Here is a 144,179-nt window from a genome sequence, read left to right as displayed (position 1 = left end):
TTCTGTTAAGGTCACCCTCCCTCCTCCCAGTCACGGAGGTTCAGAGATTTAATGATTCTTGATCTGCCCTATCTCTCACCTGACATACCTGACAATTTTTATATCACAAAATCTTTCCCATCTGTTTGTTTCCTATCACTCCCTAGGTCTTACTCCAATTCGGGTTCTTGCTACCTTGCACTTGGGTCATTGCAATGTCTTAATATCTTGTTATTGCCTCTCCATCTCCCATATGACCAAGTAGGTCACCTTCTCAAGGAACAGGTGTGTCTGTATCATTCCATTGCATATGTGTGTGTGTGTGTGTGTGTGTGTGTGTGTGTGTGTGTATGTATTTAACTGTGTTCAGGTTGTATTGATCCCACAATGGGGGGATTCCAATTAATGGAAGTTTTCCGAGGGCAAGGACAATTTCATTTTTCTTTGAATTTCCAGTTCCTAACACAATGTCTTATACATGGTGCAATTGTAATATTTGTTCAACTGAATTGGGCTAAATGAAGTAAATATTTCTATATAGAAAGAGTTCCAAAAAGATCTACTCCAATTCCTCATCGTTCTTATGGATGAGGTCTTGGGCTCTCAAAGGCTAAGTCGACAAATCTGGCAGGTTTTGCTACACAAGAAAGTCTTTAAGCTGTGGCTATTTGAGGAAAAACCTAGTTATAATATCAAGAGTTTGGTCACTGAGCAATGAAAACATTTAGGACAATCTTGGAAACAAAGCAATTTTTAAAATGTTCCTCTGTTCTATATCACCTACTTTCATTTGCAAAGTATCAATAATGGAGTGGCAAAAAAGGGGATGAAGAATCAGTTCTTTGTGATAGTTTACGAACATGAAACTAAATGCTGGCATTATACAATATATCTTTGTCCAGACTGACCAAAAACATACCTTTAAAAAACTGAATCACATTATTACTCATCATAAATAAGTTTCCCAGTAGAACTACCCCATGAGTGAATGGTTGTGACTGCAACATTAATAGAGCATCATCAAACAGCAGTCATGTAATACCAGCAGAGATCCATGCCCAAAGAGACTGTACATTGACCATATGTTCCATAGAAACTATTTACCTAGCAGAGTTTCAATACTACCTGATCCCAAAATAAAGAAAACTCATTATGACATGGCAAGAATACATCAATACCCCTGCAGTGTTGAAGGCATGTTGAGTTGTTCCTATACATGTGTTCCCTGGACAAACATGCTTCTTACATGTTACTCATAAATTTGTTTCTAATTTCATTTAAAATTTTGCATTTAAATACCAAAAAACCTCCAGCATCTGATAAGAGACAATGGTCACTGAGTTTTAAATGGATAAAAGGACAAAAAAATCCTTGTAATTTATAAACATACTCAAACAAAGTAAATCCCCATAGTGGCCAAAAAAATTATTTTTCTATACCATCCATCACCTATGTTGGGAGATAAATAACATGTTTCATTATACAGGTCTTCTGGAGAGATGTTTGGAGACATGATTCATTGAATTGATCAAAATTTTTAAGTCTTTCAAAATTGTTTTTCTTTATAATGTTGTGCTTACATAAACTATTCTCCTGGTGCTGCTCACATCAATGCATCATTATTGGTATTGATTAGAGCAATCAAGTTTTTCATAGTTGATCATCATTACAATGTTGCTATTACTGTATATCTCCTCCTGGTTCTATTCCATTTACTTTGCATCAGTTCATATAAGTCTTCCCAGGTTTTTCTAAAACCATATCCTTTGTCATTTCTCATAACACAATAGTATCCCACCACAATCATATACTATAGCTTGTTCAGTTATTCCCCAATCAATGAGTGTCTCTCCTTAAGTTTCGTTAAGTTCCAAATGGGAAGAAAAAGTTTATTTATTTCCATTCCCATTAAATTTTCTTCTGAGGTATCATCTCTAAGTTTTCTGAAATTCTATTCATTTCCTTATTATCTTTCTTATTTATTTTGTGGTTAGACTTACCAGCTCTGAGAGGGGAATGTTGAGGGCCCCCACTCATATAGCTTTATTATTTACTCTTATAATTTGTTTAGTTTTTCATTTAAAAATGTTAGGTTATTTGGTGCACATTATTGTCTGTGGTGCTTTTTATTAATATGTAGTTTCCCAGCTTATCTCTCTCTTTCCCCCCTTTTTTGCTTTCATTCTAAAATCAAAATTACTACCCTTGAATTGTTTTTACATCAACTGAAACATAATAAATTTTGCTCCAGTCACTTATTTTAACTCTATATATGTTGCAAATGTGTTTCTCATAAGCAATAAATTGTTGGATTCTGGTTTCTAATTCATTCTGCTATCTGCCTTCACTTTATGGATGAATTCATCCCATTCACATTCATCGTTATGATTACTAATACATTTCCCTTTATCCTATTTTCTTCTACTTATCCTTCTCATTTTCTTTTTTACCATGTCACTTCTCAAAAGTATGTTTTGCTTCTGTCCAATGCCTCTATACTCCACCTTCCTTTTTATCACTCCCTACCCCATTATCCCTTTACTATTCTGCTTTCCTGTTGGGTAAAATATAGTTCTAAACTTAGTTGAGTATATATTCTTCCTTCTTTTAATTAATTTAGGTGAAAATAAGGTTTCCAAATTGACCATCAACCTCCCCTCCCTACCATTTCCTCCTTCCCAGTAAAAGCTCTTCTTTGCAGACCTTTTAAGTGAGATAACTTCCTCAATCTTTCTTTCCTTTCTCTTTGCACTCAGTGCATCTCTTTCTCACTCAATTTTTTTTAAAGATCATCATGTATATGTTTTGAGATTATTCCTTTTGACCCACTCTTGTACTCTCTATGTAAACTTTTATCTGTATTAATAATGATAAAGCTCTTAGGAGTTACATATGTCATCTTCTCCAAGAGGAATGTAAATAATTACTCTTTCCTGTCTACCTTCTGTTTCTCTTGAAATTTGTATTTAAAGGTTAAATTTTCTTTTTAGCTCTTGTCTTTTTTATCAGGAATACTTTAAAGTTCACTATTTAATTAAATGATTATGTGCATACACATACACACACAAAAAGCATGAATCTTTATATAACAAATTTTTAGTGGCCCTAGTCAGCTTGGTTTCATGACTTCTTCCAATTATGTTTTAGGGAGTAGAGGGAGTGGGTGATGGAGGTAATTGAAGGCTGGGGTTTGGCAAGGAATGAACAGCGAATTTAAAGTATTCCTGATAAAAAGGACAAGAGCTAAAAAGAAAATTTAACCTTTAAATACAAATTTGCCTTCTCTGCTGCAAGGCAATCCTTTTGCTTCTCCTTAAGTGATTACCTAGCTCACTCTTTATAGAGAAAATTACAAACCTTTTCATCCTTGTTTAAGTATTTCCTCATTTTCCCTTCTTCTGATGTTTTAATTGAGGACCTTATGTCCTACTTTGCCAAGAAAATAAGGACCATTCTTTGAGGTCCCTATTCTCCTCTTCTGTAACTCTCAAAACCCCTTAACATCATTCATTCTCTCCTCTTTTTATCCGTTTTCTCACCGAAGCTTTTATCATTGCCCTTTTCATTTAACTTTGACAGAATCTTGTCTTTCTTCTCTACCAAATTCTCACATATAACCAGTTTCTCTCTTTCCCTCCCTGTCCCTCTTTCCCTACCTCTCATCTAAAATTTCTCTGCTATCTACTAGTTCTCTTACTGCCTATAAATGTACCACTATCCCCCATCCCTTAAGAAATCCTTATTAAATCTAACCATCCCCTCAAGTTTTTGACATATTTCTCCTCCCTTTCTCATTCAAACTCTAGAAGAAGTTACCTACTCTTGTTGCTCCAATTTCTTCCCATCTCATTCACTTCTCCCTTTTTGCTATATTACTGCAGACTTTATCATGCAACTGAAATGTCTCTCTCCAAAGTTAATACCTCAGTTGCTTAATCTGATGGCCTTTTCTCAATTCTCAACCAGTCTTCTCAAACACATGTTCCATTTTGAAATCATTAGCTTTTCTATCATAACAATCATTTTTCCAAAAGTCCCTTTTTTTCTATTGAGAGCCCCACCACCCTTCCAGTTTCCCAGGTTCACAGCCTTAGTATTGTACTTGATATTTCACTTTCATTCTTATTGTTTCTACCTTTATGATATTTCCCATTCCAGCCTTTTCCCTGTTGTTATACAGATACTACCTTGAATTAGGTTACATCTTTCCCAGACCATTTTGATCACCTCCTAACTGGTCTCATTACCCCATCTCTCCCATCTCCAATCCATCCTCTATATGGTTTCTAAAGTGATTTTCCTAATGTACAGATCTGACATGCATTCAATGAACTTGTGTCATCCCCTTATCTTGAGGGACAAATATACTTAGTACTTAAAAGTCTTTCCCACCTACTATCAGACAACGTTTTCAATCATTTTTCATGTACTTTCATTCTTTTCCTGTGTTCTACAATCCAATTAAACTGGCCTTCTTGCTCTTCTTCAAAGATAGCACTCGGCCTTCTTTGTCCATGCCTTTGCATTAATTGTCCTCCATGCATCAAATGCACCTCCTCCTTGCCTTTGTCTTTAAGAATACCTTTTTTCCTTTAAGACTCAAACACTATCTTCTATATGAAAATTTTTAATTTCCCCAACTCCTAGTGCTCTGCCTTCCAAGATTACCTTATATTTATTTTGTATGCATTCTGAATATATTTGTTTATGTGCATGTAGATTCCCACATAATTTTTTAATATTTTTAAAATACTTGGTTAACAATCCTAACTTCCATTTTCTATGATTATCTTTTTAAAAATTTAATTAGTAAGTTCCCTGTGGATCTATATGGTCCCCTCAAGTAACTGCAACTTTCTTCCTCATCAAAAATATTTCTCTTTCTGCCTTTGCTATTTTATTCTTAAAAGTTTCTCATCTTGCTTGGATCTACTTCCTCTACAGAGATTTAGTTCATGAGATCCTATCTATACTTTTTCTGGACCCTTTGAAATCTCCTTTCCCAAAATCTAATGTTACTTATTCTCAGTGTGGCTATTCTTTATCACAAATCCGTGAAAGGAGTGGCCATTTTCCTGGTGGGTTCCATTATCAACAATCAGATTCTGAATAGAATTTTTCCTAACTGATATCTCCATATTTTGAAGCATGAAGTTTTCATAAAGCAATTCAAAATGTCTTTTTCTGAAGAAAAAGCAACTAGAAGATGTCTGAAATATTGCCATCAAGTAACTTCTCACTTATATCCTCTACAGGTCATCTATAGTATAATATAATGAAAAATCACTTTTGTTTCTTTTTCCAAAGTTTTTGGTTTTTTGTTTTTGGTAAAAGCATCTATACCAAGGTTAATCCCCCTGTGAAAAAGCAAGAAACATTCTCTTTTTTAATATGTCTACAACTTGCCTATGGTTGAATTTGTCTGGAAACAGGCTCTGTTGTGATAGATTGTCTTTTAAAAAAAATTAAATAACTTGCATAAGTATGCTGATAAATGTTTAACAATAAGCTCTCAAAAAAGTATCTGTAACACACTTTTAAATTTAATCTGAATTATTAGCATTTTTCTTTATCACTGTCTTAAGCCTAGATAATCAACCAAATAATAAATCAGCTCTGATGTAGTATTTTCCAATCTTCAACATGTAAATTCTCACTCTAAAAATTTAACAATTAGCTCTCAAAAGCGAATCTGAGTAGTCTCTGGCATTCTCTACTAGATATTGAATCCCCCAATTATTTTATTTGATGTATTATTTTCTTCAACTTTTACTTCTTATGACTTAAAACAGTTTACATATGAAATGTATCTTGAGAGGTCACTTTCAAGATATTTTCTCTGCAGTTTAGAAAATTCACTTTGTATTTCCTGACTTATTACAGATAATTTTTACTTTTAAAAATACTTCATGCTCAGTTCTTCATAACATTTTAAAATTACTTATTTGATATATATTAAAGAGAATCAATAGTGTTTTCATAAAAGGAATCTCAAAATGTTGGCAAGTTATGTGATTTGGGTACAATTCTAACTAGACTGGATCTACTGGGATCTAACTAGACTGGAGTACTAAACTGTAGGGTTAAAATATTGCATTATTTGGTCAGTTTCATTTGACTGATTGGTTAGTTTAAGTAGGCTACATTTTTTTCCTTTTTTTTGTTATAAGATATATCTTGCTAAATGGGAATCAAAAGGATATTTGAAAATAAAATAAAAGTGATGTGAAAACCAAAATAAAATAAAATAAAATAAAACAGAACTGTTTTAAACATCATTAAAAACATAGGGGAAAAAGAGGGCTCCTTAATTTACTTATATTTTTCTTCAATTACATTATATACTATGGTCACATATTTCTTACTAAAATGAAGGCTAACAGGCAACTCACAATTCCTGCAGGAAGAACATTAAAACACCTTAATTCTATTACTTGCAGCATTTTGACTAGCTATCAATGGATAAGGAAGACAATCAGAGGCTACTAGAATAAGAGGGGAAAAAAAAACTTGGGGCAGAATAAGAGGAAAAAACAACAAGCTTGTGACCCTAGCCAAATCACTTAATCCCAACTGCCTCAACAACAACAAACAAAAACAAAAACAAAATAGCAAACAAAAATAAACTTGATCCATCACTTGATAATTTTCAGAACAGATATCCAAGAAGAGTATTCAAAATATCAAAGATGCATAAAGCTGTGTGATATAAATAAATTTTAAAAGCTTTGTGACACAGAATTTTTCAATTTTGTTCTGTATGATTGGCATCCTATGTTCCTGATATAAAGGAAGAACAAGATGAAATAAATCCTCTATTAGTTTTTGGTCAAGTACCTGTAACCATATCTCCCAGTCCTAAATCAAACCAAACCAAAACAAAAACTCTATCATTTGACTTGAGTTACCATCTCATTGCTTTCCTTTCATTACCAGTTATCTGCTAGAAGTATCTCATACTCTTCTTGCTATTTGTGTGTCTACTACTCTTTCAAATGTCATTATTGCTTTCCTAATTGCCAAATCAGATTGCCTGTTTGATAGTTACTCATACTTCTTAATATCTCTGTAGTTCGTGACACTGTTGATCAGTCCCTATCATAGAATTTTTGATCCTTTGACTTTAGAAACTATACTCTCCTGGTTCTCTTACTTATGTCTATTTTTTAAAAATACTAGCTAATCATCTACTTCCCAGTATGTGGATCCCCCAAAGTTCTGTCCTTGACCTTTTCTTAATCATAAGGTTCTAACTCCTACTGCAATGACTGTCAAATCTACATTTCTAGGCCTCCTATCCCTCCCAAAACTCAGCCTGAGAACTTTGTATAATTGACAGAATATTGGTTCTGGAATCAGAAGACCTAAATTTGAATCGGAAATCTGCCACTTGCTACATATATGACTTCAGCAAGTCACTGTACCTTAGTTTCCTTGTCTGTAGAACAATATATGATGGGGGCTTGCCAGATCATCTGACTTGGAGACTCAGTTTTGTGTCTTCTATCATGTGGGTGGGGACAGACTCCTTTGGTTGGATGAATAATTGGAACCTGTGAGACTGAGATTCTTGCTATTTCTGCCTCATGCTCCATGCTGTTTTTTCCTGATGTGTCCAAAAGTAAGGACTACAGTTATGTCATAGTGCAGATTCCATGAACTGAACTGTAATAGATATACCCTTTCCCCCACTCCTTTTAGACCCTGTGGCTAGGGTATTTGTCTTGGTCTGTTTTATTTTTCCTCACTTTCTGGGGCGGGCAGTGATTTCTCCCCGCCCGCCCCCCCCCCCCCAGACCAGCAAGTTCCAGCCAAGGCAATCTTAGAAGCAAGATCCCAAGAGGGATGCTGTATTCAGCCAGCCTGGGAGGGAAACCTGGAGAAGCCATGGTACCTGGGATTTTAGTCCAAGCAATGTTTTGAATTTGGAATTAGGATTGTGCTCTATAGCAATGTTTCTTAAACTATGGGTCACCACCCTATGTGGGGTCGCATAACTGAATATGGGGATCATGAAAAAATTGGCAACAATAAAAGGTATCAAATATTTCTCCAAGATTTATTTCTTTATGTACAAATAAACAAGCAAGGAGCAGCTAGATGGCTCAGTGGATAGTCATTTAATCCCAATTGCTCTACAATAAATAAATAAACACATTCATCTCATTAGTATGCAAATTTGCTTTCATCTTCAATAAATGGTAAAATTACATGTATATCAATAATTGTTTTAAAATAAATTTCTTTATGTCTTATTATCGACAAATGATTGATTTGTACACCTATTTTATATATGCACAAAAATTTCTTGGGCAAAAATAGGATCAGGAGTGGAAAAAGTTTAAGATATCCTGCTCTATAAGAACTGAGCTAAGCTGTTTGTATATTTGATTTATACCTTTGAATATTTTTTGTATAATCTTTTTGTATAATAATATATTTGTATAATAATTTGTATAATCTAACCTGTCTATTAATGGCTAAGTGAAACTGGCCATTAGCAGAGAGCATAGATTTCTCCAGATCCCCTTGGATCCTGTTAGGAGAAATAAAATGCCTTAAGGCAGTGGGAGCTACGGTGGTTGGTGCTACAAATGGAATAGTGTTACCAATGACTTGCAATGTTCTTCCAACTCTAAATCTAATAAAAAATACACTCTGCTGACAAGACACTTCTATCTTGATGTCCCGCCCCAGAAGCTCACTACACTTTAAATCAATTATTTTCCCTTAAGCCTTCAATATACTGACTGAAATTTTTGAAATTTAAAATTTTGAGATTATCTCTGATTCTTCCTTCTTCCTCACCTTTTATACGCCATCGGTTATCAATTCCTATAAATTCTACCTCTCCATATCTCTCACATCCATCTGATTCCTCTAGGATCTGTCTGCCACCAATCTAGGACAAGATCTCATTACACCTTCTGGACCATGCCCAAAGCCTCTGTTCCTCTTTCAAAATCCATTCTTGATACTGTTGCTAAAAAATTCTCCTTATGCATGAATCTTGTGATTCTGTGGCTCAAAAGTCTTCAATGATCTCCTACTATATAGGTCAAGAAAAATTAACACTTTTCCCAGCATTCAAAGTTCTTCACTTTTTTGCCTAAATCTTGGTTTCCAGGTTCATTACATAGATTTGGAGCTGAAAGGGCCCATGGGATCAATGAATCCATCTCTCTTCTTTTACAGAGAAAGAAACCAAAGACTTAAAATGACCTGCTCAGAGTCTCCCAGGTATTCCACAAGGTGAACTCTGGTCCTCTGACTCCAGAACCACTATACAACACCATCTCATGTTGCTGCAATGCATGAATTTCATGCTCAAATCCAAGGATTCTTATCCTTCTGTTATATATCAAAATGCCTGCTGGTGATACCTATGGCGTCCTACTCAAAATAATGTTTATAAACGTATTGCAAGGTATTACAAAAGAAACTTATTACACTGAGATAGTTATTAAAATTTTTAAAAGTTCACAATCCCCAGATTATAAATTTCGGATCTAATCAATAGACTAATCTTTAATCCTTAGTACATAAACTGGCTCTCTTGCTTTGTTTTTGCTCACATGGCCCTCTAAGCTTTCCTCCCATATTGAATTCATACTTATGTTTAAAGCTTTACTCAAATGACACATTCTCTGTGAATCCCTTTCTGATTCCCCTCTTATTAATAACCTTCCATTCTTTTCTTATTTAATATTTTTATCTCTATAATATATTATGTATATATTTTTGGCTCAAAAGAAGGGAAAAAAATTCCTAACAATTAGAGTTATCTAAAATGGGATGCTTTGAAAGGTAATGTGTTCCTCCTCATCAGAGGGCCTCAAGTGAAGGCTGAATGACCACTTATTGAGGATGTTATGGAGGAAGTTATTGGTCAACAAGCTTCCAAAGTCTAAAAAGAGATTCACTGGGGAAAGAATTTTATCAATCTCATCTCTTCAACCCTAGTGCCTTCCCTATGAAATTACTTCCAATTTACCCTGTATATATCCTGTATATAACAGTTATTTCCATATTGTCTTCTTCAAGACTCCCCCATCTTCCCCAAGGAACATACTGATTCCTTGATAGCAGGGAACAATTTTGCGTTTCTCTTTTACCCTGTATTTAGATGAATTAAGCCTTGGGAATACATGAAAGAGGCAAGAGGTAATCCTTGTCATTAAGGATCTTATAGTCTACATTATGAACTTGAATAGTTTAAATTATAAATGAATATGTTTCATGAATATCCCTTCTTATGTGATGACTAATAAGTATGTAAAATATTTGCATACATAGCTACATAGCTAAATATAACTTGTTATTCTATTACATTACCAAAACACGATAATTAGCAGTCTTTGCAAAGACTTAAGTTCCTCCACAAATTAAACAGAGAAGTCTGTGCTGTTTTAGCATTTTTTTAAGTATAACAATAGGAAACCTGCAGCCCTTGTTTTGGGAATTTTAACCTAGTACTTTCAACAAATAACCATTTCAGAATTTTTTAATTTTATATCGCTCCTGATGATCTGTTCTGCTTCTTGACTTTCCATTAATCACCTTTTTTTGTCTGGTGCTCCTCAAGACAAGTATCCTTCTCCCACCTCAATGCAGTAGGTCTAGAGAAAGACAAGGAGATCTGAGGAGAGATAGAAGCAGTGGACAAAAATTTTGTCAAAACCATGTTCTCATGATAATTGTTTTTCTGTAATGATGTACAAATTCACCAATGCCTGGATCTTTATTTTATTCTATCCTTGGTTTGATTTAAGCACCAAAAATCAACTTTAAAAAGACTTTTGCAAACATTTTCCCAATACTCTTGTATTTATAAATCACTACAACTCCAATAATAATAAAAATTTAAAAAGTAACATTTGGGTATGTCTCACTTCATAATGTCTTTTCCCTGAATGACAGTGATATAGTGCATATAGTAGAACACCATAGCCCAGTCAGGCAGACCAGAGTCTTGGGTACATCTCAAGTAGTTCAAGTTAGCCCCAGGTCCCAAATCTACTCTTCAGGAGAATTGTCCACACCCACAAAAATAAAAGAAAAAGTCCTTCAGGAGTTCCAGTAATTTAGCCATTCTGTGCTCATTTGAGAATCTAAGATTTAACAATAAAAAAGAAGATCCTTCCAAAAGTTGCAAGATAAGTATAATGATTGTATGATTTAGATGCACAGGTTGGGGGGATAGGAGTGGAGACAAAGATTTCCTTTCATTAGATTCTTCTTAGGTAGTAATCTCACTACTTAACTGAAGAAAAACAGTGGAAATCATTTCATCTCAATTATTTAAAGAGTGAAGCTGAGAATTTTTAATCAAAAGCAAAGCATCACACAGTTATATAATTGAAGGCTAGCAGGAGCTCATTTTGCAACCCCTTTGCTTTCAGCAGTCCTGCCTTTAAGCCATCCTCAATTGATAAAGAATTTACATATTTTAAAGACCCTCAAAGATAGATATTTCAGTTCTCAATTAAACAACTTTCACCCTGGAGAAAATGTAACCTTATTGTTAACCCTTATGTGAGGTTAAGTTTTATTAATCTTAATAGAGATGGTATTAATCTTAATAGAGACGCTGCACAGGTTCAATCATGTCACTCTCCTGAACAGAAGCCTTCCTTTAGCTCCCTATTATCTATAGCTGAGATCTCCAAAGTTTTTAAAATATACAACTCTATCATCAAAAAAGTTGTTGAGTCTAGAACTGAAGTATATTTACTTATTTATAAACTATATGTATATATTGCAATGCTAATAATTATGTACATGTAAAAACACTTTAAATAAATGCCTTTAAAGGGGTAAGAATGAAATATTTGGCCCTATGCAATAATAAGCCCATGGAATTTATTGAATGTGAAGAAGGGAGAATGTGTATATATTTGGGAGGGTATTGTCAGACTTGGGCTTTAGAAAAATCAGGCATACTTAGGTTGAAGATGAATTGGAATGGGGAGAGACTAGAAGAAGGAAAGCAAACAGGAAGATAATATAAACAAAAGGTAAAGAAGATCTGACCTAGGGGGTGACTTTGTGGACAGATTATAGACAGGGGCAAGAGATGTCAAGGATAGACATAAAAAGATTTGGCAACTGATAAGATATATGGAAGGATAGAGATGCCCTGGGAAATAATTGGAAGGATTGGAAAATAGGTGATTTGAGAAAATAAATAAAGTAATGATATCTCTGATGTAGGTCACAACCCATCATTCTGTATGCTTAATTCTGCCCTACCTAACATTGAAAGGGTGTCCTTTCCAGTCTTGAGGTGATATTAGAATTAGGGATTAAAAGAAAAAAATCCTAATGGCAGAACTGCTGCAGATAGTGGTTTCTTTAGGTTATATCTGGCCCTGCTTTGAATAGAAAAGTTAAATGCTCAATGGAAGAGGGAAAACTGAGGAATAAGAATAGGTATTGTCATGTTGTAGATAAACCCAAAAATTAATTATTGCATTGAGGATTGCATTCTTTCTACCCTCCAGTTGATTTCTCACATTTCTTAGAGTGTCAATCTCACTCCCCTTAAGGTATGGGGAGAGGCCCTATTTTGGAAACTACAAGTTGATAGAATAAAATATAAACTCATTACACTATTCATTCCCTTTCACTAGTTTCAGGAAATTCAGATTACTGTTTTTCCCAAAAAACATTTCCCATACCATGATTGGAATTCATTCCTACTTCATCCCTACCTATCAGAATTATTTACTTATTTCAAGGTTCAATTTAGATGCTACTTCCTAAATATAACATTATTGGGTACCACCAATCAAATATTTCTTGAGAATACTGCCTGGATATCTCTATTGCTCCCATCACATTCTTCCATGTATTACATTCAATTGCAAGTAAGTCATATTCAGGCAGTTAGGTGGTATGCTAGATAGAGTGTGCTGGGCCTGGAATCAGAAAGATTCATCTTCCTGAGTTTAAATATGGCCCAGACACTTTCCAGCTGTTTGATCCTGAACAAATCACTTAACCCTGTTTGCCTCAATTTCTTCATCCTCAAAAAATGCTGGAGAAGGAAATGGCAAACCATTTTCACTAAGAAAACCAATGGGGTCAGAAAGAGTAGGACACAAATGAAAATGATTCGAACAAGCAACAAAGTGTTAATCCCCTAAAGCAAGTAGAAGCTCCCATAGTTCAGGCATAATTTCATTTTAAAAATCTGTTTATCCCCTATGTCTTATATACACTAGGCATTTTGTGGAATTGGACTGGATGGAACCCTTAACTGAATCACCTCTACAATGTACCTGACAAATGATCATCAGACAACTTGTCTCTTCTCTATTATTAACCCCAAACTGCAAATCAGTTATCAAATTAGAGTTCCAGCTCTGCCATTACTAATCCGCTTTGAAGAAATCATTTTAACCTTTATACATCTCAGTTTCCTCATTTGTAAAAAATGAGATATTTCCCTTCCAGCTCAAAGTGTATGACTTTGTAAATGATCCATCCATCATCATTTCAACTTTGCAAAGAGGTAGTGATTAATTTTTTGACTTAAGAGCTTGAGATTCATAAGGACCTATTCCTATATCTCTTTTTCTTATATCTGCTTCTTCCTGACATTCGCTCAGCAGTTCATGCGCCTCTCTCCCCACTCAAAAGAATGATATTGAAGCAGCTGAATACCCAAACCTTGTAAATAAATGGCAGAGGCCAAGAAGCAATAAGAATTTGGCATAGAAATAAAAGAAAGGCCATTTTTACAGATTTTGCAGATCTACAGAAGAGATCTAAGAGGGATAGAAGAGTGAAAACCCAAGTCTGCAGCCAGAGATTTCTGACCAAAAGGCCTGTGGGCAGCCATGTGCTTCTGAATATAATACTTTCTGTACTCACATTATTCTCTCTTTAACTTGTCCATCAATTAAACTCATGTGTATCTTTTCAGCTTTTTTTTTTTTTAAGCAAACTTTCATTTCTTTTTCCATGGACATTTGTATTTATGGATTTGTCTGTTCCATTCATGAAAAGGATTCAGTAATCCAGTCCTTATTTTGTTTTTACTGTATACTCTGCAAATACTTTGATGAAATACATTTTCAAACATAAATTCACTATGCTCTGTAACTTTAATCTTTGAGTTGATTCAAAAATGTATAAAAGATCGTATTTGCCTTAAAAACCTTTACTAAGGATTTATTTGGCAAGAAAAATTTATGCAATACTTCAGTTTCTCTTATAACGTAGTAATTCTCACGACAAAAAAATTAATTGAAGCCCCAACTTGTCTTCTTCCCCAAAATGTAATTTACCAACAAATCGTTTAGGATTTTTCTGAGAGGGAGGGGAGTAAGGGGACAAGCTGATTAATGAAAGGGTTGCAAAGTTTCTCAACTATGTTTTTTTTTTTTAAAAATAAAACCCTCAGAATTAAAAAAAAAAATCTTAAAAAAAAAAAACCCTTAGAATAAAAAAAAAAAAATCTTAAGACAAATTAACCCAATCCATAAAATAATTTTCTCAAACAAGCCCTACTGCCCCCGCGGTTATCAAGCCAGCTGGTTTCTTCTCCACTGAGGTTGGGTGACTGCAGCAGCAGAACTGGCTGTTTCGATGGCAGCCGCAGCTTCTTGAGGTGAAAAAAAAAAAAAAAGTTGCTGCAGGCACGTGATTCCCATCCAGGCGCAGCTTGCAGCGACCCAGATCTTGTCCCTGCAATTCATACACGGAGCGGAGTAGGGAGGTAGGAAAAGCAGCAGTCTTCCCTCCTTCCGCTTGCTCCCGCACTCAGCTTTCATCCTGGCTCCCCGGCAATGATTGATTGCTTCGGAGATAACTCTGGGGGAAACGTAAACATTGCACTGGGAGCCGAACGGGAGAATCCTTGGGCAGTTTTCATAGTTTCTGTCCTCGCCAGGGATAGCCGGGTGGCTGTATATATATACACACACATATATATGGGGGGTGGGGGACGGAGCTCGATTTAGAGCCCGGGCCCCCAATTCCAAGGTGTTCTCCCTTTCAGGACTTGCTCCCTTCCCCGTCGCCGCTGCCCGAGCACTTCACGCAAATCCCTGGTGACTTTCGCTAGCACTGAGCCGTTTTCTTGGGGACCGCTCTAGGGAAAAGGTAATTCGGCTCCAACTCCGTGCTCCAGACCCCCCCCCCTTCCCCCCTGGAGTACAGCAGGGGCGGCAGCAGCGACGGCGGCGGGAGCGGAGGCGAGCCCAGCACGGGCTCCCAGAACAGTGATGTGGCAGCAGCCGGTCGGATCACGTTGCTAGCCCTGTGCTTGTACCAGTTTGAGACAGGCTTAAGGAAAGAGGCTTTTGAGGTGCCAGAGGTTGTAAAACGTGGGCTGTGCACACTCCCAGGGTTCGGGAAGAGAAGGGGGAGGGGAGAAGGGCTAAGGAACACGATGACACCCAGGCCCCGAAAAAGGCAGCAGAGTTTAGATGGGAAATTATTAATTTTGCAGTTTTTCCGTGGTGTATTCCCTCTGGTGGCATCCTCCAGTATTCCCTCCCCTCCCCCGGTGTTCTCCAGGGAACTAAAAGGATTTAAACCGCCTGGACTCATTGGCTGTCGTGATGAGGAACTCCGCAATTCCGGATGCCAGGGGAAGTTTAGGTGGCATAGGGACACGGTATTGCGGAAAGGCAATTGGATTACGACACTCGGACCCTGTGACTAAAATGTTAATTATTATTCTTTACTTCTAAAGGGAACGGATTCCAAACGATTCCTCTGGCACTTGAAACTCCCACCGGAGCCAAAGGGTCTCCCCTTGCCACCTTCCCCTTTTCTTTCCCCCGCCCCCGCTCCCCATCCTCTATCATCTCTGGGATCTGAGCAAACAATTCTCAAAAATCCCCTTTGGGACCGAAGTTTACCCTTCGCCAAAGCTCGTTCTTAGGTCCGGGAGAGCGGAGCAGGCGGTGGTAGGGCAGCCCAAGCCATGTTAATGCACCGTAATGACGGGTCCAAGGAGTCGTATTTCCTTGCGGGAGGAAACCCTGGCTTCCCCGCACCCCGTCCCCCACCGCCGCCTCCTGCCTTCACGTCCCCGTCTTTTAGAATACGAGGGGCTTGGCCAAAGTTATTTTTCTTTCCTGGTAGCATAATCAGGTGCCCCAGCCTCTTCCTCATTCTCTTCTCGCCCTCCGTCCCTTTGCAGTTTTCCCCTTCTTCCACATCTTTCTTGCCCTTCCTCCCTCCCTCCCCCTCCCTCTTCCCCCCCTCCCCCCAGTCTGGACCGCGGATGGTACGTTCCGCACGTGAGCTGGGTGCTGGTCTGGCTGGCGACGCGCGTGCCCTGTGGCCAAACACTGAACAGAGCGAGTGCAAACTACCAGCGCTGTGTGTGTGAGTGTGTGCGTGCGCGCGAGTGTGTGTGTGTGTGTGTGTGTGTGAGAGAGAGAGAGAGAGAGAGAGAGAGAGAGAGAGAGAGAGAGAGAGAGAGATTTGACTCAAGCTAGAGGGACACCAACTGCTTCACACTTTAAACCCTGCTGCACTGGAGAGGGAGAGACAGCGAGAGAGAGCTGGAGGCGCATAGATTTTCCCCCAGATCACCCAAGAGCACCGTCCCGCAAATTAGAAAACGAAACCCCCAAAATTGCAACAAAAAAGAAACCAGCAGCTGTTGCCAAACATGGACGAAGGAATCTCTCGTTTGCAAGAGAGACAGTTAATGGAACATAGAGATTTTATAGGGTAAGGTGCACGCACCCTTACGAATATCTCTCGCCTTCTGTTTTTCTTCTCTTCTCTTCTCCAGAAAGTGATGAGAAACCGGAGAGAGCAAAGACCCTCCCAGAATTGGTATTTGATGCTTATTTCTGTTTTGCAGACTGGACTATTCATCCTTGTATATGTGTAAACCCAAAAGGGGAATGAAGAGAGACGAAAGCAAGGTAAGAATAAGTTTCTGGTGATCTTCATAACCTGCCTGGATAGTTAATTAGGGTCCTTCACTTCAAAGTAAAACGTTCCACAGCAGCAATACTTCAACCTTTGGGCTTCTACCTAGGCATTTTAAGTAGCTTGACGGATAACTTGCTTAAGGGAAGGTTAGACACTATACCTGCATTTTAATTGCAGTTCCGAACAGACCAGTAGAAAGAGGTATCTAGTTTGCCTTGTCATACAGTATGTATTTTTGGCGGATTGAATGTAATGTTGATCTCTTTTTCTTCCTCAATTTTTATATATTAAGGAGACCTACAAACTACCACACAGATTGATAGAAAAGAAAAGACGAGACAGAATTAATGAATGCATTGCTCAGCTTAAAGACTTATTGCCTGAACATCTGAAATTGACGGTGAGAGTCCTTTCTACGCCTGGTAAAGAAACTCCTCTAAATTTAAGAATTAAATATAAATATTTGGCGTCTGAGAGCAACTTATGTTGTATTTTTAGAGTTTACCACAAGCTCAGCTGAATGATGTATGCTCATAAAAAAAAAAACAAAAAAAAAAAACACGCAATCATTTTTAACCTGCCTTGTATGTATTAGCCGTATGAAACATACTTCTTTCAAATGGAATTTAAGTTCCAGTGATGAATGGGAACCTAGTAGAGCCAAATTTAATTTGTTAAATAACCACGAGCCCTTTTCTTCTTTGCCCCACTGCAGACTCTAGGGCATCTGGAGAAAGCAGTAGTTTTGGAATTAACTTTGAAACATTTAAAGGCGTTGACAGCCCTGACAGAGCAGCAGCATCAGAAGATAATTGCTTTACAAAATGGTAAGTCAGTTTGAAGAATGCCAACGCAAGAATTTATTTACTCTTAGCCCATAGAGGTGGTGCAATTATAAAGGTTTTTTTTTTTTTTTTTCCTCTGTGGGAGAGCGAGCTTAGTTTCTTTTCTTTTCTTTTTTCTTTTCAAGAGTAACTTGCTCTCTAGAAGTTACGGATTTCTAAAACGTTAAAGATTTCAAAATTCCTAACAGATTTGAGATAGTGGTCCAAGCTCCACTCTGGTTTGTCTCTCAGTCCAGGAGCAATGACCCTCCCCCTCCCCCTCCTCATACCATAGCAACTGGTAGACCTAGCAGGTTATTGATTATTGAAGGCAGCCCTATATGGCACATCAGTCAATACCCAGCACCCACGTGACAGCCGGATGCTTTAACGTTAGTGTTTTTTTCCTGCCATTTTTCTTTCCTCACCCACCCCCTCCCTCATTGCTCATCTTCTTCCTTATCCTAGGGGAACGATCTATGAAATCTCCCATTCAGGCCGACTTGGATTCTTTCCACTCGGGATTTCAAACCTGCGCCAAAGAAGTCATGCAATACCTTTCCCGGTTTGAGAGCTGGACGCCCAGGGAGCAGAGATGTGCCCAGCTCATCAACCACTTGCACTCCGTCTCCACTCAGTTCTTACCCAGCCCCCAGCTGCTGGCTCAACAGGTCCCTGTGGGCAAAGGAGGCACTTCCTCCTCCTCCTCCTCCGCCGCCGCCGCCGCTTCTTCCTCCTCCTCCTCCTCCTCCGCCACCGCGACACCCCCCTCCTCCCTCTCGGCTATAAGCGCCTCTCAGGACCGCGCGGTGCAGAAGCTGGAGCCCCAGACAAACTGCGTCCCCGTGATTCAGAGGACTCAGCCCAGCTCCGAACTCGCGGGGGAGAATGACACGGACACCGACAGCGGCTACGGGGGGGAGGGCGAGGCCCGGCCCGAGCGGGAGAAACGCCATGCCCCGGGGGGGGGCCGCGTCACCATTAAGCAGGAGCCCCCGGGGGAGGACTCCCCGGAGCCCAAACGGATGAGACTGGATCTCGGCGAGAGCAGCGGCGGTCCTGGAGGCGGCGCGGCCGCGGCTCTGCTGGGGCCGAGCCCGGCCGCGGCTCTGCTGAGACCCGACGCCGCGCTGCTCAGCTCCCTGGTGGCCCTCGGGGGCGGCGGGGGGGCCCCCTTCGGGCCACAGGCGGCGGCGGCCCCCTTCTGCCTGCCTTTCTACTTCATCTCGCCTTCGGCGGCGGCTGCTTACATGCAGCCGTTCCTGGAGAAAAGCAACCTGGAAAAATACCTGTACCCCGCCGCGGCGGCCCCCATCCCGCTGCTCTACCCGGGCATTCCGGCCCAAGCCGCGGCCGCCGCCGCCGCCGCCGCCGCCGCCGCCGCCGCCTTCCCCTGCCTGTCCTCGGTGCTCTCGCCCCCGCCTGAGAAGGCGAGCGCGGCCGCCCCGACTGCCCTGCCCCCGGAGCTGGCCGCCCCGGCCGCCCCCCACCAGCACTTCCCCCTGCCCTTGCACCCCCTCGCCCACCTTCCCTTCGCAGTTGCCTCCAGGGAGCCCGGGCTGAGCTCGGACCTGGAGACGTCTTCTCAGGGGGATGCCTCCCGCCCTGGAAAGGAAGACCCGTGAAAGCTCTCCCCTTTCGCAGGAAAGACGGGTGGTTAATCGTTATACTATTAACCGTAATACTTAAGAATATCTTTTTTGTTGGTTTGCGTGATTTCAAGTTCGTGTGTGCCCTCTGCCCCCTCCCCTCCCCACCTCCAACCAGGCTGCTGTAAAGATCCTGCGCTGTGGGTGTGTTGTTATTTTTGTTTTGTTTTGTTTACTGTTGTTGCTTTTTTAAAATCAACAATATTTAAGTTTTACCTCCATGGACTGTGACAGTTTTAAAATGTTGAACATTGTTCATGAGTGAGCAGGGCCAACATAGCTGAAAAGTTTCATTTCTGGCTGGTCTGTAGTATCTGCTGGAATGCAATGGAGGTAACTGAAACTGGAGGGTGTACACTCAACAAGGAAAAGGAAAAGGTGCTTGGAGCCAGGTTACAGCGTCCAGGAATTAACCCACTGTATCTGTTCTCAAATAGCTCCTGCTTACCTCGAAAGGGGGTCTCCACAAACTGGGAATGAGGATCTTTTAAACTTAATTTGCTACTCAGTACCTAATATTTAGCTTTATGGAATCCATACATTTGTCTGTTGTTGGATAGTTTTGTTTTGAGAGAAGCAAAGATACAATTTCCCTCCAAATTCTATGTGGCACTTTGTTTTAAGTGGTTTTATATATAGTGTTTCTAGGTTCTACTTCTTAACTTGCACTTGACTTTGGAGAAGGTGTGTTGAAGAAAGCAAGAAGCACCCTTGGTACAATTTGTTAGCACTTTATTGAGAAATGGACCTTGAATCAATTGACTTATCTTAATTTCCTCTTAGACATGATAGAAATACCCATATATGGCAAGTGCATTTGTACCCACACTGTCATCGTTTTCAATCATTACGTTCCTGAATTTTCAGTCTTGCTGTTTAAAAAAAGAAGTGTGCACTGAATTAAGAAGAATCTAAATTCTAAAAATTTTCTATTCCTAAAAAATAATTTATGCTAAATTTTAAATTGTATACAATTCAAAAGCTGGTAGAAATATTTGACTACTCAGTGTTGATTGGAAATGCTATGAAGGTGTGGCATAAATCCCCATGAGGCCTTTCTATCTCCAGCTACTATGATTTCCCTTTCTGGAGACCATACCAGATACTAGTTTATCACAAAGAAAGCTTTTACAATAAGGTTTAAACCAAGACCTTGTCTAGATATTTTTAGTTTGTTGCCAAGGTAGCACTGTGAGAAATCTCACTTGAATGTTATGTAAGAGGTGAGACACAACAGTCTGACTATAAGTGAAGAAAATATCTAGGTCTTTTAGTCAGTTTGGTGCATTTGCTGCTGCTGTTGCTACTGTTTGCCTCAAACGCTGTGTTTAAACAACGTTAAATCTTACTAGCCTACAAGTTGGCTGTATGTATATAGTTGTTAATACATCCAATTAATGATGTCTGACATGCTATTTTTGTAGGGAGAAAATATGTGCTAATGATATTTTGAGTTATCTTTTGGGGAGGATTTGCTGAAAAGTTGCACTTTGTTACAATGCTTATGCTTGGTACAAGCTTATGCTGTCTTAAATTATTAAAAAAAAATAAATACTGTCTGCAAGAAACCAGCTGTTTTAGAACAGTTTAGTGACATACTAAAAATTGATCTTTATATTCCAGTATTTTCCAGCACTCCATAAATTCTATTAAATATTTCCACACTATTTTGTGATTTTAAAATTCTTACTAAGTAATAAAAAATTTAATATGCAATATGAGGTTGTCTAATAATTAAAAATTCTACCATAATAAGTTGTAAGTAGTACTAATATTATACAAATAAAAGTCATTATGACTTTTCAGGTATACAACTTTGCTTCAACTTTGCTCGTTAGCATTCTGTTCTACTGAAAACTGCCTTCTGGGTATGTGTACATCTGATAGTAATACATCTAGACAAAAAGTAGACATTTTCTTCAATCACATGGTTACTTTAGCTGTATGATACTAAATTACCTAATATTGAAGTGATTAATTGAATTTTCATATGGATGTCTGACATTGTATAGACAACCTATATTCATGGAGTTTGGTATTTCCCATTCACATGAATACCTGCGGACATGTAAATCCAGAAAAATCATGAAACTGGTCATCAGAAGACATAGTTTGAATTTTTTGTTTTGACCACTTAACTGAATAGAGTAGAAAAAATCATTTCACCTTTCAGAGCCTCAGTTTTCTCATTTGTACCTTAAGAGATTTGAGATTGTTATCTCAAAGTCCTATCCCAATCAAACATTCTAAGATTCCATAGCTTTATATAACCACAAGGCACAATGCATTTGATATAACCATAATAAGCAGTGAAACTACTCAATCCACCAATGTAGTTTGTTACTTAGTAAATAATTTATGAATCATTTTGATTTTTAAAAAATAATTTGATAGCCAACTATCTGGTAAAGAATCTCTTCAAAATCTCTGGTTTTGTTGTTCCTTGAAACTTTCCAGCTTGGAAAAAACTACCAGAGCTGCTCTGCTGGTACAGACTTTGAAAACTCAGAGACACCGTACCACACTAAGGCAGAGAAGATGATTTCAGAATGTGTATATATGAGTGTGTGTGTGATTATTATGGAGAGACTCCCAATATGGAAACACTCTACCTAGGTAGAAAGCATTTCATGTATAACATAGTCTTAAGAGTTATGTGTATTATACCCTCAGCCTCATAAGTCTTTTAGAACCCAAACCACTGAAATATTAACCCCACAACCACAGTCAGGATATGTCACAGACAGACTTAAACCAGACCTTTCTGTTAGCTTATCCACCATTATCCATTTTACATGAGGAAACTGAGGAAAGCTCCTTGATCTTCTTTTAAAATAAAAATATGCTACAATATGATCTTAACATGCAAATGGAATGATGGGACTAAATAATTTCTATGAAAAATCTTGATTACCTCATATCTATTTGTCACCATATAAAATAGTGCTTCAAGTAAGGATTTGAGCATAATTGGGCCCAAACTGTTTTAGGGGATATAGCAACTCTTTATTTTAATCAAGTGCTTCATACTCCCAACCTAAAAGAAGCATTTTAGATGGCTTACATGCTTCATAGAAAAAGTGCTCCCCCTACTGACTTTGCAGTGACTGCCTCACAAAACTTCAATCTTGCCAAAAGTCTAGCCTCTAATTTATGACATTAACGGGATTGTATAAATGTGAAAAAATAAAGAAGTCATCCAAATAAAGGAGGTAAATGAATACTAAAACCCAAAAGCAAGATAGGGAAAGCATTCTAACAAAACTTACTTAGATATTTGATATTTTGAATGAGTGCAATAGAATGAGTTCAGCTTTTAGAATTGAAGAGGGCTTTAGCATGGACCCAGGGAATATATGTATCATGTTGGAGAAGCAGTCTAGCTAAGTCCAAGAGACTTCATTACTAAAGTTGGCCAAAGTACACTTAATCACAAAGACAATCATCAAATGATTATTTTGGCTACAGGGTTGAGATCTATATCAATAGTTGGAATACCTACACTGACCAAAATAAAAATTATTCTATTGGGTCTTTAAGGTAAATACTTTAATTCCTCCCAGCAATCCATGAGAGATATTGACAAGTGGCCTTAAAAAAAAAGTTCTTAGAGCAATTTGAATTAAAATATTTTATGATGTTAACATGGAACCATGAAGATCAAGTAGTTAGTGATATTTTACAGATTTATTGTTTGTTGCCAATTGGAATCCATATGGCGTGGTTTATGTGCATAACACAGACCTTTATACAATCATATATAAAGTAAGCTCGAGGCTTATTCCATCAGTGTTGCTTTGTATATCTTTTCTCAGAATCTATTGTCAAATTTAGTCAAGATTTGAGGAAAAAATAGTGGAGCACAGACTAACCCCTTTTTATTTTGAGGTGGAGATTATTTAAAATTTTTTTTTACATTTTGAATTACAAATTCTTGCTCTCCTTTTCATCTACTGAGAAGGCAAGCAATATGATATCAGTTATACATGTGATCACGTAAAACGTATTTCCACATTAGCCATTTTGGAAAAAAAAACAAGAAACATAAAGTGAAAAAAGGATGTTTGAATTTGCACTCAGAATTCATCAGTTCTCTCTCTGGAGGTGGATAGCATTTTTTATCATATGTCCTTTGGAATTGTCTTGGATCATTGTCTTGATCAGAGTAACTGAATCTTCCACAGATGATCATCATACAATATTGCTGTTACTTTGAACAATATTCTCTGAGTTCTACTTCATTCATTCTGCATCAGTTCATATAAGTCTTCCCAGGTTTTTCTGAGACTATCTTGCTCATCACAATAGTACTCTATCACAATTATAGACTACAACTTCTAGTTGTAGCCCCCAATTGATGGTCATCCCCTCAACTTTCCAATTCCTTACCACCGCATAAAGAGCTGAATATGTATATATATATATATATATATATATATATATATATATACACACACATATATATATATATATATATATAGTACATATAGGTCCTTTTCCTTTTTCTTTAATCTCTTTGGGACATAGACATAATAGTGCTTTGTTGGGCCAACACATATGCACAAATTGTTCTCTTGAATGCTTGGACCAGTTAACAACTTCAAGTGAAAATTTCTTAAGTTTTCTCAGTATTGAAGTGATAAAGCCAAATTAATACTACCAAAAGTTTTAAAAATTTTATTCTACAGGATTGTCAAGTTAATATATCTATCCAAAATTCTCAATACATTGAGCAATCAAACCTTAAAATCACCAATTGTTTTTAAATCCTTAAATATTACTCTGAAGTTTTTAAACAGGCAAACTTAACAATTATATACTGTGTTTTCCCTCAGTATATTGAATTGTACTTCTGTCAGTGAATATACAAGTTCCCTTTTCTAATTTGTTATGGGATGGGAAATAACATATACATGTAATAAAATAACAATTATGATGGTGGTGGTGGTGATGATGATTTAGTATATATAAAAGTTTTGCAATTTACAAAATTATTTCCTCATAGTGATCCTGTGAAGTCAATATTGCTGCTACTGGCAGCTTAGGCATGCTGTTTGGCCTGTTCCCATAGGACTGAGAAAATCTCCTGTAAATTGGGCAGATTGAAAATTTGATCTTGGGTGGAGGCCAGATCAGAAGGGTGTCAGGGCTTAGAACAGTCCTCATCTGCTCAAGTTATTGCTGTTGTCCTTCATTTTCTAAGAGGACCAATGCCATCATGGGGTGATGTCTTAACTCCTTTATGAGTTGGATTTAAATGAGGCAGAATTGCACAAAATGGTCAGCCTCATTCTTTCTTCCATAGTCCTTAAAGTTCAGTGACAAGATAAAAATCAAGACAACTATGGCCTAGGATACAGTAGATGACCTTGACATCATTGATGATTGACCAAACTAATCCCTCCACAGACCATCAGCCAACTTCACAGCCATTGAACAAATTGTTGTCCTCTTTTCATTCTTTAGGGAAAGTCCTCACATGTTTGGGGAAAACACCCTCCCAACTCACCTAGGTTAGTTACCCTCCACCTGGTTTAACCTTTCTGCCAAGACAGTTTTACCAGGCTGCAGTTGCTGCAGTTGCTACAGCTTCTTGGGGCCATAGGTGAGAGTTGAGTGCCAGGTAGACTCCAAAGGTGGATGAGCAGCCTTGAAAAGAACTTGGCAAGCTCTCACACCAGAGATGAATTTCTTCCTTGAACACCCCATATTCCCCAACTAGGGTTAGTTATCTACCACTTCACCAGAAGATAGACAATAAAAATGGTTCTCAACTTTGAAAAGTTTCCTTGTGGAAGTAAGAATAAGACTTGCAGTCTATGGATTGTTGAAAAGCGACTTTCAATAAAACAAGTGACACAGTTTTCTGCACTCAGGCTGTCTCTTAAAGAAGAAATCTAAAAGAATCAAATTCAGAATTCAAGTTAAACTCAAAATGTTGCCAAATATATCCATTGTGTTGGAACAGATTCACATTTTTGAATCATGCTATAGTAGAATTGACTCTACAAAACTTGTCAAAGTGAAGGGCATGGTAAGAAAAAAAAGAATTCAAGCCTTTTTTATTCTCCCATCATTTAACATTGGGTATACCAGTTAGGATGTTAAGAAATATATAATGGGAGAAAAAATGAATGGCAATGAGTCACTTCAATTTTTTGGCATTTTCCTCAAAACTCTATGACATAGAGAAGAGCAGGAGAAGGGAATTAAGTTTTATATAGCATTTACTGTGTACCAGATACTGTCTAAAAGCTTTCTAAATATTATCTTACTTGATCCTAATAGCAATCTTGCTGCTAAGTGTTGTTAGTACTTCCATTTTACAATAGAGGAAACTAAGGCAAACAGATTAATTGATTTGCTAAGGATCATACAGCTAGTGTCTGGATTTGAATTCATCTTTATGATTTATAATTCCAGGCTTTATCCATTGCACCATTCAGCTGCTATTATAGTAGGGCAACTATCATTATACCCACTTTATAGAGGAGGAAACTGAGTCTTAAAAATTTAAGTAAAGCATACACAGAACCACTTAGAGGTCATACACCTAAAAAATAGTACACTACCATATCTAACAATTCGAAGCATTTTCATTCTATCAGGTTACCGCCACACATTTTTTTTTTTCTGCACTATACATCTACCCATACTGTGTAGGTGATTGAGATGCCAATGAATTTTATGTGTATGCTATAATGTACATAAAAGAAATCAGTGGAAATTATATCATAAGGCATGGGAATTATATTCTCCCTCTTTACTTGGGCTATCTTAGATATTAAAGTTTGCTAGAACAGGGCCTGACCATCATTTTCTTACTATAATGAATTGACATAGATGATGTTTTCTGTTATAAAAAGAGTTGATATTTTTTGATGGGAAAAATTGTATTAATTCCTTTCTCTCCTCTTCTTGGAAAAGAAAAAGTAGCTTAATATCCCTATCATATTCTATCCTCAAATACATATTTCAAGGTAAAGGGAAGTAAAGGGGGAAAATATTAAAGATTTTGGTAGGTAAAAGTAGACAATGCATTTTCAGTAAATTCAATGAATGTGTACGTATATATTTTGATGGCAACAGAAAGATGATTATTCATTGTATAATCAGACTTTCTGCAAGTATGACATTAAAAATACAATAATGATAATGGTATGTACCTTGGTATTCCAGAGACAATGATATTTCAGAAACTATGAAATTAAATTGTCTATTTGAGGTATTCCTAAGTGTCCTCTTTGGTTTACAATTCACAAATTATATTTGGTCAGCTTTTCATCCCATTTCTATGTATAAATACAGAGATGATTCTGGTTGAGCCCAAAGCTGATACATTCTAAGTTTAAGTTGTTTTTCAGTTGTTCCAGTCATGGTTAATTCTTTGTGACATTATTTGGAGTTTTCTTGGCAAAGATATTGGAGTGGTTTGCCATTTTCTTTCCCAGCTCATCTTATAAAGAATTGGATCAAATAGAGTTATGTGACTTGCCAGGGTCATACAGCTAGTAAGGGTCGGAGGCCAGATCTGAATTCAGGAAGATAAATCTTCCTGCCTTCAGGCCTGGCATTATATGCACCTCACCAAGGACATTGGGCCCTGATGACTCAAAGTAAATGTAAGTAGCAGTTGTTTCTGTGTTGGTCAGAAAGACCTGAAGGTCTTGCCCTCCCTGATTGATTTTTTTTTTTTGACTAGGTAAAAGAGGCCATTCTTTGCCCAATTTCCTATCCAACCTTTCTCACTGATTAGGTAATGCCTCAGGCAGACCTGTTAAAGACCTTAGCTTAAAAAGACCGAGGTTTCCTACTGCATGGGAGGCCTTTACCAATTAACTCACATGGCTTAGAAGGAGAATGTGAAGCTGGTGACTTTGTCTAGCTCTCCCTCACTGCAATCCCATTCTCTTGCATGTTGAAAATTAAGGTCAAACAGCAATGACAGCTCTATCTAAATTTCTATGATCAAAGATGTAGAACTGAAAGGAACTTTGGAAGTCACGTAGCAACCTAATGCCTTCATTTAAAAGATATAAAGAACTGAAGTTTAAAGGAGTAAAGTTACTGGCTCAAGGTCATGGACATATTATTATCAGCTATTTAGAGGATGACTAGAAAATAGGGCTGTTTCTAGGAATGAACCACAAAACTGAAGACCTATCCCACGGCCTAAAACACTAGACCTATTCCCCTAAATTATTCTGAATTTACATGGGTTCTTCATAATAAAAGTTGCTCTAGGCCTGAGCTAGTCCTTCATACTTCTCCCAGTCTGGCTTTACTCTTTTTGGAGGACCAGAACTAGACCCTGAAGTTGGAGGAAGAGATTTGCTCAATTATCGAACCCCAAGTATCCAGACATTTATTGAACTGAAGAATAGCTACGATGCCTATTTTGAGGTTGTCTCTGTGTGTATCCATGTTCTATCATATATGGGTGCCAGAAATTGAAATAGTGTTGAATTAGAATTAAAAGAATACCAGAATACCAATCTAGACCGTCACTAATTTTCAATGTGACCTTCCTCTCACTAAGACTCCATTTCCTTATCTTTTAAAAAGAAATTAAAAGGCTGGAATGGTCAAACTAATTGATATTTGAGACTCTATAAGATTGAAAATCTTCAGCAATGAATTCTTCTCTCTCTCTCTCTCTCTCTCTCTCTCTCTCTCTCTCTCTCTCTCTCTCTCTTTTTCTCTTTCTCCTCTTAGGCTTTTGTTCTTGTTCAGTCTTGACCAACTCTTTCTGACTTCATTTGGCATTTTATTGATAAAGATACTGGAGTGGTTTGCCATTTCCTTCTCCAGTTTATTTTACAGATGAGGAATCTGAGAAACACAAGATTGACTCACTTTCCTAAGGTCACACAGCTCATAAATGTTTGAGGGCAAATTTGAACTCAGGCAGATGAGTTTTCCTAAGCCCAGGCTCTGTCCACTTCACCACTTAACTGCCCCTGCTGTTACATTAGTGCTTCACTATATAATACAATCTGTTGTAATATCTACTATAATCCCACAAAGTTTTCTATTCAATCCTCTTCCAGGGGCTGATTTACTAGATCTAAAGTCTGACATTAATAGTGCTTTATGTTGGTTTACAAGGTACTTAATGCATATCATATTATTTGATACCCATAAATAACCTTGTGAGATAAGTATTATGGTGACTGTGGTATGTTGACCCCCAGGTCAATCTCCATCCCTTTCTTAATGAGTGTTTTCTCAGACCACTGATTTATTCATATGTCTTCTCTTTTGGACATTCAACCACTCTTTTCCCATTGTTCTCTCTTCTCAGGAATTTCACAATTGTACCTTCTCTTAGATATTCTCCTACTTGTCTGACCACTCCTGTCTCTTTTACCCAATTAATCAATCAATCAATATTTATTAAGCATCTATTATGTACCTGGCATAGTACTAAGTGCTAAAGGTACAAAAAGGTAAAAGAAAGTCCCTGCCCTCAAGGAGTTTACATTTTAATGATCATCATCATTATCATGCCAATTGATTCAGAGAGATTTCCAAGGTCTCATTCTAGACCTTCTCCCTCTCCTCCTCCTTCTCCTTCTCTTCCTCCTCTCCTCCTTTTCTTTGGTCTTGAACATTCACTTTGAGATATGATACCAGAAGTCAACTAAGAGGCTGGGCAACTGAGGGATGTTTGAGAATCATCAGCATAAAGATGCTACATTAATCCTTAGGAGCTAATGGAAACCATTAAGCGAAACAGTATAGAGGGAGATGAGGAGAGCGCCCAGGATAGAGCCCAGAGGCATACCTGCAGTCAGTGAGCATGACCAACAAAGGAAACACAAAGGACATAATCAGATAGGTAGAAGGGGAATCAGGAAAGAGAGGTGCTCTGAAAATTTAGAAGAGAGCATCTGGGATGGTGTTCCACAGTGTCAGTGGTGATCAACACTATCAAAAACTGCAGAGGTCATAGAAAGTAAGGTCATGAGAAAAGAGCATTGGATTTGGCAACTAAAAGAACATTAGTAACTTTGAAGAGAGAATTTTTGTGGAATTTTAAAGTCAGAAGCCAGATTGAAAGAGTTTAAGAAGAATGTGAGAGGAGAGAGAGGGAAAGTATCTACTATAATAAGATAGCCTTTTTGTTTAGCTACAAAAGGCAGAAAAGACACAGTATGAGTTATGGAGATAAGACAATCAGGGAAGGGTTTTGTCAGCATGAAGGAGACTTAGGCATGTTGGTAAGGCATTAGGGGAATGAGCCAGGAGACTCAATTATCTAGTGGACATTTTCTACTAGATGTCCCAGAAATATCTCAAATTTAACACGAACAAACTGAGTTCATAATCTCTCCTTTCCACTCTCCCCTTTCTAAACTTTCATATTCTGAAATAAATCTACACTTATTTCATATTTGTTAAAAGCACAATCAACCTTCTAGTGTTCCAGGTTTGTAACCTCAGCATTATCTGGATTTCTCAGCCTCCCTAATCCCAAATACCCTATCAGCTCCCAAATCTTGCATCTTCACTTTCACACCCGGATTCTTCTTCACTCGCACAGCTATCCTGTTAGTTCACACCATCATCACCTCTCACCTCGATTATTACAGCAGTTTCCTAACTGGTTGCCCTTCTCCAGTGAGAGAAGCTTTTCCCGGCTTCCTCCCAACTCCCAGCACCCTCCCTCCCTTGCATTTAACTACTTTGTGTATTTGTAGTTATTCCCTTTATGTTTATACCCTGTGTACTTATCTCTCACTGAATTTTTCTCACTCACAACTCAATTCTCACTGAATGCAAGCTACTTGAGAGTAGGGATTGTTTCATTTATTGTGATAGCATAGTTCCTTGTTTAATAAATGTTTGTTGATTGATTAATAAGGAATAAAGGAATTATCCTAATACTGCCAATGAAGAAACAACGAAGAAACAGAATATAGCAGAGTGTTGGTTCTTGAGTTGGAGGACATCAGTAAATCAGTCTCTGTCTCTCTCTTCCTCCCCCTCTCACCACCTTCCCTCCCCACCAGTCTGTCTCTCTGTCCCTGTCTCTTTGTCTCTCTCTCTCTCTTTCCCCTACATAATAAACTGTCATTATAGTGAGACTTCAATGTAAACTTATATAATTTGTATTTGTGCTACGCTGTATCTCAAGCACTTCAAAGAAACACAGAATGAGCAGATGTAATTCGTGAATAAACCTGTGTTGCATTACTGCATGAGCATGTAGAGATTGGTCACTATACACACTAGCTACATTAATACTTCGGCACAGGGTCGGTGACATTTTCATTTAAAAGGGGGTAACGAAAACTCGGCTCTGAAATTCATTGTTTGAGCCCCCAAATGGTGAAGAGAAGAGGGAGGAAAATAAAGCAATCAGCCTTTGGATCTTTAAAGAGCTCTAAGACTGGAAGGAGAGAAGCATTCTTCTGTTGCCTAGCGATAAATCTGCCGATGATATCATTCCCTCAGCATCCAGCCTCCTGCTCCCCTCCCCCAGCCTGGTTCAAAGTACATCCCCATGGCGAGGCGAGGCGAGGCGAGGGAGCAGAGCTGGACCAGACGGGGCCACGTGTCCTCACCCATGCGGAGGCGCACGCTGCCTTGCACGTGAGGGGAAGCAGCGGCGGTCCCGCTGCCGGGCGCGGCTGCGCATGCGCCCCCTCCCTCCCCTCCCCCGCAGGCGGCCGCCGCCGCGCGGGGTATGACCCGAGCTGGCTGCGTCTGTGCGGGACACGAGGGGCGGGGGCGGGGGCGGATGTTATCTCTTGGGCCTTAGGGCGCCTTAGCAGCGTTACCTGTGAGGACGGTCCCTCAGTCCCCATTACATCTGTTTTTGGACTCAGCCCTCCCTATGCTGCAGTTTAAAACAAAACAGCAAAACGCCCGAGTCCGCAGACTCCACACGTGGATGGGCAAGGAGGGGGGCGGCGGGGAAGGAAGCCCGGAAACGGTGTCTCGGGAGGCATCTGGGCCAGGAAAGGAGCTGGTGCCCGGCCCCCGGGGAGGGTTATGCGCGCGGCGCGGCCTTCCCCTGCTTTTTACGTGCGTGCCCGCAGTGACCAGTCACCCCGAGCCAGGGTCAGGGAGGCGGGCCGCGTCACGTGTGAGCGACGCCGGCCCTCCCCGGCTCGGAGACCTGCTGTGGCACCGGTCGTCCCCCGCGCCTTCTGTGTACGAGTGACACCGGGGCACCGGCCCACGCCTTCCTCCTCCGCCCGCCTTTCCAAGGCTGCTCCGGTTGGCACTTAGGAGCTCCCCATAACCCGGAGCCGGCTTACGTTCGCAGTATTCTTCCGCCTTCATGTCTTCCACCCACTCTAGACTACTTCCTCCAACCCAGCAGGCTCAGACCCCGACATTTTCCCCTCCCCCCCCCCCCCCCCCCCCCCCCCCCCCCCCCTCCGCCCAGCCCCGACTTTTCCCTTCCCCCCCGCCTCTCCTTCCCTCTCTGCCTCTGGCTTCTGTTCCGTTTTCTCTTCCTTTCTCCTTCCTCTCCCCCAACCAAAGAAAAATAATAATCTAAAGAGCAACCGAGGGCATTGTTAACACGTCAGGGAAAAAAAAAAATAAACGTATTAAGGACCTACTATGTGCGGGTCACTGGGCTCAGCTGCGCAGATACTAACTCAGGTGATCCTCACCACTCTAAGGTAAAGTAGGGGCTATTATGATCCCATTTTTCACTGAGGCAGAGTTTAAGCGCCAATAACGTACAACTAGTAAGTTTATGAGGCTGGAATTGAAACCAGTATTGTCTGATCCCAGGCCTAGTGTTCTCTCCAGTCTACCAGCTAGCTGCCCTAGGTATGACATGTATTTCCTATATTAATGAAATTTTAAATTTAATTTAATTAATTAAAATTAAATTTAAATGCTTTTAAATTCATGCAAATTGAGATCCTATTAATCAGGCACCTGGGGAAATTTTCATGTTTGCTTTTAGTCATGGTAAAATATATTTGCGTTCTGTCAAAATTATGAATAAAGAAGGTAGTGCATCACATAATAGATAAGCGTGTAGACAATGCCACTATTCTCACGACAGTATACGCAGGAGACAATGAATGGAAGGAGTAACTGAGAAGTTATTTAGAGCAAGTCATCAAGAAAGAAACTGTGCTAACCCTCTCACTTGAAGTTTCCAAACTCTGTTCCAGGAATGCCTAAACTTTAAATAGGCTACACCATGCTTTTGATTCTGTGCTATTTGCTTAAAGTAGTATGGAACACCGATTTGTTTAAAAAGTGATTGAAATTAATTTTGCTTTGACTAGTTTGGGGAAATTTCATGGCACTTCTTAAAGGACTTGGACACATCTTGGGGATTTTTGCAAAAAAAAAAAAAAAAAAGCAAAGAATCACTACACTACAAAAATTTAATTCTGGTAATCATGGATAATGGGCCACATTAGTTTATGCTTTGGAAAGTAGCCTAGAGGTATTGCCAGCAATATTTGGCCAAATTCCACCGTATTTGCGAAGACAGTACCCAAGTGGCTATAGGCTGTATAGCCAGCCTTTAAAGGACCACTCTAAAGGCACAGAGTTAAAAAAAAAAAAAAAAAAAAAAAAAAAAAAAAAAAAAAAAAAAAAAAAAAAAAGGCATGTTCATTTTGACTCTGCATCAGGTGACTGGGTAGTCCTATGTCCTGCAAGCATCTCCTGATGTTTGTGGATGGATTAAACACCTCTCTCTTAAAGGACTAAATATCCCCAAATGTAACTGTCTCCTAGTCCTATGCATTTAGTATTGTGTTCTTGATAATAGAAATGATAGAAAATTACTTTACCTGCATTTTGTTGGTGTACTTGATGATAAGAGTTTAGGGCCTGGAGTCAGAAAGATTCATCTTTCCGAATTCAAATATGGCCTCAGATACTTATTAGCTGTGTGACCCTGGGTATGTCACTTAATCCTATAACCTCACTTTCCTCATCTATAAAATGAACTGGAGAAGGAAATGGCAAAACACTCCAGTTTTTTTGCCAAAACAAACCCAAATGGGGTCACAAAGAATGCGACTCAACTGAATAATAACAATAACATCACTTGTGAGGGAAAGGGCATCAACAAAACAGGCCACTTTTTTTCTCCTGAATACTATTCGGTCCAAATCAGCTAGTTAAACTCTTCAGCATACTTTGCCTACTGGGGCACACAAAAACTGCTTTCTGATCTGATTGAGGAATGAGAAAATCCCTTTTCCTTTTAGAATATCTCTAGATATTTTTATTTTATATGTTTTATATTTATAATTTTTATTTCACATATGTATATACATTTTATAAAATTTATATTTTAAGGGATGTAGATAGCCATATATGGTTGTGGCATTTTCTATCTTTTGAGTTTTAGCTTCTTTTCTGGGTATTTTTTTAAAAGAGGTTTTCCTTTATTATTTAATTCCCACTTCTAATAAGGCATGACAAGAATCCATGTAGTCTCATCATTTAATAATTTTTAAAAAATAATCTATTGGTAAAAACTAGTCTTTCAAAAATTTCTTAGTTCACAATTATATATAAAACATATACTTTATTTGATTTTGCAGATTTTTCTTTCTGTAAAAATGAGATCCTTATTTCTGTAATTCAGTTTTCTCTAATTTTGTCATTGCAGCTATTCCCTCAATTGATGCTAATCAAAATCTCTTAGTAGAGATTTGAATTGCTTCAGTACATCACTTAGCAGACAGCTTTCTGCCAGTGGATCTGTTCAAAACACTGCTTGGCTAGTCCTGAAATAACAGACTTACACTGTTAACAGTTCTTACTCAAAAGTTTTCCAGCTTAGAGATATTTACCAGTATTACTCAACTAGTAAATTTCTCAAATAGCAAGATCACCTCCCAACTCTTCCAGAGCATGAGAAGGAGCCAAAAGAAAAGTAAAATGAAATACAAAGAAATAAAATCAATGTTTAAATACATAGCATTCATTCTTTTATTAAAATCATTTCAGAAGTCCATGTGAAACAATAATTAGCAAAAATTTGCATTTTTATTTATACTTTGTTTTGTAGTGCTTTCAAGCTTTTCTCAAAGTATTTTCACATTTTTTAACATTCTATGAAACATTTATAAATATTCTATGAAATATTTATAATACAGATTCCATGTTAAATGAATTGTATTGATAAGGAAACTCATGTCACAAGGACAATGCAGGGAACTTAAGGTTTATTTTACGTATTCCTCAGTGCTTTCACTGGATCAGGTTGCCTCCCAATTGAGGACTTATTCTGATTTACTACCATAGTAATGGAGATAAAACTAGTTAGTTCGGTAAAGAGTTTCACAAAAATTATATTAAGATACTCAATAATCAGGAAACAGAATGGATTACCAAAAAAAAAAAATTATTCACTAGAAAATATCAAGGGGAAAAGGAGAATTGGAAGATCTATAGAATGATCTCTATGCACATTTGCTACCACTGAAAGACTGGATTTCGTAATATTTTTCATCAGTCAATTTTCAGGCTTTTTTTTGTGAAATCAGAGATAACAATATATACATGAGTATAGTTTTATAATTTTCCCTGTGAGAAGTGTGTACAAATAGAGATAGAGATGGGAGCTATGATTTCATAAGCATAGGAAAATCCTAGGTTAGGAAATTGCTCCACTAATGCAAATCAACAATATTTTTCTCTGCAAATTATAGTCTTTGAGCACTGAGAGATGAGTAAGAGGCTTTACTCAAAATCACATTGACAGGATATGTCAGAGGCAGTTCTTGGACCTAAGTTTTTGTTGCTTCAAGGACAACTCTACCTATTATGCCATGTTGCTTCTACTGTTTGAGAATGTAATGCTGTCTAAAAAGACTGATGCTATTTAAGAATGAATTCATTTTTTTCATAGTTTTCCAGTTGCTTTGGAAAACAGAAAGTTGGATTATAGAGTTTGTTAGTATCATTATCACTTCCACACACCTTATTGAAGAAATCCAATTTTTATTCCAATATTGTGAGGAGGGGAATATGAATGGAGGGACAAAAGTTAGAGTTTAAAATTTTAGGGGGTATCAAATTGTAAAAGAAGTTTACTTTAAAATCCAAATGATTTTTGGTAGGATTCTGCTCCTAAATCATTGTATTAAATAACTTCCTATCTTGATTTTCATCTTGGCATTCAATTCAATTTTGCTCATCTGGTATTTTATATACTGTTATACTTCAATTACTATCACTTGAAATTTTCTGACAAAAACATACATAGATCATATCTTTTTACCTAACAATGCCACTACTAGGCATGAATCCTAAAAGAGATTTTTTAAAAAGGAAAAGGATCTATATGTCCAAAAATATTTATAGTAGCTCTTTACTCTGAACAAAGAATTGGAAATTGAGGGAATGCCTTATCAATTGGGGAATGGCTGAATAAATTGTGGTATGTAATTATATATGTAATATTATTGTTCTATAAGAAATGTTGAGCAAGATGCTGTCAGAAAAACTTAAGTCCTCCATGAACTCAAGCAAAGTGAAATGTACTATGTACATGGTAAAAGCAGTGATGATCAGCTATTCTCACAATACAATGATCCAAGACTACTCTTAAGGACTTATGATGAAAAACATCCATACCCACAGAAAGAATTGATAATTTCTGAATACAGATTAAAGCATTTTTTTACTTTATCTTTCTTGAAGGTTTTTTTTTTTTTTTTTTGGGAGGGGGAGTGTTTTCTTTTGAAACATGACTTTTATGAATGTGTTGCACAACTTCACATATGCCTTCTCAATGAGGGGTGGAGGGTGGGGTTGGGGGGTAGGGGATGGGAATGGGGAGAAAAGGAGAGAATAAAGTTTTTAAAACAAATGTAAAAAATGTTTTATATGTAACTGGGGAAAATAAAAATATTAAATTAAGAAACATACATAGATAAAGAAGTTAACACACAGTATAGAATTGATGGTGGGAAATAACTAATTTCTGCAAGTCACGGATTCTAAAAGTGCTAAGGACTGATTAAATTTTAACCTTTTCTCAAAATTCCAAAATAGACCTTAGATGATATTGAGCTCAATTAGTACCTGACAACCACCTGAAACATTGTTAAGGAGACTTCTGGCCTCTGCCTAGAGATCTCTAGTGAAGGAGGTAAATCCACTTCCTTTCAGACATCTGCTTTGGGATAATTCTAATTCTGAAGAGTTTTTTCCCTAATCTTTTATGGATATATTTTACTTTTACAGCAAACAGTTTGTTTTTTATATCATAACCTTTTATGTCATAGGAATATGTCATAGCCAATCAGGAAGTCAGGAATGTCATAGCCAGAACCCAGAATTTCAAAGAAAAACTGCTGCAAAATCTGCCCCCCACCAAAAAAAAAGTTTAAGTATCAAGGAATCACTGTCAAGTAGACCTTGACAGCTTCTACTAAATACAAGAATACAATATTCCAAAAAGAAAAAGATAGAGGTTAATAATCAAGAACTGTCCAAAGCTAAGAAAAATACTATAAGGCAAAGAATGAAGGATATGGAGGGGGTGAGAGGTGGTTATTTAGTGGATCAGAAAATTTTCAAGCAGTTCTGATGAAAAGACCAGAAATGAGAAGAAAGGTTGATACACAAACACAAGATTGAAGAGAAATCTACAGAGAGAAACTTTAGATTAATCGTTTAAATTGACAATTAGGTCAATTGGAAAGTGTTATATGATGATAGAATGTTAACATTTTTAAAAGGGAAAAGAGGAACAAAATGTTCTTTCAGAATCTTAAAGTCTTCAAAGAATATTGAGAGAGCTGAATAAGAAAAATAGAGGATCTGGGTCTGAGTGTAGAAAGCAATAGATTGGTTTTGTTCTGAGTGTTTGAAGAAGGGCAAAAAGAAGGCAGGGTAAAAGGAAAACACTAGTAGAACAACAGGGAGGAAGAACAGAATGAAGCTTGCTTTTTCTCCTATTTGGTCTGTGAGAACATACAAAGGACTGGAGAGTGGGCCTAAAATAGTCTTTAACCTTATCTTAAATGGATAAAGGAGGTTTAAGCGCACACAAGGACATATATCAAATACCACAGGAAGACAAGAACGTTGGACAGAGTTGTTAAGAGGGTGAATAATAGAGAAAAGGACTGTGGGGAGGGAAGAGTCAAAAGCAATAAATTTCCTGATTCTGAAGTTTGTATTAAAAAAGAAAAAAAACAATGGAGTACCAAACAACTGGGGAAAGGGTAAATAAATTGTGGTATTTGGACATAGTAGAATATCGTTTTCCAGTTAAGAAATTCTAACAGAGACAATTACATATACTCCTGGGCAATATGAATTGAATCAGAATAAAGGGAGCATAGTCAGAACAATTTATATAAAGCAAGCTCATTGTAAAGAAAAACAACTTTGAAAGACTCAAGAAATCTGATCTGGGAAATGTCCAATTATGAATCTATGATGAAATGTATTATCCATCTCCTCATAGTGACAAAGGAATGCCTTTTTTCAATATAGCCACTGTAGATTCTTTTTTTTTCTTTTTTGACCATGCTTATTTGTTACAAAGTTGGTTGTTTTTTTCTTTCTCTTGTTTTGTAATTGGGATGAGGCTGAGTCAAGGTTAGCTATAGTGATGCCAAAGAGAGAAGTGGACACATGAAACTTTTTTAATGCACAGAATTGGACAGAAAAATACAGATGAGCACGATAGTTTTGAAAGTAACATGGAATTAACTTTTTTTTTTTGTTTGATAGCTTGCAAAGATAGTTTTCAACATTCACCCTTGCAAAACCTTGTGTTCCAAATTTTTTTCCTCTCTTCTCCCTCCCCTCTCTCCTAGACAGCAAGTAATCCAATATAGGTTAAATATGTGCAATTCTTCTATACATATTTCCACATTTATCATGCTGCACAAGAAAAATCAGATCAGAAAGGAAAAAAATGAGAAAAAAAAAACAAGAAAGCAAACAACAATAAAAAAGGTGAAAATACTATGTTGTGATTCACATTCAGTCCCCATCGTCTTCTCTCTGGATGTTTATGGCTCTCGCCATCACAAGTCTCTTAGAATTGGCCTGAATCACCTCATTGTTGAAAAGAGCCAAGTCCATCACAGTTGATCATCGCATAATTTTGTTGTTGCTATGTACAATGTTCTCTTGATTTTACTCACGTCACTTAGTATCAGTTCATGTGAGTATCTCCAGGCCTTTCAGAAATCAGCTTGTTGCTTTTTTTTTTTTTTTTAAGAACAACAATATTCCATTACATTAAAAAACCATCACTTATTCAGCCATTCCTCAACTGATGGACATCCATTCAGTTTCCAGTTCCTTGCTGCTACACACATTTTTGGACATGCAGGTCCCTTTCCCTTTTTATGATCTCTTTGGGACACTGACCCTTTTAAGTCTAAACCATGAACCAATTTCAACCTTATCTTGGGATAGGGTGTTAGGTGTTGGTCAATATCTAGTTTCTGGCATACTATTTTCAATTTTCCCAGCAATTTTTGTCAAATAGTGTTTTCTTATCCCAGAGCTGAAGTCTTTGATTTATCAAACACTAGATTACTATAGTCATTGACTATTGTATTTTGTGAACTTAACCTATTCCATTGATCCACTATTCTATTTCTTAGCCAGTCCCAAATGGTTTTGTTGAGAGCTGCTTTATAATATAGTTTTAAGTCTAGTACAGTTAGCTCATCTTCATTAACTTTTTTTCCTTAAAAAATTTAAGAGCTGTGACAGAGATTCACTGTTTTATGTACAGTTTTGTGTGTATATTTATTTGTATGTTCAGTTGTATATATGGAAATGCTTTTTTTTTGGTATTTTAAGTTCAGAATAAAAAGTAAAATAATAATTATATGCATTTTCAGACATTCCCCAGTCAGTGGATTCACACTTTCCTCTGCCTTCCTTCCGCATTTCTTTTCTATCACACAAAGTCATACTATGAAAATTTTGGAGAAGTAGTGAAACATAAGGAATAGAGAACCAGTCTTACAGTAAACAAGATCTATGTTCAGTTGTGGCTATTGGAACATACTGACTGGGTTACCCTAGACAAGTTAATGCCCCCAGGTCATTCTATAGGACTATTACATTGCAGTACATTTGCTAATCCATGTTGATAGAGGGAATTTACTTACCAATAGATCTCTATGCCAATGAAATCACAGGTCTAAACAAAAAACAAAAAACTTTTACAATCCACCTGGACTGTCTCTCCAAACTGTAGGTTGGGTTCCTAGGGAGTGATTATTCTTGGATTTGAGGGGTAACCTCATAGATAGTTACTCCTACTACGGAAGCTTCTAAGATCCTATTAATGTGTTTCCAACAACAACCAGGCAGTAGATACATTTACTAAGGATGGCGCAGTAAGAATAGTAGATATTAAAACATTTCCTCCATCACTTGAGGCTCATTCTCCCACAAAGACACTATATTTCTAAGAGTGAGCTCATACTTAGGCAAACCTATGGCATAGCATTTCATAATTCCTAGTATTATAGGGACTGTAAGTCCTTTCTTTTAGTTTGTAGATTCTCCATGCAACTCACATTAGTGTCATATTTTTGTTGGGTGGATTATTTAATTGATATTCTGGGATCTGACTATTTCAAAAGTTGGCTTTCTTTATGGTGCCAGGAAGCCTATTCCTTAAAATTACCATTTCTCTCTCTAGGGACTGACTTTCTGAAACTGTGACTTGTGATTATTCCTATGTCTCTACTGCTTCAATTGTACAAATATATATATATGAGTGAAGGGATGAAGTTGTGAGAATAGACTAGAATCAATTTAGTATAAACAAAACTGAATTACTGTACAGAGTACCCACAAAAGGTTAAAGGTTAAAGGAGGAGGTTAAAGCCATAAAAAGACAAAAATGAAGCTAAAAGAAATATGCCATCTTCTAAATAGGAAAAGGGAAGAATATAAATATCATATGGAATATAAGGAATGCAAGCAAAAGATATACATCAAAATGGAGCCTAAGTAATAACATCCTGTAGAACGAATAGGCCAAAGAAGAAATCATTAAATAATTGAAGGATGATTAGAAGTGAATGATACTCATCAATTTTGGAAATATTAGGAAATTTTTTGTTATGTCTTAGGTACTTGTGCTAGCAAAACAACATGTTTCTTTTTTGTTGTTATCAAGTCGAGCTTTTTACCTGCTGTTTTACCACTGTTAGGCTTATAACCAATAGAGATGAAACAGAGACATGACAGTAGCTCTTTTTGCAGTGGTTAAAAAAAAAAAAAGGAAACTAAAGGAATGTCAATCAACTGAGGAATGGCTGATTAAATTGTGGCATATGGCTATTATGGAATACTATTATGTGGTAAGAAATGAGGAAATAGATAATTTCATAGAGACACAGAAAGACTTGGATTAATTGATGTAGAATGACATCAGAAGAACCACTTCTATTATAACATTAATATTACAAAATCAAATAATTTTGGAAATTTTCATAAGAAGATGAAAAATGAAAGAGCAGAATGAGAATATACAAAACCAGAAAACTATAAAAACAAACAACTTTGAAAGCTGTAAGAAATGTGATCAATATTATGACTATCCATTATTCTAGAGGACTCATTTTACTTATTCTTTTGACAGTGGGAGGTGGTAGATTTAGAGTACAGAATGAAATATAGATATATTTTTATTTATGATCAAGGAGGGATTTGTTTTGCTTCACCATGCATATTTACAGATAATGTTTTTCTTTTCTTTTTTCTTTTTCAATGAGGGCAGAAGAAAGAGGAAGAGAAAATGGATTTCAGTTAACTAAAAAAAAAACCTTGAAAAATAGAGGGTTGGTTGGACATTACAGATGCGAAATGTTCCATGCACTTTCAAATGAGATAATTGTATTATTAATTTTGCGTAATCATTTTAATTTGTTATGAGAGTTCTCACATTGTGGGGATAATTTGAAGATGTTTGTAATGTGAAAACAAAACATGTCAATAAAACTTTAAAAAAAACTTTGAAATACTAAAAATATAGGATGTTTTGGATGTACAAGAGGCATAACCCATTGTTAAAAATATGTTATCTTTAAATAAGCAAAATATTTAAAATAAAGTTCAGTTGTTAGATTTTAAGTTAAGTTTTAATTTTCTAGTTTTATGATTAAAAATAATTCCCTTTGATAATTGATTCATCTAAATGTTCATCTTAAATTTTTTTTCTAAGAGAATACTCTAATGAACTGTTTTTCAGTGGTATGCCAAATACCACTACTCTTCTTCTTTCTCTGAGCCACAAATAAATATCTGCAAATGTCCTTCCCTCCCCTTTTTCCTTCCCCCTCTGTATGTGTCATTATTCTAGTCAAATTTCCCTCAGCAACTTCAGATCCTTTTCCTTCACTGAAACCATGCTTCCATTTTTTTTTTTAAATACAAGAGAATACTTTATTATCCCTAATAACCTGAAACATGCAAAGTTATTCATTGAGCCTCTTGACTTTCTCTTCTCAGAGGAATATCAACCTATTCTGGGAACATAGATAGCAGTTACTTCACAGTAGAAGAAATATAATCATTACACATTCAGTAGAAGACATCGCAAAATTTATCTTGTTATCTGTGTTGGCTGAAATTTTCAGCCTTACTTTTCAGAATGTTTGTAGTTATTTGCAACTCACCTCAACCTCAGTCCCATTGCTGATTGGCGTAGGAGTTTTGAGATGCTGTTTTAGTACTGGGCCACTTTGCTTCTCATGAGGTAACTTCATGACTCCTCGATCTGAAAGGTTCACAGTGTTGAGATAATGAAACACTTGACTAGTTAGCATATTGCAGTTCAGAACTCCTGAGTTCAAGTTAGATACCAGCTTCAGCCTCCCCAGAAGCAGGTTTGCTAAAGATATGTATTTTTTCCTTTTCAGGTTGCCTCATCCTTTAAATTGAATGCTTCTCTTTCAGTTTGTATTTGTTTTCCTTCATCTTATCCTCAGTTTCTCACAAATTTCTCTTCAATTTCTGGATTTTTTTTAACAAGTCCAAAGACTGACTCAAAATGACCTTCGAATTTTTTTTTTTCCTTCTTATTGGCTCAAATATTTACCATTTTTTTCACAGCTGGAAATGGGGATGGGGAGGAGCTTACTTTGACTTGCCTCAAATAGTAATCATTATCTGCTTGTCTCCTCCCTTTTCTGTGTTCACTCCTTTCTTGTATTCGATGAGCCGAGATCTTCATTCTTCCTCCATCTCCATCTTCCCAGAAAGTTCCTTATTCTTATACAGCTGTTCTATAGATCCATAGCATTATAGGAAAAAGACTCTTTGTTCTCATACAATGAATAATAGTATTTAGAGCTTAGATGTCCTAGAAAATTAAAGGATCATGTTATATAGAAATTTAGACCTGGAAAGAACCCTATAGATAAACTATTTTATAGATGAGGAACCTGGGGAATAGCATTGTTTAGTAGAAAAGGTGTTCAGTTTGAAATCAGCTGAGCTAGACTCAATTGTCACTTCTGCTCCTTAATAATTAAGAGTGGGGAAGAAAGGAATAGATGGCCTCAGTTTCCTTTTAACTTTAAATCTATACTCTTTTCCCTCCCCCCACTTAATTAGATAAGCTTCTCAGAGTCACAGAAAGAACTGGAAGATTAAAGATCATCTAACCTAAACCTCTCATTTTATAGTTGAAGAAACTGAATTATAGAGGTATGGGAAGACATGCGCCAAGGACTACAGATTTCATGATTTATGAATACTTGAAAGATTTCTGCATTTGGTCATAAAGAAATGTTATATTTCACTAATTTACTTTTTTTGATTCTTGGTTACTAGACAGAGAGATGATAGATATTGAGCAACTATATTTGAACAAGACACTTACCAAAGTCTGTCATGATACTCTTGTAGACCAAGTGGGAAAATGTAGACCAAATTCAAAGTTGGTTGGAAAATTTTACCCAAAAGATGTTCATTAATGTATCAATATCAGTCTGGATAGAAAAGTCTAGTAGACCACTAGTTCTTTATCGCTGTTCAATATTTTTGTCTCTATCCTGGATAAAGACAAAAATTGCATAAAGGCTGTGACTGCATGCAGTCAAAGCACTTTTTTTGTCTATAATGCTAACCATTCCATTTTTTTTTAACTGAACTGACTTTTTTCCCACTATTAATATAATTGTTTTGGTATTGTGTAGATACTAACTACAGTAACAGTAATCATGCCACATGGTTAAAACTTACATCTGTATTATGTATACAAAATTTATTTTCACATTAAAATTTCTAAATTAAGATTTAAAATATTTACTGATTATCAAAGTACTGTGTAGACTGTCACAAATGCCTGTGCTTAAATAACTCATATTTCTAATTGTATTTGTACTGTAATAGCCTTCTGGCAAGGGTTGGGCTGGCCTCAAAGACCTTGAGAGTTGTATTTTTCCCCAGCTTAAATATAAAGGAAGCTAATATGAGATCAGGACTGGAAGTCAGGGTTTCCCCTTTGTACAGTAAGAATTTTGAGGATTTCTCGATGGATGACAAGGAAATAAGAGGGATATGGCAATACTTCCTGGGGAGACATGGCAGTTGATGACAGTTATCTTCTTCAAACTCTTTAGGTCTCCATGGGAGGTCATGAAGATGACTTCTAAAAAGACAAGAAAAGTATTTGACTATATTGCTGTTTTAAAAATCCAGGACACTTTCTCTGCTACCTGGAATACTAAGAGAAAAACAAATACAAGAAACCTCCTTTTCTTTCTTCACCTGAATGCGTGGGTGTGCTATAAATGTTTAAGCAACTGACTTTCTGAGGAAAATAAGGTACAAATAGCACTTTTTAATTTAATTTACATTATTAGCATTTTCTTTTTCACTTTCTTAAGTCTACACAATCAACAAAACAATAAATCAAGATCTGGTCTGTATCCAGTTTCTGAAGTGTAAATGCTCCCACTGAAAATTAATTATTGATTCTTCAGAACCAGTTCCATCTGGCTTTAGCACACCCTTTGAATGTTGTGGATGCCCATTTCTAATTATGTCCTTTAAATTTTTTTTTTTTTGTTAGGGGCAGCTAGTTGATGTAGTGGAGAGAGCACCAGCCCTGAAGTCAGGAGAACCTGAGTTTAAATCTAACCTCAGACATTTAACACTTCTTAGCTATGTGATCTTGGATAAATCACTTAACCCCAATTGTCTCAGGGGGAAAAAAACCCAACAACAACAAACACAAAAACAAAACCTAAAAACAAACTTTGTTAAACATGATATTTGACAGAACTAATTTTATTTCTAATTCACATTGTTCTTGATTCTGTTCTTACATTTCTTGATGTCCCTTTATACATACATCATCGAGGGTGGGACAATTCTAGGAGACACAGAGGAGAAAGCAATCTTTTCAGGCATAAAGCTGAGATTCTAACCTACCTCTATACACCCCTGTCCCATAGTTCATTGTTAGGGGGTTTTGCTTTCCTACTGAGGACATAATCACAAGTCACTTAATAACTAGGCTTCCTTTTAAAATTATTATCTTTTTCCTTCTGTGAGTCAATGAGAGTTAAATGACTTGCCCAGGGTCACACAGCTAGAAAGTATTAAGTGTCTGGGGCCAAATTTGAACTCAGATCGTCCTGACTCCAGGGCAAGTCCTCTCCACTGTGCCATTTAGCTGCCCTTTAACTATGCTTTCAAACTACAAACAAAGCCCTTTAAAAGTCTCCTCATCAGACATGAGCCTACCATAGTGATCAAAGGCCACATTAATTAATACTATGCTGATTCCTTTTTAAGGCAAAAGTACCAACAGCTCTTATCTTTTTTCTTGGTCCACATTTGAGCACAAACCTAGATAAAACTAGTCATGAGATTATCACTGCTTATACCAGTTTATTTGGTAGCAGCTTTGCCTGAAGTAAAGGGTAGAGAAGGTGTGGGTTCAAGGAAGAGGAGAACACAATGTGAGACAATTTCTGGAAATATAAATTTAAAAAGATTTCTTAGAAGTTTTCCCCAAATATACAGTACTTAAAACACTGATTATTTAAGTAAGCAGTTTGGTGGTTATATCTACTAATCGACTTTTTAAACAATTATTTTGCTGAAGATATATCTTATTTGTATAATCTAGTTCATTTGGAAAGTCAATAGTTTTTCCAATAATTCTCTCTGTAGGACCTTTACTCCTCTTCAGGACAATTCTGATCATAATATATGGAACAATATTAAATGGTTGTGTGTTAGCTTTGTGAAAGTTTATAGCGTCTTTGGTTTTTAAATTTGTTTTCAAATTTTAAGAGAGGCAGAGTGAGGGATTGTATAATGAGCTGGACTTGAAGCTAAGAACATCTGAGTTTAAATTCAATCTCTGGCATTTTTACTCTGGGCAAGCCATTAAGCCTATCAGTGTTCTAAGCAGCTCTCTATGACTATAAATTGTACAGAAGGATAAAGACTTATACTGGTATAGGGAATTTCCTCACTTAGGAGTTTTTTTTTTAAATACAATGAAATCATAGTCCTCTCTCCCTTTCAAATCTATGAAATCTTAATGGATAGCAAAGAATGCCCTAAGACTTCTGTGGAATTATCAGATTTGTTTTAGTTTTAATGAAATTATGCCTACATTCTTGTCCAACATCATTTTCAGCTGTCATTCAGTTGTGCCATTGACTAGAAATCATCTGCTTAAGAATATGTGAGATGCTTATTTTTGCACGTCAGGGATGATTTGAGTGCCACGAATAACATTTATATTATTATTTTTGCTCCTGTTTTGGTAGGACAAATAGCAGCAGAACAGTAATCAAATTCATCCCCTTTTCTAAACACTACATCAAATTAAATCAAAAAAGAAACCCAAAACTCCAGATAGTTGGCATTTCTCTTCAACCAATTCTTTTTTTCTTTAGATTATTGCGGCTAAAATATCAAGGGTAACTGCTGCCCCCTTGTGTAGGACTCTTTACATTTACAAGGAAAAAGACCTTGGGGGACAAAAAGATTATGTGCACCTTTGCTAAATTCAATATGAAGAATGAAATAAGAAAAACAAAACAAAACAAAACATCGGTTTACTTTAAAACAGTTAAAACAAACTAATCCTTAATTAAAGTAAATTAAAGTTAATATTTTCAATTATCTACTCTCATTTCAATAAAATTTTACTTCTGTAATAATTTAATAAAAATTGGCTCAAAAAAGTTCTTCAAAGAAATAAACTCTGCATTATGTCAGGTTAAGGCTCAGACAATTGATATAGAAAAAATATCAAGAAATTCATTGAAAATGTTTGGTTTGGCTCATGATGATCTTTCCAGGAGGAAAAGCTTTAAAAGTGATTTTTCCTGAAGATTATCTACCAAAAAGAAACCCTTAAATTTCTTCTTTGTCTTATCAAATAAATATAAGCTCCTTAGATCAGTAATAGTTTGGTTTTTATTTCTTTGCATAGCCATATATTGAAGTCAATTCTTAAAGATCAGGGGAGATTTGGGTGATTTGTAGTCTTTCCATCTCAGAAATTAGATTTTCCACCTTGGTAAGTGTTTTGGGGTCAGTATTCTAGAGAGCAAGTTGAAGACACAGTTACAGATATGACCAAAACAGAGGTGAATAATGTTGAAGTGCTACTGGGTTCCACCAACATACCAGGTATCTTCATCCATGAGATTCAGAAAGACAGCTGTGGCCATCAAGTGAAACATGTCCATTGCTAGTGGCTTTGCAAAATATAGTGAAACTTATATGGAAGGAATAAATGTGACTGATGGTCTTTGGAGTCCTTTCTTCCTAAAGGAGTATCCTCCAAATTAACTTCTGGGTATGGTATGGACAATGGATGAATCACGAATCATTATCACCATGGCTTACAGGATAGTGTCTCATCTTCCTTGGTGGATTCACTGCTGGGTGGAATCAAACAACTTTCTCCTCAAGACTGGCTCATCGTTGGATTCAGTGCATATTTGTTGATTCTTCCAACTTTCAAAACTTACACTATCATAAGCTGGTCTATTCCGTCTCTAGATAATCTTTTACCTAAAATCCGAAAATAAATACAAAAGAAAATATACAGGTGTCATGTATTCATGGCCTCGTGGTAAACTTGTATGAAAAGATAAGGCAGCTGTAGCCACTTCTACTCCATTTATGCCTACTTGGAAGCTCAAAGAAGCTTTTTTTTTTTTTTTTTGCTTCTGGTAAGAAGAACTATAAAAATGGCAGAGGGAAGGGTGTGTCAATTGCTTTAAACATGAATTCAGTTAGGAGTTACATCATTAGTCTTTGCAGCACTGAAGCAAATTAGAAAAGTCCTCATCATGACATACTCCTCTATAGGGCAATTTCTGGGGGAAGTATTTGCAGTTGGAGATGGAGGGGGGACATCATGTAGGGAACAACAGGATCTAAATTTTGAAGGGAACTAATGATCTCAAAGGTATAAGTGAGGAGGGAAGCACACTCACAAAGTACAACCAGTAGGAGACTTATAACGTCTCTTCCTGAAATACTTCAGGTAGCCTTTGAATTAGTCTATTTGCTTAAGTAGTCCCCAGACCAATCCATTGTGCACTCTGTTGTCAGAATGATTTTTCTAAAGGATGGGTCTAATCTTGTTATCCTCCTTCCCCAAATCCACAAAGTCTAGCAGCTCCTTATCACATCTAGAATAAAATATGAAGGTTATCATTCAAAACTCTGCACAGCCCAGACTCTTTCTTTCTACTCCTCTTATACATTTGCTTCCCTCCATGAAGTCTACACAGGGTTCAATGAAACTGCCCTACTTGCCAGTTCTTTACACATGATATTTCATCTAATTCTATACTTTTGAAATAGTATCCCTTATCTCTGGAATCTTCTTTTTTCTCCATCTCTATCCCTCCTACCTTCTCTAGCTTCCTTTCAAGTTTCCTTCTCCAGTATGGAGGAAAAAACCTCCATAGGTTTTTCCTATGCTGCCCTTCTTTCCTTTGAGATTATCTCATTTATACTGGATCTCATAAGTACCTGAATCATTTGCATATGGATTGCCCCCATTAAAATGTATACTTCTTGAAGATAGGAACCATATTTCTGCCTTCACGAATCCTTCATCATTTAGTTTAGTGCCTGACATGAAGTAAATGCTTTTTAAATGCTTTCTGTATGACTAAGGTTACAGAACTAAGAAATGAAATGTCCCTGAGTAATGAAAATTGGATCATAAAGTAAATAAGAGAAATAATAAATAATATAAAGAAGTGGGGGAATCTACTATATTTTCCTGAATGTTAATTCAAAGGCTTGGTAGAAGATAGAGAAGAATTGGACCTTCAAAGTTTCAATCTTGGATAGGTAGAGGATAAAAAAGATAATCCAGAAAGACAGGCAGAATAACATAAGTAATGGAGGATCAAGTGTGAGCCTGGTGTGTACTTGAAGAGTTGGAATGGGAATGGTGTAGCAATGAAATGATAAGCTTTTCAATAAAAGACTTAGGTTTCTGACCAAAATTTTTGCTAATATATATAAATAAATTTTAATTAGATAAAAAAGAAAATCTATTATAATGATTTTCATTTTACACACTAACAGAAGTACTACTTTTAAAAGAAAATGCTCAATGTACTAAATTTATGTACTTTTAGGTTAGAAAAATCTTTTCAGCTTATCATTCAAAATAACTCTTTTGATCTAAATACTAAGAAAAGAATGTTTATAAGATTATTATAGAATATGAAAGACTATATGTTTAAAATCAAGTGAACGTACCCTACAGAAATCATTTGAAATAGCCTCATTCAATGTAGTTTTATTTTAAATGAACCATCACATTGAATTTTCAAAATTTCAAGGGAGTATTGTATTTCACTGTACAGTCCATGCGCTCCTTTATACTCCATAAAAGGACTTTGTAGCTGTATCTTTGTAACCTGTATCTATTAGAAATTGTACTCATTAATGGCTTATGACTTTTTGATGTTTAACTTTTATGTTATCTGAGGAAAGATGACATACATTCAAAAAGTAGAATTATCTTCATAATTAGCAAAATTAGAGAAAAATTGGGCTTCTCCTAGCCTTACTAGATAAATGAATGAATGTGGCATATAGCCCATGTAAACTCTAGATGGTCATTATCTCAGATCACATACTGGCAAGTCGGGTACCTCGATTGTACCTGTATCTCCAACTCAGTATCCTACGGATAATATTGTAGGGTTGAGGTGATCTGCTGCTACTAGCTTAATTCAGCTATGAAAGGGTCAGTATCTAGCAAGGTTTCTTTTTCTCCTCTTTTCTTTCTCTCTTGAATTAGGCTAGTTTCTTCTAAAAGATGACAAAATAGAAACTTTGCCCTGGGGTAGGACAAGGCTTAAGCTGTGACACAACTTCCTGATAGCCTGTGACCAAATTGATATAGCATCGAATACAGGGTTGGGGTCCTTCAGACTTGGCTGATGTCAGAGTCATCAAACATTGTTCTGTTGACCAGATGCTTTCCCATATGGAGATAAATGGAGCCCCATGTATGAAAGGTAAGTTCTACTGAATATTTGTTGAATATTCTATGCTAGAGTCAACTTTCTTTTGTTAATTGTTCAATGATCTATGAATACTTCATTCCTTCCCAATATCAAACTTTAACTAGTTGGCAGCTAAACTAAGATATGTATGCCTCTAAAACCCTTATTTCAATGTATTTTTCCTGATATCAATTGACAGTGATTTGTACTTTAATATCTCCTCAATATAGATGGACAAAGACATTTATTAAATGCTTACTAAGTACATGCAAAGAATTGCGCTAAAACTGGATATAAATAGAAAGGTAAGACACTGCTTACTTGCAAGTAGCTTATATTTTAATAATTAATAATAATTCTAATAATAATTTCAACATATATGAAAGATTTCATCTGTAAGTCCAATGGAAAGGTTCTATGGTCTTAAGGATAACATCAAATAATTTTTAACCAAGTTATATTTATTTCAAAGATATAGCAAGAATCAAAGTACCTTTCATCCTGGACTTATTCTTCCCTCTTACACCTAAATCCCTGAGAAGTGTGGGGTCAAAGCAGTAACTACAAACATTTGATATTCTGCATATCTGAGATATAAATTGCTCCTTTGCTGGAAGGACATAACACCTCAGCTACTATGTCAATTCAATGATAATCAAGTAGGGCACCTTTCAGGATCACTTCCTTCCTACCTTTAACCACTGGATCTTAGATGGCTCTTCCAACTTTTCAATATCTTGTAAGACCCTGTGTCAAAGGAAAGAATACGTAAACATGAAGAGATCCCATTTCAAACACAGGCTTGTCAACAATACCTGAGTGTGCTCTCAAGTGAAGAATAAGGTCCCCTACCACTCATGCCTAGAAACAGGCTATACATAGATCTATGTGAACTGAATGAACATGTTAATCTGTCCAGCAAGTGCCTATTTTGTGCCAGGTACTGTGCTAAGTCTGGGTATATATTAAAGGCAGACATAGAGGAGAGAGAGACAGAGAATAGAAAGAAAAATGGAGAAAGAGGGAGAGGGAAAAAGACAAATAAAGGCAGAAAAGGAAAGGGAGAGAGAGAGAGAAAAGTGAAATCAAAAATTAGGTAGCAAAAAACTTCAGGGTTGGAAAAAGAAAATATTTTTACAGAATGTGATTAAGAAGTTAATGCTAAACGTTCTGGAGAGCAGTTTGGAGCTATGCCCCAATGGTTATCAAACTGCATATGCTTTGATCCAGCAGTGTCTCTACTGGATCTGTATTCCAAAGAGATCATGAAAAAGGGAAAAGGACCCACATGTGCAAAAGTGTTTGTAGTAGCTCTTATATTGGCAAGGAACTGGAAACTGAGTGGATGCGCATTAGTTGATGAATGGCTGAATAAGTTATGGTATATGGATGTAATGGAATATTATTGTTCTATAAGAAATGAAAAAGCAGGTTAATTTTGAAAAAGCCTAGAGAGCTGATGTTGAATGAAGTGAGTAGAATCAAGAGAACACTGTGCACAGCAACAACAAGATTATATGATGATCAACTGTGATGGATTTAGCTCTTTTCAACAATGAATTGATTCAGGCCAATTCCAATGGACTTGTGACAGAGAGAGTCATTTGCATCCAGAGAGAAGACTATGGGGATGGACAGTGTTTCACAACATAATATTTTCTCCATTTTGTTATTGTTGTTTGTTTACTTTTTCTCTCTCATTTTTTTCCTTTTGATTTGATTTTTCTAATGCAGTAAGATGAATGAGGAAATGTTTAGAAAAAAAATCACACATGTTTAACCTATATTGGATTACTTGCTGTGTAGGGGAGGAGAAAGGGAGGAAGAAAAATTTGGGACACAAGATTTTGCAAGGGTGAATGTTGAAAATTATCTTTGCATGTATTTTGAAAATGAAAAGGTATTATTAAAAAATTCTTAAAAGAAGTTAATTCTGCAAAGCAAAGTATTTACATGTTGAGAAAAATATATGTGTTAAAAATGAAGGGGAAAAGGGAGAGAGAATTTTCTCCCTCAATAGTATATCATTTGAAAATTTTAAAATCTAATTCATAACTTTCTTTTTGGTAAGATCTATTCACAAACTTTAAAAATTGAGCAAAAGGTAATAAAACTACAGTCATTTGAATGTAATAGAGATTAGAGGGAAAGCAATAAGAATAGATTCAAAAAATTCTGTGGGTATGTGTGTGTGTTTCCTGCAAAGCAACTAAGAATGTAAAGTATGAATGACCTTTGGAATAAACTAATTAAAATATTTTCTATCCAATGTAAAGGAACACAAAATAAAGGAGATTTCAGGTTGATATTCAAAACAAAGTGAAAAGGTGCAATTATTTCTTTTTAGAAATGATATCACAATCATTTGCTAAAAAAGAATTCTGAGTGTTATGAGAATATCCATTGTAATTATAATTTGTATCTATACTGAACAGTGTAAATGCTTAGTTTGGATAGATTTCTGATTAATTATATGAATAATACCCTAAAATTAAGGAGAGGAGGAAAAATTAGAATTACAGGTATTGTTAAGACAAGATAACAAATTTGGGGGGAGAGGAAGGAATAAGCATTTATATAGCACCTACTATCATCCTTACCCCAATTTTACAGATGGGGAAACTAAGACAGATAAAAAGTTAAGTGACTTGTCCCAGGTAACACAGTAAGTATCTGCTGATTTTGATCTCAGTTTTTCCTCACTCCAGGCTCAGATCTCTATTCACTGTATTACCTAGCTGCCTCTCAATTTCAGTTGGTAAAAAGTGAAAAATGTTAATATATGAAGATGATTAATCAGAACTTAGGTTAGAAAAAGTATCGTAAAGGACAAAGCCTGATCAGGTACTAGAAAACTGAGATTGACACAATATATGGAATGCTTGAACCAATTTCAATTGACTTATCTCTTAATTTTCAACAGATGATTACCTAATCTTTTTATATTTTTCCATCTTCTCTGCCTATCAATGTTTTAGGACAATGTCTAGGAAGATATATAAAGGACAGTTTAAGTTAATAGGTAAAAATTAAGATATTGAGGTTTTTTGTGATTTGTCTTTAGTTTTCCAATTTTGAGCTTGTACTTGAAAGCCTTCTTTACAACTACTTTATGTTTAGTTTATTTATAATTTTTATCTTAATTGTGAAATTAATAAACATCAAATAGGGTGTACATTTATTTGCATGCAAATAATAGGACTGAAAAAGATGATTGTGCATGAAACTACTGGTCTCTATTATGGACACTTTAAAAAAAAATTTGTTTTCTGAGGCAACTGGGCAGGCATGAATAGGTTGTGATCCGAAGAACTGGAAAGAACTAAGGATAGATCATTGATCCAATTTAAATATTTCGATTCTTATGCTATGATACATCTCCTTTAAGTGCTTGTTGTTCATAAGCAATTTGCCAAAGCTTGGGAAGGGATGCGTCAGAGACGGTAGAAACAATGTTGAAATATTAGGAAGTTATGCCGATTGAAATTTCAATAGATAATAAGGTAAAGATTATATCAATACCCAGCAGGTGGCAGCAGTGAAAAAAGGTGGAAAGAAAAAGCAGGAAATAGAAGAGAAAGTCTAGTAGAGAGAGGGTCTAATAGAGTAATATGTTGTCACCATGATCAGAGACGATCTAGATGTAGATGATTCTCAGATGTGCATATCCAGCTCTAACCTCTCTCCCGAGCTCCAGTCTCATTTTTCATCAATCCTCTCTTGGGTATCTTGAGCTAAATGTTCCGCAGGCATCTCAAATTCAAAATGTCCAAACCAGAACTTGCTGGCTCTGCTTCCCAACCCTTGTGTCTTCCAAATTCCCTCTGTAATGCAATACAGGACACCGCCATTTTCCCAGTCATTAAAATTTACAATCTCAACTTCTCTCTTGCACTCACTTTATAAATTCAATCTGTTGCCAAACCTAGCTCTTTCCACCTTCACAAATCTTGTGTACACTCTCCTTCTGTCTACATGGCCACCAAACTGGTATAGAGTTTATCACCTCTCATCTGGACTACAACAGCTTTCTGGTTGATCTTCCTGCATCAAATTTCTCTGTGCTGTTCTTTCTCTATACAGCTGCCCAAGTGACTTCCCTAAAGTATAGATCTTACATGTAACCTCCTTACTCATTAGGCACCAGTGGTTCCCTATAATTTGCAGAATCAAGCATAAAAGTGCTGTGTAGTATGTAAAAACTCCCACAACTTCACCCTTTCTTTTCTCACTGATCTTTCACTTTATTCTCCTCCATATACTCTGATTCATTCAGTGGCACTGGCTTTGCTATCTCTTGCACATGATACTCCATTCTCTTGATTGTCTTCAATGGGTACTCCTTAGTGTTCTATTTCTTGTACTTGCAAAATTAATGTTTTAAAATCCAAGTTTAAGGCTTCAAATTTTTTGTTATTCAACCTTTTTAGTCATGTCTGACTCTGATCTTACCTTGGGTTTTCTTGGTAAAGATAATGGAGCTCAGATGGAGAAACTGAGGTAAATGGGGTTGTGACTTGCTCATATATTGTGAGGCCATATTTGAACTCAGAAAGATGAGTCTTCCTGACTCCAAAGTGGTTGCCCTATCTGCTGGATCCTAGCTGCCAGTTTTACATTTACTCCTACTAAATTTCATCTTATAAGATTCAATCCAATGTCAATCTTTTTGAGTCCTGTCCTTTAGGATGTTAGCTATCCTATAAATCTGATAAAAGACTCCACAAATGAGCCAAACTCAGATATCTGTCATTTCACTGGAGCCCTGCATAGAAACATTCATGACTACTGAATCCATCTAATTGCATTATCTACTTCTATAAGAATATTTTAAGATGCTTAAGCAATGTGTGGCCAAAACCTAAGTAAATCATATTCACAATATTTCCCTCATCTACTAGTTTAGTAGTAACCTTGTCAAAAATTAATCTGGCATGACCTATTTTTGAAGTTTATATGAAGCTCTGTGATGTGATCACTACTTCCTTATCTCAATGCCAACTAAGCACTGTATGAATGATAAATTCTAGAACTTTCCAGGTATCAAATTTGATCCATATAGAGTGCAAATTCTGAGTCTCCACATTTATCCATTAATTTTAAGACACTTTACGTAGTTATGGATCTTTTTCATAATCAATTTCCATGCCAAAGCTTGAGCTAATTCTGGGTTCCTCATAAATGTTTTGGACTCCAGTAAAAAAATACACACACGAAAGAAATTCTTTAGATCACCAGTTTGATCTGTAGGTTAATTTCTCTTCTTGATCCTTTCATTTCTCATTTATTGTGGGGAAATACTTAAACTAGTGATTCTAATTGTCTCCGACTCCTTGGAAAATCTCTAACTGAAATGGACTTCAGTGAGTAAATATTTCAGACCAGATTGAATTTAGACTTTCTATTAGGTGCTGTTATTCAATCCTGTTTCTTGTATAATTTTCTCATATAAATACTCAGATTAAATTTCTTCACATTTTGGAGAGAGACCAATTAATGCTCAGGGCATCTTTTGGAACTTTATCTTTTCACAGTTAAAATGTGCAAATTATTTTAGCTATGTTGTTCTTTTGATTTTGTTAATTGTTTTGAGAGAGCATTGTATCATAATAGATACGAGGTTTGGACTTGATGTCTGGAAGACCTGAGAGTTCAAGACATTATAGAAAAATTGCTGATCTGCTTTGATGGACAGAACTCGAGTTCAAATAAAAATTATAGGTCCAATATTAATTCTACTACTTAAGGAGCTTTACTAAATTTCAAGACTACTCTCTTACTCAAAGGTCATTGCTCCTCAATGATTTCAATTCTACTTTAATAGCTGTCTGATCTCATTCTTTATAGTTTTTCTTATTGGGATTATTTGCTACTCTGGAAGCTCTAATATATTTTGTTTTAGTTTGGGGGCTTTACCTTTTTAGGTTTATCTTACTATTTTTATTGTTTTGGAACTTTTTTTCATAAGATTATCTTTCTTACTGAGGCGTGTGTGTGTGTTTCATGTAGCTGGCATTTCTGAGGTGGTGTAGAGGAAACTGACAGCAACAGTTTGACATAGCATATAGAGTGGTAGGTTTGGATCAGGAAGAGTGGAGTTCATGTCCTGACTGATATCACTAAATATATAATCCTAATTCACTGCATTTTCATTGGTCAAATTCCTTGGACTTATCTACAAAATCATAAATGAAAGCTTATCTGTATTGGTGGGGTGTTCCCATGCCATATGTGTTTCTACACCGAGAATCCATTCCATTAAAGTTTAATGTTTTTATATTCATAAAGGGAGGCTGGACTCGAACATACTCCATTTTCTTTCTTCTGAGTTTTATGTTTATATCTTTGCTTTTCCAGACATATGTATGGCTACTTTATTTCATCTCATGACCTAAATTAAGAACATAATCAAACATAATGTTCATGTTAAAAAAAAAAAAAAAGCTATGATTATCCATTTTATCAGTAGGATTCTAGGAGTACATTGTGGCAAAAAAAAAAAAAAAAAGTAAGAATTCTGAACCTGGGCATTTACAGAATCTGTTTCAGTTAAAGGTTTGGGGTGGTGGTATACTTCATTTCAATAAAAAGTAGGTTTTGACATTTCTCTGTTGCTAACTGGATTATTGTTCCTAAATAGCCTTGGAATGATAAAATATTTTTCACTAAAACGCTAAGGATGTTTTTTTCCAGTCATAATGATTATATTGGAAAAAAAAAAAACTATGTGCTAATCACAATATGCACCTTTTGTATTTGATATTTTTTAATTGAGTCACCACTAAATTTTATTACAACTAAAAAATGTGCAATATATTCCAAGAAACCATCAATAATAAAACCCCAATTACTCATGGGAATTTATTATATAGGAGAATATCAGATATTTATCCTTTGTTTTTATAGCATTAACAATTCATGATAATAATCAGAAAATATACATTTTTGAAATGACAGTCAAAAGAAAAGAATAATTACATATAATACAGATTACAGAACTGTGATTTATATTTAAGCAAAGCAGCACGAAAAAGCTGTTTTCCTGTATTCACAATTAGTGAACATGGCATTTTCTGTGTAAAGCAGCAACAACTGAAATATTCTAATCAAGTACCTTACAATAAAAAAAGGGATATGAGAAATTATATTTCAGACGGATACCATGTTTGGTTGTAAACCTATTTTAAAATCTTTCCCCTTTCCCTATTCATATATATAGATATATTTATAACATGTATATATTTTATTGCCATTATATCTCTGCTGGTTTAACATAATATACTAAATAGTTATCTGCATTTATTTTGGTTTCTAAAAATATATAAAATGCATTAAAACAGCTACCGCAGCTTTCAAGAAATCACTGTATTAGCATTGAAAGCTTCATTCTGAAAACATAAAGCAGTAATACTGAATAAATAGTGATTGTTTTTGTCTTCTCCATACAGCTGATGGCCTTTATCCAAAATGTTAAAATACTGTAGCAAATAGTATAAACATGCAATGTTTATTTTTTAATGGACATAATATAAAAGTAACACTTCTTTGCTATTTTAATACAATATAGGCTATAACAACTTGGGGAGAGGATATGAAAACCATTTTATTTACATAGGTAATTAAGGCCCAATTATGTAAAGGTAAGGAACACTAGAATTTGCCCATTGTCTCACTTCCTTCTGCACCCTCTGAAATCAAAAGTTTTAGATTCAGATTGCTCATAGTTCTAAACCTGGAATGATGTACACATCATTTTATCTAAAGACCATTTGTTCCTTTTCACAAAGAAAATTTTTTAAAGCAGGTACCATAGTTAGTTGTGAAATGGTCCCAGTTTTTGCTCCTTCTTAAATACGTTTCTAATTTGATCCTATTTTTCTTTTGTTAGTCTCTTTTCTTTTTAGATTAAACAATGACCTACTGATTCTTAGTACTGATGAACAAGGGATTTGTATGTGCAACTTCCATTAATGCCAATTGAAATTACACATATGTCCCTTGTGCATTGAAAGGAAAAGCAGATGCTGGTGAACAAAAAAATCTCTTATAAGCACAACAAAACCACTTAGGCACATGTATTGGCAATTTTCATAGAATAAGGGACACCCAGAGGCAAGTATGCCAGTGTTTTTTCAACTTAGTCTTTAGTAGAAAAGATTTTGCAGTGCCCTGTTTCTGAAAGTTTTAGTAAAACACAAATTTGAAGGCAATCTGTTGTATTAAAAGTGTATAATATTAAATAGCCAGATAATATAAAAAGCATGTAAACATAAATTCTGTAATCTATGCTATTCAAGTTTGCAAGTTAGTTTCTTTCTTTTTCTTTTTTTAAAAGCCAAAGACATGGCCATTTTTGTACATGGCAGGTTAACTGATTGGGCTTGGAATTCAAAGTTTTCCAAATTATCTAAGGAAAATGGGTTCTTAACCATTCCCCTTTCCCTTTATAAAAGAGTCTCTCCATAAACTTGTGGAGCCATGAGAAAGGTTTAAATACATGGCTACTTTATACTTTCTAATCAGAAAGGAACATTGATGTTTCTGAGGATGATGAGGATAGAGTCTCATGTCCAGCTTCCCAGAAGTCTCAGAAATCTTTCATATTAATGTATATGATTATATGCCACTTTCAATTTTCTCTTTACTTCTTAATTTTCTATATATTCTTTCACTGTGATCAGAATATTTAAATTGTATTTTGTATTCAAGCATAATATAGTTAATAATCAAGACTTTTCCTTGTGAATAAGTGGTCTTTAGATAAAAAGTAGTAAGGCATATATTTGGGTATACATCTTCCAAATTTTTGTTGAAATACAGTCCCCAAATGATGACTTTGAAAATACTCCCAATTTTCTAATGAAAAAGAAAAAAGTACTGAAGGAAAAGATAATAATGTAAACTGAGAACAAAATTGTGAAGGCTCAAGCAATATCCAGGTTATTCCAAAATATAGTTATATGAACCAATTATTTTCAGTAATAGTGGCAAATATCAGATACAAGCATTTTGAATCATTTTGGAGAGGTAGAAGCTAAGGAGATTATTTGACACTTTCCAATTTATCTGGATCAGTGAAATTAATTTTGCTTCAAGGACTGAATTTCCTTGGAAAGAACCTAGGTATATGTATGGCCTCTTTCACTTTTTCTTAGGAAGCTTAATAGTCATGTGTTTATGATATTAATGAAAATTCAAATAGTTTACAATTTTGAAGATCCAAACTTCCCTTCAGGAATAGGCCAAAATCTGCTTTGGGTAATTGTTTTAAAAACATTGAAACAAGCTTTAGTTTTGCTGAGGAAATAAAACAGAGTGCATGTTTTCCAGATTTAAAAAAAAATCATTCTTTTATAGATTAAAGCTTTATGAAATGCTGGATTTTGGTCATAGGGAATGTAAAAGTGCTAACAAGTAACATACATTAGGGTATTAGTTGTGAATTTTAGGCAGTCATTTATTTTATTTGGGGGTAATTACACTATTTTTGGTTTTTATTAAGTGGAACATATAAATTGAAACATGATGTCTCATCAGCAATACTTTAAAACTTTTCAACAAGTGCTGAATTCATATAAATTTTCTTCCCAGTAGGATGTATTGACCCCCAGTTCTTCCTTTCTCTTTGCCTAAGTGATTAAGAAGGCACAGTGACCCAGCATCTATAATTACCTATATCCAGAAAGTAACATTCATATTATCTGTTTCGGTAGGCCCTACATATGAAGCGGGCTTTTAAAAGGAGGCATCATTTAGTCACATTCAATATAGAGATGACCTTAATCTACAATTGTATTTTAATATCCTAAGTGTTAATGAGAACAATTTAAAAAAAAATGGGGGGGCTGACAAAAATAAATCCACATATAATCCCAAATCTATTTGGTAAGATATTTAATAATTATGTTTTTGTCCAATAGGGTCTGGAATATGGCAGAAACTTACAAATATACATTCTATATAATAAAAATATTTCTATCTAGTGCATTCTCCTTCATGTCCTGGAAAATCCTCAAAGAAGGCTAAACTCTCCAGATTTTTTTAAAAAATGAATTGACCAAGCTAATGCCATATTATTTCCCCAAAATGTGTCTAAAGCAAAGGATGAGATCACCCACACAACACATACGAAATGGTTCTTTTAGCAATAATGCAAAAGAGAGCACTCCACAACATTTCTGTCATTATGTCATTATGAATAAAGGTATAGGTGAAGTCTGGACACATATACACACATTCAGGTTCATACAACAGTTTAAGTAATCAGTCACGAGCAACAACAACAACAAAAAAAATTAAAACATTAACATTCAGGCATCCATCAATTCAATGGAATAAATTAAACTTAAGTCAGTCACATTTTTTCCTCCATTCTCTTCAGACACTGTTTTATTTATGTATAAACACAGAATAATACTTTTCCTAAAGCTTTTAAAATGCTACAAATAAAAATGACAGCTTTGCTTTACAGCTGCTGGACAGAAACTTCAACACTGCTGATATTCAGAAACACAGTTCCTTTGTTCATCTGCATCAGTGCACTGGGTATGGCTCCAAGTATTTGCAAGATGGGGAGAAAACAAAAGATATAGTGGCTTATGAAATACTTCTTCCACACATCATTGGCACTATTCCAAGAGAAGAAAATGGTACAGTCCTGTGGTACCTTTACTGGTCCTTTCCCAAAGTGGCAGCTATTATTATACATATATGCCTTCAGGATTAAAGCCAGATGAAATTGGATTCTGAAGAATCCGAAGGTTGCTGGGGAGCTGCCGAGAAGAACCAGGCCGTTTTAAGGATCCGGACTGGAAAGCTGTGTCTAAACAAGAAAACAGTCATTAGTAATAAGTAATTGTTAATGAACTGACCATGTAAAGAGCATGAGGAAGTAAGAGTCCCTGGCCTATGAAGGCAAAGAGCTAAGAACCTACTTTACATCATATAGAGAAACAAATTATATGTCCTTTTATAAAGGACCTAGTGTAACTTTGCCTCAAAGTCCATTCAAAAACTGATTTTTGGTGATCTAGTTGACACATTTAAAAAAGGATCAATTTTCTTCTATTAGCTGGATTAATTTACAATGCATACTTACTTTTATATTTATGGATTAATTTACAATTACATAATTACTTCTTAAAAAACAATATTGTTAAGTAAAATGACATTGTAGCTATAGTTATGCTATGTTAGGTTTCAGGCACAGTTTTAGAACTGTGTCTATTGCTGCTGTTGTTGCTGTAAATTCAATTCTGGCTTCAACCATTTACTAGCTATGTGATCCTAGGCAAGTCACTTAACCCTGTTTGCCTCAGTTTCCTCATGTATAAAATGAACTGGAAAAGGAAATGGCAAACTAGTATCTTTGTCAAGAAAACCCTAACTGGAATAACAAAGAGTTGGACATGACAAACAACTGAACAAAAACATATGCCAAACTAGAAATACAACTTCAATTAATTTAATAGGGAAGAAAAACAGTGTAGAATATACAAAATTCAAATTAGTCAATTGTGATATTTGTATTATGCCTGGGAAAGTCTTCTAAATGAAGGAATAAAATTAGTTTTGATTAGTTTACATATATTTCTGCATGCTCTTACTTTCAAGATTACTAATAGCCAAATATATATTTGTAGAAAAAGTAAATTGGTAAGTAGCAGTATAATAAATTACTATTGTAAATTGTGTGGATAGTCCATGTAAAGCTGATGAAGACACTAAAAGGCGAAAAAAAAAGATTAAATAATATTCCCAAGAGAAATTGCAATATTTTACCCTTTTCTATGTCTACATGTGAGGCTTCCACTTCAATGGGCTCTGCTGGAAGAACTGTAACCTTTGTTCCTGTCTGTTGTATAAATTGTTGAAGATTGACTTGCCGAAGTTCTTTAGTCAACTGTTCTAGTTCCTGTTCTTTGTCCTAGTTCAAAGAGAAAAAAAAAATACTAAGATACTCTTTAATCTTGAAGCAAATAAACACCTTTTCATAGTCACTAGTGACTAAAGAATTAAAATGTTGGGTACTCAGTCACAAAGATTTCATTTAAATTGACATTTTTTGCCAAGAGCTCATTTTTATACCATAGGAAAGGCAAAACATCTATATATCTGCAAAACATCTATATATCTATCAATCTGTTACTTATTTCAATTGAAAATACAAATGTAAAATTTTTGTATCGATCATCTCACTGATACCTTGGTCATTTCCAGGCTCCTTCATAAAGTACAAAGATTCCAACATGCTACTGTAATCAGAGATATATTTCTAATACTTAGAACACCCTCCCTCCCCCCCGAAAAAACCCACCACCAATCTTGATTGCTAAATATAATGAAATCAATGCTAATCTATTTCTGAATGTTTAACTTGTAGACTGAAATTGTCTTCTGTAAAAGTGTTCTCACCTGTAACCTTTTGGTGGCTTGTCCTAGAGATCTTTCTACAGCTTTAATGCCATTTTCCAATCTCAGACTCTGTTGTCCCTGAATATCAATTTCTCCTTTAACCTTCCCAATCTTTCCTTTTACTTCTTCTTCATTGACCTGTGACTCTTGAACTTCCCGGTGTAACTTTTCTGCCTCCAGTCCACTTTCCATACTATGAATTTGAGCTAAATAGTCTTTTAATTTGCCTTCACATTCTAGGATCCTCTGTCTTATTTCCTGAAGTTGATCCTTAAGCTGTTTCTCATTTTCTTGTTCGATCTGCAATTCATTTTCCCAAAATTCTTCCTCTTCAATTTCTACATCATTTCTTTTGATCTTCTGCTCAAGACGAACAATTTCTTCTTCCAAGTTAGAATTGTACTTTTGTTCCCAGTATCTAATTTCCACATCACTGGACTCAAGCTGCTTCTCAATGGATTGAAGCTTCTCTGTCTGAAGGCGGATCAACTTTTTTAATTCATCTGCTGTCGTCTTACAGTTACTGAGAACCTTTTGCTTAAATTCTGTTTCTTTACCTTTTCCAAAAATGTCCATGAGTCCTTTGGCACCTCCTGTAAATGTCAAAGATTTCCTTTTTGGCTCTCGTCTTTTTATTGATTTGTCATTCTGCGGCCTCAGTTTAGCCAAGGGGGGCAAGCTCTGTCTATATAAAGTTCTCTCAGGTATTCGAGCAACACTGTCTGAAGTTGGCCTCTCACTAAGAGATGGTCCTGTGCGACGTAATATCAGTTGAACATCACTGGCATATTGTCCCCATTTGTTTAATGAAATGATTGGATTTTCATGAGGTGCTAAGTGCCTCTCTGTATCTCTCCATTTTTCTATTAGTGTGTATCTTCCCGTTCGACCTGGGTAAAAAGAATAACAAGATGTCCAAACTGTATATACAATATCAAAAATTATCCAACAGAGGGAGCTATTTGATAATACTATAGTACATTTTATAAGTTGGAACAAATCAATTCCCAGAAGATTTAAAGATGATAAATGTTCAAAGGTGTATTTAGATTTGTATTTAAATATACAGAACTAAAACCTTTCAAAGGTCTTTTAATTTTGTTTGTGTGGAAATGCAGACCTTAATCATTCTACAATTTGTAATCTTTGAGAGTTGCTGAGACTGGAGAATTTATCATCCTTCTATCAATCTAGGATGATCCTCTGAAATAGTTGTCATATGGTCCACTAATGTATAAGTCATAGCTTTAAAGATTATTTAAGAAATTGTGATGTTCTTTTAAAATCACATTAAATACATATAAGGATCTGATATGTATATGCAAACTTTTGTTCTGTGCTTTACTATCTATATCTTATATACATTATATTTATATCTTATATATGGTATTTTATAAGGCCCAGCTATAAAATATTATAATTGAAGAATTCAGAGAAAGATATGCAGGCTCACATTGAGGCAGAATGAAATAAACAGAACCAAGAGGTAAGTACATACAAAGATACTAAATGGTAGAAAGTAAAAAAAAAAAAAAAAAAAAAAAAAAAAAAAAAAAAAAAAAAAAAAAAAAGTCAATTTTGATAATAATGACACATGTTGGTCCTAGAGAAGAGATGGATATATTTAATCATTTTTCTCTTTTTCTATAGAGACATGGGGGATGATGTGTGAGGAAATGTTTGCAAGTGTATCAGAAGCAGTCATGGTGGAGATTTTACCCCATTTTTCATTATTATTGTTAGAAGGGAAGATAATATTGGGACATGTGGTATAAAAACAAAAGAAATCACTAAAACAAACAGACATCAAAAACAACAATAACTAACTACAGACTGACAGAATCTGCTACTAGGACTTGTGTTCTTTTGGCATAAAAACCCATTGTCACCTCCAAACCATGATTACAGATTGGAGGGGTACATGTGTTTTTGTAGGGAGAACTAGGGAGAATACAGTATTAGGGAACTTTCCAAATACTTTTCCATACTACACTGAAATTACATTTTTATATTTAATGACTGAAACAACCTTTCATTCATTTGAATCACAGGCTCAGAAAGAGAAAGGATAAGATAGATGTTCTGCCTCCCTTTCCTTGTGCACAGATTATCCAGACTGGCACAGTGGAGACCATCTCAAATACGGAATCAGCAGGCCATCTTGCCTGATACTAGTTAGGTACCTAGAGATACTATTCCTACCATATGCCAAGTTTACTGAGGTAGTCAGTGGTAGAGGTGGAAGATAAAATGTTCTGGCTCCATTTCTCTCAAAAATGAAATTCTGAAGAATAGAAACAATTCTGTGGAGAAATGAGAGCTATCTGAAGATACCAATGTATGCATGCAGGGAATTCATATGTCAACTTAAATTAAAAAAAAAAAAAAGGTATCTGCAGAAGGCTGAATATGAAAGAATAGCACCATGCTTTTCTTTTTTTTTTATTTAATAGCCTTTTATTTACAGGATATATACATGGGTAACTTTACAGCATTAACAATTGCCAAACCTCTTGTTCCAATTTTTCACCTCTTACCCCCCCCTCCCCTAGATGGCAGGATGACCAGTAGATGTTAAATATATTAAAATATAACTTAGATACACAATAAGTATACATGACCAAAACATTATTTTGCTGTACAAAAAGAATCCGACTCTGAATTATTGTACAATTAGCTTGTGAAGGAAATCAAAAATGCATGTGTGCATAAATATAGGGATTGGGAATTTAATGTAATGGTTTTTAGTCATCTCCCAGAGTTATTTTTCTGGGCATAGCTAGTTCAGTTCATTACTGCTCCATTAGAAATGATTTGGTTGATCTCGTTGCTGAGGATGGCCATGCTTTTCAAAGTTACTAAGTAACCACATTTTCTTTTAAACTATAATAAGTAACTCAGCTTACTAAAGAGATTATAACAGTAAATAGAATCTCTTGATGAGTTAAAATAACTATATCCCTTGGTTTCTATAATTGATGAGTTACTGTCAGTAACGTTTGAAAGAACATAAAGAGCAAGAAAGATATTACTGGATTGGACTAAAAACTAAAATGTTTGTCCTGAGTAAAGAATGAACTCTGCAAAGTTTATCAAGGAATAAATCTAAGCACCATCCTAAGATGTATTAATAAAGAGGTAACTAGTAAATATCTAGAAAAGGAAACAATGATTAGAAAGTGATTTCATCAAGAATGGTTCTTGACAGCTAATGTTACCATCTTTTTTTGAATCGGATTATTAAACCCAGAATTCCATGGCTATAATTTGCTTACATTTCAATCTACAAATGGAAAAAGTCTCTAGTGATATCATGTGGAAAAGTTAGCTGGATGAACATTGTAATTAATGAATAAATATACAAAAGATGGATTAGGGACTGTACTCATAAAAGTTTGAAACACCTTGGAAGGAAGTCTCAAGTGGAATGTCCCAAGAATCTGTGCTCGTCCCTAGGTTATTTAATATTTTCTCAATAACAAATAGGAAGGAAGAGTTGGCATTTGTCAGATTTGCAGAAGAATATGCCGAGTCATTAACACACTAAATGACAGAGTCAGATTCTAAAAAGATCTTTATAGCATAAAGCATTGGGGTTGAATCCTTTAAGATGAAAAACAGGGATAAATGCAGTCCTATATTTGCACTAAAATATTCAAGTTTAATCAAGAAAGGTGCCATTCAAATAGACTTTTAAGATCTGACAAGACTAAATCCAGCATTCTACATTATGGCTCCTAGTTGCATTTTGTTTATATGATTTAAGAAGGAATATCAGGAAGTTGCCTTATTTAAGAGCCATACAGTAGCACAAAGGAAAGAATAAGGGATCTAGATTGCTACCTTTTTGTAGCCAAGTCACTTCACCATTTGACAATTTAGTGATTTTAATGATCATTTTTATTATTTAATGATCATTCAGTTTGTTCGAACATCACACTTGATTTCCCTTTTCCATGTCTCTGCACTGATTGTATTCCCATGCTTGGAATGTTCACTGTAACCCCATATACCCTTCTTTCCCACTCGCTTTTTAAAAGACCCAGCTCAAATTATCTTCTGAAGGAAGTCTTTTTTAGTATTCTAGTATTCCCAACTGTACCTTTCTTTCATGTACCTCGTTATTTACATATTATCTCCTCCATTGGAATATACATTCATAGAGGGAACAACTGTTTTTTGCTTTCTTTGTGTTTGCTTTTCTTTTTATCTTTAGCACTAGGATTATTTGACTAATACATGATGCTTAAAGATTTGCAAAGGACATTAAAACATTACTTGATTTGAGCTTCACAACACTATGAGATAAGTACTATTTGCTATTATTATCTTCATTTTTGTAAATGTGGAAACCAAGGTTCTAGTTACTTTCTCATAGTCATATAAGTAGTAAATTTTGAAGTGGGCCTTAAGCCCAAGTCTTCCCAATTCTCCTTTCTATGTAGTTCTTGGTTATAAATTTTCTACTTAATCACAGTATTAAAACATGCTTCTTCCCATTATCTATTAATTTTTTTTTATATACTATAACATTTTACATTCGGAATCAGAGTCAAAAAATTACTCTTTCAGGGTCAAAAGACCTGGGAGATTGGAATCCATGTCCTGAGAGAGAATACAAATTCACACCTCTTTAAATTATAAATAGGTATAAATTTGCATGATTTGTGTGTGTGTGTGTGTGTGTGTGTGTGTGTGTGTATAAAGATCTAGAGAGAGAAAATTTCAAAGGTTTTTATAAATATTTTCCCAATAATCACATATTTTGCCATATGATTGTATATTGCTAGAGTGATAAACAAAATTCTAAAATATATGGCCAGGCTCAGTTCTGAGTTGTTTTCATTAGCACAAAATTTTTCTTATGACTCATTTTTAATTGAATAAAATTTTACCTTGGTAAAATGGTTTATGTTTAAAAGTTATACAAAGATATGGGAAAAGATAGAACCTAATATCTATTTCTACCTCTACCTCTTAATTTCTTTATTTGTGGGTAACAATTTACATTTAATATGCAAAGTCATGTGGTTCTAATGAGCAAGTATATCATAATTGATAGACCAAAGCTTTTTGAGTTTGTCTAGCAATTAAAAGAGAAAGAGATGAAGCATGTCCAGCTGACCAGTGCTTTTGATGCATAAATTAGCTGATATAAAAAAGGCAAAAAAAAAAAATTATAGTAGAGAGGAGAGGTGTGTGTGTGTGAGTAAACCTTACTCTCATCAGAACTGACTCAACTACAAATATAAACAATCAATATGGATCTTACCCTGCAGGAAAGAGTGGAGGGGGGAGAGGGAGAAAAAGAAAGAGAAGAATAAATGGATGAAATCTAGTTAGCAATAATAAATAAAAAATAAGAGCCATTCCCCAATTGTTAAATGATAAAAAGTTATGAACTATGTCCAAAATGTATAAAATCATCCATCTCCTCTGGCTTTAATAATACCAACACTAGGTATGAATCCCCCCAAAAATATTTATAGGGACAACTAGCTGGCACAGTGGTTAGAGGTTAGAGCACTAGCCCTGAAATCCGGATGACCCGAGTTCAAATCTGGCCTCAAACACTTAACACTTCCTAGCTGTATGACCCTGGGCAAGTGGCTTAACCCCAATTGCCTCAGCAAAATAAGGTATAGCAAGTCTTTTTTCAGGGCAAAGCACTGGAAATTGAGGAGATGCCCATCTCAGAAAAACCTGGAAAGTCCTCCATGAATAAGCAAGTGAATGTACTTTGTACAAAATATTAGCAATGTTGTGGGATGATCAGCTGTGAATGACTGCTATTCACAATGATTCAAAACTATTTTGAAGGACTTTGAAAAATACTATCCATACACAGAGAAAAGAACTGATTGTGTCTGAGAAAACTTGAGGGTTTTTTTTTTGGGGGGGCAGAAATTTCAAAATGCCTTTTCAAATAGGTTTGAGAGTGGGGAGAAAGTGAGAGAATCTGGAATTTGAAGTCTTAAAAACAAACGTGTCATGGAGGCTCAGTACTTGGCTTTCTCAGCACTCTGTTGACCCCAAATCTTCCAAGGCTCTGATCATGTTTCTAAAATTTTAATAATTCCACCTTTTGTTAGATTTAGAAAAATATTATTATAGTATATTGTTTGTGTCCTAGTTCATGCTTAATATACTAAAAAATTCAAATAATAAGCCCAGTTAATAAAATAATTTCTTGGAATTTTACAGAATTGTACACATTGTGTCTTTTAATTTTATGTAAGAATACGTGAAGTTATCACAAATGTTCACAAAAATGTATCACAAAAAAAAATGGGAGAGGATTTGAAGGAATTATGAAGAGTTCACATAGATAAAACAGTTTTTGTCAAAATAAACATTTTTATAAATATTCAAAAGCTCAAATTTTTATTTATAGAAACTGCTTATGCTATTAATTCAAACATTAAGGCTTTACTTACCAATGAACATACTTTCATTTTTCATCCCAATCCTTATTAAGCAATGATTAAGTTTTCTGATTACTTCTATGATGTAGTCTTTGTTATCTAAATAAAAGCTCCTAGCCTTTCCCCAGCCTGAGAAATTAGTTATATCAAGGACCTTAACATGTCAGAGATCACTGATTTTTCAAACTATGCTTAGAGGGAAATGGAAATTCACCTATTAAATATGAGCAAGATAATCTAAAACAAGACTCAAAGAACTAGAAGAATGTTAAGTCCTTATCATTGTTAAGAGTGAGAAATGAGCTATTCCGATTCATATTGTTTGAGCTTTTAATGATTCTTAGGTTAAGGATTATTTCTTTCTTTTCCATTTCTTTACAGCCTAACATTCCAGAGCAGTACTGCATGACATGCTGGAATGTTAAAACCACCGTGCCTATATTGTAATGTTTTGTTAAAGCTCATTGCTCTCTTGTGACATTATGAAAGAATACCAGACTAAGAGTTAGTGGGTACTAGCACAAAGAGGGATCTTCCATTCAACTGCTGTGTGTTGCTGGGCAAGTCACCCAAACACTTCTGCCCACCTACAAAACAGTGATAGTGAAGTAATTAATCTAGGCAGGAAAAAGTGAAAATTTGATTATATGAACTAGGAGAATTTAGGTAATTTCTACTAGGTCTAATATATCAATAGATATAAAGCAAATGGAACTAAATCTGACTCCTATTTTGTACACTGTAGGAGGCAAATTCTCTACAAATATCTGGACCACTATCCCCTGAATATTCTAATTCTATTAAGCCTATAATCCATTTAGATATTTTCAAATTTAGAACTTGATAAGGTATTGAGATGTATGAATGTTAACCAGGAGATATCCTACAATGAAGAAATCAGAATTTTAAAATCCTTCCATAATCTCAGTTACTTTTATATCATTTATATCAGTATTTGATACTAGTGTCAGACAGTTTAGGTCTTAGGGTCCGTCTTTAAAATGTAATTTAAGCAATTAAAATAGGTTTTTACAATAATTTATTTTATTACTAATGCAGATGTTAATTTCTTTTCTAAAGCCTGATAGAAAGTGAGTTATGACAGCAACATTGTGCAATGATGAATTATGACAAAAACTTAGCTCTTTCAGCAATACAAGGATCCAAGACAATTCCAAAAGACTTGTGGAATCTGAATGTAGTTTGAAGCACACTATTTCTGCTTTTTTCTTTGTTTCCCCCCCCTTTTATATTGATTCTCTCTCTTTCTCTCTCTCTTGTTTTTTACAACATAACTAATATGGAAATTTATTTACAATGATTATACATGTATAATATATCAGATTGCTTGCTGTCTTGGGAAGGGAAGACAGAGGAGGGAAGGAGAAAAATCTGGAACTAAAAACCTTTTAAAAAATGAATGCTAAAAACTATTTTTATATGTAATTGAAAAAACCTATTGAATGCAAAAAAAAATTGATTTGAGAAAAGATTCTCTAAATATGTTATTTAACCATAAAAAGATCCCCACCCACCCACCCATGAAGCAGTAAAGTACATTAAAAACCCAGAAAGCATGAGAAAGCCAACTCAAATTGCTTTGCTAGACTTTTCAGGGGGAAATAGCTATGGTTATGTTTGATGAATTCATCTTATGTAGCTATACAAGTCAAACCCTCTAAAGTGACTTCAATTTACATTACTTTCCATGGGGATCTAAAGCATGGACTTAAAAAAATAACAAAAAACAATTATTTTGCTTAGGGATTAAAATAATATTCGATGGTCAAAAAAATTATATTTGTGGATTAAGCATATATTTGGTCATTAGGAATATTAAAAGTTGTCCTTCTAGAAAGGAAAAGAATATACACGAAATCAGTATTTTCCAGATATATAATCATTTCCAAATCTTTATAAGTAGTCAGATCAATTACTTCTTGGAATAATATCAAGTTCAAGAGAAAAAAATCAACATGCAATTTGAAGGCTATAAATGAGAAAATATTACCTCCCAACTGAGCCTATTCCAAAATGTTCTTGACCTAAAAATTTGTTGACAATTAAAGCAAAATGGATGAATTTAACATCATTACCATTTCCTAAGGGATTTAACATAAATTAATAAAATTCAAGATTAATATATTAGTCAATACTGGAAGGAGACCAAGAGCCAAGTTGAGGACATATTAAGTTCTACCATGTCTTCACTACACAATTTTGTTATCCAGCAATATACTTGCTGGTAATATAGTTGTGAAAGTCTCTATAGAATTACAAGTAAGAGTTACTAGAAGAACAATGGAAAGGTATATCTTAGATGTGAGCAGCTTGCAATGCATTATCCAAGAATTACATAAGAAAAGCAATGAAAAGACTATATTAAGCAAGATGCACAAGCAGAAAGGACATAGGTTAGTTATGTAAAAGCTGTATGCACTTAACATCTGTTGGAGAGATTATAGAAGAACTTTTATATGTATATGATGCTATGAGTGGATATTATAAGGAACAATGGAAGAAAGGACAATAACATCATTACTATAGTGGAGTTCTTGGTCTTCAAGTATATCATCTGTAAATTAAGAAAAAATTTGCAATTAAAGGGACAAAACCTTTTTAAAATTCATTGTGAAATTGCAGTAGTGGAATCAGAACATTTAAATGCCAGTGTCCCATGGCAAAGTTTTTGTCATCTTTTCTTTAACTAGAATTATAATTATATAGATTGTATAGTCAAAATTGTCCAAAAATTTAAAAAAACTCATTTTTTTTTAAAAGATTCTTATATGGGAATCCTCCATTATTTAAATAAAAGCTGTTTTTTTTTTAGCACAGACATGGAATAACAAAACAGAATCCTTTACTTAACTCAAGAAATAGTTGCATATCATCTTTGAGCAAGACAATTTCTAAGAACCAAAAACTGCTTAAAATCAATTTCTAAATTTAATTATTTCCTAAATAAACTGCTTTAATTCAATCCTATATATTTGAAATTCAAACTTATTGAAAAGATTAATTAGTGAAAAGATTGATTAAATTAAAATCCTACATAAATAGTAGTGCTTTCACATTTTTAGCAAAAATTACTATCATATCTGATCCTTCTGACAAATAACTCACAAAATAAGGCAACTGAAGTTATCATATCAAAGTTTAAGAATGCTTATGTTAACCCAGATTTGTTCTTGATCCTTATCCCTCATCCACTGTGACATTAAGAGATTCCTATAAGTTTCTCTGAATTCTTATAAATTTTATAAATTCCTATGAATTTCTGAAAAGACTTTATATTCAAAGTCTTTTCGAGCAGAAAATATTTTCCAAAATTAAAAAAGTGAACAGATATCAGTTGGCTATCATGTCTTCTGTTAGTCTTCTGTAACTTATAAAGTTACTGTAACTTTACATGTAAGATACATGTAAAAAGATACATGTAAGGAGTTGTCTATCACTATCATGCAGTGCTTTACAATTTAATTTTTACTATATAATCAGAAAAGAAATGTTCAAGTTGTATTTATATAGTACTGTGCCATTGAATGAGTGTGTATACATATATGCACACATACAATATTTCTATATATGTGTGTATATAGATTTGGTAGATTTTTAGTTGTGTCTCATTTATATATATTTTAAAATTAATTACTGTAAAACATTCAAAAATATGTACATTTCCTATTGTTGAATTCGAAGAGCTCTTGGGTATCTATATTTTAGATCAAATTAGGATTAATGGGTTTATAAATTGTGATGTTATTAATAAGAATAACAGCTCTAGGATACATTTTCAGATAGAAAAAGACTGGCGTAAATGTGGAAAAACAAAATTTTCTGCGAAGAAAAAATGAGAAAGAATCAGTAAATTTTACTTGCAGTTGGGAGGAATTCTGGAAAGTGAAATTTGTGCATGCCATTAAGATTTTAAACCTTTTTTTTTTAACCTGATTTTATTAGTAGATACATTTCCTAGGGAGAAAACTTTTTGTTAAGGACTCTAAATCTGCAAATTATAGTTTTAAATTACATAGGCTCAATAACTTGCCCACAGTCACACAAGCAGTAAATATCAGGTAAGACTTAAACCAACATATTCTAGATATACTTCCTCCTATCCATTACATTATGCTGCCCTTTTTGTTATCTATAGATTTAGAACATAGAAATGATGAGAACATAGAAATACAGAATTTACATGGCTTGGTGACATTGGAATATATTTTCCATTTTTTTTTACAAGTTGTATCATTTAAAAAAATTAAAAAAACATCTTAATCCCAGGAATGCAAAGACTGGATTACATACCTATTGCTTGAGCTAAGGCTATTACAACCTCTTGGCAAGTTGTGACTTCAGTGACCCCACAAACGATCCTTTGGACTCCATCCACCCATACTTTGAGTTCCATGGTGCAGACAGCCAATCATGCAGGAGCTATAAACCTAGTCATCTAGTTTTCAGGTCATATCTATAGTCACCAAAATGATGAAAAGGCAGAACATCTGGGGTCAGCTGCAAAAAAAATAAATAAATATATATATATATATATACATATAATTTGATTTACTTTGAAGTAAATATTTTCTGAATTCTTGAGTACAAAGAGAAAAAATAATTTTGAGATAGAATGAAAATCTAAAATAAAGAAATTTTTTTTAAAAAAAAGGTTCTCCATGACATAGCTACCATGGGATTCTTGCCATTTTTTAAAATATGCCATCACTGGATTCTGGGGTTCTCTTGGGGCTGTCCCCAATAGTTGGCATGCTTTCCCTCATCATTTTTGATTTTCCTAATTTCAACCTCACCTTATGTAAACTGCATTTTCTGATCAAGCTCCTTCCCTATTAGTGTCTTTCTTCTGAAGTCATTTTCAGTTCATTTATTCTGCCTATATCTTGTATGTACATAATTGTCTATTGGTTTCTCCAAGGGAATGTAAGCTTATGGAAAGCAGGAATTATATTTTTACCTTTCTTTGTAAACAATAAGGAAATGCTTGTTGATTCATTAGGGAACACTAATCCAAGAATCCAAGAATCCCAGAGTTGGAAGAATACGTCTGTCTAGTCCATCTTTTGTCTAATAAATTAATCCTAAGAACATAAATAACTTTAGAAGAACATATTTGTCTTTCTAAAAAATCCCAAAGGAATAAATTTCTAATTGTAGAATTTGTATAGAGGTCATGCAAACTTAAAAAAAAAAAGTGATTTACTTACTCCCTGTAAATGGGATTCCTTTTCTTTTTTTTAAATCATTGTTTTAATTTATGGACTAAAACAAGCATTACCATAACATGGTATAATAAAAAGGTGATTATACATGAAACTGCTTAACTTGTTATTCCTTTCAAATATACAAAACTGTCATATATACATAGATACATATTATACAAACACACTCATTCATTCTATCTATATGTCCTAAATGTTTAGAGCAATTCTGGCTGTGGTGGCAGAGGGATGCCCATCAAATGGGGAATGGTTTATAGCCCCATCCTTTTGTTTCCCCGACTACGTCGATAGCAACATCCAAAGGCCACATTTAGCACCTTCCTTCTCACCTCCATGATCTAGAAATATGCAAAAGATAGTATCCGATGTTTCACATCTCAGATGTGACATAAAAACATAATTATAGAGAATCAGATATCATCTCGTTTAATATTCTCATTTTAATTAGGAAACTGAAGTCTCAATTGTTTATTTTCTTTCCCAATGTCTTTCTAGTAGCACTATCAATCCTTATTATAACAAGTTTAGATTTAATAGATTGAAATAAAGTGTTAAGCAGGAAAATGGAGATTAAATGTGCAGAGAAAAATTCTGGTAAAGAATTAGAGTATAAAACAATTATTACTAATATGTAGAGAGAAATTGCTACAATAAAAATTTTCTGCATTAAATCTTACTTGTTCTATTTTACTAAACATAAATGGATAGTGGAAGTGCCTGGTATTTAACAATACTTATACAATTTTCCCTTTACTTTATTGGCACAAATTCTCTTTAAAAATAAATGAAAAAATACCAGAGGATGTATTCCATCCCCAATCCATCTGTTTCACTGTCATACCATTTTTTTTTTCACAAGCAGTGGTATGGCAGTGAGGTTTGTGACACCCGAGGTGTGTTATTTACTTTTGAGTATGCCAATTCTTGTTATACTTCAATTTATCTTGTTAAAACTCTTGAAGAGGGATTAACTGAATATTCTGAAAGTATTTCTATGTCATAATCTATCTACAAAACTTTTCACTGTACCATAAATATGGTTAAACCATTTATGTTGTTACTATTAAAGCTTAAAATTGAACTAAGACTTCCAAGACACCCACAAATGCATCCTTTTCACTGTTAAATAAAAAGTTCAGTATTAAGTGTTAATTTTTATTTCTAGCCCCAACATTATAATGTACTTCTACTTTTAGAAGCTTAGTTTTTTTCTTGAAACATGGACCATTTGGTGAATGGACAGTACTGTAGTTAGCAAATGTGCATGTGTGTGTATATGTGTGTGTGTACACACACACACACACACACACACACACACACTCTCTCTCTCTCTCTCTCTGACATAAGTCATTTTTTAAAAAAACTAGCTCTGTGTAACAATAGAAATCCTTTATCTAGTATTAATTTTCTTTGAGTAGGTAAAACCTAAAATCTACATTGTAGAAACAATTTTTCAAAATTTTATTTTGAAAAGTTATTTTTTTGTATTTAAATTAATTTTTTAACCATTTTAGTAAGGCATTAATTATTTTTAACCAAGAAATATATTAACAAGTAAAATCTATAAGAAGTTTGAAATCACATAAAAGAAACCTGCTTGATAGTATAAGCAGGTATGTGGTTCACCGTGGTATGTAATCAAATGGATAAGGCCTTGGGGGCTGTAAAGTTCCAGCTTCTAATGGCTGAACACTTAACTGAGCTTATCAATGTTGAGCTTATGAAAACCACATTTCATTTTTAAATAAAAGCCACATGATATTTATACAAGAAATGTTTCCATGTAGTATGCCAAGTCAATAGTTAAGTTTTAAATCCTTAAAATACTCCTTACTCCAGTGTTTTGACAAATAACATAATGACATAAGGATTCCCTCCAAAAATTCCCTCTGATCCTGGGCAATGACTTATCCATATTGTCTAATGAGCTTCTCAAAGAAAAATCTAGCCAATGTGCCAGTGGTTTTCTTGTGGCTCTTGGTTATCAGTGTAGTACGCTTTATCAAAGCCATGTGGCCACTAAAGGCCGCAAAAAATGGCCATCACTTTTTGAGACATCATCCAAGAAACATGAGGAGGTGGGCTTTTCATGTTGCAAGTGCATATGTATACTTTGATAAGTTGCTATAAATGTCTCAACTGTCCTTTTAGCCACCTGTATTGTTCCACATTACACTCCACTTATCTCTCAGCAATCTGATCTCTCCATTCGATTGAAACTGCTCTTTCAAGGGATACCATTAAGTGTTCACTCTGTCATTCCTCTCTGGATTCTCCTGATTTTCCAGACTGCTTTCTTCAACATGATCCAGTCAGTGGTCTTCTCACCTTAATGGATCATCCTCTTCCCCTTCAGATTTTGTGTTTAATACTGTATTAAGATTTTCTCCATCACTTTTAAAAAATATTTGCATTTAAAGATGCATTTTTGACCTTTATTTCTTTATATGTTGTTCTTGCCCATTATTCTAATGACTCCTCGATGACAGGGTCCAAATCCAATGTTTTTTCCTTTGTTCTCTAACTTCTTTGGCAGCCTTTGACTGGGTAGTACCTCCCCTTCTAGACACCCTTTTCTCTTTAGGTTTTTGTGATACTTTCCATCAAGTTTTCTTCCTTACTTGATCCTCTTTGGTCTCATATACATTCAGCCATGTCCTATTTTCTATGTCCTACTATCCCCTAAGATTCTGTCCTGGGTATATGCATATGGTCTCTCTACATTCCCTCTTAGTAAATGGGACAAATGGGACTGACAAAGCATCAGTGTTCCTATGTTTTTCACTCATTTCTATGTTGACAATTCTTAAGTCCACAAATTCCACTTTCATCTCTTTCCTGAGCTTAATTCTCTTATTACCAACTGTTTGCTGGAAATCTCCAACTGGAAGCACCTTGTGTCAGATTTCTAAAATGGAACTCATCTGTCCTCCAAACCTGAATCTCTTGACAATTTCTGTTGAGGGCTCTAAATCACCCAGGTTTGCAAAAGCAAATCATTTTTTCATCCCTCATTCTCACTTCCATATCCAATCAGTTGCCAAGTTTTTTTCAAGTCCACTTCATCAAACCTCTTGCTTTTATCATTACAACCAGCCTAGCTAATGTTTTGCCTGAACTATTGTGATCTCTCTGCATTCTATTTCTCTCAGAGGTGTCAGCAATAATTTTTAAACTTTTAATGTTGAGTGTTGTCACCTGAGAAATCCAAAACAGATATTCATAAAGTATACAGTTCTCATCATGGCACTTTCCTGCACTCAAAATTTTAGATTCCCAGACACCTTTTAAGTAAAATCTCCTTAAGCAGAGCAGAAAAATGCAACAGTTAGTTTTTAACAAAGCTGAATTTTTCCTTAAAAAAAAAATACCTTAAACTGTATCAATCCATATGGGGAAAGTCCCATTTTAGAATTTCTCAGCAGCATATTCTTTAATCTTACAATCCAAAGAATAAGTTTAGTTCCATTTATTTTAGAAATTACTGAATCAAAATATTTTAAAGTTTATATTCTTTGAAATTTCCATTCAATCCAAAACTCTTAAACTAAAATAATAAGCTGTTTATTATTCAGAGTATTCAAGCTAACTGAAGAAGAAAGCAAGTAATGGATGAAAAAACTATTTTATGAGAATTGAATTTCCATCTCAAAACCAATCTTTTTCCTTTTTTGTTTAAATAACCAGCTTATTAACTTTACAATTAATTTGGGAGCAGTTGTTTATTTGCACAAAATGGCCTTGGGAAACTAGTGTTTTGCCCAACACAACTATTCCATGTTGGTCAACATGGAGATGAATACAGCATATTATGAACAGATTAACAATGAATAAGAAATATACACAAAAGAATGCAAAAAATAACATAACTCGGCAAAAGAATTCCCGATTATAAAATAGTTTAAATTGCCTATTGATGTATTTCTCTAAATTGCTCAACAAAAGTCTTTTGATTTCATTAAAATAATAAATGGAAGCTTGATTTTTTTTATAAGTATGCTTGAATTTCACAAACACTTTAATTTATGGACACAAGCAGCATTAGAACATTTGGGCAGAGTCGCAAGCCTATCGTTTTTCAAAATATTCTCATCCCCTCTTTAATTCTAATTAGATTATGATTCAAATATTTATTTCACTCAAAATACAAAGAGATAATGAAAGTCACACACACACACACACACACACACACACACACACACACACACAGGCAGGCATGCACGCAAAAGAAAAAAAAAAACTTGTTGTAATCCATAAATGTGGGTCACATTTTCCTGGTGTCTATGGACCCTCACTGATCAATGTCAAGGAAGTCTGTCAACTTGGATAGGAAAAAGTTTCACTGAAATTAGTTTTTACATATTGATTTTGTACCACTTAAAAATATCATTTTGAAAAGGGGTCCACAGCCTTACTCAGATTGATAACAGTCCATAACAAAGAAAAAGTTCAGAATCTCTGTTCTTGAAGGATGACATTTTCCAGTAATGAACGGTTTTATTTAATGAGAACCTATCGTATTTAGCAAAGAAGGTAAAATGTTTACTGACTAATGACATCTTTCCAGGTTAGAAGATATTACCAAGCAAAATCAGTCAGTTTCATTAGTATTATAAAACTGATCAAGGGATAAGAAATTGAGCTCTTTGAAAAAGCCATAGTATTATGATTTGCCATCTCTTTGCCAGTTATAATATAGTCTTTTAATACTCTATCTCAGTTGGATTATGCTGCCTGTCCCCTGTTGTCCCTCATGCTCCTAGCCACCTATTTGAATTGCCTATGGTTCAATTAATTTGTGTTTGTTCATAAAAATCTGCCTTTGAGCACTTGGCCACAGAAGTCCCCTCCTCCCACTAATGAGAATTATCTATACATAATAGGCTAGGTATGCTAACTTGAGCAGTTGTAGTATAAGGTACTGTTATACAGCTTTTGGTGACTCGGGATTTGTTAAGAATTTTTAACCATGGCACGATAGCTTTGACATTCTAGACTTAACCAATACATTATTAATCCACTGACATTTTACTGTGCTCACTCTTTGAAGTCATGTACAGATGTTGATTTTTCTCTGGTGGAAAAGAACCCTGATGGGAAATCTTGTTGCTCTTTCAGTCTCTTCCTTTCACTAGGATATTAGAATCTAGTGTAGGATTATAAACTCTGTTGTACAACCTGTAGAAAGGCTATTGTCTATACTAGTATATACAGTTGTGATTATTGCATAGCTTGTCACCATGGAGATTTCTTATGCCTTCAAGGGTCTGAATTTCAGGGGGCTGTGTGACTCTTGGCCCTCAACACACCCACCCACAGAATAGATGCCTATGTCTTCAAAGTTTACAATATTAAAATAGAGAAGGCTGTTTACCTCCCTTCCAATCTTTTTCACTGTCAAAGTGTTAGGTACTCACCAGTACCTCTAAAGGATGCTACCACTAACATTAACAATGTTGCAAGTAATGCTACTATTGCTGTGACTGCTCTGTTCTATAAGCATCCCTTTCCCCCATTTTCCTTCTTGTCTTTTATGTTACTTTCCTCAAATTTCTTACTCCTGCATAAAAATTATGAACTTTATTAAAATTGCTATCCAGAGGACCTCATTTCTCTGCACAATGAAGGAGCAATTCACAATATATTAAATAAAATCTTTGTATCTCCATCTTTTCTTGCCTGCATTTGTTTGTTGCTGTGTTTTTCATGGATTACTTTGTTCACCACCAAATATATTTGGGGATGGTCTTAAGCTACTATCCACTCCCCCAACTACTTCTAGAATCAGTTCAGAACTTTGTCTCTAGCAATGCTAGAAGCTTAGTTGTTAGGGTTTTTAACAAGATTTGCATTTTAATTTTACTAAATTACTAAGGCCTTAAGATTTAACTCAAGAGAAAGAACTGGGAATTAGAGGTATGATGGAGGAAAGTAGGAATACTTTGTTTATATTATCACTATCACTACTTATTAAGAACTTATGTGCCATAAAGGCATAAACTTTAAAATAAAAGTATTGAGAGAATATAACTTTATTTTAAATGTACTTGATTTTTATTCTTATCTAACATAATTGTGTAATTCAAAGAAGGAAGAGAAATATGGAGAAATAAAATTTCATGAAGAATTTTGAGTCAAAATTAATTTCAAATAGTGTGGAAAGTATAAATACCATGCACTGTTCATATACTCGCTTTTGACAATAAAGTGCTGGGAAGATGTTGGAATCATCAAAACAAGGTTTGTTTAGCATCTGGTTCATAAGATTTATAGAATTAAAACCATCAAACACTACAAAATTCAATCCATTCAGACTTAAGATTTCTTCATATGTGATATAGGACCATAGATATAGAACTGAAAGGAACTGCAGTGGTGTTTTATTAAAATTCAAAAGCTGACAGGCAAAAAAATATAATTAATTCATTAAAATTAATTACATTGTTAGGATGTTAGTTTTGCTGTCAACACTTCTGTAATATTATAAAAGAGAAATACTGCTCTAAGAATTTCATGTAAACAAAAAGGATTGTTTATATATAGACTAAAAACTTTCAAAGTGATTTGAACTAAATTTCATTGCTATGAATGATGCAGTAGAGAGTGTTGAGCTTGGAGTTAGGAGTAGATGAAGTTAAATGCTGTCTCAGATCCTTTCTTGTATAATATTGTGCAAGTAAGTCACTTAACCTTTCTCTAACTCAAGTTTTCCTATTTGTAAAATGGGAAAATAGTATCACTCTCACAGATACTTGCACAGAGATATTGTGAGGATAAATTGAGATAGCATGTTTAGTGTTTCACAAACCTTAAAACATTTAAAAACTGCTAGCTGCCATTATTTTCAAAGATATGATATATAGTTTTCCACAATTAAAAACAAATCATTGGAAGGAGAAAAAAAACCCTCAATGTTGATAACAAGCCATTGTATCAAATTGTAGAATTATTCTTAGAATCACCATTATAGGTAACATGAGACGTTCTGAACTTTGAGAATAAATGATATGCAACTAGATGGAAAAAGCATGGACAAATTTTACAGCAGAAATGTCCATATGAATCTGAAAATGCTAAAATTGGCATTAGAATATCTATGACTACCACTGATCTAAAGTATTAGTTTAAAAAAATTTGTGGGATAAATTTTAAATAATGTTATTAATATTGTTAAAGTGAGCATTACATCATTTAGCAGGGAAAGTGGACAACTATTCTATTCTGAAATTCTACTTTAATTGCAATATAACATTCACTTGAAATTATAAGATCCTTTAGATTACAGTAATAATATTTCAGTGAAAAAAATGAAGTAAAAATGGTACTATTAGATAAGAGTATGTGAAAATACATGTATAATACAAAGAAGAAATGTGCCCTTTAACTATTTAGCATCAACTATTGCTGGCACAGATAGTCCTTAACCTTATCAAATAAAAACTGTTTCTACTGCCTCATAATTACTAAAAAGTTAAAATGTTGCCTGCTTATTAGAATATAATATTCTTCATTTACAAATATGAAGACCTTAATTAAATGCAAATACACCAGACATTTCTGGTGTCTGAGTTCCCATGTTATTCTTTTATCTCAGGTAAATTAGCCATCTGAATAAGAGAGAAACCCATAAATAGACCTTTCAACTTTTTCTCTTCTCTCAGATGCTATCTAAAACATGTAAGAAATGCATGTAATTAATTATTCAATATATTATTATAAACATCTCTATTAAATATTTTTGTATATTGACAAATAATAAATAAAATGAACATTTATATGTACATAGTTCATAAAATCAAATCTTATAATGCACAGCAGGTGGTTTTTATTAGTGGTCTGCAAACTTCTTGGGGATTTGTGACAATAGATCAAAAGGTTTAGACGAAATTTAGTGGCAGCTGAAACAATAAATAAATGCCTAATTACATAACTAATTTATTTTTTTCCTCTTTAACAACCAATATGTTCATGTTTGAAATATTATGCATTTTCTTTCTGTATTGAATCGACATCATCAAGATTATGTATTTCACAATTATAGTGTTCATGATAGAATTAAATCAATTTGGCTGATTGCCTTTGATTAAGCAGAAGACATTCTTAGTTTCTTAATTTATCTTATTTTGTTTCCAAACTACCAGGAGGGTTCAACTTTCAAGTACAAACTGGTTCCCAATAAATAGTTAGGATACATTCTCATTTGCATTCTCTACACTGCACTAGAGTAACTCCCTCATTTTCTTTTGTTACTCTACAATTATACTTCAAAAGCTATGTGATTCTGTTTAAGATGTTACAAATACTGAGATGTTATAAATCTACATTCTGAAACTTATTTTTAATTTTTCCCCTCGCTCCTTTTTTATTCTTTTGACAAAAGTCTGAAATTTGCAGAGAGAATTAAAATATTTATATAACCAAAGTCATTCCCCAGTGGATATGATAGTCAAAAGATATGAATAAACAATTCTCAGAAATATTCCAAGTAGAAGACTGCAACTCTGTAATTTTAGGTTACAATGAGCAAACTGACAAATATGACAAAAGAAAACTGTTGATAAAAGTGAATTAATCCAATTCTGAAAGTAACTTCAAATTATGATTTTTCCAAAAAAAAAAAAAAATGCAATGGTACCCATATTCCATAAAGAGATCTCACAAGAAGGTATATAGATGAAAGCCATTTTCTTTGTTGGTACCATCTCTACCAAAATATTTCTATTTAGTCAAATAAGCATAACCTTTAATATACATTTTGTCATAGCTAAGAACTAAAACAAAGATGTTTGTTGGCTTGAAAATGAATGGGAAGAATTTGTAACATTACTGGAAATTATTTATGTAAAATAGATAATCTGAGAGGGGAAGGTTTTAGCTGCTGAGGTGGGATTGTAGGTGGGAGACCTAGAAAGGTCTTTTTCAGAAGGTGGGATTTGAAATGGAAGGAAACCAGAGAAATCAGTAAATAGGTTAAGGTAAAGAATGAAAACATTTCATCGAATGTTGTGCCAAAGAATGGAGAAAACATCTGTATTGTTGGATCTGTATTGCTGTAATGTGTGGAAGAGAGTAAAGTGTAAGAAGATTGGAAAGGTATGAGTGGCCAAATTGTCTTTACTTTTAGGAAAATTATTTTGTGTTGTAGGATGGATTGGAGTGGGAGATATTAGAGTAAAAAACACTAATTAGAAATCTATGGTATAATGAATAATCATGATTCTAAAGTACTGAAGACAATGAAGGATGCTCTAGATAGATTGGTGAAATACAGATCAATGATCAATATGGTAATTTGTTTCTGTTTGTGTGTCTGCACACACACACACACACACACACTCACAAAGAAATATTTTAATTTTTTTTCTTCAATGAATTGGGAGATGAGGGAAGAATTTAATTGATACTTGTTAATGGGAAGAAACTTAAGATATTAAATAATTAAACAGGTTAGTCAGCAACTAGAGTAATGACTGTCAGTGAAAAGGAGGGGACATATGAGAGCTTTTTATTAAAGCTTATTATTTTCAAAACAAATGCATGGATAATTTTCAACATTCACCCTTGCAAAACCTCGTGTTCAAATTATTTTTTCTTTTCTCTCCACTCCCTAGATGACAAGTACAATTCTTTTATATATATATATATATTCCTACAATTATGCCGCACAAGAAAAAAAATCAGATCAATAAGTAAAAAAAGATAAAGAAAACAAAATGCAAGAAAATAACAACAAAGTGAAAATACTATATGAGATCCATATTCGGTTTCCACAGTCCTCTCTCTGGGTGCAGATGGCTCTTTTCATTATATAACCATTGGAAATGGCCTGAATCATCTCATTGCTGAAAGAGCCACTTCTATCAGAATTGATTATGATATAGTCTTGTTGTTGCTGTGTACAATAATCTTCTGGTTCTGCTCATTTCATTTAACATCAGTTCTTGAAAGTCTCCCCAGGTCTCTGTTTCTCTACTTACAGAATAGTAATATTTCTTATTATTCATACCATAACTTATTCAGTTATTCTCCAATTGATGGACATCCACTCAGTTTCTAATTTCTTGCCAATACAAAAAGGGGTGCCACAAACATTTTTGAACATGTGGGTACCTCTCCCTCCTTTATGATACAAGACAACTGCTGATTAAAGAGTATGCAAAGTTTGATAGTACTTTGGGTATAGTTCCAAATTGTTCTCCAGAATGGCTGAATCACTTCACAACACCAACAATGCATGAATGTCTCGGTTTTCTCACATTTCTTCCAGTATCATATCATATTTTTTTATTAAAAAAAATGTTATTTTCACTACTTTAACCATAATCCATACTCAAAAAGCTCTAGAAGCTCTTTTATTTGAGATTTAATGTCTTCCACAATTTGGCTCCAGCCTACCTTTCTGTATGTATGCTCCCTTTCATTATTTTGTTCCAACCAAAATGGCTCATTAGATGTTTCTCCTAAATCTCAAGCCATTTATCAGTCCTTTCCCCAGCCTTTCCCCTATGCATATAATGCACTCACCCTCCTAGCTTTTCTCAAAGCTTAGCTTAACTGCTACTTTCTTTCAAAGTTTTTTTTTTTATCTTCTTTCTGCACACCCTCTACTATGCCCCCCACTCCAAAAAGTACCTAGTACTTCTTAAAATTACTTTGTATTTGCTTTCCATGTATTTTATTATCTATTTGCAAATACCTGTTTCCTCTAATATAACGTAAGATACTTGGTGACATTTATGTTTCAACTGCCAGCATTTAGCATAGGACTTACTAGACATACCAAGTACTAGACATTTGTATTATCATCATCATTTAAATTGTAGCTATTCACCTCTTTCACTCTGAACCATTTTACACAAGGTTTCCCCATGTTTCTCTGAATTTTTGGTTCATTGTTTATCAACTGCTATGCTATTCCCCAACTAATGCTTTGCTCTTTTTGTTTCATTCTTTCCTATGACACAGGGATTTACATTTCTGACTTTTATTGGGCTATAAGTAGAGAGTTCTTGATCAATAACTATGAATAATTTAGTGACTGCTGAGTGATTATAATTTTTTTCCTACAATTATTTAACTAATTTACAATGCCAATGACTTAGTATTAGTATGACAAGCATATTTCGTTCATACTCAACTGAGTAACAACAAAATTTCCATACTTCGTTTATATATAATTGTCTCCTATATCACAGAGACAGTTTCAGTGTTCCGATACCAGTTTCTGAAGGATTTTATTAAAGGAGAATATCTCCTTGCTGTGGGGAAGCACAAAAAAAAAAAAAAAAAAAAAAAAAGAGAAAGGGATGGAAAGTGTAACTATTTTGGGGGGGAGTTTTAAAATTGTGTCCCTGATCTTTAAAGTAATAAAAATGGGTGGAGGGAGAGAATTTGGACCTGAAAATTGTATTCTTTTAAAAAACAGTTGGCTCTTGTGCTTGTCTAAGATTGTACATGTTTCTGAATAAAAGACAAGACTACAAGGGGGGAAATAGCCAGGATGATTTTTGAAGATCCTTTCTATCCAATTCAAATCATCCTTCCTGTGGAAGGATAAGTAAACTGTACTGGAAGGTATACTTGATGGTCTCTTATGTTTTTGTTTCCTAGAGCTACAAAGCCAGTATTTAGTACTATAAATGGTATTCCCTATTCTTTGACATTCACAGTCCAGAATGACTATTCTAATTAATTGGCTTGATTTCTGTAAGTCCCTTTGAAATACATAGAGAATGCTGACTTATGTATGTTTGTAATGACAAACTAAAACTGCAGGTTACAATTTTCTATAGATCATATTCTCAGAGAAGGAATTTTTGGGAAAACAAATAAGAGGGTCTTGTGAATGTAATTCAATTTTTAAAGGACTATATAAAAGCATTTCTAACCAAATGAAATAATTACATTAAAACAATGGATTAGGGGTTAAGCTAGATCTATAATATTATTCAAATATAATCTTTAAAACTCCTGTACTTTTTGCTGTAATCTTCTGTAATTTTCTCCCGGAAATAAATTCTATGAATAAAGGTAGTTTCTTCCTTCATATATCCTTTGTAGTTAATTAGGATAGAGCAATGCTGTTTTTTGGAGAGCACTTTGGAGAGAACTCTGGACTTTGAAGCAATAGTGATAGCAATTAAAAAAAAATTATCAGCTAGCCAATAGCATATATATGTATATGTATATGTAAAATGTTCAAGTTTGAACCAAAAAGTAGTTTCTTTTTTTGCCCAAATTCCCAAGGTATACCACTGAAAAGAGCTATTCAATTGCATGTGGTTATAGAACATCAAAAAAATATATATTCCGAGTATCATAAAATCCATCTTGGGTCTTTAAAGGTAAAGACCTAAGGCAAATATCTTTTAAGGATGAGAATTTTATTGTTAGATAAATCTACAAAATCATAATGATTTGCCACAAATGAGGATGGCAAATCAGCTTTAAAAGTCAAAGTTGGCATGGAAAATTGGGGATTGCAGTGGATTACAAGGTCAGTATGACACAACGGGCAAAACAAAAACTAATATGGGTTAAGGTTTCTTTAAGAAAAATGACACTTCCACTTTATCCTCTTAGATCTAGAGTATCATGTATAATTCTCAGTAACACATTTTAAGGAATACATTAAAAATATCCATAGAATAGTTACTAGAATAGCGACAAAATTGAAAACCATGCCCCATATAAAGAATAACAAAAGAAAAAAAAAGGTTATTTAATCCTGAGAATAGAATATTTAAGATAACATGTTAATTGAAAGGTTTTTTTCATCAAGGAAGGGTTGGATTTGTTCTGCCTGGTTCGAGGGGGGTAGACTGGAATAAATGGCAAGAGTGGTATAAATAAACTTCATGTGAAGTGATAGCAATACTTTTTGAAAGTAAAATAGTAACAGGAATATTATTTTAGAAACAACACTGAGTAAGTTATTTTAACTATTGTAAATATTCAAATTAACTACACAGGACATATGAAGGAAGAAACCATTCAGAGAAAGAAACATATTTCATATACAATCATCTTAAAAAAAATAATACTGGTGGATTCTGGTAAAATGGGAGAGTAGGTCAGTAAATTTCAAGCTCTTCAGATTTCTCCCACAGACAGATAGACAATACACAGACAGGGAAAAACCAAGAAGCTGAGGCAGAACCAGGGTCCTAGAGGCACAACCCAAGAAGATCTGAAGAAAGACCCTGGGCAGGGATTAACTAGTGTGAAGTACAAACACCTTGGAGCTAACTCAACAGAAACACCAAGTAGGGACCCCAGGCACTATCTATTTTCTGGAATCCTCAATAAGAGTCATGGGAACTTTTACCTCCCCAGAACAGCTTGAAGAGTGGAGTCCCAGAAAACTGAGGAGAGCTCTGGTGATCAGGAATGCCAGGCCCAGATATGCTGCAGAAAAGCAGCCCTTGGAGAGGAGCCAGCATATTGGGAATGCAGAGGCAGTGGGGCAGGACAATGCTGGTTGCGGGCACTTGCAGAAGTTTTTGGTTTGGGGTTCCAGAGTGGGGGGAGCTGAAGTGAAGCTAGAACCATCACCCACCTCCCATTCCACAACCAGATGCTTACACTAATACTTCTCATTTAAACAACACAAAACAAAAAAAGAACAAGTAAATAAAGAACCCAATCATAGAAACTTACTATGAAAACAGAAACACCAAAGTTCATCTTTTGGAGGAACACATGAAGAGAAAAAAAAAATCCATCTTCTACACTGAAGATTAATGTTAAATGGCTACTGGCCCAGAAAGAATTTACAGAAGAACTCAAAAAAGAATTTTAAAATGAGAAACAGTGAGGAAAAACAAAACAAAAACAAAAATATAAATTATCCAAGAGAAACAAGAATAAAGGAGATAAAAATGACTCTGAATTTAGAATTGGGCAAGGAGAACTCCATGAAGCTATAAGAGGCCGAAAAATTACAAAACAAAATATAAAAAATAGAACAGAATGTGAAACATCTTGTAAGAAAAACAGATCTAAAGAACAGATCAAGAGAATATAAAAACAATTGGACTACTTAAAAGCTGTGACTAAAAAAAGAACCTTGACACAATCATGCAAGAAGTAATCCAAGTCTTGTTCAATGATTACTTATTTTCATCTACTTCAGAAATTCTATAATTTTTTTTACTTTTTTGTTGTTTTTTTTGTTTTTGTTTTGGGTGTGTCATGCTCCTCTTAAAACTGCTTCTAATTATTTTCCAATTCACTTGAGAAAAGTAGAGAAAAGGATAACAGAATATTAGAACCAAAAAAGGACCATTCCAACACATGTACCAAATGTTAAAATTGAATTATGATTAAGTCCGTTAATTTGAAACTACATTCATTAATAAGCGTTTATTAAGTGCCCACTAAAAGTCAAATATTATGCTAGAAATTTCCTGGTCTGGGTCTGTTAGCTTCTGAGTTATTTCCCCACAATACTTTTAATTTAATTCATAGATAGAAAAGTATTGCTAATTGATAATAGCAGCCATGTATAGTCATAGAATTATAGAGATGTAAAGGCCTTTGAGATAATCTATTCCCAAACTTCTTTTTGTAGATGAGGAAACAGATGTCCAGGAAAATTAAATATTTCTCACCAACATCCAAAAGGTATTTTAATGGCAGACTGAAGATTAAAAACTAAGTTTGTCAATTCCCAGTCCATGATGAAGATGATTGAACTCTAAGAACAACTAGCAACTATGCAATGCTTTTAAGGTTTACATAACACTTTGCAAATATCTCACTTCACAAAGACTCTAGGAGGAAGGTGCTCTTATATTCATTTGTAGCTGAGGAAACTGGGTAAACATAGATCTACTAGGGTCACATAACTAGTTCATATGTAAAACCATATTTGAATCCCTATCTTCATGATTTGGGGCCTAGTATTCTGTAACTCAATTTTAAATATGCCATGCTCAATATGTTAGGGATCACTTCTGAACTTCAATATTTGTATAATTTTTTTAAGAAAGGGGGGAAAGGGAAAGAGGAGATCTAAGTCTGTCTTAAAAACCTTTTAAGAACATGGGGGACTTGGAAATATATGCTATTGTCCAATTAAAAAAATCCTAAAGGGAAATTTGTAGGACATCACACATGTAGAGCTGAAAGGAACTTTTGTCTAACTAACACATTTTAAAATTAGAAAACCAAGACCCACGAACAATAAATTTATCACTGCAGGATTAGAATTTAGGTCCTCTGAACACAAAGATAGTACTTACAGTAAGTAAATATGAGAGAGGGGGGGGGGGTAGGTGTGTGTGTTGCTTTTAGGGAAGAGGGAACAAAAATATCTGAGGAAAGGGGTTTGAAATATTTGATGGGGTTTGTGCACAAAATTAGATACAAAATATCCTTGAATTTTCCCTTCATCTCTAAATATAAACTTTAACAAACAAAATAACTTTTACATAAATTTATTCTAAACAAAGTTAGTCAGTCACTCAATAACTATTAAGTGCCTTCTGTGTTCCAGGCACTTTGGCAAGCACAAAGAAACACCAAAGACACAGACCTTACTTACCTCAAGGAGAGCTTAATCCGGTGGGGAGATAACATAAAAACAAGTTAGATTCAGAATAAATTGGAGATAATCCAGAGGGAAGGCACTGGCATTAAGAAGGATCAACAAAGGATTTTTGTAGAAAAGGGTAGATTTTAGCGGAGCTTTAAAAAGAAGCCAACAAAGTCAGGAGATAGAGATGAGAGGAAGAGTTCTAGGCATGAAAACAGCCTGTGAAAATGCCCAAAATCTGCAGAGGGAGTGTCTTGTGGAATGAACAGCAAGGCAGCCAGATTTGACTTCAATTCAAGTTGAGTCTCTTCCACAAGAGAACCATAGACCTATCACATCCTTCAGATGTTCATTTTGCTTTCATAGCTTCTACATTTCTAAATCAATTCATGTAAATACATTGTATTTGTAAATGAACCTTAGGAGAACATTCTACTCTACTGTCTACTGTAGACAGGAATAAACAAAACATTTGAGTGTTAAGTCTGTGCAAAACACTATTCAGTGAATAAGATTTAGTTCCTTTCTTTTTGGACCTTAGAGTAGGGAATAGAAAGCTTGTATATGAAGAACTGTAAATCATGGTATAATGTGAAAGTAAAATGAAGAGGTGCAAGCAAGGTGGAATGAGAGTGAATTATTATTTCTGCCTGGGGGGATAAGGAAAAGCAGATGATTATTTAACCTATTATTAAATAATTCCAAGGATGAAGATAATGTACCCTCCTTGATAGCCTTCCTAACAATTCATCATTCTTGTCAGGAAACATTTCTTTATGTCAAATCTTTACATAAGGCCATTTCCTTCTATTTCTGTCATCCTTAAGAGGTATGAAGGTCTGATCAACCCCATACAATCAAATAGTTTTTTTAATCTCTTTTCTCCAGACCAGGTAAACAATTCTTCAGTCTTTGTACATATCTCCTCCTCCCATTCCTGAGATTTTAAAATGTGAAAACTTCTCAAAAACCTTCAAATCTCCTACATCCTTCATAAAATGAAGATGAAATAAATCACTAAACACTCAAAGTAGAATTCATGAATTTTATTTAACCCATACTATATTTAACTTTATATTTAAAACAACACATACAATCATAATATCTAGAAATTAATAGTATTTTAATGTTTGCAAAGTTCTGTGTTTTCTCATTATTATTCCCATTTTGTAGATGAGGAAACTGAGGCTGAAAGAGGGTAAGTGAACGTCTAAGATCATATAGTTAATAAGTAATTTGAAGCAACATTTGAACTAATATGAAATCTTCCATGTTCAGCATTCTTACTTACCCTACCTACCTAGCTGTTTAACCATGACCAATTCATTTCTGACAACCAGGATTCAATCTACTTTGATCACTTGATTTTTTTATGGCTTTTAAACATATTCCTTATTTAAGATGTATGGTTTAATTTTGGTCCTTAAGTGTTCTACTTTACCCTTTTTTCCCCATTCACACTGTTCATAATCTAATTTTATGAAAGAAAAAGGTTTTTTAATAGTTCATTTAAAAAATAGTTCTGAAAAAATTACCCTGTCCAATTAATGAGCATATTTCCAATGATTTTATATAGTCAGTGATAAAAAATAATATTAAAAGTCAATGATTATTTTGAGTTAATAGGATGTTTTTTTCAAATGCTGGTAAGGCATTGATCTGTGTGCTGTAGTTTTAATCTCTAGTCAATTTTTCACACATGACTAATGTGGGAACAACTCTATATTCATAGATTTGTTAAAATTGTCATGTGAGAATAGGAAAAGCTTTACTTATCAGTTGTGAAGACCTCATGGTTTTCATATACTGAATACTAAGTATTTCTCTAACTGAAAAGAACAAAAAATATGGGAAGATTTGGAGGGGGTGGGAGATAGAGACCAAATTATAGTAAACACTAACAGTTTTGAGATATTGATGTTATTAAATATGTTAAATGCACACATTAGGTTTTCATCTTGAGCTAGTGTTACTTGGATTCTTTTCATTAAACAAAATTAAACCCTTCCCCCCTCTACATACACACTAGTAGCAAGTGCACAATATATTTCTGGTCACCTGTTTGGTGTCAATTTAAACTTGGCTAAAGCACTTTAACTCTTGATTTCAGTCTCCTTATCAATAAAAAGAGATGTAGGTGCTGCAAACTAAATAATGTCTGCCTTCCTCTCTAACTCAGAAAAGAAAAAAACATTTGAGCAAATTGAAGCAACAATTTTGGCAGATGTTATATAGAACTGCAGCATTTCAGAGCTGAAAGGGACCTTAGAAACTGAAGGAACGCGATAATAACACATGTTTAATAAAGTTTCATAGCATCATATTAGCCATCTTACACTGTGAAGATGGTATAAAAATAATTTGATTAAAAAGAAACAATGGATACCATAAACTGCTCATAATCAAAGAATATCTATTAGTACTTTCTGTAATATCTGATCTATATACATATGTTATACATAATATATGCACATATAACCATATATACATATATATGTAATATTCTATAATAATTGTAATATATATAATATTAAAAGAGTATCTACTGGTACTTTCTGTAGGAGTGATACTGAAGCACAAATCAAAATTTAGCCTGAGAAACTACTGCAGGAATGATAGATTAGAACAATTTCACTGGATTCTGTCATCTATCCATGTGTTAGACTAAGCTATTTATCTACATTTAAAATGGCAATCATATTCCTGCTTAGAGACAAAGTGAAGCAATTCCCCATTTCATACTTTAACTTAATCTGTAGATATGAAAGCTAAGTTTCAGACCAATTTTGTATGCATACATTCATACCAATATGTATACACATATACACGTGTGTGTGCATGAGTTTCTGGCAGTAAAAACTTCTATATGCTTATTCTAACAGTTATGGCAACACATGAAAATACTATTAAACAAATAGTCTCCTTTTGGCAAACATATATTCAAAGCACCCTTTTTATAACTTTTTCAGTTCTGTTGGTACCACAGGCATTCTGGACATTAGCAGAATGAATGATACAGTGCAAACACCCACTATCAATCCATTATAAAAAATCTGTGGAGATCCCAAAGAGATACTAAAGAAGGGAAAGGGACCTATATGTGCCAAAATGTTTGTGGCAGCCCTGTTTGTAGTGGCTAGAAACTGGAAAATGAATGGATGCTCATCAATTGGAGAATGGTTGAGTAAATTGTGGTATATAAATGTTATGGAATATTATTGTTCTGTAAGAAATGACCAGCAGGATGAATACAAAGAGGATTGGCGAGACTTAAATGAACTGATGCTGAATGAAATGAGCAGAACCAGGAGATCATTATATACCTCAGCAACGATACTGTGTGAGGATGTTTCTGATGGAAGTGGATTTCTTCAACAAAGAGAAGATGTAGCTCAGTTTCAATTGATCAAGGATGGACAGAAGCAGCTACACCCAAAGAAAGAACACTGGGAAATGAATGTAAACTGCTTGCATTTTTGTTTTTCTTCCCAGGTTATTTTTACCTTCTGAATCCAATTCTCCCTGAGCAACAAGAGAACTGTGGTTCTGCACACATATATTATATCTAGGATATACTATAACCTATTTAACATGTATAGGACTGCTTGCCATCTGGGGGAGGGGGTTGGAGAGAGGGAGGGGAAAAATCGGAACAGAAGTGAGTACAAGGGATAATGTTGTAAAAAAATTACCCTGGCATGGGTTCTGTCAATAAAAAGTTATTTAAAAAAATCTGTGGAGATAATGAGATTCAACTTCTTTTTAAGAACTTACAGATCAAGAGTCTCTTGGGACAGAAAAACAATGCATTCAACTATGGTTCACTTGAGGAACATTTATGACTCCATTTTATCTCCATCATTACCAATATTTTCTCAGGATTTCCTTTACTAAATCAGTACTACAGTAACAAAGTTCACATTTTTTGCTACTTTGTTCTTTACTTCATAATTACTTCTTATTCTTGGATACCAGGAACATTTTGGCAGACTACAGAGAAAATATCCTTCTGCAGTAATATTTGATTTCTAGGTTACATTTTTTAAATAAAAAGGCTTGGTGGCTGGTTTCCCTTTCCCCCCTACCCCGGGGAGTGGTGAAGTAACTGGGTAAGGGAAGTGTGTGTGTGTGTGTGTGTGTGTGTGTGTGTGTGTGTGAGATTTCACTTTTGTAGGGAATTCTTGGTGAGTAAATGCTCATTGGCAATGGAGATATGTGGGATATAATCATAGCTGCCTAAAGTATCAAAAGATTCCATTATTTATAGAGCCTATGTATCAGAGGTGGGCTTGAGTTTTCTGAACTCAAAAGCTGGGTAGAGTTCACTATACCACTCAAAGCATAACTGTCATTGCTCTTCAGCCATGTCAGATTCCCCGCCTCCTATTTGGGGTTTTCTTGACAGAAATACTGGAGTGATTTGCCAATTTCCTTATTCAGCTCATTTCACAGATGAGGAAACTGAGGCAAACAGGGTTAAGTGACTTGCCCAAAGTAAGTGTTTGAGGCTACATTTGAATTCAAAAAGATGAGTCTTCTTGAGTCTAGGCAGCACTCCATTCATGGCATTACCTAGCTGCCCCAAAACATAATGGATGAAATTACATTTCTTTTAATAATTTTTTCACATTTCATTCTTTTAAAAAAAAAGAAAGAAAAAATTCTAAATAAAATTTCTTTTAATAAGTTGAAAATTCTTTCATATTTCCAAAAACATTTAATCTGATGTTATATGACAGCAAAGTATCTAGTCTACCTTGGAAGATGTCTATTAATAAAAATTTCTTAAGTCTGCCCTTGAGATCCTTGAAAGTTCTTTTAAGCCTTTTATATCATGTTTATAAAACATAAATTAAACCTTCATGGCAGTATTTTAAGTGTACTATGTGCTAATTAAGATCATTTAGCAAATATTATGTTGGTTGCATTATTTTAAAATATAATTATAAATTTATAACCTGGAAGCTACGATTTAAAAAGTATATATACAAATATAGATAAATGCTATGATGTAAAAGTCTAAGAATTTTCCACATTTATCACAATAATATATGACAAACCTGAAGATTAAAAATACAGCATGTCTATAATATTATCAAAGCTCCTTATCAACCCCTATCATTCTGAGTCACAGTGACACAAAGTCAAGAGTTAATTTAAAAATGTTTCTTTCAACCCCTGATTATAATGATTCTGTTACTTTCTTTCATAATTTTATCTGTCACTTCTTTTAGCTTCCATTGCTGTCATATTCATTATATCATAGCTGGACCAGTACCAGATACTTGATTCTAATTTTCCCTCTCCAGTCTATAAAGCTCACACACTAAATTAATCTTTTTAAAACACTTATTTTAGCAAGTCACTTATCTTTCTAACAGGATAAATTATTAGGAAGTTTTCTATCATATTGGGCCTAAATCTATCACTAAGGCAGAGCAAAGGCCTAACAAAACAAGTCTAATCCTTCATAATAATCTTTCATATACTTGAAGCCAATTACAAGGTTCTTATCCAGAATAAAAATCCCAGTTATTTTAAATGATGATTGCTTTATGTGGACCTGTTGTGTCTTTCCTAGAAAGTGGCACCCAGAACTGTGGATTGGGTATTTCTAATGTAACCTGACCAGGAGACAGTAGTACTATTAAAGTGTTTTTGACAAGTCTTTCAATGCAGTCTAGGATTGCATTAGCTCTTTGTCATTGTTGCTAAATGACACTGTTGATAATATATAAAGCATTTTCCCTTAACATTAGGTTGCAAAATAGAAAGTTGACCACTTTTGAAATCAAGAGTTTTCAAAAAGTTGCTAAGAATGCCAGTATTCAATAAGGTACATTTTGAAACAAAGTATAGCTCCTCTGATGGATGCCGAGAAAAATGCTTTGTACTGACTATCTTTTTCATGTTAACCGAATGTAGTAATAGCTGTCTTCTGGGAACCTAACCTGTCGATTTGAGCAGAAGTTGAGGGGTGCTGATGTTTCTTCTTTTTCTCCTCCTCCTTCTCCCCTCACCAACTATGATCCCGCCTCCTTACATGTGGGTAGTCTGTCCAATTGTTTTCTGTTCTGACCAGAAATTTTAAGTGTCCCCCCCCTTTATGTGACTAAAAATTGGGCCATCTTTTTTCTCAATTCTTATCTTATCCGTTACTGAATGGGCATTGCCTCTTACACAAACTGAGACCTGGGAGAGAGCTTTAGAAAGGCCAAGGTCACCCACTGAGTCCTGCACATCGCGCTGGACTTCCTTAACTCTGGAGGAGATTTAAGACTTGGCTCATTTCTGCCTTACTAAAATCCAATCCACAGGCAACTCCTCAACATGTCATCCTTATGTCACTGGTCCTCTTCAAAAAGGAAAATTAATAGCTACCGTATGGAGCTTAATTTCAATTCAATACAATGAACACTACTAAAGTATTACATATTATGCTAAGCATTAATTACAATAATAATTTTTTAAAACTAGCACACAGTCTTTTAAGGGTTGCATAGCATAATATTATCATTTGATTTCACAATAACCCTTGGTACTAGGTGTTATTGTTATTCCTATTTTACAGATGAGGAATGGAAACTAAGAAAGAGTCACATAGAAAGTAATTGAGGGTGGATTTGAAGTTTTTCTGACTCCAAGTTCAGAGCTCTCTATTCAGTCTACCTCTATGCTCTTTGTATCTCTAATAGCATAGAGGTAGACTGAATAAAGAAAAATAAAATGAGTCCTATACTTTCAAGAACTAATTCCTACTGCAGGGAAACAACATGTATACATATAAGAAGATGCAAAGTGTATTTAAAGCTAAACAAGGTAATCTGAGAAAATGAGAGAATTGAAAAGCTCAAAGGGCAAGCAGGAAGGAGCACTTGAAGAGGGGTAAAAATCCAAAGGAATGGAAGGAAAGATGGAGAGGATTCAAAGATAAGGGAAATATCAAATAAAGGCATGAAGGAGGGAGATAGAATGTTGTATGAATAAAGAACCGCAAGAATTCATTGTACTTGTATACCCAGTGCCTAGCACAGTGTAGGTGCTTAAATACCTGATTGAAACCGACAAATTTGTTAGCCACAAGCATCTGTTAATTATTTACCGCATGCCAGATGAGCTAAGTGTAGGGGATTGAAGGAGAGACAAAAGGAGGTTCCTTTGCCCCAGGGAACTTGAATTCTAATTATTATTTGCATACAAATATATACAGAATAGAAGGGATTCCTTCATTAGAGGGACTAGGGGGTGGGAAAGGACTCTTGCTGAAAGTGAGATTTGACCTGAGTATTCAAAGAAGCCAGGGCAGGAGATGGGGCAATGGACCGAACACAAGGCCAGGAGTCAAGAATTTAAATCTGGTCTCAGGCACTTGACACTTACTGTGTGACTTAACCCCACTTGCCTTCAGGGAAAAAAAAAAAAAAAAAACATGAGGAAAAACCAGGAAGTTAAGGTGAAAAAAAAAAAAAAAGAATATTCCAGGTATGGAGGGATAGAGCACATTGTGGCAGAAACAGCAAGAAGGTAAAAGCTACTGGATCATAAAGTAGCCTGAAAGGAAATGGCCACATGACTAGGAGGGTAATCAGAAGAGTCATGTCATAAAATCCTGCAGAGGAGAGTATCCAGGAGAAAAAAGTGGGTGATCAGTAGCCTCAAAGCTTACAGAGATGTCAAGATCAAAAAGGATGGGGACTGAGAAAAGACGATGAGATTTGGCAATTAAGAGGTTACAGGTGCAAAAGGGAGTCACAATATTTTTCAAGGTGGTGTGACCTGGTCGCTCCTGCTTTAGGAGTATCAGTGTGGTAGCTATGCAAAGAATGAATTGAAGAGAGAGAATGAAACTAAAGAGACCAATTAGAAGTGATTGATAGGGTTCAGGTGAGAAGTGAGGAGGGTTGATGGTTGATTGGATATGGGTGTTTAAGGAGAACGAAAAAAGTGCAAGATTAATCTGGATTGTGAGCCGAGGGAAACTTAAAGACAATGGTGCCCTTGAGAAATAGAGGAATAAGCAAGAAATAGGGGTTTGGGGAGAAAAATAGGTTCAGGTTTGAAATTGATGATTTTGAGATGTCTATGAAATGTCTGCTTAAATCTTATTTACTGTTTATAAAAAAGTTTATAAGAAAAAAAATTCTACAGTCTCAAAAAGTTTGAAAACTATGATTATAAAACATCCATTTCTTTCTGCCTTTCCTAAATGTAATTTTCTTTTAAGTAAAATAAGACCTGAAAAACTTGGAAAAACCAAGGATTCCCAGAATTATGCTCTAACGATTTATCTAGTCATCTATTATGAAGCTTAATTAAAAGTGCAAATAGTAACCTCACTTTATAAAATTCTCACATCTGCAAATGTATACCAGAGACCAAAGTAAAGGCTCTCCAAAAAACAATGTCATTTTATTAAATTGTTGTGGAAAAAACCCTGACTCTTTGAGATGAATAGATTCTTCCAGACGAGCTCAATAATGTTAAAAGGAAGTTGAACCAAAAATAAACTAATTTTTAAGTTCTAACTACAAACATTGAATTACCAGTAATATTATTAGCCAGACTCTGATTTAAGAGAATGGAAAAGAGACAGTTTTTTTAAATCTTTGGACAAGGATTCTTCCCTTACAATCACAAAAGAATCTTCAATAATATATCACCAGAAGCAATTAACAGATATTTGCAGATTAATTGACTTCTCCCACCCTGCCCCCCCAAATGCTACTTGATGGCTTGCCTGATGGCAAGAAGCAGAGTTCTCATTTCAGGTAAGCAGCCCCAGAGAACACTGATTAATAATCTCCAGTCTGAACCATGACGGGAAAGGGAACAAAAATTGAGGCATCAAAACTAACTGTACCTATTAATACTGTCATTTCGGTTCCTATTTGAAATGGAGGATCAAGAGAAGTTTTGTGATTTAACTAAAATTAGTGTCAGATCTGAACTCTTCTGAATTCAAGCCTAATGTGTTTTCCATTACACACAAAGCCTTTAGGGAGAATTCAGTAAAATAAATGAATGAATGAACGAATAAAATCCTCACTAATTATTGTTTAGTAAATATCCCTGAATTCTTTATGCTTTAGATCTGTGTTTAGGCTGTAGATAGGCTAATATATTACGATAAAGACAATCTTCCATTTAAAGACTCCATGGCCCTTCCACTCTGAAAGGCAGAAAACTATCAGAAGCACCTATATAGCACAGTAAGGAGGTCTAGAGTTAGAATACCCAAGTTCATTTACTATATAAATATTATTTTTCAAGATATTTAACTAAATTGTAAACTACCTAAGATAGAATGTTAAGACAAATTAGAGCCACTAGGAAAATAAAGCAAACTGAGCTTGATTAATGTCTTTTCTTGAAGCAAAGTGCTAATATTTCCATCAGCTCCTCATTTCTGCCTCTCCCTTTTTTCCTCAGGATTCTTGGTTCCCTCTCAGTAGAGCTGCCTTATGTAACATTATGTAGGCTACTCATATACTGAGCTTCCAAACAGTTAATTTTTTAAACGGACTACATGACTACCTTTCATGCATGTTGTAGTAGATTTTCTATTTGGGATGTGGAGATATCCAAATATGAAAACTTTTCTAACTTGATAACTATCACTTAGTTCTAACACTAAAATGGATTTGCCCATTGTTTGCCTAAAGGGCATCTAATCAGAAAGATAATTTAGAGTCAATTACATAGTACTCATGGGGATATTAGCTCTGAATCACATCTGCAGATCCTCAAATTAATTAGTAACATTTATTAGCAGCACATCATTAATCAAAGTTTAAAAAAAATGAACACATTAACAAAGAAACCAAATGTAGTTTTACACTTACTTTCCACAAATGTCAAATAATTAACTAAATGTAATAAAATCATAAAAAAATCAAGAGATTCCCCAAATTAATAAAAACTATGCATTATTTTCTTGCAAGTTATACTATCAACTGTATTATCAATATCTAATTAGAGTTTGGCTTAACTAATTTTCTAAATCTCTTTTCTTTAGAAACATAAGCATCCTAAGGTAGATTCAATTGCTGAGAACTTCTGATTTCATTGAGTGTAAAGAAAACCCTTGTTTGAAACTCCCTCCACTATGATGGAATAGAAATAGTTTTTAAGTGAGATACTGAGAAGTGTCCATAGTCAGACAGGAGTATGCAATAGAAGCAGCTTCTCATAACTACTTCTCATAAATTAATAGAATGCAATATTCCTGACTTAAGGCCCTTGAAGTTAAAGTTTCTACTGAAGTCAAATCAGCATTAAAAAAAAAAAAAGCCTTAAGTACATAGCTGTTTATTGTATCCTTCATTAAGAGATGAGTATTCAGTGGAAAGGGGCTGATTTTCACTTTCTTTGTATACTCAAAGCTAAATTAGCACAATTAAGTGAATGCTTAAATAAAGATACAGGACTCAGACTGGGGTTGTTAGCCTTGGTCTATAAGCTTGTTTTAATATTTTTTATTTAATATATTTTAATAAATGAATTTCAAATAAATTAGTTTCCTTTGTAGTCCTATATATTTTGTGTGTTTTAAAATATTACTGAAAACGGATCCACAAGCTTCACACACTGCCAAAGGGATTATGACACACACACAAAATTGAACACTTCTTTAGGAAATTTGTAGAAGTGGAATATGAAAGTATAATGGGAAAGTGCTAGCTCTGGCGTCAAAAGACTTTTCTGAAACCCAATATTTTCATCCTTAGAAAAGGATGAGAATACTCTTTTCTTACTACGAAGAGCCTAAGAGCCAATATTGCATCATGGAAAGAGTACTGAACATGAACTCATAAAAGATGAATTTACATCTTGGTAAATTGCTTAACCTACCCAGAGCCACAAGTGAATCAATTATCTAAAGCACTCTGTTCTACAAGGAAGTGCAAGATGATAATAGTAATGGTGGTGGTCATTATCCTCCATTCTGTAGATACACAACCAAGTATCATAATGATTTTATTCCCTATTCTATATAAAATATATTTTATTGAAAAAAGCAGTAATATCCCAGGTCCCCAAACTTTCAAATTATGTAACATATATATTACAACGTTGCAAGTATTATGTATATAATACTACATATTGAATATAATGATAGTGGCAAATACATAATTGTTGCATTATAAAATAAATATGCATGTTATGCAATAAATATATGTAATATATACACATAAATAAAACACAAGTTAATCCTATTGAGAAGCTATATATGCTAATGCTCAAAATATTTTTGGATGTCCTCCTTTGGAAATTCTGCCAGAGTCAGCTCATGAACCACATGAAATGGTTTCATCAGTTTATTATCACACCTCTTTTCTGACCAAAAATAGTATTATCCAATTTTATCACTCAAATATTTTTACACTTGAAGATTATGCAGTTGTGCCATTGAAATTTTCCAGGTCACAGCTTTATTTCTTATTTTCCTTTACATTAGGTTAAATAACTTCAAAGATTAGGATAACTAATACATTTTACTGGTAGTATTCTTTGATGCTATAGAATATCTAAAATTCTGAAGCCTGAGCCCCACTTCCCATTGAATCTTAGGGCAAGTTATTACATCACTTTTTTTTCTTTCTTTTTCCTTTCTTTCTTTCTTTCTTTTTTTTCTTTTCTTTTTTTTTTTTTTTTTTTTTTTTTTTTTTTGCTGAGGTAATTGGGGTTAATGGACTTGCCCAGGGTCACACAGCCAGGAAGTGTCAATTGTCTGAGACCAAATTTGAACTCAGATCCTCCCGACTTCAGGGCTGGTGCTCTATCCACTGCACCACCTAGCTTCCCCTAAATCACTTTTTCTACAAAGGACTGACCAGTGTATGTATGAGAGCAACCAAGTGTTCTTACCATCTGTCAGCCAAGTTGACAGCTCTGCTAATGAAGTTATTAAGAGGCTAAACCAACAAAACAAACAACAAAATAGTTTTCCACTTTACCAAGTGCTAAAAGTGTACAGCAGTCTTGTTATGCTGATGGGAAGATGTACGGCACTACTCTGTGTGGCACAAACCAGAACAAAATTGAGGTTAGTTGTAAAAATAGAAACACCTGTTTCCCTACCAAGATAAAATAAATGTCAGCAATTGCCTTCTTTCAAGAAGCCTGACAAGAACCTTAATCTAAACCCAATGACCTATGCCAACCACAACTACATTAGGAGGGAAAAAGAATTTTTTCCTGAATCCTGCTGACTCCATGTTGTTGGTATACTTTTAGGAAACAAATTGCAACCAGTCAGAAAATAAAAACTATGTATACTAATAAGAATGACCTTAGTCTCTACATAGTCTTCAACAAGTCAATAACACACTTGAGATTTGAAAAGTTGCTTGGGAAATTGAAAGGTTAATTGACTTGCATCAAATTTGAGGTTTCCTTGGCAAAGATACTGCCATATCCTTCTCCAGCTCATTTTAAAGATGGGGAAACTGAGGCAAACAGGATTACAGCTCATTTTACAGATGGGGAAACTGAGGCAAGCAGGATCATTCAACTAATAAGCATCTGAGGGCAGATTTAAATTCAGGAAGAGGAATCCTCTTAACTCCATGCCTGGCACTCTATATACTGTGACACTTAGCTGTCTGGACTATTATTTCTTTATAGCAAAGTAGTAAAGATGCTAGACTTACAGACTAGAATCCTAGGTTGGAATTTCAAGCCTGACAATTGCCACCTATGTGACAATGGGAAAACTGAAAAATCTAAACTTTGGTTTGGACATTGAAGAGAGAAGTATTTGTACTATCTGCAGTCCCTTCTGCCAGGGTTCTTTCCTCCCAACATGGGTTAGACCAATTTTTCCCCCCCTGAAAGGCAATAAAGCTCTCCCCAGGACTTGATTAGGAGTTTAAAAAAAAAAAAAAAAAAAAAAAAGGCCCACACCCTTTAGACTAGTTCCTAACTGCATGAATCATCATCACACCTAATTCTGCTGATCCAATGGATTTCCATTTAGAGATAAGGGGGATGTGGTGGGGAGTTCCATACACAAAGTTAAGCAATGAGGAATCTACCTTGAATATTCTTTCTAAATAAGCCTCTTTTTTTTTTTTTTTTTTAAAGATTGAATAATCAAGGAGTGCTTCATTTCCATCCAACATTAAACCTAAATCAACAAAGCATATTCCATTCCTTAGCAATATACCTACTTCAGGGCTTTATGAAAAAACATTCTGTCAACTACCAAGTGCTATATAAATATGAGTGGTTTACCATATCTAATATAGTATTTTATTTACTAATACTAATATAGTATTTATATTGTGAGAGGGCAAAGCATATGTTTAGGTCTTCCAAAAATTGACTAATTTTAAGGTCAAAATCAGTTTCATATTGTTTTGTTGAACTATTTCTTTATAATAAGAGATGATACAGAGTGGGAATATTAAGAAAGTTTTGGTGCACTGTTCCTGGTGTCAGGAGTTCAAATCCAGTCTTATAAATTTACTAGCTGTGTAGTTCCTGGACAAGTAATTTAACCCTGATTGCCTTCAAAAATAATGAATGAACAAATAAATAAAAGTTTTGGGGGTACATTTATATATGAAAGAACACAAGCAGATTATCTAGATGTTCATTCTTCATATCTTGAGTGAATTAATTAGGTTACACTTCATTAGTTATTTAATCCATATACTATTTTGAGGGAAGTTTCAAAAAACTTCCCAAATTTTGGGAAAATGTTCCATTTAAGATAGATTTTCTAAGAAGAGTCCGTTAAACCTCAGAGGACCTGATTGTGCAATATTAATTCTAGGAAAACTACTATTTCCAGTGGGAAATTTTCTGCAGAACAGCCGATTTCTATATTTCAGAACAGCTCATTTCTATATAAAAGTAAAGTCTTGTGGGAGGTGGGATAAGGTTAGGAACAGTGGAAAAGTGGAAGCTACTACTACTCTGCTATTCAAAGAAAAAAATTGACTCAATATATTATCAGATAGACTAATTCAATTTTACCTGCATAATCATGACATTTGCATTTCAAGAATGACTCAAATATATGCAAGACCAAGTAACTATTTCAAGGTCCTTTTTTATTCTAACTCACTGGAAACTACATTAAGATTCCTAGAGACACTCTTACTTTCTAAAATCAATAGTTATTTTTTTTTTCAGTTTCACCTTCCTGGGTCCTCTGTAGTACCTTCAGATCACTGAATATACACTTTGTGACTTAAGACTTCCAGAATACAATTCTTAACTCTTTTGCCTCCTGCTACTCTGGGTTTTCCTACAGTAGGAAATTTTAACCTGAAGTACATGAATTTGTCATTTTTTAAAAATTAACAATTGTATCTAAATATTTATTTTCTTTTGTAATACTATACTATTAGTGCCTCCTGTGTCAATATCAAAAAACAAAACAAAACAACCCAAACTATCTACTCAGTCCTTTATCTCAGTTCATTCCAATGTAGCCCTCTCCCCTAAGAAATTTTGTAGTCAATATATAGTTAAATATGGACATGACTCATTTTCTTCCATGTCTCTTTAAATATTTAATATTACCACCATGTAGAAGTACCATGGTACAGTATCTCTGTATGGTATGGAATTGAAGAAATTGAAATAATGATTTTTTATTTCCTTCTTAAATAACTGGAGTTATTAATGGGATGTGCACACTGTTGGATTCTGCACAATTTCTAAAACTTTGGAATTAGATTGTGCACTGACATCCTCATTTTCAATTTCAATCCTCATTGATTTTTGCCTAGAACTAGGTGTTTTTTTAAATCATAGTTGCTGCCAAAAATCCAGCTCTGCAAAGGCATGACACAGCAAATTTAAAAAGTTGGAGAACTTACTGATGTAGTCAAAAGTACAACCAAACACAAATATCTCTAACAAAAGGAAAGTAGTGTGATCTGAACAGTGGTAGCTAGATGGCACATTGGATAGAGTGCAGGCCCTGCATTGGGGGGGTTCTGTGTTCAAATTTTATCACAGACCAACTGTGTGATCCTGGACAACCCCAGCTGCTTTGCAAAGAAAACAAAAACAAAAGAAAACAAAACAAGAAAGCAAAAGCAAACTACCCTTAGACACAGTAGTAGTTACACCTCTTTGTCTAAATTGGTGGCTGATCTAGACAAGTCATTTAACTCCTGCAAGCCTCTTTCCTCAATATGAGATACTTGACCTTTAAGTTCTTTTCAAGTGCCAGGATCTGTGTTATATTGTTTCTACTTTATCTTTTCTAGGTATATAAGTGCTTTAAATGTCTATAGACAAATCAGCCCATATTCCTGAGTTTCCTGTACAAAATTAGGGCACTTTGACAACTGAGAGGCAGGTAAGCAGGAGAGGGAGTTTCACAAGTCAGAAATGAGGGCCTGGTCCCCTGTTTCTGATGTAGGTAAAAAAAAACTTCAAAAACTTGCTCCCTTCTCTCTGCCATTCCAAGAAGGAAAAAGCAATGGTATACTTACTGGCTCTCTCATACAAGTTAAATAGTTGAATATGGCTATCTCAGCAGAAGAGCTTCTTTATTGTATTTACAAACAGGATTGAATACAAATCAAACTTCGAAATGGAAGCTCCATTTTCCTTCTGGGCCTCTCTCCCACATCATGTTCCCAGGTTCCTAGATTCTCAGCTCCCAAACTGCCTTATGTTTCCCAAAGATAACCATATAGATATGCCTTCCCTTCCAATGCACCTCATCATACAGTAGCAAATCACAAGCTCATTAGAATATTTTAAATTGTTGAGGAAAACAGACATCCTAACATTTGTGAATTAGTTCAATTCAGTCAAGATCACACTAACTTTCCTTTTGTTAGAGATGTTTGATTTTAATTATACTTTTGACTATATCAATAACTTTTCCAATTCTCTACCTAATTTGACAATCAAAATTTTCATTCAATGCAGCAGATCTCAAAAATTTTTGGACATTATGCAGGAAATGGAAAAATGTAGACAATATGCTGGAAATGGAAAATATTTTCCTGTTAAATTGCCCCACTTGCTTCTGAGAAAGGTTTAGCCTAAAAAGGAAATATGGATTATTTCTCTTAAATATCATATTGAGTTTCCTAGTTTGATATAAGAGAAATAACTCAATATGATATTAATTCATTTATTTTGTGCATTGAGTTGATATACAAAATCCCAAAAGATACCTTGCAGGGGTCCTCAAACTACAGCCCTCGGGCCAGATGCAGCAGCTGAGGACATTTATCCCCCTCACCCAGGGCTATGAAGTTTCTTTATTTAAAGGCACACAAAACAAAGTTTTGCCCTCCAACAGTCTGAGAGACAGTGAACTGGCCCTCTATTTAAAGTTAGAGGACCCCCGCTAAAGAAACATTTAAAGTAAACCCCCTGCAGGTATTTCATTTCAGTGAGGTGACAACTCGAGCTAGAGTGATGAAGTTAATTTTTCAAAATCTCCTCTGTTTACATTCTTCTCTGAAGTCTTGCCAATACAAACTTAATATAAACCCCCATCAATCACTTGTAAATACTACTTTAAAACTTCTTACTTAATGGGCAATTTCTCACCTCCAGAACCACTCAATTCCAATCTGTCCTGTGATGAAGTAGATACATACACTGGGACAAGAATAAAGAAGGGAAGGGAACGAGATATTTTTGAAGCAGAATTAGCAAGACTTGGCAGCTGTTTGGATACAATTGATATGTTAAGATGAGTAAATTACTACTGGATTGTGAGAAAGCGAAGAGTGATAGCATTCTTGACAAAATTAGGAAAGTTTAGAGCAAAGGATATTGGGGAACTCTCAAAAAGATGGTCTGTTTTGTCCATGCTAAAGCAAAAATACTTAAGGGACATCCAGGCAGAAACATCCAGCTAACAATTGGAGATTTGGAATTGCAGTTCAAAACAAGATTAGAGATAGAAATATAAGCCATCTACATGAAGATGAAAATTTAACCTTTGGAATCTGAGGAGATCATCAAGAGAGTGAATGAGTAAGAAGAGAATAAAAGACTATTCTGATGGAAGGATTAGGACAAGAATGATGATGCTTTAAAGGGCCTGGAAAAGATCTGTCAGGTTGGTAGAAATAGGACAGGGCAGTGAACACCTAAGTAAGAGTATTCAGGAGGGGATGTATAAGAGTATCAAAGTTTATGAAGAATTGAAGAATTAGAAGAATTAAGAAAAATCCATTGAACAAATCATTACTGGCCTTGGGAAAAGCAGGCTAGATTGAGATAGAAAAGGATGACAAGTCGCCAGGGGCTGAATGGGATGTAGTGAATTATGAACACTTACTATAATTAGCTTTTTCTAAAAGTAAGACTGATTCGAGAAAAGCAGACTTGTGTGAACAGATGAGAAGTGAAAAAAGGAAAATCCAGAAAATATGCATGTTGAATCAAGGCATCAAGCATTTATTAAGCACCTACTGTGTGCTGGTCTGTACACTAAGCCAGGCCATTTAAAGAAATTATATAAATGTAGCAACCCACTATCCTCAAGGAGCTCAGAGGATAACAAATAACTAGAAATAAAAGAGTAGAAATTAGAGATATTAGCAGACTACAACAATATAAATGAAAAGAGTGATGAAATGAAACCAAATGTTTTTCCTTTGTTGGTTGGTTTTGCTTAATTTGGTTAAAAGTGATGGATTACTGAAGAGGCAGGATTACTATATTTTGAAATGATTTCCTTCCCTTCCTTCCTCTTTTCTTCACACGCACCTTTCTCCTCTCTCCCTTTTCCTTTTCCTTCTTTCTGTTCTTCCATACCCAAGCTAGAAGTATAATGGCCATGCATTGCTGATCAGCACTGAAGCTTGGACAAGCTCCATTTCCAATCCGGGCTGGTTTGGAGCTTAGACAAGCTCATATAGTTCCCCTTAGACAAGCTCATCCTAGTTCCCCTTTTCCCCCAACCTTTCTTAATTCACCATACTGGTACCAAATTTAGTGCTTACACCCAATCAGCTATAACCCTACTACAATTCAGAACCCTTAGCCTCAGCCTCAGTCTCCACAGAAAGGAGATATAGGTATGATTACACCACATTAGGCACTGTTTCTTTATAAAAAAAATTTTTAATGTTTAAAAGGCCAAGGGCACTTGAAAGAAAACAGCATTAATTCAGTTCTAAACTTGGATGAATAATGCTGCTTGTTGAAAGTTGTTCTGACACCTATTTGAAATGTGTGAAAGGAAAAAAAGGGTTTCTTTCTACAAAGACTCGTGAACTTTGGTTTGTAGCTATCTCTAATAATTATTAGCTTTACCAAACTGCTAGATTATATTTCCAAAAAGTAATTCTTACACTGACAATTCTGTCTATAGTAGTTCATCCATATCAGACTGAAACACTTGTTATTTGCCACTACATGGAACCGTGTTCAAAAAACATACTATGTCCATGCATTTTTGAAGTAGTCAGCATAAAAAAAAATTCCACCAATCTTTGATTCATACACCCAAAGAAAGTAAATTGCATTTAAAAGCATACTTTTAATAAGGCTAGGGAATTTAGCCATCCTATAATAAAATATTAATAAGAGATTCACTTATCTAAACTCAGAAAGTTACATTAAAAAGCTCACTAGTGTTTATGTATTCATGTTTTTTTTTTTTACTCTTTAAACATTGACAAGGTCTGCAGACCTGAACAGATCACAAGATGACCAAAATGGTAATACATAGCAATATATAATCTGTAGTATGTAGCAATATATAGTATTATATACTTATTATATACATATATATGTATATATATACATATATATAATTTGTTAATATACAAAGTAATGGCCAAGTGTTGTTAATTCATATGCCTTAAAGAGGAATATAAGCATGTCATTCCTAACCCCTTCCTCCCCCTTTCATTATGTATATAGGACTACAAACCTCTTCAGGTACCCTATACCTCCACACAGGCTATCCCTTGTTTGGAAAGCACATTCACTCTATCTTGCCATATAAAAAATGCTAGTTTACTTCAAAGCAAATCTCAATGCCAATTTCTCTGGGAAGTCTTTCCTGATCTTCCAGTGAGTGGTTTTTATTTATAAATTGTTCCATCTGACAGAAAGAAAACTTCTTGAGGACATAATGATTTGTATGTGTCTCTGTATCTCCAGAATGTAGCATAATGCCTTGTACACAGCCAATCAATAAAACATTTAATTGAATTGAATGATGCCCCAGGTCAAATGTTCAATTTCCAGATGAACTGGCTACCTTCAATTTGCAATTCCTTACTTCAATCAACTATTTCGAACAAATGTTTTCCACATGTCATACTCAAAGCAACAGAACAAGAGAAAGAGTGTAGACACTTATGTAAACGAGTACATAGCGAGCTACATGGTACAACAATAAATTCGGGCATATTTAGCAAAATGTATGAACATTTTTCATTTCTCTGCCATCCCTTCCACTTATTTAGGGTTAGTTTCATCTGTCATTAATCACATACATCTTTAGCTTTACCATTTCCTCTTGAAAACAAAATAACCAGATTATCAAGCCAGAAAAGGAACTTTAGAAACCTGTAGTACTACACCCACTTTCTTTTTACTTCTTTTGCTAAATTTCTGGTCAAAAGCAAAAAGTTGCCAAGAGAAAAAGAAAAAAAAGAATGTAAATTCAGATTTCAGAATTGATTGATAGAAAAAAGCAAGAACTCTCCCTCAATTTAGGGTGGAACATTTTAGGAGGGACAATGAATGACAAAATAGAAAGCAACCAGGATGGTGAAGAGGCTGGATTTTATATCATAGAAATGAAACAAACTTGAATTGTTTCTGAGAAGAAAAGAAAAATGAAAATAACAGGGGTATAATGGGAAATGAAAATGTTTCCTCTTTGGGTTATCATTATACTGCAGTTAATTTTCTTCCCATCTTTCTAAAGACTCCATCCCATTGTTCTTTGCTGAACTACTACCCAGATCTGATATTTAAAGATAATGAGTGGTTTCTTCCTAGGTCTTCTTTTTTTCTCTCATTTCTGTTTTTTTGATGACTTCATCAGTTCCCAAAGGTTTGTGATTTCCATGCACTTGTATCATTTAATGATAAATCCAACCTTATTCTCTTGAGTTCAAGTCTAGAATCATAAATTGCTTATTCACCAGTTAGGTAGTGTAGTGGATGGAGCACCAGCCCTGAAGTCAGGAGAACCTGAGTTCAAATCTGTCCTCAGACTGTTTGTTCCTAGCTTGCGACCCTGGGCAAGTCCCTCAAATTCAACTCAGCAAAATAAATAGCTTACCTGAAATATATATATAACTTGAAGATAAAGAATGAGGTGAGGAATGACAGAATAAAAAATACATGGAAGAGGCACATGGTCTGATAAATGACAGAATGGAATATTAAGCTGAATCTTTTGAGTTTGATTTGAGTGGACTAAGTAGGTTAATTTGCATATATTTAATAACTGACCAATTAGCCGTAGGTGGGGCCCAATTCCAAAGATTAACTTCCAAAGAACTAAGAAGAAATGACTGGAATATCCCGGGTTGTAAAAGTCTGGGTACCAGTTCTAGTGTGAAAGTCCAGAAGGCCGAGGATCAGATCACTGCCAGCAGGCAGATTTCCAGTCCTCTTTCCACTCTTACATCTGATACCTACCTACCCTATCTACTCTATACCACTGGTGGCCTCCTTACTATCTTATGACTAAGACACTCATCTCTTACCTCCAGCAGCTCCCTAAATTTGCAATGCTCTTCTTACTGGCTTCCTTCTCATCTAAATCCCACTTCCTGTAGAAAGCTTTTCCTAAACCCATTTCATTCTAATTTCTTTCCTTTGTTAATTAATGTTAATTAATATTTAATTATTTCCTATTTATCTTGTACATGGTTTGTTCATACATATTTGTTTACAGGGTCCTCCATTAGATAGTTGAATTCCTCAAGGGCAAGTTATCTTGTGTCTTTCTTACTTAATAAATATTCTGCTGACTATTACCCTTTACTCAAAATACAATTTTATCCCAAGAGGGTAATACCTAACTTTTTTTTTTTGAGAGAAGTGGGGAGAGATCCAGGGTCCTTTTTACTATCTAAGACTTTTCTTTAAAAACTTCTTTAAATAAAGTATTACTATGTTAGAATGGCAACTCAAAATACAGTCTAGTAAATATATCAGGAATGAGATGGAGTCATAACTTTTGAGCAACTCAAGTAAAAAGTTCCATAAACATTAGCAATTCACTATTTTCAAAATAAGATTTTTGAGATAGATTTTCTTCCAAATCTTCCCCCACAAATTTTTCTCTCCATTTATAACATTACATCAATACTATATTAATTGGTTCCATTAAAGATTTTAAAAATAAACAAATAGACATGTACACACAGATAGGATAGTTTGCAACAGAAGTTCTCAAAGGAAGGACTAAAATCATTTTTTAAAAAACAAAACTACATTAGGTCACAATGGATGGCAAAATGAAAGGATAATGAAGGCAGTCTGAATGTCACTGAATTTCTTCAGAGCTGACATCTAAGGAAGTATCAGCATTATGTTACTATGACAACTTAAATTATAGAAAATGTCTTTTCCTCTAGTACCAAAAGTTGCTTTGCTTGTACCTTAATTTCAAATGTTTCAAAATCATGCAAATAATTTTCTGTGGCAAATACCCCTTTATAACACTTTTATTTGGAACATCCCACCCTAAGATAAATTACAAGCACTTAAAACTCATATAGGACACACCTGCCTCAAACAAGAAAATGGAAAAAAAAAATGAAATGTCTCAAACAGAAATTGAGATTATTCTGAGAATATCCATAGGCAAATTGGGAAAGGACTTATTATAGCCAGATGGTCTAGGAATTTTAAGGAAATTGCTGACAATTTTGAAGTTTGATTATAGACATTAGTTATTATTTTCTAAAGAAAACTTTTATTTGTGGATATAAAAGAAAAAAAATCAGTGATACTTATGAGCTGAAAAAGAAGGAAATAATAAATACAATTTTGTATTTCTCCTTCCCCTGCTTTATTCACTTAATGTGAATTTAAAGATAATTGCTTTCAGACAGCTTCACCTTAATAAACTTGGTAATGTCTTCTAAATAAAGTGAAGATTATTTGTTTCCATCAATATTCAAAAAAAGAGAATAAAAGGAAAAAATACAGAAGATATAATTAAATGGAGGCTATAACATTAAAAATAAAATGTTTCATGTTAAAAGTTTTCTTTTGGGGCTCAGAATTTCAGTATTTACAATAGTATATACAGAATTTCGGTATATACTTCCATATGTCAATATATAGAAAAAAATTCTAGCTGTCACTAACAATGAAATACAAAAGAAAAGTCAGATACATTTTTTTTAAACCTTAGTAGTTCCATATGACCTCTTCCAAGATCAAATATAAAATTGTCTAGCATTCAGAATCCTTTAAAACCAACCATCCCCCTCCAATCTTCTTAGGTCCTTACATCTTCAAACTCTCCCTTCATTTCTATCTAGTGATACTCACCTTTTTTATTTTTATAAGATACTTTACTCTAGACTTTGGGGTTTTCAGTGGCTTTTCCTCATGCCTTGAATGCTTTCCATTCTCATCTCTGCCTCCTTCTAGCTTCCTTCCAGTTCCAGCTAAAATCCCATCTTCTACTAGAAGCTTTTTCCACTCCCTTTTAATTCTTGTATCTTTCTTCTGTAGACTACTTCATATTTATCCTGCATAAACCTTTTTTTGGTACATTGTTCACTACCATTTGATTGAGGTCAAGGACTTTTGATCCTACCTTGGCAAAATGTGCTTGACACATAGTAGGCACTTAATTTAAGTTTAATAAAAAATAGATAGTAAAATTGATTAAAGTTGTCCTGCCAACTTAAATTTTCATTTTTATAAAGTCCCTAGATTATTAAATTAAGGAAATGTTGTGGATATAGCACAATGATTTTTTTTTCATCAAAGCATTTGATTCTTCTAAGATATCCTTAATGACAATATGGGAAAATGTAAACTAGAATACAGTAGAGTTAACTGTCTGAACAATAATCAAAGTACTGAGTAACAGATTAATGAAAGCTTAGAGGAAAATGTGTTAGCATATTATAGAGCTCTATCTTAAGCATGTTCTGATTTAACATTTTTATGAATGAGTCAGTTCAAGAAGAATAATCTAGAATAAATAGGCCAAATATAGTAAGATTAATGAGAGAAATTAATAGCACTACATGTAGGATTTTTTAAAAAATAGCTACAAGTATAGGAAGGAAGACAGACACCTAAATTAGCAACTAGTATTGCAAAAAAGGCTCTAGGGATGTTTGTGATACAATATCAAAATGAGCAAATACTGTGACATTTGCCTCACAAAGTTTCTTGGTCTCAATTAATAGACCATTACTATCCAGAAAAATTTCTGTAGTATAGTGTCATTGTATTCTGCACTGGGTTAAACAAAACTTTGACTACTATGTCCTGAGTTCTGAGATTCACATTAAAAGAAAGAAAAAAAGCTTAAAACCAATAAATTAATCTATACTGGTCTACATTAAAATTTCCTTTAAAATGAATGTTAGAATGAAAATTATTTTTTCATTCTATCTCCTCACACTCTCATTCTGCCTTTGAAAAAAAAGTAGAATTTGATGCTGAGATTTATGAAATTATGTTATATGTGGAAAAGATGAAAAGCAGGAAATTTTTATGGAGAGAAGATTTAAGGGTAATATGCTCATTGCCATCAAATGTCTGTAGGGCTGACAAAAGCAAGAATCCTTGTAGCCTTGGAACTAACAATGGATTTGCTAGATGGAACCTACAGAGAAGCAGATGTGTTCAAGATAAGAAATAACTTTCAAATAACTAGAGCTATTCACAAATGAAATGAGTTGCCTCTCTACCACTGAAGTGTTTAAGTAGGAACTATCTTACTGGAATGTTATAAAGGATATTTTCTGCATTGAGACTACCCTAAAGTATTTTACAATTCTAAGATTCCATAGTTACAAGAAAGGAATATAATGTATAGATTAAAGTAACTTAACACAAAAATCTTTCATACAGTATGGGCTCTTCTACCCCACAGAGATTACCAAATCACTATTCCACTTGACTACAGTGAAAACTTCTGGTCATGTATGACTGACTCATCCACAAAGCCTAATTGGTTGCTGTGCTGGAAATGTTGATTACATAATGTTTACACACAGTACAAGTAGATTCTGATACATAGAATAATGGATGTAGTCCTCCAGATGACATGTGATTTCAGTGAGGTGTTGAGAAAGATAATGCATCTCTACCAGAATATAATGATGGCAGTAGCCACCGCTCTTCACATAGAATGGAGATTCAACTATTTAGGCTTGTACCAGGATCCCAGGCTTTTGTCTCTCATTTCCTTCAGTTTACCAAAATTAGAAATCCCTAAATTTCAGTTTCCCCACCTGGAGATCACTTGGGATTCACTAAAAACACTATGCAGTTTTCCCAAAGAAAACCCAGCCTGTTCATCCTAGTGCAATTTTCTTCAACTTTTTCCCCCCTGGGTATATAGTTACCTTAAAATTTTTTAAAGAGTAAATGGATAAATCAAGCAAGTATTCATGTAGCATCTAGGATATATCGGGTATTGTGTTAATGTACATTCAAATAAAAAAGGACAAAACAATTCCTAAGTACATGGAGTTCACATTCAAAAGAATACAGAATAAGTATAAAGAAAATAAATACAAGACAGTTAAAAACAAGAAGGGAGGACAAAAACCAGAAATGGAGACAGTCAGGCAAAGATTCTTGTAGAACATCATATTTGAGGTAGTCTCAAAAGAAAAGAGGAATTCTATGAGACAGAGATAAAGAGGGATTTCCCTCAGAATAGTGTCATGAGAAAGAACCTCTTCAGTACCTTACCATCTAAATGGAATCATATTTGGACTTTGTGCTAGTATCTCACAAGATAATGACATGCATTTGTTTTATGCTAGTTCAATATTAATATGTACAGAATTTTAAAATAGTTATCTAATATTTTTACCTTTTTCAGTCAATCGTACAATCTTGGTATCAGAAATACTTTATTTGAACGAGTACCTTTAAGCAGGTATTCTTAAAACAGTCAACAGATAAGTACAGTGGGACTTTCTCCACATCTATCAATTTTCTAATTCTACAGATGACATAAGAGACATAAGAGACATAAGAGATGTTATAGGACAAGAAACAAAAACAGTACTACTAGCAGTGAGTTACCCAAATAATAAAAGATGCATGGTGGGCATGAATAGCCTAAAACACATTACCAATAAGGCACTGAATAGGAAATATCATTACTATCATTAGAGATGTAGAACTAGAATATAAAATAGGCCAGTCAAGGAGCAAAGGATGAGAGTTAGCTGACAAATGCCCCAATTGTCTTGTTTGTCCTTATTAGTATTTGCAGTATCAAGAAATCTATAGGAAATTTTCCAAATATATTGAATGATTCTCCTAATGAGGATTTAGGGGAAAACAGAGAAGTCAATAAAAGGGTGTTTGAGTTGCAATTTGCACTGCTAATTGTACCTGTATCAAAAATAACTAATACATAAAATATATTCATTTTAAAAATGTGTTTCCTAGCTCTTGTGAGGACCACAGTTTTCAAATAAAATTAGTGCTCCCTAAAGAACACTTAATCAATATTAATTAAGATTAATTAAACTTAATCAGTATTAAATTATTTCCATTAGTCAATTGTTGTTTGCTAATTCTGCCTATTAGTACCAACTGTCAGCAACATATTCTGTAGCAGAACTCTATATCATGACTAAATTAATTCAACAAGTTAATCAATCCAACATTTATTAAGCACCTACTATATGACAGTCACTGTGCTATGACTGGGGATACAAATAGAAGTAAAATACATTTCCTGCCTTCAACAAACTGGCAAATTGAGGAAACATGAAAATTAATATATACAAAACAAGCTTTGTACAGGAAAAGTAGGAAATAATTAACAAGAGGAAGGCACTAGAAGGGTTGGGGAAAGCTTCCAGTATAAGATGGGATTTTAGTTGAGACTTAAAAAAAAGCCAAAGAAATCAGAAGGTGGATATGAAGAACATTCTAAGCAAGGGGAACAGCCAAAGAACTTAAGAACCTTAGTCTCTAATTAAAAACCTTAGTATCCTTCACATAAACTAAAAATTAAGAGACCTCAATTATTCAGAGTCAAATTCCTCATTTTAAAGAATTTAATAAATTTAATAAATTTCAATTTAATTTTTTATTATTATAATAAATATATAATGTTAATTAGAATTTAATTAATTTTAATCTCAATCTCAAAGTTTACTGCCACTAAAAAATATAAAATTTATTCAAAAAGTGATTCATTTATTAGAATCAGTCTAAATTATTTTCTAGGATCCATAATCAATTTTTAAGCACAGAGTAAGCACACAAAAAGCAAAAGGACTGCTATGAATACAATATAACAGAATGTACTAGATGTACAAGGCATGAAATGCCATACAGTTTAATAGAATATGGGTCTTGGTTAGCCATTAGTGACTAACACTAATTTTAGTGGTATTCTAGGCCTTCAAAGTTGAGTGCTACTACTACCAAACTTACATTTCTATTCCTATGTTGAATTAGCACTCAATCCACAATTTGGAAAACAAACTTCATAGAATAATGATCTGGATAGGCGATACTATGGAAAAGTTTGCTTAGAGACCCATTCATTCCTGTTCCAGGTTCAAGCTAATTTTCCAAGTATCATCGATTTAAGAGTTGCAAAGAATCCTTAAGTGTCATCCAGTTCAATTTTAACTGACACAAGACTCCTTTCTACAACACTGGGATAAGTGAGTCATACAGCCTCCCCTAGAACACCTTCTGTGACAGTGTGCTCATGAATTTACCATTCCAATTACTAAAAATGACACTAAAACCCATCTTGATCTCAATTCATCACTAACTAAACAAAAGGCCTAAAAATTAGAAATTCCATCAATGAAAAGGGAATAAAAATATGGAAGTGAATATAATAAGCACTTTTGAAGATCTTCCTGAAGGTTTTCATCTTTACATCTCACTAACAATGTCTTACACATAATACATACTTGATAAGAGTTCAAGTGTAATGTTCAAAATCTGTAATGCTGTTTACAAGTGAAACCAAGTGATTTAAAAAATATAAAAGCATCTAGTAAATCACATGTCATTTCAGTTCCTAAAGAATCTTGCCCAGCTTTGTTAATGTAGGAAAAGTACAGATTAGGTTACCAAAATGAAACTAAATGTTTCTTTTCTGCCCATCAATTTTGAATTTCAACTCCTAAGATGCTAATGATCTAAAAATCATTTCACCAAGCCAGGTTAAGAATTGCTCTTCATTTAAAATGAAAACAGTTTTAGACTTACCTCACATCAAGAATTTGAAATGAAAATGAGGCACTCCAGTGTGGCTGGGTATTTTGGGAGTAGCTACAGGCACCTGAAAAAGTACAAAATGTTTTACAACTTTGGCTAATCTTTAGCTTAAAAATGCAAATTTGTCCTCTTTTAATTTAGGAATGGCAAAGGGCAAAAAAAAACTACTGGTTTGAAATTCAAGTAGCTTTCACAACAACCATTCCAATTCTCACTTTCCAGACTCAACTTTTATCCTATAATCTATATTTCATTAACCATCTGAAGGCATTCCCTACAGGATGTTTATTTAAAAATTTTTTTTATCATTCTGTACCTTTGCAAAAGGAGTTTGAGAAATTTATTTTTAAGTCATTTGATGTGACCAAGATGTTCCAGAAATGACCTTGCACCTCCTTTTCAATTGCCTGGAACTAAACACACTACTGCAGTAACTTTCTTAAGGGCAGCTAGTGTGTTAATATTTGGAATCTTGCCTAATGCAAGGGGGAAAGGAAGAATCCTATTTTTGTTGTTTAACACCAAAAATCTAGTATTGTTCATTAAATAGAATGACAAATGACAATGGCTTCCAAGGAAGAAGAGGGTGTTTCAGCTGCTTCCTTCCTCATTAGACCCCTTTTTTCCAAGTGCTAAATTCTTCCTGGAATATACAATATTGGGATATCCAGATCATTCTTAATTCTCTGGACTTTCACTTAACACCTCTCCTTTTGGATGTGCTGTCTTTAACTAATGAAATTAAGAAATTTATAATTTCAGTCAACGGGAACCTATGGTTTTGGTCCAGACCTTCTCTGTACTACCTTTCCCATCCTTCCTTCCCTGATCCCTTGCCAAATTCAACTGTCTAGAGCCAACACTGGCCATTATATCTGATCTTAATTTTCTTGTGCTTTAGTATATTATTTTTGTTTACATCATTTATATTTTATTATTATTTGGCTTTCTTTACTCTGAATGAGATATACAAACTTCCATGTTTCTCCAATTAATTTGTCACTATCTAAAGTGAATTTATTTTAAATTTTAAAAATTTAAAATTTAAATTTAAAATTAAAAATTAAAAATTTTTTTTAAATTCATAAACCACTTTTTTCCAGGTATATGCCTAATTCAGCACACAAAATTTGTTTCCATAATTATTTGTCACAAGTAATGCTGGGGCAAATATCTTAGTATTTTTTGTTATTACTTTTCCTTTGAACATGTTTCAAAGGTATTTTTTTTTGTTAACCTTGTGAACAATATTCTCTCTTATCTAATGGAATCAGCTATATTTACTCTATATTGGGCACCTAATTCTTTTCTTTTGAAGCTTAGAATTTAAAAACAATTTGCAGAAAGTAATTACTTCACCATCTTGCTAGTCAGGTGATTATTTCTTATCATTCTACCATAGAAAATAATCGTTCCTTATTAATGACACTTGGATCCAGAATATAATTTGCTTTGTTGCTTCTGCTACCTTTTGAAGAATGAAAATTTTTATTTAAAAAATCTAGTACAAATACATGGAATTAATGTGTTGTTCTCTGTTCCACTCGCCTGTCTCCTCATCACAACTATGCCATATTAAGGTTGTGATATTCTCTTTATTGCTCATTTTTTTCTTTTTGTTGATGAAGTATGCAATATAATCTGAATATATCATTGCTTCTGTTTTTATTGATATTTACAAATATTTGAAATTTACAAATATTTTATTGATATTTACAAAAATTCTCTTCACCTTGATTTCTCTGTGATTACTGAATTTCCTCACACAAATATCTTTAAAATGAATTATCCAGTTACTAAGTTCATCTTTCTTTGATATTTTTTAGATCAAATTTATTTCTTTGACCTAGGATGTCTTCCCATGAGATTATATATATATATAAAGTCTTGGATTTTTCTTTGGCATTTGGATTTTTGTTTTCTGAACACTACTAACTCTCTTAATTTCTATATTGTAGGTTCATTCTACTGTGTGTGTGTGTGTGTGTGTGTGTGTGTGTAAAATGACATTTTGCTCTGGCAAAAATATTTTTCCTTTTACTTTTTTTAAATAAGCATTTAATTTCTTTACTGTCAACATAATTTTCAAAAAGAAAAACCAATCCTTTGTAGTAAATAGAAATAATCCAACAAATTCCCACATACATATAATTTATCTAGTAGGAGAATTATTCTCTTGGTTCTGCATGTTTCGATTTGCATCAGTTTATTCAGATCTTCCCAGATTATTCCAAATCTATACTTTTCACCATGTCTTATGACACTATTCCATTAATTATGTATTATAATTTGTTCAGCTGTGTCCAAACTCTTAAGTTTCCATTTTTTTCCACTACAAAAAGAGTTCCTATGAATATTTTTGACATAAGGATCTTTATTTCTTTTCTTTGATCTCCTTGGGATGTAGACCTGATAGTGATATGGTAGGGTCAAAAAGCATGCATAGTGATTTTTGACGTATAATTTCAAAATGTTTTCCATAATAGCTAAAAAAATTTAGAATTCCACCTAACATTGCATTAATGTGCCTGTTTTCCTGAAGTTTCTCCAGTTGTCATTCTTTTTTTTAAAAAAGCAATATGATATTGCTTATACATGTGAACTCATGCAAAGCATTTCCATATTAGTTATATGACAGGGGAGGCAAAAAAATGTTTAAAAAATATATACTTCAATCTACTACTCAGTTCATCAGTTCCCTTTCTGGACATGAATAGCATTTTTCATCATAGGCATTTTGGGCATTTTGGAATTGTCTTGGATCAATATTTTGATTCAAGTACCCAAGTCTTTCACTGATGATTGTTCATTACAATATTGCTATTTACTTTGTACGATGTTCTCCTAGCTTTGCTTTTCATTAGTTCATTTAAGTCCTCCCTGACTTTGCTGAAATTGTTCCTCTGTCCTTTTTTATAACACAAGACTTTCACATCACAATCATATAGCACACACAGCTTCCTAATTAATGGACATCCCTTTAGTTTCCAATTCTCAGCCACTACAAAGAGTTGCTATATTTGTACATATAACTCCCTTTTCCTTTTATGTCTTTGGGATATGTATTTACATTGCTGGGTAAAAAAAATTTTTATAAAAGTTTTTATATTTGAGAAAGAAGGCCTTTATTAAAAACTTGCTATAAATTATCTTGTTGTTTCCCTTCTATTGATGCACAGATCAATGATAATTGGACTATTGGATAATTATCTCTTTTGACTTTACTCCAGGTATGCTGGACTTAGGTCATTTCTCAAAGGATAGACCTGACCACAGCTGGTTTTCCAAGTTCTTTTCCATTACACTTGATAGCATTCTTTTCTACTTAAATTGTGGTTTTTGTATTCAATAATAAAATATATTTTTATTTTTCAAAAAAATCATTTTTTTCCCAATTTGATAGATATCAATTGATGATAAAATCATATTGCTTGCCTTCTCGAGGGAAGGGTGAAGAGTGGGGAGGGGTGGGAGAGAGAGAGAGAACATGGAACTCTAAAGGAAAAAAAAAGGTTACAAACAATTTTTTTGGAAAAAGTAAAGTTAAACAAAATTCAACCTGGGTTTATATATGATTCCCTATGTCATTTTATGCCACCATGAGACTTTGAACGCACTTAAAAATGCCATTACTGAATTGATCTAGTGGGCTGAGTTAATTCACTTTCAAACTGTGAGCACATATGGACCCTTGTTTACTGAACTAACTAGTACTTACAAATATACAAAAATTAGAAGTATGGCTTATGATATCCATAAGCCAAGTCAGAAAGTAAGTCTTGCTCCTTTATGTAGTAAACTATGGATGAAAATTTACAATTGCCATCTAAGATGTGATACCATGTCACACTTTAGCTCGAATAGTCACCTAAAATTCTGCCATTTTATTGACAGTTCTATCTTGGAATAATTTCATTCACAATTCAGCACAGTTAATGAAGGACGAATAAAGTACATAGTTATTAATCAGATAGCACTGCTATTTGCCTTTGAAATCTTTTTATAATTTAATATCTTGATTAAAAAAAAACATTCCAGGCCACGTTCTTATCTTATTGTAACAGTAAGAATTATGAAAAAAAGAACTCAGCTGCTAAATCTTATTGCCCAGCATGGGTCTATATAACAGAAAGTACTTGATAGGCTTCTAATGTCTCCTACAGCTCTAAATCTATATCCTATTAATAGCTATGTTTATACAATATTTTGTTTTGATAAGGCACTGTGTATATATTCCATTTTATCCACATAACAATCCTGTTAACAAATATTATCATCCTTTAAAAATGAAGAAACTAAAGCTTAGGACTCAATTTGACTCACTGATAGTCAATGAATACTTGTAGAATAGAAGTAATTTACATATTAAAAAACTTTTGCTCAGGCAATGGGGTTAAGTGTCTTGGCCAGGGTCACACAGCTAGGAAGAATTAAGTAACAGGCCCTCCTGACTTCCGGATGACCACTACCCATTGTACCACGTAGCTGCCCCACTGCTTTACTTTTTAGATAAGTGTCTTTGTAACTTAAAATGTTAAACGCATAATTAGATTTTTCTTTACCTACTGCGTGTTACTATGTCAACAGATTTCTCTGGATATTGAATTTACTTCTTCGCTTTTAACAAGTTGGTCTTATAGATTATCTGGAAGACAGACATTCTAAAGAGAATTCCCATCTTGTCATAATTTAGCTCTGAAATCTTTGGCCTATCCTAAGATCTCCAATGTTACTAATCAGGAAAAAAATTACATCCTATTGGTACTAACAGTTCATGTTTAGCTATAGTGAACACATGGAAGTTCATTATATAATGCAAAATGGTATGTTGCTCAGGAAAATACTGAAACACTGAATATACCACTCAGACAATGGGCACATCACTATGGTAATAACTGATTTTAGTGAGCTGGAACAAACTTTAGAATCAGTATTTTAATTTTGTAGATGGAAGAAATTTTGTAATTTTAACAAAAAAAAGTTCTTATTTGGTCATCTAGGATACTTTATGAAGGAAAAATACTTTTGACATAAGACAAAGAAAGGACTATTAAGCTAAAGCCCTAAATGTGCAATTTATGATCAGGATGAGACTGAAATTCTTACTTCCCCACAGACTTGTATGATTCCATATGACCGAAGTAACATATCTATATCTTAGCTACTGATTCAGAAAAAAGGAAACTTCACACTCATTTCATTTAATTTTTCGCAATTGTCTCAAAAGAAAAAGAGGGTTTCAAATTTTAGACTATCCATCAATCACAGATATGGACAAAGCAAATGATGGAATCAGTACTAAATGAAAAATTCTTAAAATGATATATTTGTGATCTATTAATGGTTTATAAATATCTACTTGTTTGCATATTCATTCAACTCATTTAAACAAACATTTAATAAATGGCTTGTATTGTAAGCATTGGAGAAGATTTCCAACCTTACTTACAGAGCTTACAATCAAATACCATTCTTGTTCTTGCCAAGTATTTAGGAATATTTTATAGAACTGGAGAAACTCCATGACTTTGAAAGATCATTTTGAAAGTCCAACTTCAACCTGAACATCACTAATATTGAGGAACTCACTATGTCCTATGACAGACTGTCCCACTTTAAGGAAGCTGCACTTAATGAGAATTTTTAAAAATCATATTGAAACAAATATATTTTAATGCATCTCTCAGCCTATCAGTCTTAATAGAACTTGACCAGAGTATTTAAAAATTAGCATGCTGAATTAATATTCTTAACTTGAACCCCTTGGTTTATGGAATTTGCCAGCTGCTCTGAACTAGTCTGGCCGCAGGACATCTTGCTACCACCAACTTAGTACAATCCAGTTTTGAACTAAAAATAGCTGCTAGGGTGGTGGCTGTGGTAGGAAGTCCCATCCCCAGAACCCTGGTGGCTGAATGTTTACAAGCTGTCTAAAAATCATAGGAAAGATTCCAATGTCAGCATTTTATTCTGAACTTCAGAGGTCTTTGATTTTCTTATTTAAATACCACCTTCCCTACCCCCTCCAAAAAATGATTTAGCTATGTGGGGAAAATAGTGAACAAATTCTTCTCCCATGCTTCTGCTACATCTACAATCATTGACATGAAACTATGCCAGCCTCTGTTGTCCCTGAACAGGAACTGATCATTTGTGATCATTAAAATTTCAAAGGGAGATCAAGTTGTGTAGGGAACTGAGTAGTCAATCAAAGCAGCTATCTTACTTTCCTCTTCTCCCCACAAAACCCCAAATGAAAAAGAAACTCAGTAAATCAGGGATTGCTTGTGCCATCATTTCATATCAATAATGCCTTTCTAACATTCAATATTTAAACCTTTTTGCACACTTTATTGAAAAATAAATATTTTTCTTAAAAAAATTTTTTTGTTATGGTTTTTCTATATTATCTGATTACCCTACCCTTAATTTTTTTCCTGTAGAAACCTGTCTGATAGATACTATGTTGGAAGTTGAGGAATGAGAATTTGATATATAGAAAAACCATTTTATGGAGGACTTTTTTTTCTTACTGATAGGACATATGTTCAAGAACATATAAGTATGACAGGAGCAGAGTTCCCCGTTTTCTGTTGGGGCAAACAATTTTAAAAGAAAATGTCCAAAATATAATTGAAGTCCACAATATGAATAGTTTCATAAAGCTGTCAGAATATAATGAATAATACATTACAATATAGTAGCAATTTGAATCATCATTCAAATCAAAGACCTAGGGAAAAAAAAAAGGCAGCTAGGTAAAAGTGTCCAATAGGTCATATTCCTATTGTTCTTTAAAAAAGGGGAGATGGGATATCGAAGTGGATAGAACTCAGACCACAAACACTTCCTACTTGTATGATCCTGGGCAAGTCACTTAATTCCATTTGCCCCCCAATCTCCATAAGATTATAAAAAAGTCACTGCTAATTTATCAATGACACATTTTCAGCTATTTTCCCCAGTAGTGTTAATGGATGTGATTGACCTACCCCCTCTGGTCCCATTCCCCTTGTGCCAAAATACATATTTGCAAAATGGCTAATTTAGAATATGGTCTATTTGGGGATCAAATTCGCAACTTTGACCTCACTGGCACCACACTCCAATTGGCTGATGTAAGCATCCTAGGCATATGCAAACATACTGTGTTTTTCCTAAGTGTCTGAACTGCCTTTATCAGCACAGATTGCAGACCCTCCATGACTATTCATTCTCTACAACTATTTTCTATGCCTAAATTTACGAGAGCCTAGGATTGGTTATTTCACTATCTTAAGGATAACAATGTGCCCTTTTAATTGTCTGTGTTGTCTCTAGTCTTCAGTATGTCATTAACTCATTGTTACATACATTCTCAAGCACAAATAATCATTGGTTCCCATAATGTGGTCTACTTATGCCCATTATATAAATTTTATATAAATTTTTATTGTCCTTTTAGTTAATTCTTCCAACTTGTTTTGTACATAATTTATACCCATATCAAACAAAAAAAGTTTTATTGACTTCAACAATGATAAATCTAGAATCCTTGAAAGCACTGGACATTTTCTCAAACCAAATCCAGCCCAGTATCTTCTTTTCACATAGTAAAAATTATGAGTTATGAGTTAGTCCTAAAACTGTGTATAGAAATACATACACAATAGCTAAATATATGTGTGTGTGTGTATCTATCTTTGAAAAGTACTTACCTCCCCCTCCCCCAGGCTTCTTGGATGCTAGGTATGAAATAATAATTCTTGAAAATTAGGTGCTAAGATTAGTTTAAATAGAAGTTACCAAATGCTCTTTATCCTCTTAGGGATATAGACTCCCAGCAGCAGTCTAAGATGAGAGGTTTCAAATATAGCCCATGGAGCCCACATTTCCCAAGTGTGGCCCAAATCAGATTTAAATGTTCTTGGGAAATACTTAAAATAAAAATTCAATACACAGATAATTCAATATGAGATGGATAATGATCTTTATGTACAGTAGTGACCCCTGTTCCTATCTGAATCTGACAAGAGTACATTGATATATCCTGATATATCTTCCCTACCCTTACCTTTTATGTTGATAAAGAATGCCAAATTTACCAAGTTACTATTTATGGTGTTTGCACCAAGAATAACAATTTTTTATGACTATCACACAGACTTTCCATGTGAATACATATGGAAATATATGATACACTCATACTGAATTCCCTTTTCCAGTTTCTGCAATATACATTTATCCACGTTGTCCTTTAAGTGTAAATGTTCAGCAATCTTTCAAAATGTTGTGCATTCACAGAGGAAAACTTTCATGTACCAAAGCTAGCTACAGTTGGTTCCATTTAAATTATAAAGAGTCACATGTAAGGAAGGTTTGAACTTTGAAAAGGAAATCTATGACATTAGTAAAATGTCAAAATACATTTATATAAATTTATAAAAATAAATAAATAATATAAATGACATTACATCAAAGTTTACATAAACACATCTGTCATACAATACTATAAATTTTAACATATTTACAAAGCTTGCAAACTTCATTTCCATTTTGTTCCTACATAAAAAACAAAAAACAAAATATGGCAGGCGCCTATATATTCTCAATTTCTTAGTTGTAGGGCCACAAATTGTGAAAATTGTGTACAAAATAATCTGTTCTTTTTTCATGTTTTAATTATAAATGCCAAAAGAAATGTGCAAGGCAATTAATTAGATTTTAGAGATGGAAGAGTACTATAATAGATATTATCAAAGACTTGTATTACTAAAAAAAAAAAAAAAAAAAAAAAAGGGATTATAAATTAGAGCTAAAAGGGATCTCAAACCATCAAATCTCTTTACAGATGAACAAAGTGAGACCTCAAGAGGCTGGGAGATGTCTGGTGGTCTAAGTAATAAATGTGAGTAACAAGATTTGAATATGAGTCATATATGGAACATAAAAGATCACAAATGGAGAGTCTGTGTGCTATTCCTGAGTTATTAAAGGAGTCAGATGAAGGAAGACCTTTGACAAAAATGGAGAAGTTACAAAGAATATGAACAAAAATAAACAAGTTAACAGTAATAGTTTGTTGCACCAGAGTGATAAAGCTCAACTTGAAGTCACAGTTAAAATGTCATGAATCCCCAAGAAACTTTTCCCAGTCTCCCTTAATATTAGTGACTTTTTTTGGTCAATTATCTTCCATTTATACTGTATTTAGCTTGTTTGTACAACTGTTTTCATGTTCTTTCTCCCATTAGACACAGAAAACAGGGACAGTCTTCTGCCTCTTTTTGTACCCTCAGCATTTCTCAAAAGTACCTGGCACATAGTAGGTATTTAATAAAAGCTTTTTAACTGATATGAATTGGAATACCAAGCCTACTATATACTTTTCTAAAACTCATCTATAAAATTAGGCAATTTATAAGTATTTAGCTTTTGAGGTCCCTCCCTCCCCCCAGATTACATTCCAATTATCTGTACTGGTAAAAGCAATATCCCAACAGTAAGACCACAATTCAATGAAATAGTGAGTAAACAGAAATATGGGTCAGTTCCTTCCAATTTTATTTACAAATGTTCTTTGCTTATCTGGGTTTTATGCCAAACTTTCTTTCAAGTGTTTCATTTTTCTGTCATTTTTCTATTATATTTTGCAAATGAGATCTTACACTGAACCAGTATATGCTTTAGCTGGTATGCTTCTCCACTTGGAAAGATTTAAATTACTGAGATGAGATGTTTCTAAGTATTTAGAAAACAGCAAAAATAACATCCATTTTGCTAAGGCTTCAGGCAATAAATAAAAATATTAAAAATATAAAAAATCCACTATAAAATAGATTGATGCAATGCCATTCCCCAAAATCATTAGTAAATATCTTCATTATTCAGTAAAAAATCTTCATTATTCAATAAAAACACTTTGTCCAAAATATCTTTAAACATTTAAAAGTCTTTGATTCTTCAGTCAAAATAAAACACGTTTGTCACAAATGAAAAGACAACATTAAAAAAACCCAAAATGCTTCAATCCAAATTTGAGAAATGAAAGCATGGTAGACTTAATGACTCAAAATCTGCTTTCAAATTTAATCTGTGCTGCTTATTACCTTATTACCTTTGAGATGTCATGACCTTTCTCATTTTAGATTGAAGAGAACCAGGATATTTGAGTTCTTTGCCTAAGTATTCCCCACAAAATAGATCACAAGCTTGAACCCATTTCCCCAATTCTCAACCCTGTGTACTCATTTCTCTGCCACAATGCTCCCCCAGATTGGCTAGCAATTTGTCTAACATATATGATAGGGGTAGCTAGATGGTGTAGTGGATAGAGCACCAACCCTGAAATCAGGAGTTCAAATCTGGTCTCAGACACTTAACACTTCCTAGCTGTGTGACCCCAATTGCCTCAGTATAAATATAAATTATATGATCATACATTTTAATATACATTTAATAAAGAACACAGTGTGTTCAAATTGCGATGAAAGTCAATAAGAAAAAAATTTCTATTAAAAGTTCTTGTAGACATTTAAGTAATACTTAAATTCTTTTTAGAATACTCAAGACTTTTCAGTCTCCATCATTTTAAGAATAACACCACAGACAAATAAAGAAAAAGGTCCTAAATAACAAAGGTTGATGTTTTTCCTTCACTCTCAAAGAGGACTAGGACATCAGGGAGATGATGTCATGACATCCAAGTAAATTGGATTTAATTGAGGGAGAGGTGTACAAAGTCACCTGAATCACTTTCCCCTCCAGAGCCATCTGGGTCCAGTGGTGAGATATAGATCACCAAATTTTACGTTAGCTACTGGTACTACTAGGTAATATTAGGTGAATCTATCCCATAACACTATGAAATTAATTACAAACTGGAAAGTATCTGGCAATAATTAGGGTTAGACCAAAACTTAAAAAAAAAAACAAAAACCCAAATGGATACATGACAGATATAAAAGATCACATTAAAAGTAAAGAGCAAGGAAAAGATTACCTAAGATAAAAGATCCCAAAAGATAAAATGGACTGATTACACAGAATCTAAAAGTTTAAAAAGAGATTTCAGAGAAGACTTTTATGAACTAATGTTCATAACTAATGTTATGAACTTTTTATGAACTAATCTTCATAAGTGAAATTAGGTGAATCAATGAAAAAACATATGGTAACAATATTTTTTTTAACAGTAAATCGTTTTTTTTTTAAATTTTAAAGCTTTTTATTTATAAAACATATGCATGATATGCAACAATGACCCTTGCAAAACCGTGTGTTCCAAATTTTCCCCTCCTTTCCCAACCCCCTTCCTTAGATGGCAGGTAATCCAATATATGTTAAATATGTTAAAATAATATTTTAAAAACAACCAACTCTATACTATTTAAGAAATCTGATCAATGCGCCAATCACCGATGATTCTAAACTATTGATAAAGAATGTTACCAATGGCGAAGAACTAATGGATTCAAGATGCAGAATGACAGTTTTTTAGAAATGACTAATAAGGGAATTTGTTTTGCTTAAGTATATCTGTTTTTGTTTTTTAATGAAGGGGCTGGGAGAGGAAAATAAATGCTTAAAAAAATACAATTAAATGGGGGCGGGGGAGAAAGGGGAAAGAATTGCAGTCTAAGTGCTTAACTTCTTAATATTTAAGATGAAGCAGGAGAGAAATTCTAGAAGAATGGTAGAATAATATAAACAGTTTTGCTTAATAAAACAAAAAAAGCAATGGAAAATAAAAACCAATTTAAAGAAAATTTAGCCAGAGCCAAAATTATGCAAAGTCATCCTGAGGGTATTTAAAGATGAAACTCAGACAGATGAAACAACAGACCAGACCACAGATTAAAAAGTTTTTATAACAAACTTTTTCTAATCAAGGAAATCCTTGTGATTATACAAAATCTAAAAAAGATAGTGAGCATTATTGTAATCAGCAGTGCTAAAGGGGAAAGTAGGTTTCAATTTAATCATTATAATTTAGAAAAGGATGAGAAATCATTTAACATTGTTTCACAACAATAAATTTATTGGGGGGAAAAGTTAGTGATTGGGACGCACCTCCATTAATCAAATCATAACAGCACAATAACAGCAAACATAGGTTGGCTAAAGACACAAATTCAGCAAAAAAAATCAATGAAAGCATTCTGTGAGAATTTATAATAAGAGTTGTGTATTTTACTATTTATAAATTATATACCACAACTCTTTCCTATAAATAAAACAGACTTACATATTCATTTTTATGGATGAGTATACATCTCCATTTACATGTGCTATAACTTTTTTCCTAGTTGTACTTAACCTTTCTTTCTTTCTTTCTTTTTTTTTTTTTTGCTGAGGCAATTGGGGTAAAGTGACCAAGGTCACACAGCTAGCAAGTGTTAAGTGTCTGAAGTCACATTTGAACTCAGATCCTCCTGACTTCAGGGCTGGTGCTCTATCCACTGTGGTATCTAGCTGTCCAGTGCCTAACTTTTTATGACCCCCTTTCATTCTCCAGCTCAGTTTAGAGATGAGGAACAGAGCAACAGCAAAAAGAGACTTGCCCGGGGTCACCCAGCTAATGAGTATCTGAGGACAGATTTAAATTCATGAAGATGAGTCTCTTTATTCCAAGTCCAGTGCTCTACTCACCTTACCGTCTAGTTACCTATATATCTAGATCTAGAAATTTTAAATATTTACCAGCAAATAGATGCAATTAGCTGTTATTATATATTATAACTATAATTCTTTTTGAAAAGGCATTTGACTCAACAGTTCTTTGAAATAACTGATTGCTGCTTTCTATTTGCAGAGTGAGATTCCTTTTAAAATTCCAATCAAATTCAGTGTGATACTACTAGAATATCTACAAGTAGTCAGCTCAGTGCAGCATACTACATGAAATAGGGCGCTAGTTAATAGTTAGAAAATCGGGCTAATGACAAGTTGGTGACAGTTTGATTACTTTATATATAAGTGAGTTAGCATCATTCTTCTATAGTCCCAGAATCAAACAGTAGCCATCTTTCAAATGCTGGCCATAATCCACAAAATTCGTAACCATTACAAATTTATCATGATTAATATGAAATTGCCTAACAACGTAGATCAGAGATGAAGGTAAATTGCCCATTTAGTAACCCACCAAATGTCCCATGTCTCAAGTCTCAACCTCCCAAGAAAATATAATACTTCTTTATTATCTCATCATGTGTAAGTCCTGTCAATGTATGTTTTATGAGTCTTTTGTGTTTAAGATTTTTTGTAGTTGAGCAAATGAATAGCTTAAGTACCTTTCTTATTCCTTTGGAAAAGCCCTAGACATGAATCATATCTAAACTTGACTATCCTGGGGTTCCAGATTGGGAGATTTAAGTAATCAAAGACAATGAATAAAAGAGATTATGAACCACTCTCTTCGAAGGCCAGGCTCACCAAAAATCTAGTACCTGCAGTGCTCAGAACATTGTGGGAGAAGGCATCTGCAGTTTCCAGGCCAGTATCAGGTCTACTTTCATATAAAAAAAAATTCATATTTAATTCAAGTTAATTCAAGACCAAAAGTCTTGATACCATTTGAAACTTAACCACACCAAGATTGGGGGTTGGGGGGCATTGTATTTTAGAAAGGAAAATAGTGTTTACTGTGTGAGAAGTAACAAGGTTCTAGTAGGGACTCAAAAGTCTAAACCTCCAATTCCAGCATTCTACAACTAAATTCTACCAGTTATGCTACCAGTTATGCCTATGCTACCAGAGGAAAGTCGCTGACAACCTCTCCAAAATTCATTTTCCTCATCTAAAGTAGGAAATACCAGCTTCCAAGCTAACTCAAAAGGCTCCTCTAAGGATTAAAGTATGTGAAAGTACCCTGTAAAACTGCACACACACTAATACACACACATGTATACATACATCATATGAAAAATAAGTTATAATTTCAAAAGGTTCAAAATTGGGTAGACAACTAAAAAATGATCCTATTTACATAGAAAATAATCATAAGAACTTATCCTGAGATCAAACGTACCTGGCTTTTTCCATTAGCAGATGTTCTCAAAAAGATGTGCTTTAGAATTAGGGTTCCTACCTTTTATTCTGGTTGACCCAAGAGAAGTAAGTCAATACAAAAGTACCTTACTCAAAAATATCATTAAATTGATCACTCTAAAGACAAGATTACAATATAGTAAAACTTACAAATCCCTTCTCAGTATGTTTTTAAGGCAATTGCTTTCTTTTCCTTCCTATCCAAGTACACCAACCCCCAGAAATCTAGGGATGAGTGGAACCCACGTTAAGAATCCCAGCTCTAAAGAAAATGTTTAATATTGATTTTTGATTACCCCTACTAGCACTTCCCGGACATATAAGGAAAAAAGCCTTTGTGAAAGGGTAGAGAGAAACCAGTTTACTCCAACCTTCCCCTTTGACCTTTTCCACCCCTTCTATAGTTTCTCAATCTCATCTCTTTAATTTTTAAGAAAATTAAGGCCATTTGTTATGATCTTCTCTTCATCTCAAAAACCTTTAACATCTCCACTTATTATCCTCTATACTCTTGCTTCCTTTCACCAGGCTTTGATAATAAAGTGACCCTTCTCCATGCCAATGTTAGTCCCTCTACATGCGCCTTTGGTTCTATTTTTCCTCATCTTCTCAATCATCTCAAACTCTAATCTACAAAATCTTCCCATCTGCTGATTCTTTCCCTGTGGCCTACAAGCATGCCCTACAAAAACAAAAACACTTCATTAAACCCTATCCATGCCCTCAAGCTCATTCTTATCTCTCCCTTTTCTCTGCAAACTTTTGGTTCCAGTTTTCTGTAAGTCCTCAATTCTTTTGGCACATGATTTATGATATGACTCAAATGAAACAATTCTTTTCTCTTAGGTGATTCTGAAATGCTTCTTTCTCCTAGTTGTTCCACCTAGATGTAAGTCTCTTTCTTGGTCCCTTACTAAGTTTATCACACCCCTGAACTGTGGATGTTCTCCAAAGCTTTGTCCTGAGTCCTCTTCTCTTTCTTAACTCTCAGTGATTTTATCAACTCAGTGATTTTATCAACTTAATTATATGCAGATGACTTGATATATCCAGCTTTCAGAATCAAGTCTCTTCTCCAGCTTTCCTTCATACTGAAATTCCTACCAGTACTCCTCTATTATCCAATCATTTTTTCTGTTCACAACCACTTTAAGCCTTCATTCCTGCACATCTAGCAATAGCAATGGTCTTCTCCCTTACTCAAGTTTCCACTATTCCAGTTTATACTTCTCCAACTCCACTCCCACTCCAAGGTCTTTATACAGGCTTTCTCTTAGTTCCTCACACATGGAACGCCACTTTCCTCATTCATATCTTTGAGCAGGCCATTCACCTGCCATGTCTGAGGGATGGCTTCATTAGAATTTTTATCTTCCTTCAACACAGTGCTGCTCAAGTACCTTCTACAAAAAGTTTTCTTGGTGTCCTCCCTCAACTTCTGGAGCTCTTTTCCCTCTCTAATTGTCTTGTGTTTATTTGCATTTATTCTTTTAATTTATTGAGGTAATAGGTACTTTATAATATAGGTATAATATAATATAGATACTTTATAAAAACTATTTAATGGATTTTATTTCCTCCTCCATCCCAAGCTTGAAAAGAGTAGCAGTCACAAAAGACATCCTGCTTCAATTCAAACCAGGCAAATATTAAGATAGTGTCTGGTCCACAATATCTCCCCATATATTTTCCCATTTAAACAATATCAAAGTTTATCAGGTTTTTTCAGTCCAATATAATTATCTGAAAGATTACCACAAGTTCTCTTGAAATTTTTAGTATAAACAGTACTATCATATTCAGTTTTATGTTGGATTAAATTGGTTGGCCTACATCCCAAGCATCACTTTAAAACATTGTTTCTCTGGGAAGATGAGCTCCAAATTCTAAACAACCTATTCCCAAAGAGACTTTTCATAAAACACAGCTTGCAGACTGAGGACTAGTATATGTGGATGAAGACTTCCTGCTTTGAAGATGGAAGCTTTAAAGTACCAGTCTGCCTTTCTTTCCCCTCCTCATCTCCAGTAAGTTGGAAGCCACTTTCTCTTATTGCACACAGAAAATAATTGCTATTAGGCAAAACAAAACTTAATTAGAAAGACATATCTGCTATAAAATGAATTGTGCTGTAGTTCAAAACCAAATAAAGGATGTCTGATACCTGCATTTTGAAACTTAGCACAACTTGTAACATTTGATAATGTAGATTGAGAGCTATACAGAAACTAAAATTCAGAAGCAGAAATTCAATCAGTTGGATGAACAATTAATTTGTTATAGCCAATTTGGTTCATTTAGAAAGAGAACATATTATATTAATTACCAATTCACAAAGTTGATTCTTTGTAGCCAATTAAAAATACATCAATTAATAAAGTTCATGCTTTGTAACCAATTAAAAAATGCATCATCAATCAAGCATTTTTTTTATGTAATTACTACAGAAAAAGCAGGAAGCTAGGTAAAGTGACAAAGTGGATACAACACTGGGCCTGGAGTCAGGAAAACTCAGTTCATATATACTCAGACACCAGCTGTGTGACCCTAGCCAAGTCATTTTACCTTGTTTGCCTCAGTTTCCTTGTCTTTAAAATAAAAGTGGAGATGGAGTCAGACTGCAACAACTAGAAAACGTTACCACCTTTTCCCCTCGATCTTTACCAGATTTAAGTGCCTTCTCCTGTAAGGTTATTTTCTCTCTACTCTAGGTATGTGTCTATGTATGTGTGCACATACGCACATACATATGTTTGGTTGTGTGTATATATATATATATATAATATTATATGTTTATATAATGTACATATCCACATTCCAATAGTAGGTGGTAATTAAACTGAGTCTTGGAAGTCAGGGACTCTCCGAGGTCAAAGTGAAGAGAGACTGCATTCAAGACCCAGAGAAAACATTGAAAAAGCAGAGACAAAGATTAGAGATGGAGCATCCTGTGTGAGGGAAATCTAGTTAGCCAAAAAGACTGGACTATAATATATACAGAGAGAAATAATGTGCCAAACAAAGGAGTTTATATTCGATCTCACAGCTAATAGAAAGCCACTGTAGGTTATGAATAGGGGAGAGAAGTGATCATACAGGTGCTTAAGGAAAATCATTTCAGTAGTTGTGGAAGGTGAAATGGCGTGGGAAGATACCAATTAGCATAGCACTCTTGGTAGCTATCAGTCTTCAAAGGGGGAGCTTATCTATAGAAGAAGAGCTAAGTGTCAGGAGTCTTAGGCTGAATCACAGACGGTACCAAAAAATACCAAAGATACTTTCGGGAGGTTCTCAAGATCAAACTCATTTGAATATGGTAAATGTCAACAGGTGGAATCCACATAAACAAAAGCTCTTAGGATAGGGGTTGGGAGTAAATTGCTCCTCCATGCTTTTTAAAAGCATGGTCCTGAGACCAAAAAGTCTCACTGATGCAAAAACTGAACAGGGTACAGTCAGGAAGTGTCTGAGACCAGATTTGAAACCTTTATTTTTACAAAATAAAGAAATTAAAGCCCAGAAATTCCTGGCGGTTTTTGCAAAATCATATTATAAAATTTTGCAGTCTTTACCATCATGTTTCAAAAGCTTTTCACCTTCATAGATGACTCCATTCCTATGACTCCTTCTTATTGCCTTATTCCTCCCAAAACTTCCATTTTCAAGAAAGCCCAGGCTAGTTATGTTCACTCTTTCATTTCCTTTTATTCTGTTCCCGATTATCCCACTTTCTTGGATGGGAAAGTACCTTCACTCTCCTATTGCCCCCAGTTCCTTTTATGTATTGTCTTCCCCCATTAGAATATTAGCTTCTTTAGGGAGGAAATACTGTGTTTCTATTTCTATTTCCACATAAGTACTTAATATATGCTTTTAGATTTGACTGAACTAAGCATTACGAGAAATAGAGTTTCTAAACTTTCTTATGTGCACACAAATTAAAAAATCTTGAGTTTCCTTTATATCATAAAGTTGTAATAATAATAATAGCTAACATTTAAATAGTATTTTAGGTTTGCAAAAGTTTTCAAAACTCTTTACATATTATTTCATTTAATCCTCCCAAGAATCTTGTGAGGTAGATGCAATTATCTCCAATTTTACAAATTGAGGAAACCCGAGTTAACTGACTTGTCCAGGGTCATACAGCCAATAAATGTGTAAGGAAAATGAGAATTACACAGAACAAAACAGAAAAAGCATGTGATACTTTAGTACAATTATTCCCAAAGTATATTATTTTCACTATTTATGTTAACAATAAGAGCCATATATAAGTGAGATTGACCATCTGAAGAAGTGGTAGGGAAGCTGGATGAACATTTGGCAGGTTATGTTATAGTGAGAATTCATTTTAGGTATGGATTGATCTAGGTTGCAAGCAAGGTTCCTTTCTAGAATGATTCTATGATTCTTTGAAAATTACTTTAAAAAGAATCAATAATTAGGATAATGAATATTAAACCAAGTAAGAAGCACAAATACTTCAATATTTCGAATATATCCATTTTGGGGGGAATTTGCCATAATCAATTTTGACTGGTATCAAAATATCACACATTGCTAAATATTCACAATAACCCTCTACTATCTAGGTAATAAAATAAAGAACAGAACATACATTAGTGACATAATACAGGTAAGTTGGATGCCCTTAAAATCCCACCAGTGTAAGCAGCTATGTAAAGAAATTTTTTAACAAAAGCTAACTATTAGCTCTCAACTAACTCAGTGCCTGGGGCACTGAGAATTTAAAAGACTGGTCTGCGGTCTGAGACAGTATGCCTCAAAAAAGCAGGCTGTCTACTTCTCCTTGCTACCCTTCTGAGGCCCATCACCACTCTTGGATGCCTTTCCCGGGTCGTGCCTTACTTAAATCCAAGTGACTTGCAAATCAAGACGACATCCTCCTAGTGTCATTAGTCCCTTTTGCGAATTCATTTAATAATAACAATCCTATATACCTCTGGTTTGTACATAATTATTGCATGTCCTCCCTCATTAGACAATGGGAGAGGACCAATTGTTTTGCCTCTTTATCACCAATGCTTTAGCATACAGTGTCTGGCCTATCTGGCATATAGTAGGGGCTTAATAAATGCTGACTAAATGGAAGGGGTGGAAATTAATCTTCGTCACTCTAACTCCATGAAATATAGAGAATTGATTATACAATTAAGTATAGTATCACTCATGCCTAGAGGATACTAGCTAGAAATAAGTAGAAATCAATAAATTAACAAGAAATTAAGCACCTCCACAACCAGGAGGTGCTTACTTGCGTAAGTTAGTGCTGAAAGTAATGTGCTAAAATGAATATAAAAACTAAAATCAACAGTAGCTGACCTCAAGGAACACATGTTCCACTGAAGACATGTGCACACACACATCCAAACATACACACACACTACATCTGTATGTGTGAAAGTATCATACAGAATATTTACATATCATACATATACATATATATAATACAGAGAAAAAAGAAAAGCATTCCCTTTTCCCACTCCCCTTGAGGTTTATACATTAAAATCAGACAAAAATCAACACAATAGAAACAAGAATAATCTAAGTGGGAAGGCCCAGTTCTATTTGTATATAGGGATATAGACTAACTGTATCTATAAGCCTCAAATTGTCTTTTTCCTTCTTTCTAGACACCACAGAAATTCACCTTCTCCTCTACCATCTACTTCTATAATTACTGCCCTATGCCAAGGCACCCATCCCATTCATCATACCTTAGGGATTGATCTGTTTAGAGCATGGACAAATTGTTAAAGAGATCTACTGTATCTTCCAAGTTTCACTGAAATTGCATTCATTTTTTTAAAAAGGAATCATTCAAAAAATATGGTAAAAATTCTGAAGGGGGAATTGACAAAACTAAGTAACAAGTACAACTGACATTACTAGACTCAATAAAGTTGGGATTTGGACTTCCATTGTGACACGTTCATGTTTTCAAACAGAGAGCAATATTCTGAATTATCAAAGTTGGAGTTGTGACTATGCATATATTGCCCGGTAAATCAACTAGTATTTATTAAATGCCTATGATGTGCTAAGGGCTGATGATACAAAGAAATGAAGAAAAAAATTCCTTCTCTCAAGAAGATCACAGTCTAACAGAAGAGCTAACATGCAACCGTGTACTAGCTATATGCAGGATAAATTGGAAGTAATCTCAGAGGGAATACATAAAAATTAAGGACTAGAAAGATTTCTTGCAAAAGGTATGCACTATTGCTTTAAACACACCTAAAGAAAACCAGGGAAGTTAGAAGGTAAATAGAGATGAAGGAACATATTATTAGAATTAGTTTTTAAAAGTTGGCTGTAGAGTGATGAACTTTCAACTGCTACATCTACCATACTATACATTATAAAGGGGTCATCTTCTGCATTCCTCTGGAAATAGGTGCCTCAAAAAAATTCTCAAATCCTTGATGTAACAAAGAAGCATGATAAGTGTTTCAAAGTATTTGCTGAAATGAAACATGCATACAATTCAGCAAAGTGAGTTGATGCTCCTTTGGAAAGGCATAGTCAGTCTCTCAACTTCATTTATGAAGTACCTATTACTTCCAAGGCACTGTGCTAAAGTCTGGGGAAACAAAAAGGCAAACAAGACCGAAAGACAAGTCATTGGTCTCAAAAAGCTTTCCCTCTAATTAGTCCGGAGACTGATCTCAAATACACCTCAGAAACTTATTAATCAGTAAAAAGGAAGATACTATCTACCTCAAGGGATTCTTGTAGTAAAAGTTGTGTGTAAATTTTAAAAGACTATACAAATGTGGGCCTATTAATATCAATCACAAGAGCATTAGTTTTCTTATTTCTAGGAGGATCAAAATCGAGTTTTTGATATCTATTCTGCTAAAGTTGATATCAGTAAGAAAAACAAGGAATACATCTCCTGTAAGTAGCCCATTTAAAAATACATTTTCTTCACAGTTATACCTACTTTTCTATAATAAAATGGATTAAATAGTTCTCTACTTTTATGAATAAGATACTTAAACAGGTTAAATATCTTAAGTCTTAAAAGATTTAAAAGTCATTAGAAGCAGGATTCTTTCTTCTGCCATCATTTTATTTCACTGACTTTCTTTGAAGTCTGTCACTAAGTAATCAACAATAACTAGCATGTGTTAGTAATCATATGACAACGTATAAAATAATACACCAGAGTAAGACCTTTTCTTTCAATAATTTTGGGTTCTAAAAAGCAGCATAATTATTTTAATGATGTACTTAGGGAAAAGATTTATCTACAAGAAAAAACAAGGGTACCACTAATTAAAAGGTGTCTCAATTAATAACCGTGCAATTAATTTTCTGTATCAGTTTTCCCCCCTTAAAAACTGCAAAATCTATATTATCTATGTCACTAGCAAAGAGAGTGAGAATGCCAATTTGACCTCTGCATTAAGGAACAAAGAAAAATGTCAAAGATGGCAATTCATATGCAATAACTGAGTTTGCTGTTCACTTTCAGGAATGATATTTTAAATTCTCTTTATATCCTGAGCTCTGGGAAGAACATGTTAAGTGGGATGAATAGGTAATAATGAAAGAAATATAATAGCTTGAGTTTATCAATTACACCATATCCTAAACTCCACCCTCATTGACCTTGAAATCATTTGAAGGGGTTCTAGCAATGCTTAGGTATACTGTCCCAATATTCCAGAGTAGATGCAAAAGTGACAGTTTCTAAACAATTGTGATTACTCTTAGCAAAATGTTCATTCCCCCCCCCACCCTGCTGCCATTCACCACCACCACAATACAAGAATCACCTTATTTTAAGGAAGGGCAATTGAAAACTGCATTGAACTCTGAATTAAATGATCTGTCTTCAAATTCAGATTCTACCATTTACTATACTTGTCAATAGGAGAGTAACTTCTCATCTCTGGGTGTCACTAATTTACCACTTGTCCCATATAATGAAAAGGAGCACCAGCTCTGAACTCTGAGGACTGGGTTTCAATCCTTTCTATAATGGCTACTACCATTGAGATTTGCTGCAAACACTTAAGGTCCCTGGAAATCGGGTTCCCCATCTGTCAAATGAGGTTGGTCTAAATGTGCAAGCTTCCTAAATCTATGTTCCTATGTACAACAGAGTTGGTCTAGATGACCACTAAAGAGTGAACAAGATTGTTGAGATACATACATGCATATACATATATGTAAGTGTGTATGTATAAACAAGTATATACATATACAGATAGTTGGGAAACCTTGTTCAGTACTATCTAACTCTTTACAATCCCATTTGGGATTGATTTCTTGGCAAAGATACTGGAGTAGTTTGCCATTTCCTTCTCCAGTTTATTTTAAAGATGAGATAAAGATAAATGGGATAGGTTGTGTGTGTGTGTGTGTGTATGTGTGTGTGTGGAGTAAACAGGGTTAAATGATTTGCGCAGAGTCACACAACTAATGAGTGAGGCAGGATTTGAATTCCTATCTTCCTGACTTCAGGCTCTGTGCTTCATTCATTATATTACCTAGCTGCCCCTTAAAATGCTATATAAATACCTATTATCCCTCCCACCACTATCAATTTATAGGTATATAAAATCTTGAACTAGCTGTGAAGTCAAGCAAAATACTTAACTCTCTGCCTCAGTTTCCTCTTCTGTAAAGGGAAAGAACTGGACTCACTTCCTCAAAGACCCCTTGGAGTTCCAAATCTATGATTCTATGGGCTTATGATCAACTCTCAGGATATCTGAGACATCCATGACAAAAAACTGGACAGAGACTATAGAAGTCATACTCTGAGTTACCTAAAAGACTTTTGCACCTAAAAAAAACCAAACAAACAAAAGGAAATGAATGTACATGTACACAAAACATTTAAAATTTTAAATCTGCAATTCCCAAAGTGTTATTAAATTTTATATTTCTTAAAAAATAAAACAGGAAAAGCAACTCCAAACATTTTCTCTCCTTTGAAATTTCAAAGGAGAAATGTGTTAATAATGTATAACTTTTTACCTACAGCACTTTCAAGCTCTATAGTGCAATTCAAACACACTAATCATTTCTACAAAGTACCTTCATTTACAGCCTCATACTTCTTTGTATCATTCTGTCCCAACACTTGAAAAGCTTTTAATTAGATGATCCTAAGAAAACCTCTCTCTTTATCATAATTGTACCTTTTACATGATATTTCTGTTTTGAAACTCCTAGAAGGAAAGAAACTTAAGGAACAGATTTTCTTAAATCTGTATGAACTCCATTACAAACTGCATTCTTCCAAGAGAATTCTATTATGAATTTACAGATGTAACTGTTTCATTTGACCTCTCCCAAATAATAAAATGAAAGGCAATATTATCAGAGGCTACAAAATGATAAAATTCATAAGTACCACGCCTTTCTTCTAAAAGAGGAGGAAAGAGACAGAGTTAAAAGAAAAAAGCATTTGATATTTACTTATCAACATCTTTGCAAAGCCTGCTATTCATCTTATCCCGGCAAGGGCCCAAGATTATCTGAGGTTCTAAGGTAAACTGCATGATGTTTAGAATGCATTCAGACAAACCACATATTTCTCTCCCCTTCATACTATGCAGCAATTCCTAACAAAATCCAATGCAAATTAAACAAGTAAAAATCTCAGCCCCCCTGAGCCTTTTATTAGAATCCCTTTATAGAATATTTTGTCTGTTTTATATTAAGGATGCCTCCTGGATACAAAGTGAATCTAATCAAAAGTCAAAAATTAGAACACATTGTAAAAAAAAAAAAAAAGAATACATATTACGGCTTTCATAAAGCCTACTATAAGAAAACAATTTACTTAATACCTTAATTTATACATACATATATACTATATATATATACATATACATATATGCATATTTCAAATCACAGATTTAGAGCTTTTATAGACTAGGAAACAGACCCAATATGAAAAAGTTGACTTGTCCAAGGTCACACATGTAGATATAGTGACAAAGCCAGCTTTAGAACCAAAATCGTGATTCTAAACCTAGCGTTCTTTCTACTCCAGCACAATCTCTCCCCCAAATCCTACCTATTTTGACAGGTGTTTAAGTCGCTACTAAAATGCATACTATCTTCTCCCTTTACTAATAAACATAAGATGAAAGGCTGACCTGCATTGAGTCTGCACAGCTGAGTTACTCGACATACCATTTAACACGAAGGGAATATAGTGGATGGTTAGCAACACCAGGCGTTCTTCTAAATGAAAATGTACTTTGTTTCTTTTTGGGAAAACCAACATAAAGAATCTACATATTCGTCTTAGACTATGCTCGGCCGTACCAAACAAGAACCAAATCTCACCTTTTTACCCTTTTAAAATCTCATTAGGATTTACTTTTAATGTCTCTCCCACTTTATCTTTGCTCAGTAGGACTCAAAGCTGGGTGGGGCATAGTACAGAAAGACAAGATTTTTTTTTCTTTTTCTTTTTTTTAACAATGGACAAAGAAACAAATTATCTTTTCAAAACAAGAAAGTAGTAATACTCCACTAACCCGCTTTAAGACAGAAAAAACAAATCTGATTTCCACTGGGGGCAAAAATCCTAGAAGTCAAAATCCCATTCCTTAGTAAAAAGTGGCCTCTAAACTCTCATTTCAAGGACACTGGCTCAGGGTTAGGGGGTGGGGGGCGACCTTGTACTTTTCTGAAAAGTATGTATGTGACTTATCAAATAAAAAATGAAAGAAGGTGAATGGGGAGGTGGAGGGGTGAGGGGAGACAGAAAGAGTCAAAGAAAACAAGGTGGAGAAAGAGAAAAACGAGGGGGGCGGGGAAGAGAAGGAACCCGGAGAGGAAGCAGGAGGTTTGGAGAAAGAAAGAGGAGGAGGGGTGGAAGGCCCATTAAGAAATCTCCAGAGCAAACTAAAGTTGATACTTACAGTTTTGCAACTGCAACGCCCCCGTAGGCTGCAGAGCCCAGCCGAGTAAGGCTGGGTAGGACCGCAGCGGGAGCAGCAGGGGCTCCGAGGAGCCTGGGCTGCTGCGAAGCTCCCTTGCCCGCCCGGCTAGCAGCGATGGCTGGGGCTGGTGCAGCCCGGCACTTTTCCTCCGCTGTTCGTTGCTCGGGCTTCGCTCCTCTCCGGCAGCGGCTTCTCCGTGTCTCCGGGAGCAGAGCTCCGGACCTACGGAGCACACGCGCTCCCCATCCAAGGAATGTGTGCGAAGGAAAGCTGTAGTGCCTACGTGGGGAGAGCACCTCCCCCCGCCCCCCACCACTACTGCCGCGGGTCCCGCCGCCGCGGGGAGGGCTCAAGCCCCGAGTTGCTGCTGCTGCTGCTGCTGCTGCGGCGGCGGCGGCGACGGCGGCGGTGGCAGCAGGAGTAGGAGCGGCAGCGGCCGGGAAGGGGAGGGAGCCGCCGCCGCCGCTGTTTTGCAGCTGGGACCCAGCTAGGGGGCGGGAGCCAGAATCTGCGTCCGTCTCGGGCTCCGTCTGTGGCTCCGGGGGCTGTGCACCAGCAGCAGCAGCCTCCGAGGGGAGCAGCGCGGCTCCTCCCCCTTCGCCTCGCGCGCGCTTGTGCGTGTGTGCGCGCGTGTGTATGCGCGTGTGTGTGTGTGTGTGTGCGTGTGTGCGCGCGCTCCCGCGCACCTCCTGCGGCCTTTCGCTCTCCGGCTACAGTAACCGCTCTCTGGCTACAGTAACCGCTCTCTGGCTCTCTCTTCCTACCCTGCGGGCCCTCTCTCCCTCGGCTGGGCCGGGAGATACATTGTAACGGAACTGGGACACCGGGCGCTGCATTGTGGGAGCATTTAAAGCCGCAGCCGAAGAGGCCAATCCCACCGACTCTCCCCCCTCCCCCCCAGCCTCGCACATACACACCTCACATTTCAACTTTGTTCCAGCCCCCCCCCCCCCCAGCCAAGCTCAAGTTCCCCCGGCTGCGTCTCAAGCTGGGGCCCCGGGTGATGCCGGAGCCAGACTTCCCCGAAATGATGAGAGCCAGCGCAAACGTCTTGTTTATCATAAACTCATGAGCAAAATCTTCCATCACCAGAGCGTTATTAAAACTTCCCTCAAAATGAACTCCCGAATGCAGAGGACTTCAACACAAGCGCAAATACTTGCTAACCTCCTAAGGCCGAATCAGAATTGTTTTTCCTCCGAGTTAGCTATGATTCAGAGTCCTCGTCCTCTACAAACAGGCAATGAATGAGGCAGAAAGGGAAAACATACACGCACAAAGAATGAATCAGACATGAGTAACAAAAGTTCTGAGATACACAGGAATGCTGTTTTTTTTCCTTTTCACCAAATTGCCATTTGAAAAAGCAAAAATACACGGGAAGAAAATGCTTATGAGCATTGCTGTGTTATTATTTATTGTTCTTTTTAAAGCATGTTTCAATCAACCAAACAAGAGGGGTATATGTATGTAAATTCTTTGCAAAATTAAAGCCTAAATGTTAGCTTATTATAGTTGCAGTCAGTGGTGTTAGGCAGCTAGATGGCACAGTGGATAGAATGTTCAAATGGATAGAATGTTTAGTCAGGAAAATCTTCAGTTTAGATTCTCTTTTAGAGATACAATAGCTGTATGATTTGAACAGTCATTCGACCTTTCTGCCTCAATTTCCTCATCTGTTAAAAAAATGGTATGGGAGGGGGATAATAACAGCACCTACTTCTCAAGATTATTTTGAGATAAAGTGAAACATTTGTAAAGCATTTTGAAAATGTGTATAAATATTATTGATTATTATTATGTGCAAGGCACTGTGTTAAATGGGGGAGCTCCCCGAAATTTTTATTCTAATGGAAGAGAACATATAGTACTCATATAGTACTCAGTAAGAGCGGGTTGAAATTGTCCCACCCTCTTTTACCTTAAAAAATTTTAACAAAATGAAAAGGCCTCTTAATCAATCAATCAATCAATCAATTATACACTTTAAGACTAAGTCTTAGAAGGGCTCCCTGAGTTTTTATTCTAATGGAATAGACCATATAGTACTTTTGTAAGAGCTGGTTGAAATTGTCCCACTTTATTTAAACTTAAGAAATCTTAACTAAGTGAAAAGGCTTCTTAATCAATCAATCAATTATACACTTTAAGACTAAGTCTTAGAAAACCATTTACTGAAGGGAAAGATAATTAGAGATCTAATTAGAGAATTGCTTGGGGAATTTTGTCCCATTTCCTGACTTAGTCTGAATGGGAGGAATTTTAGAAATTGGAACCTTGTGACTTTTCAACTAGTATTGAAGAGGAAAGGCCTGAGAAAGGGATGGAAAAGTTTAGCTCAGCCTTTTATCTCTTCCTCTCCCTCTTCAAT

At 34.7% G+C, this 144,179-nt stretch overlaps 2 protein-coding genes and 1 long non-coding RNA gene across 5 annotated transcripts; 1 reads left to right on the top strand and 2 right to left on the bottom strand.

Moving 5' to 3' along the window:
* Window positions 1–15,005: 15,005 nt before the first annotated feature.
* On the top strand, window positions 15,006–21,101 carry BHLHE41 (basic helix-loop-helix family member e41). Of its 2 annotated transcripts, none has more exons than XM_031938485.1 (5): window positions 15,006–15,090; window positions 16,814–16,877; window positions 17,180–17,287; window positions 17,603–17,714; window positions 18,180–21,101. In XM_031938485.1, exons 2-5 carry the CDS (start codon window positions 16,836–16,838, stop codon window positions 19,334–19,336), a joined length of 1,419 nt encoding a protein of 472 aa, XP_031794345.1. In that variant the 5' UTR covers window positions 15,006–15,090; window positions 16,814–16,835; the 3' UTR covers window positions 19,337–21,101. The 2 variants fall into 2 exon arrangements, with proteins under 2 accessions (XP_031794345.1, XP_031794343.1); XM_031938483.1 differs by lacking the exon at window positions 15,006–15,090 and adding an exon at window positions 16,217–16,677.
* A 25,501-nt stretch (window positions 21,102–46,602) lies between these two features.
* LOC116419291 lies at window positions 46,603–54,298 on the bottom strand. The gene is made up of 3 exons (XR_004229559.1): window positions 53,510–54,298; window positions 50,523–50,577; window positions 46,603–47,359 (listed from the first exon to the last, which is right to left on the bottom strand). It is a non-coding gene; the product is annotated as an uncharacterized LOC116419291 (long non-coding RNA).
* A 2,363-nt stretch (window positions 54,299–56,661) lies between these two features.
* RASSF8 (Ras association domain family member 8) lies at window positions 56,662–116,898 on the bottom strand. Of its 2 annotated transcripts, none has more exons than XM_031938481.1 (5): window positions 116,826–116,898; window positions 72,981–73,187; window positions 62,245–63,134; window positions 61,612–61,756; window positions 56,662–60,652 (listed from the first exon to the last, which is right to left on the bottom strand). In XM_031938481.1, exons 2-5 carry the CDS (start codon window positions 73,081–73,083, stop codon window positions 60,531–60,533), a joined length of 1,260 nt encoding a protein of 419 aa, XP_031794341.1. In that variant the 5' UTR covers window positions 73,084–73,187; window positions 116,826–116,898; the 3' UTR covers window positions 56,662–60,530. The 2 variants fall into 2 exon arrangements, with proteins under 2 accessions (XP_031794341.1, XP_031794342.1); XM_031938482.1 differs by lacking the exon at window positions 116,826–116,898 and adding an exon at window positions 78,938–79,890.
* Window positions 116,899–144,179: the final 27,281 nt, after the last annotated feature.

The sequence above is a fragment of the Sarcophilus harrisii genome, chromosome 5 (genome assembly GCF_902635505.1).
Source record: "Sarcophilus harrisii chromosome 5, mSarHar1.11, whole genome shotgun sequence".
NCBI classification, from domain to species: Eukaryota; Metazoa; Chordata; class Mammalia; order Dasyuromorphia; family Dasyuridae; genus Sarcophilus; species Sarcophilus harrisii.
The sequence above is the reverse complement of the archived record's forward strand: the minus strand, read 5'-3'. Positions and strand labels throughout refer to the sequence as shown.

Bases quoted from the DNA above. Each gene is read 5' to 3' on its own strand.
- BHLHE41 (XM_031938483.1), top strand. From the start codon at position 16,616: ATGGACGAAGGAATCTCTCGTTTGCAAGAGAGACAGTTAATGGAACAT. The intron at 16,678-16,813 runs GTAAGGTGCACG...TCTGTTTTGCAG, and splicing joins GAACATAGAGATTTTATAGG to ACTGGACTATTCATCCTTGT. The intron at 16,878-17,179 runs GTAAGAATAAGT...TTATATATTAAG, and splicing joins TGAAGAGAGACGAAAGCAAG to GAGACCTACAAACTACCACA.
- RASSF8 (XM_031938481.1), bottom strand. From the start codon at position 73,083: ATGGAACTCAAAGTATGGGTGGATGGAGTCCAAAGGATCGTTTGTGGG. The intron at 63,135-72,980 runs GTATGTAATCCA...CTTTTTACCCAG, and splicing joins AGCCTTAGCTCAAGCAATAG to GTCGAACGGGAAGATACACA. The intron at 61,757-62,244 runs GTGAGAACACTT...TCTTTGAACTAG, and splicing joins AAGCCACCAAAAGGTTACAG to GACAAAGAACAGGAACTAGA.